This window comes from Lynx rufus, unplaced genomic scaffold (genome assembly GCF_022079265.1).
Source record: "Lynx rufus isolate CCGP_SWC_20201006 ecotype Redwood Valley unplaced genomic scaffold, mLynRuf1.p SCAF_17, whole genome shotgun sequence".
NCBI classification, from domain to species: Eukaryota; Metazoa; Chordata; class Mammalia; order Carnivora; family Felidae; genus Lynx; species Lynx rufus.
The window spans coordinates 6,777,071-6,918,090 of NW_025814831.1; the positions used below are offsets into that span (position 1 = coordinate 6,777,071).

General features: G+C 52.4%; 1 protein-coding gene across 4 annotated transcripts; it reads left to right on the forward strand.

The window, feature by feature from the left end:
* The first annotated feature begins 21,547 nt into the window (after positions 1 to 21,547).
* BCL11B (BCL11 transcription factor B) lies at positions 21,548 to 116,636 on the forward strand. Of its 4 annotated transcripts, none has more exons than XM_047080126.1 (4): positions 21,548 to 21,695; positions 35,178 to 35,546; positions 62,625 to 62,837; positions 111,744 to 116,636. In XM_047080126.1, exons 1-4 carry the CDS (start codon positions 21,638 to 21,640, stop codon positions 113,792 to 113,794), a joined length of 2,691 nt encoding a protein of 896 aa, XP_046936082.1. In that variant the 5' UTR covers positions 21,548 to 21,637; the 3' UTR covers positions 113,795 to 116,636. The 4 variants fall into 4 exon arrangements, with proteins under 4 accessions (XP_046936082.1, XP_046936083.1, XP_046936084.1 ...); XM_047080127.1 differs by having other exon boundaries at positions 35,181 to 35,546; XM_047080128.1 differs by lacking the exon at positions 62,625 to 62,837.
* Positions 116,637 to 141,020: the final 24,384 nt, after the last annotated feature.

The following is a 141,020-nucleotide window of genomic DNA, read 5'->3' on the forward strand; positions in this document are numbered from 1 at the left end:
AACTGTGCAACACATAGATTTAACAAATACTTACCATTAAAATTCAGTGGCAATTACTGTTCTAATTGCTGGGCACACAGTAGTAAACAAAAGAGATCCAACACTCTGCCCACATGGAGCTTATATTCTGGTAGGTAAAGACAGACAATAAACAAAATAAGTGAGACGTGCTCTGTTGATTTGTTAAGAACTGCTACAGAAAAAAAAAAAGCACAGGGAGGAGACAGGAAGTGATAGGAACATTTTACAATCTACTGCACTCACTGATTAATGAATTATCTGACATAATTTTATTTTTTATTTTATTTTATTTTTTAATATAAGAAATTTATTGTCAAATTGGTTTCCATATGACACCCAGTGCTCATCCCAAAAGATGCCCTCTTCAATACCCATCACCCACCCTCCCCTCCCTCCAACCCCCCATCAGCCCTCAGTTCATAATTTTAGACTTAACAGAAAATTTGCGAGAATAGTACCAAATACTTTTCAGACACTCTTCATCCAGGTTGCCCAAATGCTAATATTCTGCCACATTTACTTCCTCTCTCTCTCTTCTCTTTCTACTTCTCTCTTTCTTTCTCTCCTCTCTCTCTCTCTTATGAACTATTTAAGAATGAAATGTAGATATGATACGACGCTGCTTTATCTCTAAATACTTCAGGGTCTTTACTTCCTAAAAACGAAGATTTCTCTTACCTGACTACAGTCCAGTCATCAAAACAGGAAACCGATATCGTTATAAAAGTATTATCTAAATTGTAGTCCTTATAATGCCCTTATAGTAGAAGAACACCCAAGGTCATCCATTGTACTCATTGTCATCTCTTCAGTCTCCTATTTCATGACTCTGACACTTAAAAAAAATTGTTTATGTTTATTTATTATCGACAGACAGAGCGTGAGTGGGAGAGGGGCAGAGAGAGAGGAAGACACAGAATCCGAAGCAGGTTTCAGGCTCTGAGCTGTCAGCACAGAGTCCCATGCGGGGCTTGAACCCACAGACTGTGAGATCATGACCTGGGCCGAAGTCGGACGCTCAACCAACTGAGCCACCCAGGCACCCCAAACATTTTTTTTAATGTTTATTTATTTTTGAGAAAGACAGAGACAGAGCATGAGCAGGGTAGGGGCAGAGAGAGAGGGAGACATAGAATCCAAAGCAGGCTCCAGGCTCTGAGCTGTCAGCGCAGAGCCCGACGCAGGGCTCGAACCCATGGACCGTGAGATCATGACCTGAGCCAAAGTCAGACGCTCAACTGACTGAGCCCCCCAGGTTCCCCAATGCTGACATTTTGAAGAGCATAGGCCAGTTATTTTGTACAATGGGCTTGTTGACGTCTCCTCATATTCAGATTCAGGTTGGGCACTTTTGGTGGGAAAATCACAGAAGGGACATGTCCTCAGTGCATCATATCAAGAGGCATACACTGTCATTTAATGGTAGTGGTGGTGATGTTATCTTTGATAATTTGGTTAAGATGGTGTCTTCCAGGTGTCCCCAGTGTAGTTACGATTTCACCTTTTGTAATTAAGAAGTATCACATGGGGAGACACTTCGAGACTATGTAAATATCGTGTTATTCCTCACACTTTTATCCATTAGTTTTGGCATCCATTGATAAATTCCTGGCTGATTTATTTATTTATTCCTGTCATCATTATTACCAAATGGTGACTTTCTAAATAGGTCATTCCTTCTACTTTTCTTAGTTGGCTTTCTACTGTAAGGAAGAGTTTTGGGTCTCATTTATTTTTTACTTATGAGTCACAATGGCTTCGTAGATTCTTACTTTATTCTGTAGGTTATCATCACTTGCTGCCATTATTTATTTTGATGGTCAGGTTGTCTCAGATTGGTCCAGTGAAAGCCCCCCCAATCTGGCTATGTGCTTTTCACATGTTTCCATCACTTTGAGGTACCTCCTCACCTTTTGCCACAGGAAGATGTACCAAGCTCATCTCGTACTTTCCCTGCCATTTACTCCTTTTAGTGGAGAATGATGTTTATATGCCGAGATCTGGTCTATACATACGTGCCCTGCTATTCAGGTCTGTTAGCACAGAGAGCTGGGGAATTTCACGTGCACATACACACACACACTCATATACACAGTCATATACATTTATATTGACTTCTATGTTTAGCTATCCATATGTATTAAAACTATTAGTTCATATTAATAACCAAATCCAAACAATGCCTCATGGTCCATTTTATATATCCCCTCTCTGCATTGGCAACTCGTTTCTTGACAGTGAAGAGTCTGGATCCCACTGTCAACAATATATTTGTATATTTGTTCCATTCTGGAACGTGCAGAGAGTAGTTTCAGAATTGCTAACCCGTTTCTTTGCAAAAAGGAAGGCCACTAATTAGAATTCAGGATTTGTTTAAAGTCTTTTTCTGCTGTCTGGGGGCACATGATGCAAATACTGAGTTCGAAATTTACTTAGTTCTCCCCTTTGTTTTGTTCTCCCCTTTGTATTGTTCTGTGATGTCTGAAACATTGCTCTGTGTTGTTTATATTCTCATTTAGGTCCTCTTCCCCAACCTTGTTGATTTTTCTTTTTCTTTTCTTTTCTTTTCTTTCTTTCTTTCTTTCTTTCTTTCTTTTTTTCTCTATTTCTCTCTTTCTTTTTTTTTTTTTTTGAGTATGTGAAACATTAACATGGTCAGGGTTATACAAAATATTATAGTCAGAAAAGTACATTCTACCACCTCCCATCTTCCCTATTCTTCCCACTGCATTCTCACTCAAGCTCTGCATGCAGCTGTTATGGACTTATTATGTACCTCACAAGTCCATATGGTGAAGCCCTAACCCCTGGTACCTCAGAATGTGACTGTTATTTGGAGATAGGGTCTTTAAAGAGGTAATCAAGGTTAAGTAAGGTCATACGGGTGTGACCTAATGCAACAGAACTCTTTGCTTTTAGAAGAGGAGGTTAGGACACAGATAAGCACAGAGGGAAGATGGTTATTTATAAACTAAGAAGAGAGGTCTCAGAAGAAATGAACTCCACCAACACCTTGATCTTGGACTTTCAACCTTCACATATGAGGATATACATCCCTGCTGTTTTAGTGCCCCCCACCTCAACCAATCTGTGATACTTTGTTAATGCAGCCCCAGCAAACATACAGTAACCAACCTCACTAGTCCTTCATTTCTTTCCTGTTTTTTTTTGTTATTGTTGTTCAAATGAGCAGGCATGTGCATATTTTTTTATTTCTCCTTTTCTCTTACATCAAATGTAGTATACTATAGTATGCTTGCATTTTTTCCTGTAATGTTATGTCCTAGAAATCACTCCACGTCAGTACATCAACTGCTGAATAATAAGCCAACCATACATTCCTAGAGTAAATCCCACTTGTTCATGATGTATCATTCTTTTAATACGTGTATTAAATTTTCTAATAATTTGTTTGGGATTTTCACATCTATGTTCATAAGGGATGAAGGTCTGTAATTTTCTTTTCTTGCGACAATCTTGTCAGGTTTTGGTATTAGTGTTATTTGTCCTCATTAAAGGAGTTGGGAAGTGTTCCCTCTTTCTCTAAAAAAATGCATAAAAATTGCATAAAATTGGTGTTATTTCTTCCTTTAATGCTTGGTAGAATTCACCGGTAGAGTCATTTGGGTCTTTTTTTTTTTTTTTCTTGTTTGTTTTGTTGGGGAAAGGTGAGGAAAGAGGAAAGGAGAAAGGTTTTATTTATTTATTTACTATTATCATTATCATTATTATTATTATTTGAGAGAGAGAGAGAGAGAGCATGTGAGCAGTGGAGAGGGAGAGACAGACAATCTCAAGCAGGCTCCATACTCGACGTGGAGTCTGACATGGGATTCAATCCCATCAAGACCTGAGATGAAATCAAGAGCCAGGTGGTCAACCAACTGAGCCACCCAGGTGCCCTGAGGAAGGTTTTAAATTACAGATTCAATGTTTAGCAGACATGACTGCTACAGCTTTCTGTTTCTTCTTATGTCAATTTTTATTAGTTGTGTTTTTCAAGGAAATTTGTCCATTTCATCTAAGTTGTCAGTGTTTTAATGTACAATAGGCTGGTTCAAGAGAGCCTCTCTGTGAAAGCAATATATGAGCAGAGACCTGAAAAGGGGGTGGGGGCAGCATGTCATGAAGATATCTGGGGAAGAGTATACCAGAGAGGGAAAACAGAAGGTGCAAAGGCCTTGAGGCATGCATGTGCCTGGTGTGCTGAAGAACAATAATCAGGCCAGTGAAGAGCGAGAGTGAGAGAGAGAGAGTGATAGATATGAGGTCAGCAAGGTAATGGAGCCCACACCACTTAAGACCATCTAAGCCATTGTCAGGTCCTTGGCTTTTGCCCTGAGTAACTGAGGGTTTTAGGCAGAAGTCTGTTGTGATTTGACTTATGTTCCAAAAGTCAGACTGGCTATTGAGAATAGATTCAAGGATGGAGAAAGAAAGACCACACAGGAGGCCTTTGGTCCAGGGAGGTGGCCGTGCAGGTTGTGAGAATTAGCACATCTGGAAGGTTTTTTAGCGCAGAACCAGTGGGATGCGCTGATGGCTTGGATGTTGGGTGTGGGACAAAGAAAAAGGGACAGGGAAGACTCTGAGGGTTTCAGCCTGAGCAATGACCATTTACTGGGTTAAGGAATATTGTGGGAGGGGCAGGTTTGGGGGAGAGTTCAGAACTCAGTCTTGGAAAGGTATTATTAGTTTATTATAAGACACCCAGTGAGGAGTTAAGAGCACGTGGTTGGGAATGTGCAAGCAGAGTTCAGGGTAGGGATATAAATTAGGGAGACATTGGCATGTGGGAAGCATTTAAAGTCGTTTGACAGGTGGATGTCACCAAAGGAGTGAGTGAGAATTAGGAAGAGGTCTGAGGGATGACTCTGGGGCTGTCCTATGTCCACAGGTCGAGAGATGAGGGGCCAGGAAAGAGATTGCTGACCAGTGAGCAAGAAGAAACAACCAGGGGCATGTGGCCTCCTTGAAGCCCACTGAAGAGGAGGGAGGTCAGCCTTGCTATAGGCTGCCAATGGGTCTGGTACAGTGAGGACTGAGCGCCAGCTATTGGATTTAGCAATGGAGGTCACTGGTGACCTTGACAAGAGCAGCTGGGCACAGCCGGAGAGCCAAAGCTGACAGAGTGGTTTCAAGAGGGAATGGGAAGACAGTAATTCAACTGAGTATGTGTAGACAATCCCTTCCAAGAATCTGGAGAATTTCTTGGAGAAATGGGGTGGCACCTGGGGGAAATGTGGAGAAAGTACAGTATATTTTAATTAAAGCCACAAATACAAGAGCCATGTTCTCCATGCCTAGGATTTGTCATTGCTGTAGCACTCTGGGGACTCAGAGGTGATAGAAGATGCCATCTCTGACCGCGTGGAGTTCAGCAGCAGAGATGGGTCTATAGAGATTGACAGCCCAATGCGTGATGCACTGCGATGGGTGAAGCCCACAGGCTGGTGGGAGCCCCGCCGTGGGGCCTGAAACCAGCTGAGCAATCCGGGAAGTCTTCCTGGAGGAAGTGGTGCTGGGCTGAGACTTGAAAGGGAGGCAAAGGGGCCTCCACCCTGGGGAGGCTTTTCCATAATGTCTCTGTTTGGTAATCTTGCCTTTGTTTTTGCACGGCATTCCCCACCCTTGTCTCCTTAGAACTTGCTTCATTCTGCTTCTATTGGTCATTTATGTGGATTCCATTTCTGGGTATCAGACACCTTCCATACCCAGATGCTAAGCTTGGTACTTTCTCCTGCATTATCTCAGTGCGTCTTCAGAGAAGCACCGAATTGCCCCTTGCCTTCCTTGATCTTTGAAGATTCCCACCACGCCCATCATTTCCCTGTCACCTGGTGTTGTCCTAGGTGACTGGGATTCATGGGCCTGTTCCAAGCCTTTGTCAGGCCTAATGGAGACAAAGTCCTATGGTTTCTCAACATCTTGTTTCTTATTGGTTGATGGCACATTTAAGAGAGAGTTGGGGAATGACTGGGGCCGCAGCCCCAGGCCCCGGGATCAGGGGCATCAAGGCCCACCTAGAGGCCTCAGGCACCCGCTCTGGGCATGTGCCTCCTCCCCTGGCCTCAGACTCTCTCCTGAGGTAGGTGGACAGCATCATCTCTCGGTTCCTCCCAGCTGTAAAGTTCTCTGTTCTAAATCCATCCATCAAACACTATTTTGAGGGTTTCGAAGTGCAGCCTGGGTGTTTTACATTATCCCACACACCTACCTCACACCTTCCAGAGTTCAAAAGTCTCTTTTGATTGGCACAGGCGGCAAACGGACACATTTCCGGACCAGAGGGGCTCCGTCCGCGAGCCTCTTCCGCCCAGGAGCTGACTGGTCGTCACCTCCAAATCCTGCAGGGTTCTGTGCTCCCGGCGGCAGGTTGCACAGCGAGGAGCAAATTCTCCTAAAGTTAGGCCTCTGAACCACCCGGAAGGGCCCTTATTTCTTCAGTGTGGCGCGGCCAAGCACAGGAAGAGTCGGATAAAGACACAGGGCCATCAGTAAACACCGGGGGATCGGGAGCTGGGGGGTGGGAGACCCCGATTGGCTCAGCATGAGTAGCCTAAGTCCAATCATGTCACAAATCCTGCGTATTATCACTGTCACGGAGCCATACTCCCGCTCCGCAAATTGGTGAATACATTTCCAGTTAATTCCCCTTCGCCCTTTCAGTCAGGACGCTCACGCGGTTCCTGGATACGGTGACCGAGAGGCACAGGCCGCCGGAATCCCACCCACGTTCGCGCCCACATCTCCCAGCCTCCCTTGCGGTTAGGCGGGGTCACGTGAGGAGCTCTGGCCAATGGGCTTGAGTGCGAGCGGGCTGAGGCCCCGGAGAGCCGGCGCGAGGCTACTGCGTCCTCCTTCCTCTGCGGTGGCCTCGGAGGCCCCGAGGTGTGGCTGGAGCGGCCGGAGGACCGCCCCGGAGCCCCGTGTGGACGCTTTACGGCCAGGGGTTGGTTTGTGCCGCAGCCTGCCTCACCCTGACGGACATGAGGACGTGGAAGGGAATGACTCCCGAGCCCCTGGCAAAGCAGCCCGCGGGCCCCGCCTCTGCTGCCGTGGGCAGGGCGGCGCTGGCCTGGCGCCGAAACTCGGGTGTCCCCTCCGCAAACTGGGATACGGAGTCTCACTGACAGGGCGGACGTGCCGGAAGAGAGGATTTGCACGTCCAGCTGGGGCCTGGGCCCCAGGAGGGGCACGGACCGGTGTCAGTTCTCCGCTCCCTCCGGAGCTTCGCGGCCTCGCAGGGAGACCAGCCCCTCCAAGAGCTCAGTGACATCAGCTTGCCATCCGGGCGTACGTTTGGTCAAAGGTGCAGACGCCTGTGCCTGGGCGTGAACCAAGCACTTCTCAGAAGTGTGAACTCTCCGCTCGCCTCCCCCGCGGCTGCGCACGCAGGACCGAAGGCGGCGGTGGAGCCATCCGGAGTCCGCCCTGCCCTTGGCGTCAGCTTTCTTAAGAGGGTAGGTGGACGAGGAAGGTAGAGAGGCCTCTCCCTGGTCTTCCACATGTGCAGGAGCAGGGCTGGGTCTCTTTGCCTGAATGATACCACGGGTGTGTGTTGGGGGAGAGAGCAGTGCTTCTTCACTCGGTTACATCCAGAGCGGTTTCAGCAAAAACGCAAGAGACCTGTCTTTTATCCAGTTCCATCTTCCTGAGCACTGTATGGTCAGTTACTACCACTACCACTTAGCAGTCGGTTCCTGTTGTGTGTGTGTGTGTGGGGGGGGGTTAATTCTTTGCTTGTTAAACCCCAAAGTGAAAAATGAAACCCAACCACCCACCAAGCTAACACCTCCAGCGGCGGAAGAGTTTCAGAGAGGTGCTGGCTTGTTTTGAGTGTGCTTCCTTGGGGGCTGTGATCGGAGGCTGCTGGACGGATGCTGGAAGCTCCCGGATATTTCCTCCACCAAAATGTGGCTTTTCCCCAGCTTCTGCCACTACAGTCGGAGTTTGAAGGATGCACCAAGCTCCGAGCTGGGACAAGAGGTTGGCGAGGGATGCACGAGTGGGTTTCTGGGTGGAAGGATGAGTCTGCTTTCACCTTGGCCTCCAGATAGTCATAGTCCAGTCATTACTACCCTTTTTTGAGGCCAACAGTTCTCATTAACATTTTTGCAAATGCAACATTCATGAGTTGTAGGGAGGGCCTGTGGCCTCTGAGCCCCCTGAGGGCAGGGTCCTCATCTGTGTTGTTCAGCTCTGCTCCCCTGTGCCTCGTTCATGCAGGAGCATTATTACTTTCCTGTGGCTGCCGTGACCGAAGTATCACAAACTAGGGGGCTGAAAACAACAGACATTTACTGTATCCCGGTTCTGGAGGCCAGACGTCTGAAATCAAGGCATTGACAGTGTTGTGCTCCCTCTGAACACTCTAGCTTCCCTCTGAAACCCTGTGTCTCCTTGCCTCTTCCAGCTGCTGGTGGCTGCTGGGCTTCCTTGGCATTGGATATATGACCTTTCCCCTGTGTGTCTACTCCTTTTCTTAAAAGAACAGCAGTCATTGGATTAAGAGTTCACCCTAATCCAATATAACATCACCTTAACTAATTACAGCTGCAAAAGCTCTATTTCCAAATAAGGTCATATTCACTGGTACAGGGGTTGGGGCTCAGTGTATTTTTGGGGGACACAATTCACCCCGCCACAGAGCGCAATCCGTACCCACCAAATGAAAGATCAGATGTTTGGGAGCAGAGAGGGCATGGGAAAATGAGGCAGAACGGGTCACGGAGAGATGGGCTTTGCATGGCAAATGTGCTTATGTAGCAGTCCACACACCGTGGTACGCCGTGATGCAGGAGAGAGAAATGCTTTTTACCCAGTTCACCACTTTGCAGAGGCCCAGGGTCTTTCTCTTCTAAGGGCCATTGTGCACTTTTGCCATTCATTCATTCATTCATTCATTCAGTGACTCTATTGAGGCCAAACCCCAAGCTGAGAAGTAAGATACACTTCACTCGCCCCAGGAGCTCCCAAGCGAGCAGGGGAGGCAGCTGTGACAAGGATAATTCGGATACCTTGGGCCGGTAGATGTAGATACAGAACTCTATAAGGAATCTAGCAAAAATGTGGCAGAGCAAGGTTTTTTTTCTTTTTAAACATTCCCCTTTCTTGAGTTTTATTTTATCCAGATCAGGACCCCTGGCCTGAAAGCTGTTTGACCTCATGATTATTGGGGAAAATCTGGGTGCCTTGACAAGGCTGAGGATGTTCTCTGCAAATATCAGAGCAGTGGCACTGATGACAAGGGCACTTCCCCATGACTGCTCAGGGCTGGAAGCAAAACATCTCGAACACAGGTTGTGAAGGTTCCAGGGGCGAATGTCCTCTGCAGGAAGAATAAGAGCCATCCTGTAGACTTCCCTGTTCCAGAAGGCTCCGTGGTGAATACATAATTAGGCCCTCTGTAATTACCAGTTTGAATCTGCCTAGGACACTAGGGCTCCCACCCCCTAATTTACCTTATAAATTTATTCTGCTAAAAAAGTCGAAAATGTCAGTCTTCTGTGAAAGCTGCATAAATGAATTATCTCCCCGGATGACAGAAGGTGGGAAGGAGGGGGAAGCTTCAAGAGGACATTCTTCATTGTGAGTGTCTAAAAGTACCCCACACTTAGTGTGCACCCAGCACAGAGCCCAGCCGGGCTGCTTTCCGAGGCCGAGGCCCAAGCTGTGTGTGTGTGGGGGGGGGGGGGGTGGTGGGAAGCCTGAGCTCCACCAGGGCCAAGAGCATGAGCTCCACATCCCTGGTGGGTGGGGGGAGGTGGCGTTTCAAACCAGCCTCTGCGGACCTTAGAAAATCTTAGCTCTGAGAGCCGTTTCACATGCTGGAGGCCCCCGAACGGAAGGGAATGAGGGAAAAAAGAGGCAGCTTCTTGGGAAGGGTCTCATCCAGTCCGACAGTCCCCCTGCACGTAGGATGGCCCCATGCCAGGATGGGGCCCTTCTGTGACCCTGCATGCATCTCAAGGCCAGATGCCCCCATGGAGCTCTTCACAGCCCAGTGCTGGCTTTTTTAATTCTTTCACAAACCTATATAAAAAATGTATGGCGAGTCTTCAGTGACGTTTTAGGAGGTTTGGGAAATCAAGTTCTTCTAAAAGCCCTTCTAATGCCATAACCCTAGCACAGTATCGGCCGCCATTCCGGTATCTCTGTCCAGTCTTTTTTTTTTCCACAGGTGGCTTGTATGTTCCCACCCCCACCCTCCAAGCACTGCTGCCGCAACTTTTTTAACTTCTGGGGGCAGAAGTGCCGATCCTGGGGAATTTCGAGACTAAAAGGAGGGAATGACTGGTGGCACTCTGGTCCCCTTCTCTCAAGTGACACCCACTCACATTCTGAGAGGCTTCCTCCCGGCCTTTGTTCTGCGGGCTTGGCTCTTCCAGCTGCTGTTCCAGGTTGTGGATGTATGAGTCTTGTACTGAGATCTAGCTGGCTCATTCATTGATGACCTACTATGTGCCCACGGAGGGCAGGGGAGAAGAGGCACGTCCCGGCTGTCTGCTTGGAAGAAATCAAGGCCCGGCTCTGTGTGGCAACCCACTTGCCGATAAAGACTGTGGGGTTTTCCTCTGGGTGTTTCCAGAGGCTAGTCGGATCCGTGGCACATAGTAGGGGCTTCATCAGGATTAGTTGAATATGTTCATGAATGAAACCTGGGGAGGATTCCTCTCTTCCTTCCTGAGATGAAGTGCTGAAATGCACGCAGGTTGGGTTGGATGTGGTTCTCCTCCAGAGCCCAGCACGAGGCCACCAAAATAATAATGTATATAAGTTGTTAAATGCTTACCGCGGGCCAGGCCCTGTGCCTGGGGCTTTCAGATAGGTGACCTGAGGTAATCTTCATGATCGTCTCAGATGTAACACAGGGACCTAGGACGCCAAGACCAAGAAAAGAGGCTGTTGACCTGAGGTCTACCAGCCACCAGTGGGCACAGTGAGGCCTGACCTGCGCCTCACGGAGGTGTACGTCCGAGCTGCTTGTGCCCTGCCCTGCATATCTCACAAGGTTGCTGGAAGGACAGACTCAAGTCAGGGAAGTGGAGGGACTTTGTCCCCCGTGACGCTCTGTACTACTCTGAGTGAGTTGTCTGTTCCAGAACTTCAGCAGCAGAACCCCTGTCTACACCACTCCCTCTCCCTGCAGAGGCTCATTGCCTCTGTGAGTCCTTTTTGAGATTCCAGATCTTACTTCTCTCTCCTTCTTCATCCCATTTTTCTCTGCCTCTGTTATTTTGGTTTCAGAGCCATCGGTCATGTTTTTTCCGGGGATGTTGCCATCCCAAATGAAAGGGAAAAGAAAGCTTCTTCTGCTAATCCCATCGTAGACCTGGTTTCTTTTAAAATTTTCTCCTCCTTCCTCTGTCCTCATCCTGTGCTGACTTGGCCTTTGCTCTTGTGGTTCTGCATCTAGTCGTGTCCCCAGCTGCTCGCTGCTGTGGCCCTGCAGGAGGGCTGGAAACCGAGTCTGGGTGGAGACTGGTGTGGTTGGACATGGAGACAGCCTGGGGTTCATTCTGGCCCTGCCTCTTAGTGGCTGGCCTTGGCTTTCCTGGGAATGAAGGTCCTTATCTTCCCAGGATTAGATCAGGCAAATGACCTAACAATGTCATTAGACCATCGCTCTTTGACCTAGTAGGCCTTGAAGGTCTTGGAGAATTCTGTCATCTGTGACCAAAGACCCCTGCCCCCCATTCCTGTGCTCCCATGGCACTTAGGACACATGGGCTGGAGTACTTTTGGGGGGCTCTATTAGATCTGGCATAGTCCTGTCACTGTGTCACTGACTTCTGCTTTACCTTGTGTATTCCTCAGAGCAGGGGCGGTATGTGAAATTCAGGCTTGTCTGAATGAGGAACCCGGGTACTGACCGTCACACGATGCTGCCGTCTGGGGCCCCAGCCCTCCACGTTGTGTCTAGCAAGCTGGCACCTTATCGGTGTGTGTTGTTGAAATGTTACGAAGTGACTGCCATGTGCCAGAGCCTGGGCCAGGCCCGCTCACCTCTGCTCCCACGGGTTCTGAAGCCCTGTCTGATGAGGGAGGTCACCCGGCAGAGAAATAAACGCCCTCTCCTCAGACCACCCAGCTGCTGGGTGCCTTTCACGTGGTGTGAGACGTCAGGTGTGCCCCCGGCTGCATGCAGCGTGGGATGGTGCAGGGTGGGGGCCTGTGGCGGGGGGACTTGGGGCAGCAGGCGGCCCTCTTGGCTGGTGGGGAGGGGGCTGACAATTGGCCTGGCTGTCACTCCTGGCAGGCAGGGCTCAGGCGGTGGATGCCTCATCCAGACCCAATGTCCATTTTTCATTCAGAAAGAACCCTCGATGGGCGCTGTGGCGGTGGCTGAGGCCAATCGAGTGGTGCTGGGAGCCAATGTCCTTGTCACCTTCTAACAACTCATGGGGAGCTTCCGCCCGATTACGTGGGATGTTCAAGGGCCACGTACGTCAGTGGCGGCTGTCACCACCAGAGGCCGGGCAGGGCACCGGTGCAGCTAGGGAACCTGTGCCACTGTGTGTGACCACTGCCCAGCCTGGCAGGTCCTTTCTAGTCACCGGGAATGTTGAAGTTAAAGACTTTGATGGGGAGCGGCAGCGGGGAGCAGCCCAGCGCATCGCGGAGGAGACGGTGTTTCCTAACACTTCTGGAGGAGAGAGTGCCAACTGGCGTGGCCATCTCCGCTTCGGGGGTCTCCTGCAGCCTCTGCCCGGGAGTCTGGGGGCTGACGTGCATTTGCCCCTTACTCGGGAACCGTAACCCTCAGAGATCAGAAGGAGCATGGGAGTAAGACGATTCAATAAACTCACAATAAAACATCCAAAGCCTTTCATACTTTCTCACTTTCTTTAACTCAATTTATTTTTCATTTTGTGGACAGAGATTTAGTCCGGGTATTAGTTTATGATTTTTTGCTGAAGGAATTACTCAACACACACACATATAAAAAGGAAATATTATTTTTATCATTTATTTTGTGCCATGTATACCATAGGAGAAAAAAATGGAGCGAAATCACTTCAGTACCGCTGTGTTTTTCATTACAAAGTTATTACATATAGAAATTACTCCAAATTATCTGAAATGAATGGAAATTATGAGGTTTAAATTCCCCAGGTTACTGCAGGCACAGCTCTGGAAATTTATTTTGTCATCTTGCTGAACATAATTGCTACAACAAAATTTCTTCCATTTTACAACTGCAGCATAACTTATTTATACCGGTGTAGCTGTAATTTTACATCAATAAGTTGAATGGGAAGGAATACACAGGTGGTAATTGAAAACAATAATTTGTGCTGAGGTCCAGGTGGAACGGTTGGCTGAGGAAAAGACTCCAGTTACCATCGGCAACAGCTTTGTGTCACCGCGGCCTCTTCCCGTCCCGTTTGCCAACACCCGTCGCACCATCCAGACATCCTCAACCGTGTCCCCCAGGGCTGCCACCGTCAGAGCCAGGGTTCGCCCGGCTTCGAACGGTGGCCCGTAGATCCTGGTCAGGAAACTGAGGCCTCGGGGCCCTGGGGGGGACCGAGGGGCCCGTGCTGCCTCGGTGGCTCTAGGCCTTTCCTTCTCATGCTTTCCAACCTGCCTATGGGTTGGGTGCCTGTAGGTACCCGCAGCTAATTAAGGTGTTTGATAGATTTCAATTGGAGTATGAGTTCTTGCCAGAAACATTGACAGTTCGATTCCCCGAACGCAACGCAGAGTGTTAAATCCACTAATGCTTTCTGCGTTACTGTGTTCCTTCCCAGCCGGAATGTGTGGTCTGGGTACAATCCCGAAACGGTCCCCAAGCAGGCGTCCTCACTCTTCAGTTCTCTAATTGTTCCTGTTAAGCAGATACAAATAATGAAACTGCAGATGCCAGAGCTAACTCCCAACAGCTGATGAATCTACCCGCATGAATACAGAGGTCCAAATTCAGATAAAAAAAAAAAAATGACCGTAAATCTGTCCTGTTTAGATTGCAGCCCATTGGAGACAGGTAAGAGAGAGGTGGGTGTCTATGCTCCCGTCTCGTGTCCCACTCCAGGACACGTGTGGGAGGGGACGAGGGGCTTTGTCACAAGTTCAAATGGGAAATGTTACTGCCACAGCCATATTTTAGAAGCCATTGTTGTTTCAGTGTTCCCAAAGGCTTAAAGTCACAGTGAAATCATCTTTTTTAAAGGACCCAGATTAAACTAATGCCAGAATGCACAGCAACCCAGCATCTCGGTTTTCCCTGGGTGGCATTAATTATCTTTTGTTGTAGCAAATTGTCTGCCTTGTAAATTGAGCCGAGAGAGTGTCTTCAAGCAGATGCAATGGTTTAATATGCGCACAATGAAACAACTTTTATAACTTCCATGTACTCTACATATATTATTCCATCCCCAATTATGTGCCTGCAGTTCAAACTTTGTCACAGAGGCTTGCTTGTCGTCCTGCACCCTGACCCCTTCTCTATGGAACAGAGGGGAATCCACTTAAGTGTTTTCTAGCATACAAAGTACCTTTGTTGAATTCACTGGGAAGCATTTGTGACTGTTTCTGAAACTACAAAACAACAGACGAGACCTCCCAGATCCCTTTTTCTTTTCCAGGTCTGGAAGGCATATCTGAAACAAGGTGTTGGCTGGTTCTTATTTTTATTTTTTTGGTAAGCGCCCCCTTGCAGCATTTCATTAGCTGTGCCTTCTGAGGGATGCTAGCCTGACTCATGCCTCTCTCTCTCTCCTTCTCTGTTTTTCCCTAAGCGAGTACTTCCCTCTCACTTCCCTTTCCCCCACTTCCTTTGTAGAGCGCATCAAGGCGCAGACAGGAGTTTTCAGAGCCTGGGATGGGGGGGGGCGGGTGGAGCTTGCAACTGAGTCACACTCACCTACAACTCCAGTTTAGCATTTCCTGAAACTTCCTCTTTCTCAAACTGCTTAAGGATACAAACTAATTAATCCTCACAGCCTCATAAAACCCTTGTTAGGAAGGTGATCATTATTGTCTCCAACCCCAGCTCCTCCCCATCTTCTATCACCAGACACCTCATTGTAGTGCCAGTCCCGACGACAGCGGTTGACAGCCAGACTCAGAACTGAAAATTCCCTTCTGGATCCCGGTTCTTTCTCCAAATGAACCATTTCAACTCTCTATCTCTTCCTTGTCTGTGCTCCAAATAGGGTAGATCGACGGTCACCAGACCACTAAATTCAGACTAGCGTGTGCATGTGTGTATGCACGCATGCATGTATGTTTTGTATTTTCAGTTACACAATTTGTAGGCTCGGTGACTAGAGGGAAAGCAGCATAGAGCCCCTTTCTGTGCAACACACACACACACACACACACACACACACACACACACACACACCACCGCTCAGCCACTCTGTCTCTGTATAAGTAGGGGTGGGGGGTGGGATTTGGTGGAGTTTGATCATCTTTGTGAACAATATTTTTTCCCAAGTCGACCAACTGGGTGATGCCAGTCCCTACCAAATTTGAATTGATGACTCAGAATTAAAATTAGCAAGGCAAGAAAATTCCAAATGAGGTGAGAAAGCAGTAGAAATAGTTCCAGATCCCCTAGTACTGAGCCATTCAATATCATTTCTGATGACAGGGACAGAGCTAGGAACATTCCATGTGGGTGTGAGTCTTTTTCATATACGGAGAGTTGGGTAAGTATTTTTAAGGAAAATAATACATGAATCAGGAACAGTGAATTTGGTTTAACCCCCTGCAGGCTGCAGCTATAAAGACAGCAGGCAGTGATGTTTCTTAGTTTTCCTAGAGCTTACCTATGCTTCATGTCCTTAAAGCAATAGTTGGAAATTTACCAAGGTATCAAGCCCGTGTTTCTTGCAGAAACAAGTGAGGTGCAATGATAACCATGTTTTAACAAAAGCAACGTTGCTAAATTCATTACATGGAAAGAATCAAGCGAACAATTGCTGGAAGGCAAGTGTTGTGGTCCTGTCTCTGCAATAAAGTGACAATGCAAAAAACCCCTCCAGATCCAGCACAGCCTTAATTGAGTCCTTATGGCATTTAGAGGTTTGCTGTAATTTTCAGAAATGTCTTAAAATAATTCTAGAAGATATGCCAGGAAGCACAAAAGGCCTCTTTCGTCTTTTTATGCTTCTGGATTTGAGAGCTCCTAGAGATTCTAGAACTGTAAGGAAGGAGATAAGGGCCATTTTGAGAGCCTTATTAATACGTATATTAAGAGGCACCTGGGTGGCACAGCTGGTTAAGCCTCCAGCTTCCACTCAGGTCATGATCTTGAGGTCTGTGAGTTCGAGCCCTGCATGGGGCTCTGTGATGACAGCTCAGAGCCTGGAACCTGCTTCGGATTCTGTGTCTCCCTCTCTCTGCCCATCCTCACTCATGCTCTATCTCTCTCTCAAAAATAAACATTACAAAAATTTAATATGTATATCAATATGATTTGCGTAGTACCACGATTACAGTTTCCTCAAAAATTAAAACAAGGCAATCAATCCACTGATCAGATTGATGTGTTTTATATGTCCTCATCTTTAGTCCATAGTGTTTATAGATCCTGAGGTAAAGAAATTAACAGGCAGTTTGCTTCTGAGTTTGCTTTACACCCGTGAATATGGAAAGATCTGCCTTTTCTTTGCAGATTTTTTTTTTCTTTTTAAGCACCAGAAATGAAGCCCAAAGTAATTTGGTAAGATGTGTTGCTGAGTTTTCGCATTGCTACAAAGTTATTTGACTACATTTTAGAGGGTGGATCCCTGTTTAAAAAAAACAACAACAAATGAAATGTGGATTTTCCTTCTACAGAAACATTGGGAGTTCCCATTTCTATTGACACGACTTATCTTGGTTCTTTCCAGATTTTTGTAAAGACGTAATATAAAATATAACTGCTCAGAAGGCAAAGATAACATTGTAGGATCTCAAATAGAACCCCACCTCGGCTAAGAGCTAAATATTGAGAATCATTCAAAGAATTTCAAACAAGAAGCCTTGGCTTAGGGGGTCACGTGTGTGTTTAATCTGCCCCCACTGCATGGAATGCTGCATGCGCACACACAGGGAATCCGAACCCCACACAAGGTTAATAAAAATGCACTCTGATTTGATGAAATGATTTATGATTTTTGAACTACTCCTCTATAAAGAAATTTAAAGTGACTAAGAATATGGGGGATTATCTGCTGGAATGCACTGTGAAGCTAGAAAAAGAAGAGCAGGGAAATATTTGTGAGTTCAGAAAGCTTTCTAACATCTGCTCTTTCTCTCTCCTTCTCCCCTCCCTCTCTCATTCCCTTCCCCTCCTTCCTTCTTCCTTTCCCTCCCTCTTTCCCTCCCTTCCTTTCTTCCTTCCTTCCTTCCTTCCTTCCTTCCTTCCTTCCTTCCTTCCCTTTCCCTTCCTTCCTTGCAGAAAATATGGCATTTCTTTCCATCTAATTCCAGTCTGCACGAAACCCCCAGTCTGGACCAGGCACACAGTAGGTCTACAGCACGTGCTGGAGAAATGAGTTTGAGGTATGGTAATATTACTTCAGGATCACATTTGTACCTGTACTTTTTCTTTTTATAGGTTACTGTGTTAAGCACCTGTGCGCACAAGTGCGTGCACACACACGCACACACACACACTTTTTGAGGACAGGACAGACTTTTATGTATAAAAATGTTTGGTAGATAAAGGGGTGGGGTGGGGTGTGTGTGTGCGCGCGCGCGTGCAGTGACCTTCTCAGAAGGGTACTGGGCACCCCGCCTGTCTAGGGTCTTGAGTAAGGAGTAGGGCCCAAGCTCCGCCACCCCCTCTGGCACCGTCTGTGGTCTGGGCATCAAGAGAGGGGACATATTAGTGGGGGGCTAGCTGCCAAAGCCAGGCGGGGTCGAGGGAGAGGTTAAGGTCGGGGGAGAGGCGGCTATTGATCTTGCGTGGAACGAGAGACAGAGAGCGCAGCAAGACTAAAGGGGGAGCTGTGAGACCAGACATTAACAGCTTTCAGCGCTAATGATGCCCGTGCCAGACGGGCAGAGGGAAAAAAAGGAGACTGGAGCGGCAGCTGGGATTGCTCTCTGCCTGCACCCGGCCGCCTCTCGGGCGAGGAGGAGGGAGGTGGCGGAGGAGGACGACGAGGAAGGGGAGGAGGAGGGCGAGAAGGAGGAGGAGGGGGGGGAGGAGAGGGCGAGGGGGCCAGCCCAGGGCTGGGCAGGGGCAGGGCGGCCTCTCCCCGGCCGCCGCGAGGTGGAGCGCGCTGGCGGGTGGCGGCGTGTCCGGCCCTGCGCCGGCCCGCCCGCGCGTCCCTCTTCCCGCCGTCGGGGCAGCGCGGGGCCAATGAGGAAGTGCTCTCCGGGTCCGTCGCGGCCCGCGCCGCCCCCTGCCCGCTACTTCCTGCCAGGGGTGGGGCAGGGGTGCCCGGGTCCGCAGACCCCGCCGCCGGAGCTCCTGCCGGAGCTCCTGAGGGTCCTGCGCAGTACGCGGAGGGGGTCCCCTTTCTTGCAGAGGGCTGTCGCAGCCCCCCCCCCCCCCCAGGCCACAGACCGCGTCCCCAGTCCTGGTAATTAACCCCCAGAGGGCCAGGGTCGCAGGTTGGAATTTTGGGCGCCGGGCCACCGGCGGTGCCGAGCAACAGGCTAGCCTCGGCGATTTGAGTCAGACCTGCCCCAGGCGCTGTGTGACCTTGGGCAAAGCGCTAACCCTTTCTGGACTTCACCGCGCCGGTTCTCAGACTGAGAGCTAACTCCCAAATTTAGGAGCGTGGGCCGGTTGGGATGACAGTTTATGCTTTTTCTTAAGTTTATTAAAGGTGCGTGTGAGCATTTTTTATTTAGGCCACTTTCCTGGAAAGATTTTCACGTTGGGGCTGGATGGGAGGAGGGAGAGGTAGGTACTTCTGGACTTTGGGCCACGTGGAGGTGGGGTGGAGGGCAGCTGTGTGTAGTCGAGGTGGGGGGGAAATGCCGATTCCTACCCACCCCCTCCCTGCCCGGTGCTCACCTCCTCGGACGCAGACCCTTCAGCCCAGTCCTTAAAATTGCATGCTAGGGCACATTTTATTGTTATTAAATTAGGGGTGGGGGTTTGGACTGGGAGTTCACTGCGCTCTAAGTTGTTGGTGCCTTCGCCCCACCCAAGACCTTGGGGGCGAGCTAAAACTCCATGTGTCCCCCAAGGAAAAGGCCCCGAGGGAGGCGGCGCGCCGGGAGGCGTCACCGCCCAGCCAGTCGCTGGAGTGCAGCCGCCAGAGCCCGGCCTGGGGGCGGGGTGGGGTGGGTGCAGCTGGGCTCGCCCGCGAAGCCCAGCCCTGAGCCAGGCCCCGACCCGCCCTGGCCGCCTCCCGGCCCAGACCAGAGGAACCCTGAGATGGGAGAGGGGTCCAGCGCGTGGCGCTCCCAGCCATGGAGGCAGATCATCACATAAGACGAAGTTGGCCGCGGCCTGCGGAGGGATGGGGCGCGGGGTGAGGGAGATGTCCACGCGGCCGAGGCCTGGCCTTGTCCCCAGGCCACGGACAGGCCCCCACAACTCCTCTTGTCCTCGCCGGCTGGAGATCAAACGGCTGACAAGGCAGCTGTGTCCTTCCCAGTCTGACGGGAGATTTCAAGTCCTGCCCTGGGCGGAGGCGCACTGGGGGTGGGGGTGGGGGTGGATGCTTACTTGCAGGTGTCAGTAATTGTCAGGGGGGTGAGAGGGGACTGGGGGACCGAAGGGGGTCACCCACCCGAGTATCTTCAGCGATCCGGCCACGCCCACTTCTGGGCCAACCCGTGCATGTCCCTCTCCTACGCGGAGCACCCTGTCCCCTGACCCCTACGCTTCCCACAGACCCAGGCCTCAGACCCGTGTTTGACCTCAATGAGTCTATGGGGGAAAGGCACAGATTCGGGTGAATGAATATTCCCTCCGGAATGGGACTCACACAAGGTCTCACGTTCCCCTTTCCCCCAGTTGTGCTCTTAATTCTTTCCTTCTCTTACTGTCTTTTATTTTGTCGGCGTGGCTCTCCCAGAGTGTGTAATATAAGGATTTCTATAGGAGACATTTTTTGGAAGTTTAACCCCGACCCCCCCAATAAAACAAAAGTAAAAACAGCTAAGCTCTTCTCCAAGGGAGTGAAATAAACTGACCATGTCCCCTTGTCGACCCCAGTCCACTCAACACAGCCCTTCCTCCCTTCAGTCCAAAAGAGCTTTTGGCGGGGTAGGTGGGGACTAGCGTTGATTCAACTAACTTCCACGCACTCCTTACTCCTCCTTCCTTCTCAGGGGGTCCTGCTCCCCGGAGGGGAGGAGGGATGAACAGGATTTTCTTTTATTTAAAAATACCCTCCTACCCCTCCCCTTTTGCGCTGCGGGTGCACAGGGAGAAGAGGAGCGCCCAAAAACGCTGTTTGCACGTGTGGCCGGCCTGGACGAGTGTGCGCACGGGCGAGTGTGTGTGTGTGTGTGTGTGTGTGCGCGCGCGCGCGCGCGCGTGTCTCTGTGTGTGCTTTCTTGTTCTCTTACAGGGTACAATGTTAAAAAGCCACCGCTAGTCGCCCCCAGTGCTCCGACTCTCTGGGTCTTTTTGTCTCTAGTGCAGATTAAACGTCACGTCCGCACTTGAACTTGAATTTTATCCCATTGTACAGAGGCAGCCCCAGCCATAGAGAGACCGAGAGCTCCCAGAGAACCCGGACTCCGCCATCTTCACGTTGCAATCTATAGCTCCCAGTCCGCGCCCGCACCGACCCAGGCGCACTGGGCGAGCCGCCCCTCAGCCCCGCTCCCCCCGGGCCCGCGGCGCCAGGGGAGCGCTGGGGAGCGCTCGCGGGGACCCGGCAGCTTCTCCGGCCGGCGCCAGCCTGCCAGGTGAACTGGGAAGGAGCCGCTCCTGGAGTCCCCCCAGAGCCTCGGAAGGGTCAGTCTCCGAGAAAAAAACAGGCAGCCCGCAGAAAGCCCAGAAACAACCGAACCCGGGCAGTTTTACATTGCTTTGGGTTTTTTGAGGGGGCGGGGTGAGGGGGTACGAGACAAGTCCCCAAGTTTTCTTTGCTTTTTTTTTCCTTCTTTTATTTTTTATTTGTTTGCATTTTTCTCCCCCCCCCACCCCACCCCCCCCACCTCCTGGTAGAAGTGCGCTTTCCACCTACCAGACCCTGAAAGAAAGTGTCAGGAGCCGGTGCAAAATCCGGTTTAAGTTCAAGAAGACATTTGGAAGTCCAGGAGGCCAAGCAGTTTGAAGAAGTGTAAGCGATTTTTTTTTCCTTGAAAAGAATATATTTTTAAAGAAACCAGCCAGTCCGCGGCAAGCAACAGCAGATTTTTTTTTTTTTTGCCTCTTTCTCCTATTTTAGATCGAGAGATTTTTCTTTTCTTTTTTTCCTTCTCTTTTTCTTTTTGCAAACAAAGCAAAAAACAGCATAGAAGAAAGAGCAAAATAAAGAAGAAGAGGAGGAGGAAGAGAGGGCAAGAGAGGAAGGGGGAAAAAAAAACACAAAACACCAACCCGGGCAGAGGAGGAGGCGCGGCGGCGGCGGCGGCGGCGGCGGCGGCGGCGGCAGCGGCGGCGGCAGCGGCAGCGGCAGCGGCGGCGGCTCGGACCCCCTCCCCCGGCTCCCCCCATCAGTGCAGCTCTCCGGGCGATGCCAGAATAGATGCCGGGGCAATGTCCCGCCGCAAACAGGGCAACCCGCAGCACTTGTCCCAGAGGGAGCTCATCACCCGTAAGTGTCCGCTGCGTGCGCGCCAGGGGCCGGAGGATGGGGCTCCGGGTGCCCGGGGCTGGGTACACCGAGCCGGGCGCTGCCAGGCCGAGCGCCGGGGCCGCCCGCGGGCTCGCAGAGGCAGCTGCGTCGGCCCAGAGCTTGGTGGGGGGCGGGGGGGGCATAGGAAAGTTTCTTTGCAGCCCCGAGAGTCGGAGCGCTGCGCAGGCAGACGCGCCTCGGGCTCGAGGGCCTGCGGAGCGGGCTCCGGGCCGGGGAGGGGGCGCGCAGGCTGGAGGAGGTGTGTGTGCACGCGGAGCCCGGCTGGACGCTCGCCCCTCCGAGCGGCGTGTGTGGCGGCGGCGGCGCTGGTGGCGGGGTTTGGAGAGGAGGGGGAGGGGGCTGGGGGAGCGGAGGGGGAGGGGGGAGCCGGGAAGTGGGGAAAAGTTGGCGAGCGCGTGGGTCCGCTCTGACGGCGCGGGCGGAGGAGAGCGGGGTGCGCTCCGGCCTAGGGGAGATGCGGGGCTACGGGCCGCCGGCGGCTCCGAGTCCCCGGTCGCTGCACTCGGCCGGGCAGGGCGCCGGCCACGCCGGTCCTAGCATTCCGCCGCCGCCTTTCTCTCCCCTCCTCTTGCTATTTGCAAAAGAATCCAGCTGCGCGGCTGTTTGCTGGGCTCTTGCCTCCCCCCCCCACACCCCATTTCCCCACCTCCGTCTGTCTCCTGGGATGATCTTGTCTTCTATCCCCCACTCCAAAAAAAGGTGGGGGGATTGGGGGCTGGTGAAAAAAACCCCGCCACGGGGAAAAAGAAGGATTGCCAGCCAGGATTGGTAAGACAGGGATGTGCTTGTAAAATAGGAAAAAGAAAAAAAAAAAAAGAAAAAAAAAGAAGAAAAAAGAAAAGGAGAGAGACCTATCAATCTCTTACCCATCTTTCTATCTCAGTATGTTTCATCTCGCTTCTCTAAATAAACAAGGCAGGTCGCCGTGGAAATCCGCCGGCTGAAATCGTGTGGATTTCCAGCAAGGGGCCGGGCAGGCAAAGTCAGGCAGCGGGGCAGAGACGCAGCAGTTTCCAACGCCCCAGTTGGGTTTATTTAGAAAGGGGAAAAAGCGAGCGCGAGCCGGCCAGGTACGGTGTTTGCAGGGGAGCTCGCCCCGAGTGCCCGCACAGTTGCAGGGGGAAGGACGGCTCGCAGCGATCCCGGCCCGGCGCAGCCCGCGGGGCCGCTGATCCGCGGCGCGCGAACATCTCCCCGCGGTCCTTTCTCTCGCGGTGCCTACCTAGATCGCCGTTGCTTTCTTTCTTTCTTTCTTTTTTTTTTTTTTAATTGCAATAGAAATAAAACATCCTCAGGGTGCCATCGCGACCATGGACAGGTTGTGTTCCTGGAATCGTCCGAGCACCTCGTCGGGCTGGGGCCGGGCAGCCCGCTCGGAGGTGGAGAGGGCTGCGCGCCCAGCCGCAGCCGAGGACTGGCTGCGGGGCGGCCGAGAGCCGAATATTTATGTTATATTTTAAAAAATTTAAATAAATAAATAAATATATAAAGGGGCTCTCCCCTCCCCTGAACACCCAGCATAGGAGCCATCTGCTCGGAGCATTTGCTGCTGCCGTCTCTCCTTTGTTACAGCAGATACATTAGTAAGAATTTGTGGATTTATTACTGTTTTTTTTGGGGAGGGGAATAGATTTTAAAGCGGGGTTCGCCTTGGGAGAGGGATGCGTTTTTGGTGGGAGGGAACAGAACTTCCCTTTTATTTTGCACCATTGAAGACTCACTGGTTGCATTTAAAACAAAATGTTTTACAACCAGACTTGAGCATGGTTTGATTAAGGTCCCTTTTTGGCCGGTTGACATTCCGTCCTTTTACCAAGCCAATAGCCATCAGCTTATGCCTCTGCGCCCCCCCACCCCCTTTAGATGGTGGACTGGTGGTTACAATGTCTATATTGGCAGAGGTTAATTTCTCTAGGAGGCAATTTGCCCCTCCATACCCTCTGTGTAATTGTGAGGGGTTTTGAGGAGGGGGAAGTTGAGGGGGGGTGTTCGGGCAGTGGGGAGCAGTCTTAGGGCTGCATCGCCAGGCTGGAAGCAGCGAAAGGAGTCGGGAGTGTTTGCAGTTGTGTTTAAGGGGGGGAAGAAGCAGGTAGGTTTGTTTTGCCTTTGCTCTCTCCTCCTCTGGCATTCCTGGGACAACAGGAGAAAGCCCTGGTCAGGAAGACTGGTGGCAGCTGGGTGTGGGGGACAAGGCGTGCCTGGTGCAACATCCTTCCATCCTTCATTTGTTCCCCCTCTGTCTCTCAGCCTTGCTCGGAGTGGTGCTGGGGACAGACAGCCGCTGGCTGCCACTGGAGCAGGGAGGGAGGGAGAAGAGAGAGGCAAAGGAAAAGAGGGGCGAAGGAAATCTTGCCTGCCTTTCAGGGGCACATGGAGCTCAGGGCATGTGCAGGGGGTCAAGCAGAGAGAGTGGTCCAACCAGTTTTCAGACAAGGCTATTTATGATCAAAAAGCAGCTGGCTTTTCTGTTTGTCCTGTGTCACCCCCGGAGGTGGGAGGGCAGAAAGGGGAATGGCAAGAATTAGATGCAGTTTAGGCTGCGTGGCCTGTGGAAGTGTCTCTACACAGTGATGCAGGAGTCGTGGGTTTAGGGTGCTGGAGAGCCCTGGCCAGCAAAATGAGTGCTGTCACAGCCCTGACCCGGGGTTCGCATTTTAGATTTTAAATGTGAAAGGAACTGCCCCAAATGTGGTGTGTCTTCAGTGGGGTGGCAGCCCGTGGTTCTTTAGAGACGATGCAACTTAGCATAACTGCTGGTCTGGGAAACGGGAAGAGCACAGAAATAGCAGATAATCTTGGGGGGGGGGTAGAAGAGCTCTGTAGTGAGCTGGTTAGATATACAGACAGGGACGGAGAGAAGTATAAACCAGTGTGGGGGACAGCTGGGGATGGAAACCTGGGCTTCTGGTTTGTTTCAAAATATTTGACCCAGATGGGTATGGCTTTTAGAACTGGAGGACAGACACAGCTATTAATAAAAACAAACACAAAACAACACAGTGACAACAGTGAGGAGGGAAGAAGAAGGGGGCAGTGGCTGACCAGGCAGAGGGAAGGGTTGTGAGCCCACTGTGCCAGACAGGGAGAGTAGGGGGAATGAAATGCAGTCCAGTCCATGAAGGAGCTCCAAGGCTTTTCAGAGAAAATAAGATGTCCATGGCAAATTATACAACCCTAGCGAAGGTGATTTTTCAACAACCTACCAACAGGTTTCCTTGGAAGATCAGGGATTTTCTGTATGAATTCACGATTTTGCAAAACAACTAGAGACCCAAGGTTTGACACGGGAAGTTAGGCTAACTGTGTTAATTTCACGGTTGCCTTTTAAATTGGGTTTTGCTGTGGCTGTGTGTTTTGGAGGTGGCTGGCTTCACAATGACCTTAACTCTCTGGGGTATAGTGTATCTCCAGTTATCCACAGTCTTTCAAGATTGGGCCTCCGATAAATTTCACAAGCCATGGGCCCCTCTTTTTTTGGGGGGGGTGGTGGGTAGGGGGAGTGAAGTTTGTCTCCCACTCTGCACAGAAGGGAACCCCATATCATTAGAAGTGTGATATAAGTCAGCTGCTCTGATTCCACGGGAGAATAAAAATGTGTTCATCAGAGGTGTTATGCCAGGCTGATTTTATTCATTTGTAATTCACACCTGAGAGAAAACAGCCGTGAGCGTATTTTAACAACCCTTAATATTTTTAAAGGGTATTCTTTCCCTCCCTGAATATTATGTACATATGCATATTTCTTCCTTTAAGGGTGGGAGCTTGCTATCTGCCCGGACTTTGGCCTTGGCGATTTTTGTCTGGCCTTCAAAATATTTCGTAACCGAAAACGAGTCATTTCTCAAGTGCTGGAGCGAATGCGGTGGCTTTGGTGAAGCCTTAGGAACATGGAGGGAGGCTGGGGTCAGACGGCTGGGGTGGGACACTTTGCTGACCACAGTGCAGGACCAAAGGGGGCTTCCTGACCGAAGAGAAGGCCAGCTTTAGGTGCATCTGACAGTAATTGGCGTTGGGTCTCAGGTCAGATGGAAACACGCAGAGCGGTTCGTTTACAGATGCCAGCTGCTGACTGTGGAGCGCACCAGTTTCTAGCGCCTTACCACAAGCGAGCTCTCGACGCTTTGAGCTTAGAGCATGTCTTCGACCAGCCTTTCCATTTCTCCTTTTTCATCTCCCTTCCTGATTGCTTTGCATTCTCTGTTGCTTGTTGTGATAAAATACTTTTCCAAAACAAACTTTCAGTTGAATTGGCTTCTGGTTGATGGCAAGCCTGAAACGCCGCGCCGTGCCTGGTGCCACTTGGCAGCTAGGGGGAGCTCGGTGCCCGTGTCATGCCTTGGCGCCTCGCTACAATGGGCCAGGAGCGAGCTTCCGTGGGTTTCCACCCGCTGCCGCAGCACTTTGCATTGCTGCTGCAAAATGTCTTAAGTGTGAAGTTGTAATATTGATTTTCCTGCAGAGATTCGAGCGGGACAAAAATGAGAATATAAGTTTGAGAAATCATTTTCAAGCTATTGGCATTGATTTACAAGCCCTCACTAGGCAGATGGGGGCCTTTTTCTTTTTTCTTTTCCCGATTTTTTTTTTTTTTAAACAGTTAGAATGGTTAGTTCGAACGGGTGTGTTTCCCCCTATTAGTCTGTGGTCTTGACTTTCTGCAAATTCCATTAGGCTCTTAAGGCATCCGTGATCAGATTGAGGGCGGGACTCTGGGAAGAGTATACATCATTTTGTCCATTTCTGTGTTGTATGTCAGAGACCCGGGGAACGGTCGAGAAGCACTGCTTTTGGGAGTCATGCTCCTAAAACAGCTTGATGAATGGAAATCCTTTCAGCTCAGGTTTTATAACACTTGGATTCTCAATTCCATTTATTAGGTAATGTTCCCACTGTACTAAGGGAAATAGCACCATTCCCCAAAGATATCAAATGCCAACTCAAATAATGTGTAAAACTTTGTTTGGAAGGAGTATAGGCTTGCTAGACCCAGCGTTGCTAATACCTTTCACCCCCAACAGTGCCCTTAATGGATGGCTCTTAATGAGACTCTTTCTCTCCTAAACGTGTAATTTAGTGCTGGGGCATATATGTGCTTTTGATCACGGGGTTTCTGGATCTATCATGTCTTCTCCAAGTTCAAGAAATCTGCAGACAGCACAGTTAACCCCGAGTCTTGTGCTTGAGTTCAGTATATGGGCAGAAGAGGTTGCCCTGAGACTGGAAAGAGTGCTTTATTCTAACCTGAAAGAGAAATAAATTAGGTCAGACAAAAGCCTAGTGCTGTCATCAGCTGAGAAAGAGGCTTCACTCTCCAGTGCGGAGGGCCAGCAATTTATCTGATGATTTCTCTACTTCATTCAATGTTTGAATTGAGCCAGTCGCGAGCATATCGCGGCTCATTTGACAACTCAAGATGAAGTGGCACAGTCACCTCACAGCCTTGGGCTGGGCAGTGGCCTTCGGCCTGCAAAATATCGTTAAAAAAATTCAGTTTAGAAATAGCCAATCCTTCACCTTGGAACTTGGGAGAGTTTCACGAGCTGTAACTGAACACGGACTGCAGATATGACGGTGCTTGACAAAAACAGTGTATGTGGGGAGGGTAGAGATGGGGTTCTTGACCTTTGGGGATGGCCTCCTGCATCCCGTGTGGCTAGAGGAAGGCCCCTCTGGCTGTCCCGTTAGGGCCTACCTTTAGCGGAAGCTCTCTGAGGACTTGGGACTCCAGGTTTAATGCTGGGGTCACATCTGGGAGGACAAGGAAAAATAAACGCTCCTTGGGGACTGCACCCAGCACCACACGGTCAAGTTGCTGATGCCGGCTGAGCATCCTTCTCTGAAGGTGGTGGTAGCTGTAGGCACACTGACGTATGGGGAGAGGGCACAGAGAGATACTGGGAATGAATGAATGTCACCCAGCTGCTCTGAGTATGGCTTTGTCGCTTCGCAGTGCTCTCCATTTACTCACACGATCGGGTCTGGGGTCCTGCGTGCCCTGTGGGCCCCCTCCACCCCATTCCGTCTTCCCACAAATCTCTCTTCCTTTCCAGGGAGGCAGTGAGATCTGCTCGTGTTCTGGTCCCCATTTCTCTACCCCTCCCCAAGAAAAGCTGTTTGTTGATTGCCTCTTTTGAGCAGTACTTTCCCCAAGGCGTGTATAAAAAGTGCCAACAGCAGGCTATTTGGAGACCCGCGAAAGCACAGGGACACACTTCTTTCGTCTACTGCACGAGCCAGTGGGGGGGGGGGATGCGGGGGGTGGGGAACAGCATCGGTTTTACTGGCAAAAGTGACACCAGATCGAGGTTTGATTAATGGTGCTGCGTTCACCGGGACTTTGCGTCCGGCATTTTGACACACGCAAGTCTTTTGTGTAGTTGCTGAAATTCAAGAAATTCATTCTTTCTTTCTTTCTTTCTTTTTTTTTTCCTCCAAGAGAGCTGATAATCTGCTTGGGTGTTGAATTAGCCAGCCCGAGTTATTTTACTAGAGTGAAATCCCAGACCACACAAAATTAAGTAACTTCAAAGTAAAAAAAAAAAAAAAAAAATCCTCTGTTGTATACAACTTTTTTTTATGACCTCCTTCCACTGAACTGCAGAAATACAAATACATTTGTGAATGTGCTGGTGAGTTCTCTACTAAAACAACGCGCATAAATGACTCGAGAAAGTTGAATGCCAGTGTTGCTGTGATTAGCGTGTGCTTCAGAAATGGATGTTGCTGCTAAGAAAAAAAAAATTTTTTTTTTCATGGGGTCATGTTTAAATTTCTACCTTGGAAAGGAGATGTTGAAAATGGCTTCTGTCCTTCCTCTGTCGCTCTCAGCCTCAGAGAATGTCCTCCGGCTAAAGGCTTACAGGCTGGTGTCCTGTAAGGGTCCTTCTTTTCTTCTGCTTAGCACCTTTGGAAAAGCATAGCATTAAATAAAACAAATCTCTTCATTTGGCCTCAGAGCGTGCTTTTATATCCTGTCATTATGAGCCCTGTTGTGGCTCTGCAGATTTAAGGCATTTGCAGCTTTGTGGACTCTGCTGAACGTGCTTGGAAGGGTTTCTATGGTGGTAAATCTTTTTTCTTTCTTTCTTTCTTTTTTTTTTCTTTACTTTTAAAGCAACTATTTTATTTATCAAAACATAGGTCACTCCGTTCTCTGGTTTTGTGGAGTTGGCTTTTGATTAGTAACCTTTTAGTCACGGACAGGATCTGTGAGTGCACCTGAACGCTGTTTTCTTTATTCATTTCGCCCTTTTTTTTTCTTTGGCTGCCTTTGAATGTGTGAGACCAGGCCCCCTGAGCTCAGTTTTTGGAGTTCTGGAGAGGTGGATGCGGTGGGGGCGAAGGGAAGGTCGGGCGATGGTCTTCAGTGCAAGTTGGGATGTTTTTCAAGGAGCTGTTGTTGAAACCAGGCTGGGTTGTGTAGGGCAGTGTGTGCATGTGGGGGGGGGGGTCCTCCTCCCACCCTCAGACCTCCCCATCCAGCCTCTGTCACAGGGCTGGGTGACTGAGATTCTTCCTGTACCCCCAACAGGAATCCCCGCCTTCCTGGAATGCAGGCCAGACTCGGGCCTTCCCCTGCAGGCCCCGGCAGCCAGACCCCAGGTCATGTCCACGGGTTGCCCAACAAGGAGGTGTCTTCAGTCTTCTCCCTGTCTTCCTGCCCGGCTGCCAGAAATCGCGACAGTTTCACTGGAGGCTCCAGCAGGGGTTGGTGTGGAGCAGAAGGGGCCTGGTGGGGTGGTGGCCCCCACGTGTGCACGTCCTGACAGCGGATTTGAGGGCGGTAGACAGGAGGCCTTTGGAGCATCTGGGAGAGGCACAGGGTCTCGGCCGGCAGCTCTGAGACCTGGACCGGCTGCACTGCTCAGTCCTCCCGAGAGAGCAGGGGGTCAGGTGAAGGAGCTCACCTGTGCCAGGCGGCCTGCTTATACCTGCCAGGCTGTGTCCTCCCAGGGCCAGAGGCCGCCCTCGGCCTTGCTGGCTGCAGGAATTCGGTGGGCAGACGGGGCTGGGGCCCGGACGGTGGCTCCCACCCTCAGACGTGTTCTAACCCCTCCTGGCCCCGTGAGGCCATTCCTCCTAACGCGTGCCTGGCTGGGCTGACGTTCTGCTCTTATCTCCGCTGCCTCTGCCGGGCACTTCATTATTCCCAATGTTCGGAGAACTTCATAAAACCTCTTGTCGTGCCTTTAAGCGCCATCTAGTCATAGATTATTTTCTCCACCAAGAATTGATTCCTTCTCTCTCCCATCCACCCGTCTCCTTCCTCCCCTCCCCACGGTTGTTATTTTCTCTTGGATCCAATAAATTAAAAATTGATGGCAGCTCAGAAAGTGTTGTGCTCCGTCGAGTGCGCGTGTTGGTGGCGGTGTCGGTGCCGCCTGGAGTCTCGGCCCCTCCCGGAACGTTCTCGGGGAGGAGAATGAAAAGATCCCTTCACAGATTATTGGTGAGCATGGCTTCCGTCTTCGTAGGAAGCAGGTGTAAAGTCTCCAGTCGGACGCAGAGCTCTGGCGGACAGATGCTGAACATTTCTCGTAAACACGCGTACACATCGTGATGGCGGCTGTGACGTTGGTGGCACACGATTTTAAGAGCCTGGCACCCCTCCCCCCACATCCTTCTCCTGCCCACTCCCCCATCACCGAAACAATAATTCTTCATAGGTTTCTCTTGGACTGGGGCTTAGCGGTTAGGGATTTGGATTTGAATCGGTGCAGGGTAAGGGCGACATGGGCCTGTGTGCTGTATGTGAAGCAATGCACACACACTCTGGGGACAGCAGGCGGTCGGCCCCTTGGCTGGAATCCCCCAAAGGGCAGGTGCATGGGCAGTTGTTACAGATGGACCAGGGCGGGTGGGGCCCTTGGAGCCCTGCGTGTGGGGGAAATCACTGGCCAGGTAAGGCCCTGCTAAGCCTTTGCAGCTGCTGGGGGGTCCTGTTGGCTGCTTGGCCGGGTCGGTGTTAACGATGTCTTTCCATTTCTGTCTTCTGCCCCAAATTCCTTCCCAGCGGAGCTAAGGCATGGGGGAGTTTGTCTTAGGCTCAAGCGCTTCCCCATCTACTTGACAACAAATAACCATTATTATTTGCGAACCCTGATTTCATTGCTTCTAAATGCGTTTATCAGCTGCGAGGAGGCCTACCCTTGTAAATAAAATGTGGTTTTGTTGTAAAAGAAAATTAACTCTGTGTGTGTGTGTGTGTGTGTGTGTGTGTGTGTGTGTTTGAGAGGCAGGATATGTATTTGTCTGGGAGCTTTAGGATTTCGTAGTTCAGAACTCACCCCAATGTGACAGCTGACCCTGCGTCCACTCGTTTTTCCTCTTAATAAGTCAAACATTTTAGCAATCCCTGTACTTTATTCGGCTCATAATAGTGAGAGCAGCAAGCAGTATTTTCCAGAGCCGCCTGACAGTTGGGGAGCTTTTCATGAAAGCAGAAATCCTCCCAGAGGAAGGACCTCATCTCTGCCTTCTTTCTTTAAGGCCTGAGTTTGCCGGACAAGGCAGCCTGAGGGGCTGGTTTGTTGGGTGGGTCTGGGAATTCGAAAAGCTGTTTTTGTTGTGTGTCTTTTCTCTTTCCTGGTGGTTTGTTGTCTCTGGGTGACCGTTTGGGCCGCTCCGGCTCTTCCAGCAGAGGCATGGGGTCAATGAGCTGTGTGGGGCCCTGAGGCCCCAGGTGCCCGCAGGACAGGGAAAGGAGGGTTCCCGGAGGCCCAGACGTGTCTCCCTTTGCCCTTCCTTGAGCGTGGCCAAGTGGCTTTTTCTCCTTTTATTTCTTCCAGCGTCGATACGGTTCTAAGAAGGGACGCACACGCGCGCGTGCACACGCACCCCACACACCCGGCTTGGTATCCGCCTGTCGGCGGAAATGAAACCACAGCCCGTCTTTGGGGGTGTCTCCGAGGGCTGTGAGCACAAGCCTCCAGGCTCAGCCAGCTGTCTCGGTCCACCCCCTGCGACCCAAAACTTGACAGTTGAGGGGTTCATGCTGACTCTGTTCCCTGAACTTTGGGGGTGATGTTGCCACCTTCCTGGGAAGTATCTCACCCGGCAGGGCCCCACACCCCAGGGCTGGAGAGAGGAAACCCCATTCTTGGAGCTGTCATCTTTGAGTTTGACTTTCAACACTGACAGTGGGAGGCAAGATTTGTTTGTTTCTTTTGCCCCTGGCCCTCCCTAGGAGGCCGCTAGCTGGGCCCTGGGCCCTGGGTCTGGGAAGTCCGGGTTCAGAGCTGTGCTGTGGGACACCCTGCAGGGCTGGCTGCCCAGGAGGCTTGGCTGCAGACGGGGGGGGGGGGGGGGGGGCTGGGGGGAGGGGCGGTGCCCAGAGTCAGGACTGCAGCACAGTGAAGGGTTTTGGATACTTTCAAACTCAGTGCAGGGTATTCACAGGGCCTGCTGCATGAGGAAAGTGAAAAGGCGGAGAGAGCCAAATAAAGGAAAGAAAACCAGATGTTGCCAAAAAAAAAAAAAGAGAGAGAGAGAGAGAGGTTGAGAGAGAGAGAGAAAGGAAAAAAGTGTTGGTACTCAGTCCTTAGCAAAGGATAGTAGGCAGAGTCAGGAGAGCTTGGGGACAGGCAGGCTTCCTTGACCTTTGCTAATTCTGAAAGAAGTCTGTGTTTCTTTTGAATTAAAGGGACGAATTGAAATTACGTAGCTTAAACCCTGGGAGCAGAGAGGAGGTGTTGGAGCTTTCTAGAGCTCCTCCCAGGGGAGCGGACAGACAGGGCTGAAAAAGTTAATGAAAAGCAAAACAAAACACAACAAGGAAAAGAAAGATTAAACTACTGAGCAGCAGGAAACACCTCCCGGTCCTCAGCGAGGATGGTCACGCTGGAAGGGTGGCCGCCTCGGTGACGGTGACGCAGCAACGTGCCAGGCCTACTTGCGAGTGGCAGTTCAGACAGGACCGGGTCCGGCCACCCTTCCCACCACGGAGCTTGGAGCTTGCCCCGTCTGTCGGAATGCTCTGTTTCATTTTGTACATTTTTTTTTTTTTTTTTTTTGCTTTTCATCTCATTTCCTTTGTGCTTCTCTCCTTTTTTTTTTTTTAACAAAACAATATTTTGACATCCTCCTCCCATTTATTAGAGCTCCCTCTCTAGAAATGGCGCACAATACATCCTTATATTTCTAAAGAACTGTTTTCACAGCCCTCTCCTTTGGCTCTGAAATTATGTATATGTAATTGGTAATTAAAGGTGCGAGCTTTTCAATATAAACAGTATTGCTCAATGTTAGATCATTAAAGGGAAAAGAAGCACCGAATAATTACCTTTTTTACATTCTGACAAACCGTTCGCAGGAATCTGGGTCCCCCCTACAACCACCGTTCGGGCGTGAGGGTTGTGATTACATTTGAGCCATACCAAAGCATCTTTTCATAAAATAAATTGGTAAATTAATTATGTATCCAACTCCTTTTTAAGTAAATTCTTGATTTCTTTCTTTTTTCTTTTCTTTTCTTTTTTTTTTTTTTTTAGAGTGTAATGAATGGTTCCCAGGGCCGGCTTGGTGAAAACTGTTTCTCTTACCTTTTAGGTTCTTTGTGTTAGAGGTATGCCGGCAACAGATTTAGGATTTCCTCATCTTCGTGGTATTTTTGTGCTGCCATGGGTCTCATGCATGTCTCCGTGTAATTCACGGAGGAATCTGTCTGTTTTTCTGTAACCACAGGCAGGATCTCAAATCGTAACTTCCCTTCCCAGCAACACCTGCGTATCAACCTGTCCACGCGGGTTCGACCACGTTCTGTGGATTACACAGCCCGTTCTAGATTCAGCATCACCCATGGACTCTCACAGGCCCTGAAGAAGCTGTGTTTAGAAAATACAGAACAGTGATTTATATGGAGGATAGAAGATGCCACAGAATTTTTTCCTTAAATTATCTGTTCTTTGGCTCTGGCCCGTCAGTAACTTCACTGCCACGGAATGTGTTTTCCTCCCTTCCATTCCTTCTCTCTGTTCCTCTGTGGTTTTCATCATCCCTCACTAAATACCATACAACTGAAAATTTACCTGCCTCCTCGGGTCGCAGACCTCTGGCTGTCCCTTGGCTTTTCTGAGGACCCCGACACTTGCTCTGTCTTTACGACTAAGTCGTTGGCTCCTGAAAAATTACAACCCAAGTTTGCTCAGACCCCGAGGGAGTGTGCAACCTCGTTGCCCACTTCCCTTATTTATGACACTTTCGGCTGCAGAGCCCTCCAGTTTTCCCCCTGGGGGTTGCTGCTTTTTGAGGCATTTATTGGCTTCAAAATATTTGGGTCCTATGTCCCCTACCAAAAAAAAAAAAAAAAAAAAGGAAATCTATCTGCTGCTAAAGAAACGTGAAAATGTACAGCCCATTGAAAGTGTGGCTTGTCATCTGCCAAGAAATGCGTTTGGAGCCTGAACAGTTTTTTTTTTTGTTTTTTGTTTCTTTTCCTTTTCTTTTTCTGGGAGTGAAAATAAAACCAACCAACAAAAAGGACAGTGGGGGAGTTGATGAGTGTTGGGAAATCTACAAAGTGGTGGAGGGCTGACCAGGAGCAGGGTGTTTGGCAGGAAAGCCGGCTCCCTCTTTCAGCCAGCCGACTCTCTCGGCGTCCTTTCCCCGGCATTGTGTTTTTCTTCAGCATTTCTTTTTGAACCAACACTCACTTGTTGCTTTCTGAGCATGCGGGCTTCTTTCTCTCCTAAGGACTGGCTGCCTGACGCCCGTCTGGGGTTCTGCTTTCTTGTCTGGGGTGCAGCCAGGTCTGAGGTAGAGGAATACAAGCAAGGCTCCCATGAATGGGGAGGACATGAATGAACGGTGGAAGGGAAGGGGGGAGGGGCGGCCGAGCCAGCCCAGGCAGGGGGAACCGGCTGGAAGCTCTCAGCCTCGGCTGCCCACTGGAATCACCTGAGGAGTCTTAAAAAAACAAAAAGACAATCTGACGTTTGGATCTCCCTGTAACTGGTCTGGGCTGCCGTCTGAGCACTGTGTGTATGTGTGTGTGTGGGGGGGGGGGTGGTGTTCGGAGCTCCCCGGGTGATTCTCAGAGGATGTAAAGTGGGAGAGACTCGTCTCTAGCTTGAAGCACTGGGCTCGTGACACTGAGCCTCTTGTGAAAGCGGGATGGGTGTTCTGTGCACGCGCACGTGTATGTGTTTACATGCTATGTCGTAGGGGGGGTGCAGGGAGGGGGGGAAATCGACAGCAAATAAACTACAAAGCAGTCAGTTCAGCAGTGAGTTAAGCAACAAACGGGAGCTGCGGAGTTGCTCCTGGGGCCTCAGTTTGCCCATCTGTGGCTTCCAGGGGTCATGCGCAGACTTGGTGACCTCTAGTACCCTGCAGCGGAGGGGCCCCCTCTTGGTGGGGAAGGGTTGGGATGGCCGAGGGGTGCCTGTGATTGCCTAAGCCCATCTCTGTCTTCTCTACCCCCCTCTCCTCTCTCTCTTCCAGCAGAGGCTGACCATGTGGAGGCCGCCATCCTCGAGGAAGACGAGGGTCTGGAAATAGAGGAGCCCAGCAGCCTGGGGCTGATGGTGGGTGGCCCCGACCCTGACCTGCTCACCTGTGGACAGTGTCAGATGAACTTCCCCCTGGGGGACATCCTGGTTTTTATAGAGCACAAGAAGAAACAGTGTGGCGGCAGCCTGGGTGCTTGCTATGACAAAGGCCTGGACAAGGGCAGCCCGCCGCCCTCTTCGCGCTCCGAGCTCAGGAAAGTGTCCGAGCCGGTGGAGATCGGGATCCAGGTCACCCCCGACGAAGATGACCACCTGGTCTCGCCCACGAAAGGCATCTGCCCCAAGCAGGAGAACATTGCAGGTATGGAGCGTTGCACCAGCCAGGGCACCGCTGCAGCCACCTCCCGGGTCCCACGCCTGCCTCCCCCCTCGCTGTGCCGGGGGTCGGTACTGGGAGGATCTGGGGCCTACGGGGATAGGACCACCAGCCAGGGCTGGCCCTTTCTGAGGGGCCACTGTCTGGGTGACCCTCAGGACGAGACAGGCCTGGGGCTTAGAGAGGCACAGCTGGCCGCTGGTGGCTTTGCTTTTGGCAGTGAGACTGTGTTGTGGGGCCTAGTCCACAGGTGGCCGGGAGTACGGAATGGAAATTCGGAAGGCTAACTGGCCCTCGGTTTGCTGGTGTTCTTGGCTCAGTCTCTGGCTGTGCAGCCAGATAGTCTCGGGTTGGCGTCTGTGTTCACGACTTGGACAAATCAGTTTTTCCATCTATGAAATGGAGCTAATGAGACCTATCTCCGTAGGGTTGTTGTGAGGTGGAATGAGATGTGGCCTGAGGGGAGGGCCTGGCGGGCACTTTGGAACAGGAGCCCTCATTTCCTCCTCTTCCTCTCTCTGGCCTCAGATTCCCATCTGTAAAAAGAGGTGATCTCGGAGGCCCCTTCTGATGTTGCCTGATCCTTCCAGGAGGTCTAGGGAAGGGCCTGTGGGGACTTGTTGGAGCACCGCGCCCCTCCCCTTTGGCATGCCCACTCAGCTGACCACCTGGACAGCCGACTCTTACCACCTGGACGGGCAGGTGTCAGGTTGCGTCCTCCAGCTGGGGCTGCTCGCCACAGTGAATGGGCACCCGTCGGGCCATGGCCGTGGCACACCAGAGCCTCGTCCGGGGAGCCCACGCTCCGTGCAAGCTTCTGGGTCGTACTTCTGAGCCTGGGAGGCCCAGCAGAGAAAGAGGGCCTTGGTTGCCCGTGTTCCCTAGAGCCTACAGAAAGATGGCGTCAGGGTGCCTGCGGATGAGGGCTCAAATCCTGCCGGTTGACATTGGACAAGCTGCGTCATGAGTCTAGGACTCAGTTTCCTCATCTGTTAACAGTGGGTGAAAATACCGGTGGGCCTGGGGTGAGGACTGAATGAGCAAGGGGCTCCATAAATGATTTGCTAGCAGAACTTTCCCATCGGGGTCCCCTCTGGTGCCTCAGTGTGCGAGTAGGTGCCGGCTGAGTTTTCGGCACGGCAGCTAGCAGAGGTGCTGGAGGGACCGAGGCTCTGGGTGTTCCTCCTCGGAGGGTGGGCCTGCTGGAGCAGAGGGCCCCGTCACCCAGGAGGCAGTCAGGGTGATGCAGGAAGCAAGCCACCTGGCAGCTTGGAGAGGTTGGGCCTCAATGTGCCCATCTGTAAAATGGGATGAATGAGCTCTCTCTTGGGAAGAGACTGTGGTTGTGTGCAGACTCCCACTGGCACATGCGGGTGCTGGGGAGACCCCGTCAAATCCTACTGGCCTGTGGGCTTTGCCTTCTGGTGGGGGTCCTGGAGTGACCCCTCTCACCTTGTCAAGTTGCCAAGGGCTCTGAGGAGAATGTCCAAACACGCTCAGGGCCATGGTCACGTAAACCCCGGTTTCTCAGAATGCCCTGTGGAGCTTAGCGATGCTGCCTTCGTTAGGGTTGGAACCTCCGGTCGAGAAAGGTGCTGGGTCCCTTAGGTTGGTGTTGTTGGTGTTCCCGTGGCTTTCTTTTCTTTGACACTGGGGGCGTAGTTTTCTCCAGTAGAATAAACACCTGGCGTCAGTGTCCACAGACCTTTCTGGCACGGGGCGGGGGGGGGGGGGCTTCTGCCCATGAGACTCTGGTCCCTACTACTGTTTCAATGGATGGAAAGGCATTTTGCTTTCACCAAAAACCATCTGAATCCTCGTTTTACGTTGAAGGTATTTCCCAGCGAGAGCCTGCCGATCACTGTGGGCAGGTTTGTTTAAGAAAGCCACTGAATGCGATTTCATAAAAGGCAAAAGTTAATCTGCAAGGCGGCTTTGTCCTCATCCCCCCACCCCTCCCCGCGCCCCTTTTCTCGGGTTCTAATACTGCAGCAGCCTACAGTATTTTTATTTTATGTGTGACGAAAGATATTCTTGGCCTTTTCTGTTCAGCAACAGGACGAATGGATTTCTTCATTCTCGAAGAAATATGTAAAATAATCCCTTAGAAGTCTAAAGAGATATGTTTGTTCAAAGCATTTAAAATGTTATTTTAATCAAAGGCACAAAACAGTCTCCATGCTGTGTCAGCTGAAGACAACCACGATGTCTAAAGACATCATGCTTTCTTTCCAGTCTCCCTTTTCCCTTTTTCCCCTCCCCACTTGGGCACCAACTTTTCTTTTTCTCCTTCCTCTTCTTCTTCCCCTCTTCCTTCTTCTTCTTCTTCTTCTTCTTCTTCTTCTTCTTCTTCTTCATTTAATAAAAAGGAAAAGATTAAAGAATAAAACTTCAGTGGCTCCAATGTGTAAAGGAATTTAATATGGTGGGAGCATTAATTATTTTAGCTTAATTGAATTCTGAGGACTTGCATTACTTGCATTTCTGTAGACAAGCCCTGTTTATTATTTCTCTGTGTAGATTAACAGTAAAGGAAACACAGATAACTTTCAGTTATTTATTGTAAAATAAATGTGTCAATTCATGTGTAAAGCAAGCTGCTCAAAGATAATTGAGTCTTTATATTTTAAGAGGGGGACTAGGAATCACAGGCGCTTCTCCGCCCGGGCTTCCGGAAATCCGCACAGCTGCTGCCCAGGCCCGTGGCACCGCTGGCCTCGCCCGGGCCTCCCCTGTTCCTGCTTCCCGTCTGTGCTGGGGAGGGATGCGCTCGAGCAGCCCGTCTGTGCCCCGCTGTGCTTCCCAAGGCCGGTTGCCGGTGAGCCGGTGGCTGTTAACCTCTTGGGTGTTGGTCTCTGGCTTGGCTGTCGAGAGTGAGGTGCTCATGGTAACCCAGAGTGCCTTTTCTTTCCTGGAACCAACAGTCTGTGTGTGTTGTCCAGACGGGTTCTAGCCCTCCATGCTTCCAGAGGCGGGGATCCCGAGATGGAGGGGCAGGGCTGGCCTGTAAATATGTGGGCTCCCTTTCACCCTCACGGCCCGCCCCCCCCCAGGGTGAGATGGGGGTTGAAATTCGGTCAGTCATTGCACCCCGGTAGGACTCTGGATCAGCCCTTTCCTTGGGACACTGCAGTTTGGAGACGGGCATAAAAGGAGTAGTTAATTATTTCTTTTCTTTTTTTTAAGGACAGAGAAGTAGGAGAGTGGCAGGAGGAACTTTCTGGACTTTGTATCCTGGAGGGTGTTCATTCTTCGTTCATTCATTCATTCATTCATTCGTTCGTTTGTTCATTTACTAAACAAGCAGCTGTTGCTCTTCCCCTGCCCGGAGCCTCCCCACCTGGCCAAGGGGTGACAGAACCCCCAGGGGGTGGGAGCATGGCCTTCTGGGCTGCTTCTCTGTTCCCCTTGGGGGACATGGCGGAGTATGAGTAGGTAGCAACCTCACTCTTGATGTGTGCAGTTACGGCCCTGGGCCCTGCACCTTGGCCGTGTGCTGCGGCCAGGGGAGGTCCATGGTGCCTGTGTCTGAGGCCCATCTGGGGACAGACGGGCGGGGGCGGGGGCGGGGGGGGGGGCGCTTGGGCAGAGGTGGGGGCTTCGGCCTGGAGACCCGACTCAGGGCAGGCGTCTGCCTCTGTAGGAGTTCTTCACATTTCCTAAGTCCCCTTCCCACTACATTCTCCCACCTGTGCGGAGGGTTCTGATGGAGCTGGGAGGTGAGGGTAGCAGATCCTGGGGTGGGGGGAGGGGGAGAGGAGGTGGGTTCCGTGGTTTGCAAAGAGCGGGAGTCTCTGAACCGTTATCTGGGACGGGTGACTTGAGGAGGGGTGGGGAGAAGGGGGCTTGGGGTGCTTGGGGCTCTCAGCCTGCACCAGGGAGGCCACGTGCTGCCTGCCAGCCTTGGCCGGGTGACCTGACCTTCCAAGCTGCAGTTTCCTCACCCAACAGTAACTGTGGGGCGCGGATGATGTGTGCCTGGCACCCGGCCCACGTGCTGCGGCCTTCCGCCCTCCTCCTCCTCCTCCCTTGCTGGTGCTGTTACCCCAGCTCCATCGTTCCGTGCTGTTAGTGGTGCTAAAGTAGGCCTTCCAGGAATTGGGGAGAAACTTCCATTGGGCTCGGAGAATTCCACCGTGGGAAACCAAGTCCGCACAGCTGTTGTGTGTCCCCCTCCCCCAGCCATCTTTGGTCACGTTACTGTCGCGTGGTGACCGCGCGGATAGTGGGTCACCCTGGGGAGGACCGTGGGCAGCATGGACTTTGGTGGCGGTCGGGAGGGGTGCAATTCCAGACCCCACCCAGGCAGGCCGCCTCACTTTTCTGGGCCTCGGGTTCCTCCCCTGTACCTACTTTTCAGTCCCATGCCAGGGACGGACGGAGGCCTACAGGGCACCCACCTAATGCAGGGTCCCCCTGCAGCCAGATGCCTGACAGGTGGAAGCTTCTAAAAAGCTTTCTGAAAGTTGGGGCGCCTGGGTGGCGCAGTCGGTTAAGCATCCGACTTCAGCCAGGTCACGATCTCGCGGTCCGTGAGTTCGAGCCCCGCGTCGGGCTCTGGGCTGATGGCTCGGAGCCTGGAGCCTGTTTCGGTTCTGTGTCTCCCTCTCTCTCTGCCCCTCCCCCGTTCATGCTCTGTCTCTCTCTGTCCCAAAAATAAATAAACGTTGAAAAAAATATATAAAAAAAAAAAGCTTTCTGAAAGAGCGTGGACCCTGCTTGAAAGCACGAGGTGTTTGCTCCCCAGTGAGAATCTTGAAAACTCACCTGGGGTATCTCTCTCAGCCATTGACACCGATTCCTCCTTAGAAATCCCCATTTTATAGCCACTGGAGGGAAGGCTCTTGATCACAGGTAATTCGTTTTTACGTGTTATCACCCCTTCCATAACCAAATGGAGCTGTAACCGGAGGAATGAGCCATCAGCTGTCAGTCATAGGTTTGCCTTTTGCCTTTTTTCCCCGTCCTTTCCCCAAACCCCAAATGTCAGATTTCTGGAGAAAAGCAGGAGGCAGGCAGCGGGTGACAGGAGGTGGCAGATCCCCCTGGGCTGGAAGGAGCAGGCAGTTCCCTGCTGCGATGGCCCCACCCGCTCTGCACATCTTCATCTAGAACCTAAGAAGGGACAGGGATGCGCCTGGAGGCAGGAGAGGGGGGGTGGGAGGGGGTCCTCGTAGCAGGCTGGACACAGGCAGGGGACTTGGTTTGGGGTCCCAGTGACCCATCACTAGTCAAAATGTGTTGCAGAAAAGGGCTTCTGATCAGCGAGAGGATTTACATGCCGCTCTGCAAATGTGCACTTCAGACTTTAAAAAAAAAAAAAAAAAAAAAAAAAAGAGATAAATGTGAAAAGGAGAATATTAGCTTGGCCAGTGGAAGAAACTAAATAACTTGCTTGTGCTGGAAAATGGAGATAAACCCCACTTGCAGGGTGTCTTTAAAAACTTGCGCTTGATATATTTAGAGTTGTTATTTTGCCTCCAAATTAAGATTAGTTAAATCCGTGTGTGTTGTAGCATGGATTATATTTTTGTATTATTAAATTGTGACAGCTAATTATTAGTTCTGTCTGCACCAAGGAATAGTGGAGGGTGCTGCCTGAGAGACATGGCCCTGGGGCTAGGCATAGTAGGGCTGACCCCAGAACTTGGGCAGGGCTGGTGGCCGATGGGGAAGAAAGAGGGGGCCTACCTGGTAACCCACATCGTGCTAGGTGCTTTTCTTGGCTTATGTCGTCTTGAAATAGATACCAACCTTAAAACAGATACCTCTAACCCCGCTTTGAAATAGGTATTTCTAACCCCACTTTGAGCTAATGCTTGGAGGGGCTAAGGGGCTTGCCCAAGGTCACACGGCAAAGTGGAGTCAGACTCGACTCTGCCTGGCTACCTCAGGTAGCCCAGGGAATGGAGGTTTCTAGGGAAGCGTAGTCCAACGCTGCCTGGCTGGCGAGACCTGTGGGGGCAGGCGCTACCTGTAGACCCTGTCCAAGGTCTTCGAAGAGCATCCCAGGGTATGACACTTGCGGATATGGCCCAGGGCCTTCAGGCCCCAGAGGTCTTGACCCACGGTCTGTGGTAACATCATACTGTTGTCTGTACTTCGTGGTGAAGGTTTTGGAGAGGTGGGCAGTGGGGGAGAAGGCAATAAGATATGAATGCAGATGGGTGGATCTGGGCTGGGATTTGGGGGTTGCCAGTGACTTGTTGAATGACCTTCAACCAGTTTTTCACCTCTCCAAGTCCCCATTTCCTGTAGCATGGAGATATCTTTCAGGCTTGTTGCAAGGTTTGATTTAGACCACGTATGCACGCACTAGGTCCTTGTGGAGTTGTTAGCTGTTATTAATAATGGAGAACCACTGGAGGGATCTGTGTGGGGATTGTGGCCTCTTGGCCTGAGCTGGAAGGGTCTCCTTGCTGACCCTCCTATTCTTACCTGGAACTGGTTACTGGCAGGGCTGAGCCCAGACCCCAGTTATCTGGAGTCAGGTGCCCTCTCGCCACACCAAGCCGTGTGACTGGAGGCAAGCCCTTTTCCCTTGCGGAGACCCAGTTTCCTCACTTGTAAACGGGGGGCCAGAGACTGAAGGTAAATGGTACCAACGGCTGCAGAGTGTCAGCAGCTGTAAACGTGACCATCACACTGAATTGTAGTTGAAAATTGTATCGAATTAAAAAGAAGACAAGGGACGCCTGGGTGGCTCAGTCGGTCGAGCGTCCGACTTCGGCTCAGGTCATGATCTCGCGGTTTGTGGGTTCGAGCCCCGCGTCGGGCTCTGTGCTGACAGCTCAGAGCCTGGAGCCTGCTTCGGATTCTGTCTCCCTCTCTCTCTGCGCCTCCCCCGCTCATGCTCTGTCTCTCTCTCTCTCTCTCTCTCTGTCTCTCGCTCTTGCAAAAGTAAATAAACATTAACAAATAAATAAATAAGTAAGTAAATAAATAAATAAATAAAGACAGACAAAAAATCCTAATTAGCTACAGGGTCATTTTGGTTTTTTTCCTCAGGTTTCCTTTAGGTTTGGGGCCCTTATTATCTGTGATTTCCAAGCTTGCAGAGCCATTCAGGAAGAGGAGAGGAAGTTAAGGAAGGGAGCGAGGCAAGGCGCTGGCTCTCAGGTGGGGAACCCTCAGCCTCAGTTATTATTATTATTATTATTATTGGGTTTTTCATTTGACAGTAAATAGTTAGCAGTTGGCGTAAGTTTTTTATTAGGCATTTGACAGCTAGCCTTTTTTTTTTTTTTTTTTTGCCAATTTTCATTCCTGACTGATGCATAACCATTAGCTGTAGAAACTGTTAGGAGGGGGCTCTGTCAGTAAACTATAACTAGGGCAGTCTCGCTGTCACCCCTGTGCCCTCGGGTTCGTCTTTTCCCTGAAGAAACAAAAAGACTGCATTTTCATATTTGGGTTTTGAATTTAACGCGTACTTACAAGAACTTACGGTGGACCACTCACTGTTTGAAGGGCTTGGCAACTATTGACTGATTTAAACCTCCTCACACCTCCAGGAGCTAGGGTGCTGGTATGAAGCCCACAATACCAAAGAGGAAACTGAAGCACAGAGACGTTGAGTAATTTGCCCAGGGTCACACAGCTGGTGAGAAGGGGCCGAGGGTGTGAACTCAGGCAGTCATGCTCTTCCTGTGGCGCCGCTGTGCTTCCCGTGGTCGTAGTTCGTCCTCTGTTCCCATCCACTGTCTCTGCCCCATGAGAGGTGATAAATCAGTTACTACTTTCGTTTTGTAGATGAGGAGACCGAGTCCTAGAGGGGTTAAAAGGCTTTTGCATAAACACTTCTCGAGGCAGCGGCAGAGCCGAGCCTGGGCGCCGGGCTCCCGACTCCTGGCCAGTGACCTCCTCACAGGGAGCCCAGGGGACCACGAGGGTCTGTAACTGCGGCTGGCACAGGCCGCTTCTGCTGCCAGCCAGACGACGAGTGATCTCCACCCGGAGGGGCAAGCTCCGCGACGAGACCTGGGGTCTCGTGGGAGCTGAAGAAGTCGGGACGGTGGACCTGCCCCCACCCCGGTCCTGTGCACGTCGGTGGGTTTTGTGCCGACCGCTGTGCAAAGCCGCCTTGTTAGGGGCTGAGCCGGGCCTACTGAATGCGGGTGGGGAGTGGCAGGCGGAGTGGGCTGGGGCCAGAGACCCGGGGTATGCACGTGTCCATGCCCTGCGGCTGACGGGCGGTGTGACCTTGAGCGGACCCTCCCCCTCTTTGGGCCTGAGCTTCCTGAGCTGAAATAGGAGAAGGAGCTACCAGTGGTTTCCAACAGCTGCAGCGCCCCCCCACCCCCCCCGCAACCCCCGCACGTGTGGGGGAGGGGAAGCTTCCTACCTACACCCTCCCACCCAGCCGCCCGAAAGGCTTTCCTCCTTTGGGCTTAGGAAGTAACTTTCTTGAAGACACTGGTGGCCGAAATGAGAACTAGTTCTGCTCAAAGCTGCAGAGAGCCTTCCGGGAGGATGTGCTGCCTTCACGGAGAGGGTGACCTAGTGTGGGCTCGGGACCACTCGTGTATGTCTTCCAGGCCCTGACCCTGATGTTGTGGGTGTGGTTTGGTGTTTTTTTTCGTTGTTGTTGTTAAAAGGACCTCCCTCCGGAATGGTATAAACCTCAGGCCCCACAAAACCTGAAGCCAGCCGTGACCCAGGCGTTCCTAGGTGGTGACCGGTTGACCTAAGGGTGTAGGGGTGTCGGCCTTGCCCAAATTAAGCCCAAGAAGGAGCTCCTGGCTTCTGGTGACCAGGACTTGGAGGCTCCGAGCTGGACCCAGGGACCTGGAGGCCTTTCTGGAGAGGGCAAGGCTTCTAGGTTTTATTTTATGTAATTACTTTATTTTTTAGTTTGAATGTTTGTTTATTTTTGAGACAGAGGCAGAGACAGAGCGTGAGTGGGGGAGGAACAAAGAGAGGGGAGAAACAGAATCCAAAGAGGCTCCGGACTCCGAGCCATCAGCCCTAGAGCCGGACGTGGGGCTCCAACTCACAAACTGCGAGATCATGACCTGAGCCGAAGTCAGACACCCAACCGACAGAGCCACCCAGGCGCCCCCTTGTTTTATTTTTTTCATTTTTATTTATTTGTTTTGGGAGAGAGAACACGTGTGCGCATGAGAATGGCTAAGGGGCAGTGAGAGGAAGAGAGGGAATCCCAAGCAGGCTCCAAGCAGAGCCTGATGCGGGGCCAAACTCATGAGCCATGAAATCACGACCTGAGCTGAAATTGGCCGCTTAACCTACTCAGCCACCCGGGTACCCCTAGGTTTCATTTGTATTTTGTTTTTAAAAATTTTTTTAAACAATTTTTTTTAAGTTTATTCATTTTTTAGAGAGAGAGAGAGAGGGAGAGAGACAGAGTGTGAGCAGGGGAGGGGCACAGAGAGAGAGAGAGAGAGAGACGGAATCCAAAGCAGGCTCCAGGCTCTGAGCTGTCAGCACAGAGCCCGACGTGGGGCTCGAACTCATGAACCGTAAGATCATGACCTGAGCTGAAGTCGGACGCTTAACCGACTGAGCCACCCAGGCGCCCGTTTGTATTTTGTTTTTAAGTGGGTTTCCTTAGGGCCCTCCTGGTGGTCTGCTGGTTTTGATCTGGAGGAGAGGGGATGGCTTAGGAAGGATGATTCTGTGCTGGGGTGGGGGTGGGGGGATGAATGACAGGAGAACGAGTAATCACTTGATGAGAGGTTGGGAGAGTGCTTGCTGCCGGTCCCAACTGCATGAAAACTGGGACCCCAGGCTCCTTTGGGTAGAAGGATATGAACAAAATGGCCTTTTGTTGGAGGTGAGAAGTCAGAACCCCCCATTCCTGCTGTGGAGAGAAGACAGCTGTTCAGATGCAATGCCGAGGGCAGGGTGAACCTCTCAGCTCAAGACAGCCACCTAGTTTTCTAAGCCAAGGCAACGTTTGATCAGGGCTGTTGACCGCCCCGGGGCTGAGTACCTGCACACCTTCCATAACCTTCTGGTTGCAAGTGTGGACACAGCCTTAGATGCAGGCAGATAAATCCAGACTCAAAGGTACAAACAGGTGTGTGGGTCAGTGCCCACCCATGATGAACCCCCATGAACAGAGCCCTGCCCCTTGTTAGCCCCCGTGCCTGGATTGTGAGGAAGCTCCAGTGAGGACATCTGTCCAACCCTGCAGTGTCCAGAAAGCACAATTCAGCTTTTCTGACTTCAGGTACCAAAGGAATCCTTGAAAGTCATAGAGAAAGCACTCACTGGCTTTGTTTTAAAGACTTTTCCGGGCAGAGCATGGCATCTGGAGAATGTAGTCCCCCAGCTGGGTTCTAGGGGTCCCCCCTTGACCGGGGGGGGGGGGGTGACCAGGGACTGTCTGTCCTGGGCTTCCTCTCTAGCCATCTAGGGTTCTTTGTTTCCCTTATGGAGAAACAGGACAAAGCTTTGATGACCCCTTCCCACCCCAGCAACTGGCTAAAACGTTTGATTGAGGTTGGTAGACCCCACAAAACTAAGTTCTCCAAGGGAGCCAGAGTGGATTCCTTCCCCCTCCCACCGAGAGTTCAAAGCCAGCCAATTAAGAAACCTAAACAGTGTGGTCTTCTCCTTGCATCATTGACATCATTGGCTTGTAAAACTTTCCCTGCAAAGGAGGCGCCTTTATTCGCTGGGAAAAAGAAGTATATAATTTTCCTGACCTGGCTTTTGCTTTTGAGGGGAAGGAAAAGCGAGAGGGAACTCATTTCCAGAAACAAACAGGGCCCAAGATAGCAAACAAGTTCCACACTCCGATGTCCGGGACTTGCTTTCCCACAGCACAGCCATTCGGGACACCAAAAATGGCATTTAGTGGAAGACGCGAGACCCTCGGGGCTGCCTAGTGCTGGGGGTCCCTGGTGGGGGGGCGCCTTCTAAGACTCTGGGGAGCGGTGGGGAGTTGGACATCAGAATCCAACCAACCCTGAGACTGAACTTCTGCTCCCATGAAACCAGGCGCCACCTGCCTCACCACCAATGCAATGTCCCGTGTGCCCCGACGGTTGCAACTTTCAAGACTCATCTTGCCCCCTCTCGGGATCTCCAGCGACCCTCCCCACTCCTGGCCTCCTCGCCTCCGTCCCTGACGGTGCGCCCCTAGCAAATCATTCCCTTCCACGTGGGAGGGGGCAGGGGCAGAATTCCTGACAGGCCCGTCGGGGACTTCAGGCCCCGCCCCTGGGGGGGCTCCAGGGTTGGGGTCCGTAAGTCTCCCCTCCTCTCACTTCCAAGCCCGGGCACACCCGAGGCGGGTGGTGCACAGCTCCGGCGGACCCCGCGCGGAAACGGTCGGACACTGGCAACACCGTGATTGCACCGGGGGCCTTCTCCGCGGTCGGTGCCCACCCCCCATCCGGCCGGCTGCGGTCCCGCGGGGGGCTCTGAGGCGCCGCTCCCGGGCCTTTGGGCGCGCCTGGTCCCCTCCGGGCAGCCGGCTTCGCAGATTCGCCCGCGGCCTCTCCAGCCTGCGCCCCGGGGCGCGCGGTTAGGCGACCATCAGCCACGTCTCTTCTGCTCTCCCGGCCCCGGCCCGCCGCGCACGTTGATTGTGTCTTCTTGGGGCGGGAGGGCCGAGGGGGCTCCAGGTCCATGCATAATTCGGGGGCTTAATGGGCCAGCTGCCCGAGCGGGGCGGCGAGGGGCGGGCTGAGGCGCAGCTGACCCTGCCCGCGTCTGGCCTCGCCGGGAAGGCGCGCTTCTTTCTTCCTCCCGTGACAGCTCCCCTCCCCCTCTCGGCCCGGGTCCGAGGGGGGCGGGGAGTGGGCGAGTCGTAGGGTTAGCCCAGGGGAGGGGGCTTCCTCGGTGCATTCCAGCAACTTTTGCTTTGGGGGGGGGGTGGGAGGCGTGCAGTGAATCGGAGCCTCCCCGGGACCTGGCTCCAGAGGGAGCCGGGGGAGTTGGAATGCAGGTTTCCTCGGAGCACTCTGCAGCCCTCGAGTCTTTTTTTCCGAGCCCCTTTCCCCCGCCCCCGGCGGCCCCTTGTCGGCCCCCGCCCGGCAGCAGCCCTGCGAGCTCGCCCTTGGCCCCGGGCCAGCCCCCTTCCCTGGCAGCGGGCGGAGATGGATGGAGGCGGAGACCCAAGGTCAAGGGCGGGGAGCCCGCCGGCCCGGGGCCCCTTTGTGCGCTCGGGCCCGCCCCTCCTCCACCCTCCTTCCCCTCCCGGACCCCCAGGCGCGCGCCCTGACTAGTGACCTTCCCGGGCGTGGGGAATTGCATTTCAGGACCCCTGAAAACTCCCGCCAGTGGCCCCAGCCTCAAAACCGGCGCGCGAGGGGCGGGGCTCCTCTCTGGGGTGGCGTTCCTTCCCGGGTATTTGTCTTGGGTCCTGGGGGCGCCCCGGGATCCCTTCTCCGCCCGCCGCCAGCGCTCTGAAAGGGTCGCGCCCGACCGAGCCCGGCATCAGCCCACCTTGGCCCGACAGAGCCCGGCAGTTCCCCGGATCCAGGTGAGGCCCGTTTGCAGGGAGCCTCAAAGAGTTCCTTTGTGCGTTTGTGTCCATCCAGGGCAAACAGTCCCGTCCCAAAGTGGTTTTCTTTGTAGCTTTCCACACCCCCCACCCCCCGGTGGGGGGAGGAGGGAGAGCCTGCTTTTCTAGAGGGAATTCCTGGGGGCTGGGATTTTAAAACACTCAAGAACAAAAGTGTTTTCCCAATTGTGTGGGAATGGAACCCTCTAGTAGAGTAGGGCACAAAGCCTCGTGGAATTACAGGGAATTAATGTCAGTCCTTCCTCCAACCCGACTTCTCTTACAATAAGCACCCCCCGAAAGAGAATTTGTATGCAAATGGTCACCTTGCTAGGAGTCTCTCTTTATTTTTGCTTCTTAAAAATTGGCCTCCAATTGTTTAAAGCACTCCAACAGACCCTTAAAGACCCAGAAAAGCAGTGGTTGGACGCCCAATGTATTTACCACAAAGCTCTTAAGAAAATGTTCAAACATTTTCCCAAAGCTGTTACTCCAGAAATAAAAATGTATGCTGTTTGCCTATAGAAGATTAAAAGTTTACCTTCACTGTGACAGCTTTTCTAGGCTACAGTTGGAACCACGTCTCTATTTTCCATTATTCAGAAATAGGTCTGAACCAAACGGAATACATTTGCTGTAACAGGAGTCGAGGTAATTTTTAAAAATATGTATATACGTATTTATTTATGATTTGGGCTGACCCAAATCATAACAGAATATCGCACTTTCTGTGCTATCAAAGGCTAAACTATTTTGTAAACAATGCCTTCGTGGCATTTAGAGTAAGAGTCAGTCTTAAATCTCAGATTTAGCTATCCCGAACTTTGAGCAGCTTGCTTTTCTTCTGGAGGAATCTGAAGGCATTTGTCAATTTATTTTTTTGAAAGGCCTACAGAAAAGGTAACAAATTCAACACTTGGGAACTCAAAGCTGCTGGCAGTCCTGGACAGGAAGGTTTTCATATCTGCCTGAACTTGCTCGGTGATTTCTCAGACGTCCATTTATAACAGTTCCAACAAGATAGAATCTGCCTTTGAATATCTGTAAATATCTGTAAAGATCACAATCCGGCACTCGTAATGGTCCCAGACTGGAAAGGCAGATTCTCGTGTTTGATTAATATTTATGTTACCGGATTCCTTTACAGAAAGAAAGATGAAACACTAATTATGTGTGTGTGTTTGAGGGGCCCTATCCTAGGTGTCTGCAGTCCCTTTAGAGGGATGTGATACATTTTAGGATTTTTGGAAAGAAGGTGCCTATGGGGGGAATTGTTCCTGTTGGGCTTGAAAGGCAGGTAACTGTGTGGTTGGGTGACTTAATGGCTATTACACGGAGGAGGAGGAGGAAGCCAGCTTATCTCTGCCTTCTTTATTTTGACGACTCCACAGTGATAAAAATTATGGGTGATTTCTCCCTCTAGTTTTAGGTTAAGCCTTGGGGCAGGGCAGCGGAAGTTCTCTGGTCTAGAATCCTCCTGGAAGAGAGGATTCTGTAGCCCTGCCTGGGTGCCCTCGTGCCTTCTGAGGGCACACACCAGTTTGTGTCTGAATGACGGGGTGGGCTGCTTTGTGTTGTGGTCTCTAAGCCACTAGCCCGGTGCAGTAGCGAGGTGCAGTAGCGAGTAGCCCGGTGCACTAGCGAGGTGCAGGTGATTTGCCCTGCTTTATTCAGGAGCCATGTGTGGGACATTTGCTTGGGAATGGGGGGTTTTGTCAGCCCTGATGCTGTTGAAATACCAATGGAATTGTTATCTAGAGGGATCCCGCAGAGGCCTCCTTTGGAGATGCAGTTAAACATCTTCAGTTTTATTTGAGAAATTGAGATTTCTGTGTAGGATTTTCTAGAAGCGTGGCCTCCCGGAGCAGCGCACCTGAGCCCCGGTTAGCCTTTCGATCCCTTTTTGTTGCCACTGGAGTGTTAGGGGCCACTGAACTCGTGGAAGCACCGGAATCAGGATGTTCACACAGTCTCAGATGTGTTTGTTCCTAAACAGCCCCGGGCAGATCAGTTCGTGTCTTAGTTTCTTCACCTATAAAATGGGGATCTCCAATTGATTATGTTTCTGCCACCGTATCCAGATACGAAAACAAACCATTCCGCGAGAGTGAAGTAATTGCTGATTTCAGAGACATGGCAAAAGTATAGACTCTAATGTTGTTCAGTCCACGGGGGCAGGGTGACTAATTTGCAAAAGGGAAAGGAATCAAATAGCTACTTGTGTAGCATGTCATTTTCAGTGCAAGGAGGAAGAATTAGGGGATTTAGGGGGGAGTCTAAGGGGGAGGGCTTGAATTTTCAATTTAGTAACCTAATACCAGTAGGAAATACTTCTCCCCGATTCCCATTCATTTGGGGGGACTGACACGCCACCCCAGCTCTTTGTTCCTGTTGGGGACTGTCACGTGATTCAGAATCTTAACACGGAGAGTGGGGTTAGCTGTTACTCTTGACCTGAATATACCAGAAGAGGTATCTTTACTGACGTTTGGAGTGTGGCCCCAGAAGGACAGGGGTTGGGCAGAGGGGGTGTAGACTTGGGGGTGCAGAGGAATGCATACAGCAGGCAGCATTTAAGTGCACAGTCTTGTTAGGTGCAGAGGAGGAAGGAAGTCGGTGCAGACTGGTGAGGAAATTCTCCTTTTTTTTTTTTTTTTTTTGGCCACCACCTCTCAAAGCTAACAAAAATAGGCATTTATGCTCCCAGAGCACACAGCTGGCTGTTCTGAAATGGCACCTTCACTGGGGAAACGGGGAGCCCTGACTGTCCTTTTGGGTCTCCATCTTACTTTTGGGTTGTTGTTTATCTTTTGATGAGGCTTGGTTCCTTTTTTCCAGCCAATGCTGAGTGGAACCTGAATTAGATTTTTAAAAGGAAGGACCTCTGGCAGGGCCCAAAACCTCTGGTTTAGTCTCACCAGTTAGAAAATACAGATGCTTGCTTTATGTATTTTGTTGGTTCACCCCGGCAGGACTCAAACCCCAGGCTTGAGTTTGGGGGTTGGGGGGTGGGCAGCGTGGCACTCTGCCTTCTCCACCGGGGACTTGATAGAGCCCTTGTTCCCTAGCATTAGAGCCAGGGTAGGGTGGGGGGCACAGCAGATACCCGTAGCCTGCTTTGGTGCAGGCAAGGAGCCAGAAGCTGTCTGGTGCTCCTTAATTGAATACAGATCTCGCTCAGTTCCACGTGGCCCTGTGAGGATGGGCAGGGAGGGCAGCGATACTTACCCCCTCTCCCCTGTGTCTGGACTTCGAAGCTCAGAACCCCCTCCCACCAGCTTGAGGGGCCTCAGCGCCTGTCCCAGCCCCCAGACCAAGGCTTTGCAGAAAGACCAGGGAAGTGGGCAAGAAGATTGCGCGACGCCCATGTAAATATTGTTTGCAGGAGCTGGGTCTTGTATCTTTGTTAGTGGCGGCTCGTTAATTAACTGGCATATTAGTGTTGCCTTCTTTTGACACATGCGCGTATTTCGGGGCAGAAGAATCTTGTTCTCCTAAAACTGAACCGAACCGTTTAGGAAGTCCTCGTACAGAACCGCCTGCCTCCTCTCTCTGTCCCTGTTGTCCCCTGCTCCCTCTTCCTGTCCCCTCCTCCCCACCCTTCCTTCAACCCAAGTGGGCTCCTAGTTGCATAGAGGACAGGCACGTTAAACACAGCTAAATAAATCGTGTTTACGCTTGGCATTCTTGGTAGTGAAAAATCTGTTGCCTGTTTTTACTTCCTTATTTCTCAGCATTTGCTTCCTACCTGTTTTTGAGCACATGCCCAGAAATAGTAGTTTTGTCAAATGAGGGGATAATGCCAGCCAGCCTTTCTTGCTGCCAAGGAAGCTGCTGGATTTTGCAAAACAGAGTGACGTTTTTTTAGTGACACTGATGTTTTTTTTCTCCCCCCAAGAAATTAGGATGTAGCATAAGAGCATTAAAATGCACTTGGGGAAGAAAAAAAAAAATCCCATGCAGTCACCCCCGTGGCACAGGGACACGCGCGGAGCAGGTGCAGGTTTAGAGACAGGTCTCACGTTCGTCTGCACTTGGCGGCTCCAAGGGCAGGAGGCAGCCTTCAGATAGGAGAGGATGCTTAGGGCCTGGAGAGCTGAGTCAGGCTCCCTTCCCTTCAGCCCCAAGACTTCATTTTCTCTGCCATTTTGGATGATGTGGTGTAAAGATTCTGTTTTTCTTTTTTTCTGGTTGGTTGTGTGTGTTTCGTTTCTGAGGCCTTCTTGAGCAGTGCCTGCTCTGTGCTCTTCCTCTGAGGTTACCGTTAGATTCTAGTCCTGATCCGGGTCTGGAGCTATCATTGTTTATATAGAAGAGTGGCCAGGGAGACCCCTCCCTTTTTCTGCATCTTTATCCACCCTGTCCTTTGCAGGGGGGGCGGGGTGGGGCGGGGGGTAATCTGAAAAGTCATTGTCATGATATGCTGTTTGCTGGGCAGAGAATTGCAGCCGAGACAACAGATTAAAAAAAAAAAACATTTTTTTTTTTTTTTGAGCAGTTTCAAAAACCATTAAAAAAAAAAAAAAAAAAGACAACGCTGAACGCTCCTACCCCAGGCTTGTCTTATCCGGGAATCTTTGCTGGGTTTCTGCAGTGGGTTCTGTCTGAGGCCCCAGCACATCGGCTCCGTTTCAAAGACAGCCAAGGGAAAAAAAAAAAAAAAAAAATTACAACAAAATCAAAGTCCGCGTGCTATGATTTCCCCCAATTTCTAATGGGAATACCCTGCAATAGAAATGATATTTCCATGGAGGACTGTGCTACCGGTTTCTTTAATTACATTAAATAGCGGCATAAACCTCAGCTGCTTGTAAACCTCTGTTACACTGGCAGTGGCTCGGGGAGCGTGGCTAGATTGAAGCCTAAGGAGCAGCGTTCCCCGTGTTAATGTGCTAACAATCTTTATTCAATTAATCCCGCGAAGTGTTAATTTTTACAAATTTTGTTGTGCACACACTGCATATCACCGTCAGTGTGTCAGGAGAAGAAAATGGATTTCACGTCAAAAAACAAGGAAGAAGGTGGCTGTCAGCCTGCTCCCTTAGAAGAAAATTTGTGATTGTAGCCGTCAAATGCTACCCATGCTGAAAGGAAGGCTCACAATATGTATATTACATGCCGTCTACATGCAGAAAACTCCGTTTAAAGGAGCTACTTTGTTGAAAGTAATTACAGGCCTGCTCAATGTTTTAGGCAGTGACATTTCAGACTTGGCTTGGAAACATAAAGAGGCCACAGAAAGATTTTGTTCTTACGGGATGCAAAGCAGCGCGCCTCAGTATTCTCTATGTCCATTAGTAGGAGGTAAGAAGAATGAAAAAGGAGAGAAAAACAAAAGACTCCGTCAACAGCAAAAGGCAGGGGAGAGCTGGATTTTTTTATTGATGGTAGAGATGGTTGCACGTAATTCTCACACATGTAAGTGAAACCAACAAATGCATTTAAACTATAGCAGTGACTCCTTTTCTACAATTTGTTCTTTCTTTCCTCCTATTTTCCTTTCTTTTTTCATCCTTCCCTTCTTACTCCTCCTCCTCCTCCTTCTTCCCCTCCTTCCTTCCATCCCTCCTTCTTTCCCTCCCACCCTCCCTTCCTTTCTTCTCCTTCCTTCCTTCCTTCCTTCCTTCCTTCCTTCCTTCCTTCCCCACCTACTCACCAAGTTCAATTTCTTTCCCTCTAAAACAAGAAACCCTGCTGGCCCTCATGGTTGCACATTCCCTTACTGTGCAGGTAGGGATTTTAGAGTCCAGTCTTAATAAAGGTTGATGATGCTCTCAACATTCCTCAAATCCACGACTCCATCTGTACCTGGGACTGCTGTCCCTTTTCCTGGCTGCCTCTGGCTTGGAGTCCTTGCAGTAACCTCCTTTCTGGGCACTCTGTTTTCTTGATGTGCTTTTTTATTGGCTGTGCTGAGTTGTTTTCATTCTCGATTCTGTGGGATGCTCAGAGTTCAGACCTCCCCCTTCTATTTACTACATCGTGTTCTCTGCGCGTGGGGGCTGAGCCAAAGCCAGTGTTGGGAGTTTGTGGGGCCTGCAAACCGCAACAACTTTTTGAACTCACCAGTTTTTAAACATGTTCTGTAGAGGACCAGCTTTTTTTTTTTTTTTTAATTTTTTTTTTTTCAACGTTTTTGGGACAGAGAGAGACAGAGCATGAACGGGGGAGGGGCAGAGAGAGAGGGAGACACAGAATCTGAAACAGGCTCCAGGCTCTGAGCTGTCAGCACAGAGCCCGACGCGGGGCTCGAACTCACATACCGCGAGATCGTGACCTGGCTGAAGTCGGACGCTTAACCGACTGCGCCACCCAGGCGCCCCGAGGACCAGCTTTTTAACAAGTGTCAGGATTCAGTGTTTCCAGGTCATTCCTCAGATGTCAGGCACAGTGGATGCTGATTGGGGGGGGGGGGGCGGGGAGAGTGTCCTTAGTTTAAAACTCACTGTAGGCACCAAATCTTGAAGAGTCATCTCGTGGTGTATTTCCCTCCTGTGACATGTGGCTTCTGTCTTGACTGAGGTCCCTCCCTGTCCCCCCACCAACTCTAAACTAATGCACTCCACGGGGAGTGTTCATGGGGAGGGACATGCCTAAGAGATGCCTGGCCAAGGCTGTCATTGGAGTCTGGCCACAAAGTGCCCATCTGGGAAAGGGGCATGGGATCCTGACCCCAAGTCCAAATTCTAGATGTTTGGAATCCAGATGACTTATCCAGCTTTTTACTTCAGTTCATAGGATGCGCTTTGTCTCCAGGAGTGCTTTGGGAAGGTGTGCGTGATGTACTGTTAATGGCTCCTAGTGTAACGTAATAGGACATTACTGAAGGATCTTGGGTAAATCGCAGTCCAGGGCAGAAACTGGAAGACTGAAGCAGCTACCCAGCCTCTGATCAGAAAGTCTGAATCTGGGGAAAAGGGGCAAATTTCTCTGCTGGGTATTGACCAGCTGTTTTTAATGGTGAGATTCAGAGAATCTGTCAACTCCTCTTTGTCCTTGGCCTCTGTGGATTCCCCGGTATGCATGGAGACATTTGAACGTGGCCTACGTTGCTGATATATGCATGTATGTGTGTATATGCATATATGTATCATCTCTGTCTACTAGATGTGCATATGCACATTTTTCTAACGGGTGAAACATCTGGTTTCACCTTCTGTTGTGCCCAGGCCTGCCCATTCCAGGAGCGTGGGCCCCGATCTGGTGGACCCTGACTGCTGAGGTCACCCGAGAGGACTCCTGTCTGTTTTTCTGTGTACGTCTCAAAGCTGTGGTTCAGAGGCCTCAGCATCCCGGCCAGAGGACAAATGATGGCGGTTTATTTGCATTCCAGCAGCTGAGAGGGCTCTAGGGATTTCCCTGAATGACGAGCAGAAGAGTTGAAGCTGTACGTTTTCCCTGGCAGCTGTCCACTTGGGGGTGGAGTGGTCAGCCCCGAGCACTTGGTCAGTTTACCCTGAAGAGTTGGTAGAATACGATTCAGACACATCCTTCCTCCCGAGTAGCACCTGACATTTCCTGTGCTACTTTACCGGGCCTTTTGGAAGGGCCATAGAAGGTTTTGAAATTTGTGATGTAACCCTTACAGATCCTTGGCCCAGGGCGTTGCCCCAGAGTGTTTCGGCTTCTTGCATCTTGAGGAAATTGGGGTCGGTGGCCATTGAAACAGGTGCTTTTGGACCCGGCGATGGGGTGGGCGTGTGTGCCTGCTTCTGACTGCAGGATGCAGTGGCCGGGGACGACCTTCCCTTTCCAAACCTTGGTGGAAGTGTTGTCGAAGGGCACGGTCGTTGCTTTGCCTTGCCTCTCCCTTTTCAGGGATGCATTAAATGTTCAGCATGCTGGGGAGCGAAAATAGTTGAAGCGGTGATTCACTGTGACAGATCTCAGGAGTGCGCGAAGGGGGAGGCGTGAGGCGGAAGGTGGCCTGTCTCGGGGTGCTGGAAGGGATTTGCTTCTTGCTTCCGCTCGGTGGCCCAGCCTTCTCGGCGCCCTGATGTCCACGAGGGCCATGAGGGCATGTAGGGGTCTCTGGATGGTCACTGGGGAAATGGCACTTGGACTGGCCTCAAGCCCAGAGATGTTCTTGGAGGCCCTTGGCAAGCCCACCGCTCGCCGCTGCCTGGCACCCGCAGGAGCCCTCTCTAGGCCGTTGGGAAACCAGGCAGGCCCTCTCACCTGCACGGGAAGGAATCCCCACCCTCCCAGCCATGTGAAAGGGCTGCCGTTTTTAGCAGGAAGCCAGAGTAAAGGCCCAGCTCCCATTGGAGCTTTGTTTTTATGGCCCCCATGTGATGGCCCTGAAGGATGTCTTTAAACACAGCTGTGCAAACCCTGTGAGACCTCATTTCCCCTTTCTGTTGCTTGTCTTATAAAGGACGCTAACACGTGCACCCCCGAACTCAAAGCCGTTGCAGCAAGGACCAGAGACCCGTGATGGGCACTCAGAGTTGGCCTGACTTAGAAGGAGGATCCAAAAGTGGGAGGTGGGGACTTGGTGGCCTCAGCTCCACGCAGAGAATTTCTCGATCCCCCAAATGCTCTGGTGCACTGAGCTGAGCCGGGCTGCACACACAGCCTGCTCTCTTGGCCTGACTTGGGGACCTGTCCTGACATTTGTGGGTTTTCATGGTGACTTACATGGCGTTCACGTAAATGCTTGGATTCCCTTTCTGCTTTGTTGTTCATGATGATGATGATGATGATGATGATGATGTATTTTATAACGAAATGAAAAAGCAAGTTCTAGCGTTTGCTGGTTACCAGCCCTTGGTGGTTAAAAATGAAGAAAAAGACATTAAATGATACCTGTGGAGTGAGGGAATTTATTTTCTGAGTGCCCCGCCCCCCCCCCAACTGGTGTAGCTCTGAAATTGAGTAACAAAGAAGGCTGCTTAGAATCCTTCTCTCTTCCTGCTGTCTTAGTCCCCCCCCCAAAAAAAGAGAGCTGAGAGAGACAAATGGTGGGAAGGCTGGGTCTTGTGGGGTGAGTAGCCATTGCCTGTCTCATTTAAGGTGGTGCTCCACTTCTTTCAAATAGGAAATTGCCAAAATGGATGTCATTGGCTGCTAATTAGATGTATTTTAACTGCAGGATCATTTTACCAGCTAATACTGTTATTATGTGCTTCAATGTGAACCCATGGTGGAGCTGTTAAAATATGAGCCAGCGGCCCTAGCGCACAGCTAATGAAGCCTGCACGCCATCGGTGGGGCTCTTCCCTCGGTGGCTCTGAGGATGCCCAGGCCAGGCCCCGTGGGAAGGCTGAGTCCTTGCAACTTCCCAAGACATGCCCCCGTTTATTCCCTGTGACCACCTTGTTTATGTGTTTTGACCAGGGTCCGATTCCAGGGGAGCCCCTCAGCTCTCTAGATCTCACCATCCACCCTCTCGGGCCTTTGGGCCAGCCTAGAAGCAACTCATGACCACCCGTCCTGATGTGCCAACCCAGGCCCCATCACTGTTGGCGGTGGGTGCCCCAAAACAGTCAGGCCTGAACCTCAAGCATTGGGTTTTCAAGCCTGAGCTGGCTTCCCTCCATCCTCTCTGTCTAGCAAACCGGAAAAAGAGTCCTGATTTCCCGTCGGTGTTGGGGGGAGGGGGGCTAGAATTGGGATGTTTCTTACATGCGAGCAGTGCGTTTGACTTCACTCGGTTCCTCGGTCTCTCTCCCCGCGCCCCCCCCCCCATACATAGCATTTTGATCATCCTTAAGACAAAGTAGCTGGCAAAATATTTAAGCGATCCGAAAGAAATGTTTTTATTTGCCCGCGTGCAAGTTGGGTTATCTGCCGATCTTGTTTATGAAATTTGGGGCTGCCTTTCCAGCAGTCTCTTCGCCTCTCAAATCTTTCCCGGCTCACATTTCCATATTTCTGCGTGCATGTTCTTTGTTAATCACTTGGCAAGCGCTTATTTGAATATTAAAAATTTCTTTAATCATCAAAGGCAGGAGCACAGTCTCATGAATATTCATATTTTCCCCCCTCCTCAGACTGGATTCTAGTTCATTACCCTGCAGTAAAAGCCAAACAGCCATCAATCGCCCTCATTACAGGCTCTGGCGTTTTGATTGGCTGCCTGCTGCCCAGAGCTTTTTTTTTTTTTTTTAATTTTTTTTAATTTTTTTTTTTTTTAATTTTTTCCTCTTCTCCTATGAGCTGTCTTGTACAAAAAAAAAATCAACAATGCAAGAATAAATTTCTCTGGTTGAAAAACAACTTTGCAAACTTGTCAAACAGCCCTCATGGCTTGCTGCTGCTGAAGCGGTCACCAGCACTACCCCCGCACCCCCTCTTAAAAAAAAAAAAGAACCCAGGAAAAAAAGGGGGGGGGAATTAAATAAATAAATAAAAAGGGAGAAACTTGAGCCTCAGAGATGAATATTTGTCAAGAGAGTTGACGTAAGTTTCATTTGCATAATGACTTTGTACTTCTGCATTAATAAAATTTGCATATGAAGCCATGTTAATTACTCCTGATCATGCTTTTTGCATTCATGCATAGTAATTTTCTCCGACTTGTGAGAATTAATGTCTTGGCATGGGGGGGAGGGGGCGCGGGGATTGTCAGGTTTCCTTGCTAGTGGCCCTCACTCACCAGCGCTCGCTCCCTGTCTGTCTCCCTCCTTGATCTATGACTCATTTTTGCGCTATCAGTAGGAGTTCTTGGCTTAAAAAATGTATCAATTGAAAAGCACCAGTAGGGAGAAAAATACACGTCTCCTGCACCGCGTCTTCCCGAGCGCCCGGCGCTCGCTGGGAATCTGGAACCCTCCGCGTGGGAGGGGCGCCCGAGGATTCAGCACTGGGAAAGGTGCTCGCTCCCCTCACGACCAGGCTCGGGCTTTTCCGGGCGCGTTTTTTTGTGTCTACATACCGGTGGGTGTGGGCGTGCTCGCGGGGTAGTGCGCATGTGTGAGTACCAAGCAGGAACATCTATCTGCAGGGCCCCTCTAGGAGAGAGCGCGGCAGGTTCCAGACCCCCACGGAAAGGATGCCTTGCAAACTGCCTTACATCCTGATTTGGAGCCTAAGAAACGTTTTTAGGGATCTTATTTTTGGACCTTTTGGGGCCTCTAGAGCAACATTCTAACCTCTGTGAGCCTCCATTTCTTCATTTGTGAGGGTGGGGGTCGCTGGCCCTAAATACTATGATACGTGTATTCGTTTTTTTTTTTTTTTTTTTTTCTTTCCCTAATGAAAGTGAACTTCCATGACAAGGAATGGAGCCAGCCAGGGCTTTATTTTTAAGCCACCTGGATCCTGAATAAAGCTGACATGGCGTCTTGGTGTCCCTGTGCCACATACCTCGGTGCTGTTCCAATCCCAGAGGGGGAACCCACCTAGAATCGTTTGTAAAAGAGTGTCTTGCAGGGCTCTGCGGGTGCTTTCCAGAGCCAGGAGAGCACCCGGCAGGCATTCCCAGCCAGGCTGTGGGAAGACCCACAGGGAGCAGGAAAAGTTCCAGAGTGGAAAATAAATGGACCATAGTAGCTGTTTATCCAGTGAGTGTTCGCTAGAAGCCAGGCTCTGGCCAGGCTTGCCCTGACCTTCCTTTAGAGGCAGGGCCCCCGAGAAGGTGACTCGCCCCAGGTCACGTGGCCAGGAAATGGCAGAGGGGATTGGACCCACGCCTCTGCTCCCTCTGCTCCAAGGCTGCTTCTGAGCTCCGGGCTTCCTCTGTGTTGCCAGCGTGTTGCCTCAAGTGCTCTGTCAGGTGCATTCTCAATTTCCTGTCTGCTCTTCTGAATGCACACACTTCTTCCTCGAGGACCGGTGAGGGCTGGGAGGTGGCCTGGGAGGCCTGCTGAGGCCAGAGACAGTCCTCGCCTTGGACTTTGCCAGTTGAACGATTCTAAGGTGTGCAGTTGGTGATTTTGAGTATATTCGCGGCGTTGTGCGACCATCACCACCACTAATTCCGGAACCGTTCATCACCCCCAGCGGAAACCCCGTTCCCACCAGCCTTCATGCCCCTGCCCCCAGCCACTGGCAACTTCTTGTCTACATTCTGTCTCTATCGATTTGCCTACTGTGGACATTGACTATCACACAATGGGTGGCTTTCGGGGTCACCTTCTGCTTTTGCTCTAGCTTCAGAAGAGGTTTTCTGGAGTATCCACCTTTGGACTGAGCTCCAGGTTTAAGTTGCTCCGGGTGAGGGGGATCCCCCCAGGTCGGAGGTCCTCGGAGAGCACCTGGAGTGTCCTCTGTGGGCAGCTTAGGGTTAGAAGCCACTCGCTCTTGCTGTCCTCTCCCTGCCTCCGCTGAGCCAGCCCCTAGAGCAGGTGGTCCTCAGGTTGGAATTCTTAAGGAGGCTTTTGGAAGCCCCTCCAGGGGGCAGCACGGCCCCCACTGCTACCTGAGTTGGGGGACGACTTTGCCTTTACAGGCCCTGGCCTAAGCCTGGCCCTTCCAGAAGGAGAGGTTTGTGGCTGGACCTGCCCTTTGACCCTTCCTCGCAACCTTGGAGACCCAGGTCCTGGTCCGTCACCGCTTGGGAAGACAGTCATCAGGCCCCGGACACTCCTGTCACTCTTTCTTAGCCATGGTAAATGGTGGTGGCTGTGTCACCGCTTCACCCAGAGCCTGGAGGCCTGGGTTTGCTCTTTTTCAGCCTCCCGTGGCCTTACTGAGCCCAGGGACCCTCCAGCTTCCCTCTGCTCCACGCGGCCCTTCTTCTCAGCATCCCAGGGCACCCCGGTCACTCCACCCCAGCTGCAGCCCGAGGGCTGGCGGGACATATCCGGCCTTTGGAGATGCAACTGGGTTCAAGTCCCAGAATTCCCGGAGCTCCAGCACCCCCTCTGGGACGGGGACAGTTTTCCCTGCTGAGTGACGTATTGGTGGTGAACTGCTTGCTGTGGTAGGTGCTCTGCACAAAGCCGTGTCGGGAGCCTTCCGTGGGGCGAAGCCAGACTGACGAGGACAGGGCCGAATGTGCAGTGTCCAGTGCTGGGGTGGGGGTTTAGGCAAGGACTGGCCAGGGCAGGCTTCTGGGAGGAGGCAGGTGACGCTGGCCTTAGGTGCCTACTTTACTTGGGGGCTTGCACCGAATGTGTGGCTGGAACTGTGTGGGGTCATTGGCCGTGCCCTCCTGGGACCGTCCCGGGCTCAGCAACACCCCGGGTCCCGAGCTTAGCCTCATCCGAGGTCCTCATTGGCCCAGGGGAGCCCACGTGGCTTTGGCTTCTTGGCAGGACATTTGCAGGGCTTCTCAGGGGTCCCGAGGCCCCCAGCCCTGGATAGCACACGTTTTGTAGAGGCAGGTGCTGTAGCTAAAGAGTTCTGGTTCCCGGAGCCGGGCGGCCAGGGTTTGGCGGGGCTGGCTGCTGGCGTCTACAGTTTTCTGTGGTCACGTCACCGGCTTCCTGGTCTGCGCAGTGGGTCTCCCAAGCCCTGCCCCGTGGATGTGTTGGGAAGCTCACTCAGGATGAGGACTGACAGGATCCTGGCTCGAAGTGGGCTTGCAGGGTCCCGTGGTTCTCCTGGATGGGGGAATCCCTTGTGGGGGCCACAAAGTGGGCAGACCTCCACCCTGCAGATCCGTGCGGGGTGGTGAGCGGCCTCGGGTGGCCTCCTTGGCAGAGCTGGCCCGGGGCCCAGCTGCCCCTCATCTCGTTGATGTTTTCTTTTTGTCTCCCTGATGCTTCCCTGCTCAATTATTTACCCGGGGAATTCGGGCTTCTTCACTTGTGGTTTTGGCAAGGGCTTCACACAGACTTTTGCCCTGGTGGTCTCTTAGCCATTTAAGATAAACGGCCAAATCAAACGCAGGCCTTGCTGGGGAGCCTGCGAGCTGTGGGGCTGGGCGGAGGCAAGCCAAGCTCCTGGCCCTGTGTCGTGGCTGTTAGACTGGGGGGCGGGGGGGGGTGCAGAGACGTCCCAGCCAGGGCTGAGGTGTTAAGAGGGGTGGTGGGCAGTGCCCGGGGTTTTCTGGGGTGGGGGGAGCGTTCAAAGCCTCTCGAAAAGCCTGGGGGCTTGTGTGCGGTGTGCTTCCTGCTCAAGTTGCTAAAGAGGACGCTGGGCTGGAGAGAGACACCAGCTGGCCGTCCGCCAGGCCGCAGGCTAACTGGTGCCCAGGTGCTCAGAGGTAGACTGAGGTGTTCGAGGCCTGAACACACAGCCCGTCCTGATAGGGCCAACGGTGGTGGCTTGGCACTTCCCAGCTCTTCCAGAGGGGGGGTGGCCCAGATTTCTGGGAACGAATCCCCAAAGGAAGCCAGATCCAGAACACTCTAGAAGCCCCCACATGGCGGGTGGGGGGTCTTCCTGGGTACAGGGGCCCTGACAGCTTCTTTTGCCCCCGCCCACCCAGGGATGGGAGTCTGGTCCCAAGACGGCCCAACCTGGCAGCTGTGGAAGTAGGACCCCCTCACCCCTCACCCCCCACTTCCCATGGCCTCTTACCCGCTCCCCCAGCCTGTGCCCAGGTGCCTTCCCTGCAGGGAAGCCTGGCACCCCGGGGCCTCCCACTCTGGAAGGGTGGCCTGCAGCCCTCTGCCCCGGGCCCCTGTCCCGCACCCCGGGTCCCTTGTACGGTCCAGGGCCCGACTGACCAGTCTTTTTTATTGTTTTTTCTCCAGGGCCGTGCAGGCCTGCCCAGCTGCCAGCGACGGCCCCCATAGCTGCCTCCTCCCACCCTCACTCATCCGTGATCACTCCACCTCTGCGCACCCTGGGCGCCCCGCCGCCCTGCTTCCCCCTGCCGTGCTGCAGCGCACGCCCGGTCTCGGGTGACGGGACTCAGGGTGAGGGTCAGACGGAGGCTCCCTTTGGATGCCAGTGTCAGTTGTCAGGTAACAGACGGCCGCGGTGGCGGGGGGGGCGGGCTCCCAGGGGTGGCGGGGTGTGCCCTGGGCAGGGCCGGCCGCTGCCTCTCCCAGGTGGGCCGGGCAAGGTGGGGACCCAGGGAGGATGTGTGGTCCCACCCCAGTGGGGCACCGGGGAAGTGGTGAAGGACGTCAGCGGAACTGCACACTGGTGCCCCTGTCCCCATCACTTAGGAGGTCCCTGGACGCCTCCGCCCTTTGCGAGGGTCTCACTCCCAGAATGCATTCCTTCAGCTTCCAGATTTCATCTCTTTGGGCTGTTTAGCTAAACCTTAATTGGATAACGCTTAACATCTGAGGTTTTCTTCTGCCCCCGCCACGGCCATCCCCTCTCCCCCACCCCAGTCGCTGCCCCCCTCCCCGAAGGCAGCGCTGGGAGAAGATTCCCTCCCTGGCTGCCTGTGTCCATCGCTGGAGTTTCTCTTTGCCAGAATGTGTTGCCCATTAACTCTGAGACAGAAGAGTCACTCCGAAGGAGCCCTTCAGCTGTGGCGGTGGGAGGGGGTGAAGCCTTGTGGGGTTCCTGTGGGGTGGGGCTGTGCACACGCCTACTGTGCGCCTCTCTGCAGGTCTTTGCGGCTGCCCAGTATTCCGATGGGCAGACGGGGGGTCAGCACAGCGGAAAGACCTGTTTTCCATCACCCTCCCCATCTCCCTTCCCGAACACGACCCGCACTCGTGCTGTGGCCCAGGGTCCCTGGAAATGGCAGGCCGAGGCCTCCCGCCCCCTCCTCTCCTGGTCAGGGCCTGGTGCCAGGATGCTGACATAGACACAGGTGGTGGTGAGGGCCCTGAGGCCTGGTTTCCAGGCAGGGGCCAGGAAAGGAGAAGGGTGGGTGCAGAGCTGGGGCAGATTCAGTTTGTCTCAGCTTTGTCCCCAGGCGTCTTACAGGCTTTCCCTTGATTTGGGTAGAGAAAGGAAAACGATTGTTACCGGACAGATTGTGCTTTAATTGAAACTGTCTGGAGGGACTGTCCGTGGTGGAGCCAGGTGGCCCTGGCTGCAGGGGCCAGAAGTCCCTAGGCCTTCCTGCTGGTCAGGTGGCCTGCAGCCTTCAGCAGCTCCCGCTCCGATGTCTGGTGGGCTTATACCTGGAAGTCACAAAGCAAAGACTAAACATGTCCGGGAAGGGGTCGGCACCACTGGCAAAGAAGCCAGCTCCCTGCTCGCGGCCACCCTAGTGCCCCTGGGGGATTGGGGCTCCCGTCCCAGCTCTGTAGGTCCGTGCTGTGATCCCTGCTTGCTGAGCGAGGGATGCCTGCTTCGTCTGGGCGGTTGCCCTGCTCTCGTGGCTTCCTGTAATTAGTGCTGCAGCCCCTGCAACCACGCGGGGGGTCGCGCTCTCAAAGACCAGCCTGAGTGTTTATGACTAGACTCGGTCAAGGTCTGCGGTACAGAAACATGATTTCCCCGGCAGAGGTGCACCCGGGGCTTTGCTTAACCCTCTGTTGGCTCTGGCTCTGCTTAGAAGCTGCCGCCGTGCTGAGCGGGAGCTGTTACATCCCCATTTTGCAGATGGGGAAGCAGAGGTTCGGGGAGGCTGAGTGGCTGTCTTCGGGATGCCTCCCACCCAGGTCACCCTCTTCCCACGGAGCCTCGTGCCCCTGCCTGCATCCAGGGGTGTTCGCGCTGGATGGGCTCACATTGCTCGCCCGCAGCCGCCCTACCGCCCACTTCCTTCTAGGGACCGTGTGTGGAGGGCCTGCTGTGTAGCCAGTGCGCTGGGCCTTTCGTGTGCCTTCTTGGATTCAGTTCTCATAGGAACCTTAGGACGTCACTCTCCCCACTTTACAGATGAAGACATGAGGCTCAGAGATGTGGAGGTCTGATAGCTCACATCCATTCATTCATTCTTACACGAAAAGCCCTTTCTTGGGCACCTAGTTTGTGGCACTGGGCAAGCCAAGGAGTCAGGCACGGTGGACCCCTGGCCTCTGGCAGCTTGCACGAGTGGAGATGGGGAGAGCGGGATCAGGGTCCCGCAGAGAGTTCGCTTTGAAGGGGACGGGAGGGCAGGGGTGGGATTTGACCCTGGCTGATTGTCCAGAACCTGCTTCATCTTTCGTATTGGCTCTGCTGGCCTAGAGGCCTTCTTGGGTTTTAGAGCTTGATACTCTGAAGGCTTAGAGTCCGTGAGCAGCCCCCAAATTGATGTCGGTGCTCAGGGAGGAGAGTGAGGCAGGGTGAGCTCTGTTCCTGGGGTCTCTGGGACCCCCCCTTCCTGACCCTCTTCAGAGGCCTGTCCTCGGCCTCTGGTGCTAGCTAGGCTGCGATTTCCAGGACCGTCTTCGTTCCCTGTCGTGTCCCCGTTCATTAGTCTGCTCCGGGTTGTTCCCCCCATCCTTTCTGATCAGTTTCAATACCTGAAAATATCCTGCTCCAAGGGTTTTTTGTCCCTTGGTGGCTTCTGTCCCTGGCACTGGGCTGTTTGCTGAAGTGTTTTTAGTGCCTATTTAATTAGTAGTTGGAATGCAGTCATTAAATCCACAGTAACCCGTTAGGAAGAAGCAGTCCTCTGAAAAGACGGAGAGGGGCCACCGTCCTCACTTTGTTTTGTCTCTTTTCAGATCAGGATGCACTGAACCTATCTCTTCAAATTAATACGGAAAACCCCGGAGTAACCGTGTTTCACACAGGTTAATTGCATGCCCGTGAATGCGTTCAGAGTTATTTATAGAAGGATGTGATTTTATGGGGGAGAAAGCCACACAGGTTTGTGTGTTTGTGTATCTCTCTGGCTGCTAGTGTCCCAGACAGCCCCGCCTCCCAGGACCCCAACCCCAGACCTCCTGATGGTCACGGTGGGGAGAAGGGATTTGGGCTCTTTGTTGCTTTTTGACTCTGCTGAAATAGTGGGGGGGCTTTGAGTCTGGGCATTCCTGGAAACTGAAGTTTCTCCCCCGAGAAATTTCATGTAGGAACCGCTCCAGGGCGCGCCCGTGGCGTCCGGAACCTCGGCCTGTGGTCCTGGCCTTTGCGCCACCTGGCCGGTAACCTTGAATAAGCCAGTCTCCCTCTCTGGGCCTGTTTCCTCTTCTGTAATAAAAAAATATATATGCCTATATACGCTTAACCTAGGTATCATATTATCTATTTACATGACGTTTAAAAATGAGACTCCACGTTTGACTTCTAAAACAGATGATACTGATCATTGTAGTTTCAGTTACAGGCTGCTGTGGATGATTGGGCACGTGACTTGGTTAAGGTTCCCAGGGCAGGGGTGGGGTGTTCAGAGAACGGTTTGAAAACCTCTGGGCTTTGGCTCCCCTGAACCTTTCCCCTTTCTGAGGTTTCTAAGAGTGGCAGGCAGTCATTAGAATGTATCCACTGCCTGCGTGAAGGCTGCTGCCCTTTATGGCTTTGTGACCTTGGGCGAGTCATTTCCCTCCTCGCTCCTCAGTTTCCTCACCTATAAAATGGGGGTAATGATAGTACATGCCTTGCAAGATTGTTTTCAGGATCGAATGAGGTCATATATGCCAGGTGCCGAGCCCAGTGCCTCACGCTGAGTAAGCCCTGTGGAAGTTCTGATTCATGCTCGAGCAGAACGGGTTTTACAACACCACATCATTACGTGTCCCTCGTGTGGAGTTTTACTTCAAGCTGGACCTCCAGGTTCCACTCTTAGAGGCCTTCAGCCTCTTGGCTGGCTCAGATCATGTACCAGCATCGTGAGGTGGACAGAGAGCCGAGAAACGTCATTGCATATTTAAAAGCCACAAATGGTCATCAGCCGCAGTGATTGATACACGCGCTTGGTGAAGTTCAAGGTCTCACGGGAGTGGAAGTGTTTGGATTTAATAGAAGGAGTCAGTTGCAGCCATTAGTAGATGCTGAAATCACAGGGCAATCTTGTAAAGTTAAATTCAATTTACTTTTCTACTGAAATTGTGCTTGCTGTGTTATTTAACTAATCTGGGGTTTCTTGGCACGGGTTAAAGGGACAATAAAGATAAAAGAATACCTGTAAGTAAATAGTAGGGTTTAACAGTAGACGGTATCGTGTCCTCCTTCAATTATATCCCAGTGTTCATTTGTGTTGGTTTTTATAACCGGAGCCATCCAATGGGACACTGCGGACTAGACCACCCTAGCTGTGGAAGCTTGATGCAATTAATACAGTCTGTCTGGAAAGTGGCCTTATTTCTGGAAGTTTTATGTTAATGATATGGTCTGTGCTTTGCACATTTTATACCAGAACAAGAAGCACGCTGTAGTTTCATTCTGGACTGGGTTTGATTAACACCGGAGGATCAGTGGGAAGCCAGAGGGTGATGCCGACCGAGGTGGCGGCACCAGCCAGGCCCCCACCGGCTCACCGCCTCTCTCCTGGTGCAGGGGGTGCAGGGGCGCCCCAGTAGGGCATGAGGGCCTCCCTGGAGACTCTGGAGGGAGGGGTGAGTATGGGGGTGAAGAAGAGAAGTGAGTGTTGGGGGAACGCGTGTGGACAGAAGCACTCCGTCTGGGGAAGGTTCGCGACGTGCTCTTGCGATTTCCTTTGCAAAGTTGCATCTGCTGTGAGTCTGCCTGGGCTAACCGGGTCCCAGTGTCAGTGGGGGCTGGCTCGCTGCAGAAAAAGGGCTCGCAGGGGAGTCATTAAAAATTTAAAGGGTCATCTGTACGCCTTGCGATGTCTACCTTGCCGAGGGGGCCGGTGGTCCAGCATTTACAACCCATGAGTGATTCTTGCATGCCTGTTCCGCGTTCTGTTGTGGTGTCCTCCTGCCTCTTGGGATCACACCGCTGCAGAGGCTGCCCTGGACCCTGTCTTTAGAGCCCAGATGCCTCCTTTCGTGACTGGGGGAGGTACCAGGAGAAGCCACGGAGAGCTGGGGATGGAGGGAGGGGGGCAGAGGGCAGCAGGGCCTGGGAGCACCCCAGAAAAGCCCTCTGTCCGGGAAGTCACGTCTGCCCTGACACCTATGGGATCCAAAGGTGCTGGGTCTCCAGGGACCAGACAGAGCGCAGTGCTGCCTAGTGGGGGAGGGGGGCGGGACTGAGGCAGGGGCACCTACCGGCATGACTGTCCTCGGATAAAAGGGGTCCCAGCAGCGTCCCGGAGAGGAGACCGCTGCAGCCACGCCAGATTCCATTTCACTCTGAGCCGGCCCTTCGGACGTTCTGAAGGCAGAGCTAAATCAAAGAATTCTGTTCAAATCCGTACAAGATGTTGCTGTTTTCCTGCTCTGACAGGAGAGGCATTTGGAAGTGCAGTTTCTTTCTTTCTCTTTCTTTCTTTTTTCCTTTCTTTTTCTTTTCTTTCTTTCTTCTTTTTTTTTATAGCTGTCTTAAAAAGGAGTTTGGCTGTTTAGCACAGCTGGTGCTCATTACATTATGCACTGGCAATAAAATAGCATGTGTAATTAATTTTTAATGCGGCACTGGATGCAGCGCCTTAAAGCAGTCAGTGGATGTGAGGAACCAGCACTGGCCACCGACATCAGACATCTCAGAGCACGTGGCCACATTCTGCGGCCTTAAAGGGCATCCGAAAGTGGCCGAGGAGGCTGGGGCCCTCCACGTGGAGTGGAGTAGTCCAGACGTGGGTTCGCCTCGGCAGACCTGAGGCTTGAGTTCCTGGCTGCTGACCTAGGACCAGGGGTCGCAAGAGATCACCCCGTCGAACGCCTTCATCATCTGGGTGGGTCACCGGGGCACAGGCTGCGTGTGACACGAGCTCTGGGTCCTTGATGCTCTGCCCGCTAGGCCCTGTTACCTCCTTGAGTTTAGACTGCAAACTGGGGAGGGGGTCACCGTCCAGCTGAAGCCGCGTGAAACGGACGATGTGAGTCGGCGGCAGAGTTTTTGCTCCGAGGAGCCCTGAACGTTCAGCTTCTTGGGCCCTCAGTGTTGCCATCTGCGGTTGGAACACGCCTCCGTGTGCCCTAGGCTTGAGACGTTCTGTGGTTGTGCTCTGATCCCTGGCTTCTGCACCCCTTCTCAGGGCTCTGTGATGCTGATTCGTGCTTGAAACGAAATGTCACTGCGGACGCGTACCGTGCGGAGAGCCGTGGGCCCTGTGGGACCGTGCTCCGTCCTTGTTCTCAAGGTGCCTGGGTGGGGATATGTGACCCTGGTCTGGGTCTCAGTTTCCTTCCCTGTGAAACGGAGCCACTGGGAGTACCTGCTCATCATCTGGAGGCTCCACCGCGTGGCCACTGTGTTGGGGTGGCCACGGCTGAGCACCAGCGTGTGCAGAAGCGGAGGCAAGGGGAGAGGGGAGGGACAAGAAGGAGGCCGCCGGGCTGTCGAGAACCCTCGGGTGCCCCGTGCCCGATGCCCACGTGGCTGCCGTTTCTTTGCAAGTGTGCTTGCTGCCTGGGAGATTACCGTTGGCCCTGCTCCTGTGACTTGCCAGTGTTTCCCACCGGGCCTACTGTGTGCCAGCACCATCCTGGTCACTTGGCAAACTTTGCTCAGGCCACCCCATCCTCCTAACGCCCCTAAGAAGAGGCAGCCCCCCTCTCCTTTTGCTCATGAGGACCGTGGGGCTCCCAGCTTGTAGCTCTCCCCTCCTGTTTCCCGTTGGGGTGCACAGTGGCTCAAAAAGGGGCAGTGGGAATGCAGCTCGAGGTGGGAGAGCAGACCACATTTGAACATGGGCCTGGGAGCGTCCCCAAGGTCTCCCTTCATTCACCGGCCGTGCTGCTGCCTGATCGGGGGCAGGGCGTGGGGGTCTGGGAATGAGCGCAGTTGGGGGTCTTGCCACGGTGGTCGGGGTGCACAATGAACGTGAACCACGTGCTCTGGGATACCCTTTCTCTGCTGAAGAAAACTGAAAGGACCAGGCTTACAGGAGCAGGGAGGTCCCTGCAGACCTTCTGGGATTTTCCTGATGGGGAAGGTGAGGCTGGAGGCCAGGCAGCTTCTTCCAGCGGGTGCCCAGTGACAAATGTGGATGTGGGTGTCAGCTGGGAGGGGTCCTGCTGACCCAGAGAGCCCCCTCCAGCTCTGGCTGCCCCCGAGAGATCTGAGCTGTGAGTGACTGCTAGGCACACAGAGTAACCAACCCTCAGGCCACCAGAGGGAAGGTTGAGGCCTGGGGCATGGGTAAAATTTTTTCTCATGTCCTCGCCCTCAAATTGGGTTTCTGGGGTCTGGCTGGGGGTCTGGGAGCCGGCAGGTGGCCTCATTGAAGCCTCTATCAGGTCCGTGTGACTCCGCATCTCTGGGTTTCCAGTGCCCGGGTGGCTGTGGTCCTGTAGGTGCCCCGGAGATGCTGGTAGACGGCCAGGCCCCGGGAGGGGTCGTGTTCGTGTCTGTGAGAGAAAAGAGGAGACACAGAATGCTGTTAGTTACCGCCTCATTTTTGGTACACAGTCCCCTAGAAGCAGTTTTTCTTCACCGGAGAGAAACAGACTTGTGTCGTCCTTAAAGCTCCAGGTGTTGTCTTTTTTTTTTTTTTTTTTTTTCTTGGTGGAGGGGAACAAACTGTGCTTGACTTTTTAAACCCGAGGGCCAGGCAAGGTGGAGGGGCTGTGTGCTGTGCATATTTCACAATCAAACCCAAATAGTCTAAGCCGTGAAATATAGTTTATCCAAACATAATCAAGGCTGGCCGGTTTAATCCAAAAATCTGTGGGGAGAAACCCTTGGTGGGCAGGGGTCCCTCGGGGTGGGATTTTGCACACAGCCTGCCATCACACTTGAGGAGAAGTGCCACCTGCTGACCTCTTCAGGCCCCTCCTTGGGGGTGGGCGTGTGACCGTGGTGTGTGGTCAGTGGGCGTGGGAACGTCAACCCTGCAGGGTCTTTCTTACATTTGGCAGTGGGGCCACCCGGTTATGGTCGGGTTACCATTTCTGGGCCCTCACTGCGTGTCAGGCCCTCCGCAGGGCCTTCCTAGACATTTCAAGCTTCCCAGCACCTTCTTTCCCAGGAGGCAGCCTATTCTGTAGTTTGCAGGTGAGGAGACAGGCCGGGGAGGTGGTAGAATGTGCCCAAAATTGCACAGCAGGTTGGCAGTGGACGTGGGATTTGAACCCAGGTCTCCTTGGGTCTAGGGGACACAGCCTGCTCCTGTCCTTGCTCTCTGGCTCCCAGACCACCCTCCTGCTGGCCTGCTACCTGGCAGGTGTGAGTGGGAGCCCCAGAGGGAGAGGCGTGAACTAATGAAATTATCCTGGAGTGCTGGAGGACTGGCCGGAGCCCTGGGTAATAAGAACGCCTGTACTTCAGGCCGAAGACTTCAGCCGAAGGGGTCAGAGGACTTGGGACTTCTTGGAAGAGGTTAACGCAGAAATGGAGTCACTACCTGCAGAGACAGGGGCATTTGGAATCTTTTCGTAAATCCAGACATTTTTAATCCATGCCTTTGTTAATAGGAGGTAGGGAATGGCTGATGGGAGGGGCCCCTGGATGCACACGTCGGCCCTGAGAGCTGTATTTAGCCCATGCCTCCTGATGCACCCTTTCTGGACTTGGCGTGTGCTTTGTTAACAAGTGCCTCATTTTAGTCTTCTTTTAGAAAGTTTATTTATTTTGAGAGAAAGGGAGAGAGAGAGAGAGAGAGAGCGATCTTGAGCTGGGAAGGGGCAGAGAGAGGTCCCCAAGCGGGTTCCGCACCATCAGTGCAGAGCCCGACATGGGGCTCGAACTCATGAACCCTGAGATCATGACCTGAGCCGAAATCAAGCGTCGGACCCTCAACCGACTGAGCCACCCAGGTGCCCCTCATTTTAGTCTCGATCTGATAGCAGAAGGAGCCACTGCTTGTGGGCCCACCGTGTGCCACGGGCTCTGTAAGTGTCCTCTCCGCCGATTCTTTCTCACAAGGGTGTGAAGATATGTCCGCTGCATCTTTTTTTTTTTTTTTTTTTGTAATCTGTGGTAAAGCGTACACAAGTTATCCTTTTAGTCGTTTTTTAAGCGTATGGCTCTGCGACATGAAGTATATTCACGTTGTTGTGTGTTCCAGTGCTACACCCCCGCCCTCGCCCAGCTCCAGAACTTCTGTTCTCCCAAACTAAACTCCGTCCCCATTGAAAGCTAACTCCCCCACTTCTCCCGTCCCACATTCTACTGTCTCTACGAGTTTGACGTTTGTGAGTATCCCATGGAAGGGGAATCAGACAATGTTTCTCCTTCTATGACTGGTGTATTTCACTCAGCACGATGTTCTCAGGGTTCGTGCATGTTGTAGCACAGGTCAGAATTGCCTTCCTTAAAAAAAAAAAAAAAGATATTTACTTTGAGAGAGAGCAAGCACGTGTGAGTGAGCAAGGGGCAGAGACAGAGAGAGTCCCAAGCAGGCTCTGTACCATCAGTGCAGAGCCCGACACGGGGCTCGAGCTCACGAACCGTGAGATCATGACCTGAACCCAAATCAAGAGTTGGACGCTTAACCGACCGAGCCACCCAGGCGCCCCAGAATTGCCGGACGAATGATATTGCCTCGTGTGGCTACGCCGCGTTGCGTTTGTTCATTCGTCCTGCAAGGGATGCTTGTTTTTGGCTGTGGCGAAGGGTGCTTCTGTGCACGTGGAAGTGGAATCGCTGGACCGTGTGGTCATTCTGTGTTCAGTTCTACTTACTGAGGAGCTGCCCACCTGTTTTCTGAAGGTGGCAGTATTTCACGTTCCGCCTCAGCAGTGCTCTAGAGTCCTGGTTTCTACACTTTTCACCTGATACCCACCCCCCCCCCCCCCCCCCGCCCCCGAGACTCGGGTGTGGACAACAACTGGCCCGAGTTACATGGTAAAACGGGAGGGTCTGGAATGCGGCCGGCTCTTGCTGAGCTCAGACATGGCGCTTGTGGCTGTCGTGCCGGGCCACGTCCCCCAGGATGTTTCCTTTGAGGGTCTCTCACCCTGGGGTAAGGGTCTCTTATTTTTCTTCTAAGTGCTTCTTCCCAGGGACGGCCTGTCTCCCAGGCTGCTGATTTTTAGCAGTCAGCTAAACATTTTGCTAGCTTGAGAGTTCGGGGAAGAAAATTCTGCAAGTGGACAGTTTTCACTTTCCTTTCTGCTGTGTCCTCAGGGTGTTGGTTTGGGTTCGGTGTAGCAGGAAGAGCCGCACACTTTAGAGTGGGGACACCTGGGAGCAAGGGAGAGCCTGCTGGTGTCCTGGGTCCCGCCCTGCCCCTCTGCGAGCCTCTCTGGGTCCCCATCTCTTGGGTATCATCATGCCAGCCTTGCTTCCCCAGCTGGGCTGGGAGGAATGGGAAGGGCGGCCCCCTGAGTTGCACTGTAGGATGTCTGCCTGGGTCTGCCTCTGTGATGGGGTGGCCTCGGGTCCTTTGTGCAAGGGGGCTGGGGGAAGTGATTCTGGGGCTCAGTGACGATTATTATGTAAGGCTGTGGTTTCTGTTGCCCTGTATTAGTTCCTAGGGCTACGGTAGCTAATGACCACAGGCGAGGTGGCTTCCAACAACAGAAATTTGTCACCTCGCAGTTTTGCTGGCCACAAGTCCAAACTCAAGGTGTTGGAAGGTCTTTGCTCCCTCTGGAGGCTCCAGGAGAGGATCAGTTCCTGGTCTCCTCTAGCTTCTGTGGCTCCCGGCGTTCCTTGGCTGTGACCACATCCTGTAGCTCTGCTGCTGTGGTCATGGCCTCATCCTTGGGGCCTGTCTTCTCCTCTCCTGGACAATTAAAACTAAAAGAACAGTTGTCATTACACTTAGAGCTCACCCAGATAATCCAGGGCGATCTTATCTCAAATCTGGAACTTAATTACACCTGCAATGATCCTTCTTCCCAGTGAGATCACGGTCACAGATTCCAGGGATTTGGTTATGGACATCTTGTTGGGGGGGGCACTCTTCAACCCACAACATACCCCTTGCTGGATTGTAAGCCCCTTCAGGGCAGGAACCCCATTTTGGTGTCCCTTGTGAACAACCAAGTTTTGGGACCGATTCAGGCATATGCGACAGAGATGTACTGGGTTGAGCCTGGAGCCGGTCTTCAGTGAGATAGCCACCTTGCCCCCAGGAATGTGGTGATTTTCAGATGCCGCCACCTTTGGGCAAAACTCAGACTTCCATGTTTTATAGAAGGTTGTGTACCCCTCCCCCCACCCCGAGTCCTGTCCCTGTGCCAGATCAGAACACAATTATTAACAAGGGGGGGGGGTGGCTTTAAAAAAAAGTCTGCGGTGATTATTATGAGAAAAAATTAGCAGAGCTGAATAGGAACTAAAAATAGCTGGACACATACTTGCCTATAATCTATTTTTTTTTTTAAGAAAATATAATTATTTTTGTAAACTGGCTCTGAGAAGCCAGGAGTATTTTTAGTCTGCATCTTCTAAGACGTGCATCTTTTCAGGAAGAGCAGCTTGGAGCCCACTGGAGTGTGATGTCACCCAGCCAGGCTGCAGAGGCTTGCAGAGCAGGGGCGGGGGTGGGGTGTGTGTGTGGCGGGGGGAGTCAGAGGGTCAGGACCCAGTCCCGGCCCCGGTTTGCTGAGCATGTATTTGATGGGGAGATGGTCCACGAGCAGATGGACTGTGGCCTCCGTGGGTGCCGGTTGCCTGGGATGTCCCGTCCCAGCCCCACCGGGCCAGGGGCTGTTAGCATTAGGAGGATTGCAGCTGGCTCGCCACGGGGGTCGGGGTGGTCAGGGGTTCCTTGTGGGCAAGGCTGACCTGATCTGCCGCTCTTGCTTGATCCGGGTCTGAGTGGGCCTGCAAGAAAATACCCAAGACTTGAGGGAAAACATTCCATGGCTTTTTTATTTGGAGCCAAACATTGCCTCATGTAATTTTCTCCCTGGTTTTTCCCATTGCCTCTGCCAGTGTCCTTGGGCCTGGCACAGACCCCGTAATAAAAGGCCCTGTGTGCTTGTGTGTTTATGTGTGAGTGTCTCTGTGTGTGTTGCCTGTGCGTATACGTGTGTAGTGTGTGTGTATATGTGAGCGTGTGGGTGTGTGCACGTACGTTGGCGGGTATGTGAACGTGTGTGTATGCATGCACGTGTTCATAAATGTGCACGTGTGAGCGCGTGTGTGGGTACGCGCATATACACACTCACGCGTATGTGTTTTCATGCGTACACGTGAGTGTAGACGAGCAGGTATGGTGTGCGTGTGCATGCATGTGTGTGGTGGCGGGGCACTTAGTGGCACAGCAAGGGTCACCTCCCCTCCTCGCCCAATGCAGGGTGTTTATGATGGAAGCACTTGGATTATTTTCCTTCCTGAACTTTGTAATTCTCCCCGGATCGCGGAGTGCGATCGTGTTTCAGTACCGAGGCCTGCTGTGAGAGGCTTTGAGGGCGAATCTCTCTGGGGGTGAATTTGTCTTCTCACTCCCTTCCAGGGGAGGCCGCATCCCCGAGCCTGCCCCAGCCTCAGACAGGACCCACTGTTCACAGTGCTAGAAGACGTGGCCATGCTGGTGTGACCCACCCAGGAGGGCGTGCGTGAGGACCACGGGCTTTGGATCCAGATGGCCAGTTTGAAATCCCGGCTCTGACATGTACCAGCTCTTTGACCTTGGCGAGTGACCTGGCCTTTAGGACATCGGTTTCCTGGTCTGTGAAACGAGGTGGTGGCAGCTTGGTGGGACGGGTAGCAGCCGGCTAGCCATTTAGCGTGGGCTTCACCCTCAGCACCCCTCACCCGGCCTCTGCAAGGAAGGCACTGCCGCCCCCGTTTTACAGGTGTGGAAACTGAGGCAGCCTGACTTCAGAACCCTTAACTGCACTATTAGACTTGAAAACCTCTCCGAGTTACCTTCTACCACCTTCAGCAGCGGCTGGTGTATGAAGGTGGCGAATGGCGGCAGGTATTACTCTAACGTTTTTGCTGTCATTATAACTATAATTGTTACTATCACAGTCATCATCATTGCCATTTCCCTGGGTGGAAATATTCCAGCATCCACGTGGCTTTTCCCCTTGTGGCCGAGTCCCGCCTCCCGACATCTCTGGTTTCCGGGGAGGCCGTTTTCATCCCGTCCTACCCACGGCATGGGCATTCTTACCTTGCGTCCCTTGGCCCGTCCCCCTGTCCCCTCCCCTCCCCCGCCCCCCCCCCCCCACTTTAGGGTCTGTGTGCATTTGAGTTTTCAGAAAGTCTTTCTCCTCTAATCGAGATAATGAGCACAGTATTTCCAGAACCGCTGCACTAAAAGTCAAGTGCAAAGTGATGGTTTTCATTTGTTGTTCTCTCTCCTTCTCTCTCTCTTAATATGCATCTCTTTAAGGAGGGATTGGCTGAAAGCAAACGGCTAATAACCTATGGATTTATGGAGCCAGCGCGAGCCGGCTTAATAAGCTTTTATACCTGGAACCGGCGTTCTGTCCCTTTAAGTTGAAACTCCGACTTGCTTGGTATTTTACAGTGCCTGGTTTCATTTATGCTGGAGCCAGACTTACTATGTGAGAGCCGTCCGCATGCTGGAATTAGTCTTAAGCTTGCTTCTGTGGCGTTGCCAAATTCCATGTTTGTGTTTTATTTAGAATTCTTTTCACGGCCAGCCGATTCTGTTCCGGCACACACAGGCGCTGTTGCGCCCCATGGAGAAAATAAGCAAGCTTGCGTTTTCTTTGGCAGAGGCCGCGGCCACAATAGACTGCGGTCTCCGAAACATTTTTTAAAAGCTATTTTAACCCATAACAGATGCATAAAGTCGGCACAGGCATGCCAGTTTTCTTAGTTTTAATTAAAAAATAATTACAGTCTAATGGGATGTTAGTGACACATTTGGATGAATGGTGGGTGACATTATCTGCAACTTAGAAACGAGTGCCTCTCCCTTGGCCGGAGCAGAGGTGGGGAGGAGTTGGGGAGGGGATCTGGATATCTGTTCTTCATTGCGGGATGGGGGTTGGGGCAGTGGGTGCCGTCCTGGGCACCGTGGGGTCCAGTGGAAACCTCCGTGAGCGGTGTGCCGCACTCAGAAGGGACATCCTGCTGTGGCCGGCCGGGTGACAGAGCTCCCGGGACGCGGCGACGCGCGTCCCAGGAACAGTGGTATTTTGGTGCAGCCTCCGTCCTGGCATGCTCGATGGGGAAATTCTCACCTGCGGGGCTCCTCAGCAGGCGACAGTGGTACCTACCTGGGCGCTGTGGCCTCAGACCAGCTTCTCGGCTCCCGTGATCCCCCTTCCCCCTCAGGAATGACCCATCAGCTCTGGGACCTGCTGGGGGCCGTGTAAAGTAAGAAGATGCGTCTGAAAGGTACAGAGGCAGAAAGACTGTCTTGCCCGGTACTGCTGTTTCAAGAAGTCTGCCCCCCAGATGCTCATCCTGGGTTCCGTTTTTATGCAAAACTTGACTCTCCTCGGAATCCAGAGTAGAGTGTGGTGGGCTGGGACATCCCCGGGAGGCAGGGTCTCTGTGGAGACTCAGGGCGGGGATGTGGACGGAAGCATGCGGACTTGGCCAGGAGGAAGGGATGGATGAAGGGATGGGTGTTTCTGGGGCTTCTGTGATGGATGTCTCATTACCCCCACTAACTGGGCAGCCCCCACTAGGGGGTGGCGACAGGTTGTTCTGACCTCCGAGCCTTGGTTTTGTTGGCCCGTACCCAGCGTGAGGAGCACGCCCTGGGCAGAGGGAGGAGTCCATGTCCTCGGGCTTAGTCTCCCCGGAGCCAGCTCTGCTGGGAGGAGGACCCCGTAGGGTCGGAATGATGGGGGCGTAGCTCTCTAATAGGCGCTGGGAGCTGTGTTATCCAGAGCCTTCCAGATCAAGAGGAAGATGCCTAGCCTAGCTGCGCCCTTGCACCCTTCTTGCTGTTGGACAGCCTCATGTCCGACTCACGCAGCACGCCCTGTCCGGGCCCCTGCGCAGCATTACCGGATGCCCTTCGAGTGGGCACCCCCGCGGAGTGCCCCAGAGACAGGCAGGTACTGGCTCCAGGCCACCACATTGAGTTAGGGCCTGCCTGGCTGGCCTCAGACCTCTGGGCAGGCCCACGGGGGACCACCCCATGGCTCACAGTGGGTTCTGAGAGACAAGGGACAGGCCGGAGACCTTTATTTTTACTTCGGGGGTGTTGCAACTCACTGTCGGTGGAGTAAAACGAGCGCTTCTTAGACAATGTTTCCCTGAGTCCAAATTCCTCAGAAGTGAAAATTAAGTTCCTCTATTAAAAACATGAGTCATACCAGCCCAGATGAGAGCCATCGTGGCGTTCCTCGAATTTTTGGAAGGGAAACATCGCATTCATGTTAATCCTTTTCAATTATACCTCATTGCTGACAATCCACTGGGCGTTTCACATCGCGGACCTCTGCACTCTGATCGCTGTGGAGGCTTGCACGCAGCACCCGAGAGAGAGAGAGAGAGAGAGAGAGAGAGAGAGAGAACGAGCACATGGGGCCTCTGTTTCCCTTCTTGTGGGCACACCTAGGTCCGGGAGCCTTGCTGCCTAGCGCCCCAGGGCTTCCTTCGTTCCCTCTGCAAGGAGGGAATCTTGGGTCTTGGGTGTCTAATTGCTGCAGATGATTGATGTCCACTTGCAAAGATTCCATGTCTGTCTGCCCACGTGAACTGGAAGCAGATGGGAGTGGGGTGGAGTGGGTTCCCTGCTCCATGCCTGGCCCTGGCACAGAATCCCGGGGTCCCCTCTTCCTGGTGGGTTTCCTGCCCGGGTGACGGTGCAGACAGGCTAGGTTTTTTGTTCCCTCAAGGAAACTGGTCTGTAGATTTGGTGTTATCGTATCCTTCCCAGAATGCCTCCAATAACCAAGTCGGGGACCAAGATAGGGAGGTGTCACTGGTGGGGCAGGGACAGACCCAGAGACTTCTCGTTTTGGGGGAAAGCAGCCAGAGATGCTGGGGAAGTGGGAGAGGGTGGTGAGGCTGGGGTTAGCTTCCCTTGGCTGTCGCCTCTCACCTTGACCATCACGACCCACCAGGCCTGGGCCACAGGTGGGCTGACCTTCGGCCCCAGATGCAGCTTGCAGGGGGCAGGGGGGGAGGGAGTGTCCTCTGGGAAACTGCAGCTTTGCGTATGTGAGAAATCTGAGACTTGCAGTTCAGCAAGACACAGCTGTCAGGCCAACCCGGACGGAGTTCTGTCTCTCCTGCTTGGGGTGTGCCGCTTGAGTTTTGGAAATTGAACCGTTTTGGGGAGAGGGTCCATTTTGCTTCTGCTCCTCTTTATTCAGCAAGATGCTGCACCCTAACCGCTGCTCAGGTGAGTCCTCTGGTAGGAGGAGCAGTGTTGAGGGATGCATCTGTGGAGGACGGAAGATGAGTGGGGCACGTCAGGACAGTGGAAGTCATTGACCCGAAGGGGACAGGCTCTTGGATTTGGAATCGGATACAAAGTGTGGTTTCTGAGATGGGAACCATCACGGTTTTTTTTTTTTTTTAATGTTTACTTATTTTTGAGAGAGAGAGTGAGAGAGAGCATGAGCGGGGGAGGGGTAGAGAGAGAGGGAGACCCAGAATCTGAAACAGGCTCCAGGCTCCGAGCTGTCAGCACAGAGCCCGACGCGGGGCTCGAACCCACAAACCACGAGATCACGACCTGAGCCGAAGCCAGACACTCAGCCAACTGAGCCACTCAGGTGCCTCTGGAGCCATCACGTTTTGCAGGGGTGATGTGTATGGGAGATTGGAGGGGGCTGGACGTCAAGTTCATTTACTCCCGTTCAGCCGAAGTTTCCTCTTTTTATAAGAACAAGCCCCTGTAGCCGATGAGAAGGTCAGGGCGGAAAGCAGACTGTGTTACTCATTATGTCCCTCAGAAAGTAGACAAGGACTTAGAATGGTGGCACCAGCAGTGGGGGCTCCAGAGAGCAGGGAAGAGCATGATGAGAGCCCCTGGACGGGAGGTGGGCCAGCGTGTCAGCTGTGGGACCTCTCCGTCGGCACATTCATTAACTTTAAGGGGGTCAGGGGAGTAAGAGTGACGGCCCCATGTGTCCGGAAGTTGTGTGTGTGTGTGTGTGTGTGTGTGTGTGTGTGTACATGTGCACATATGGGTGTACGTGCATGTGTGTGCGAACGTCTGGGACCAGGCTCCTGGCCAGCTGCTCTGTGGTGCTTTGTAAAGGGCCAGGGAGCAGACCAGGAGGCAGTGAGGTGCCCAAGTGCCACCACGGGCTCTCCTGAGGATCCCCGGATCCTTACCCCTTTGGGTGCCCACAGACTGCCCTGAGGCTGCTTTCAGAAGCAGAGCCTGGTGGGCAGAGAGCCCTGCCGGGGACCCACCAGGCCTGAGATTGCTCTGGCTCTGCCCTTTCCTCACTGGGTGACCCTGGCCCTTCACCTCCATCTTGGAGCCTGGGTTCCTCGATCACTGAAGGGAGACGGTGAAGGGTGTGTGCCCAGTGCTAAATACAGGGCCTGGCATGGAGAAGGCCCCAGCGAGGGGAGCGATTACTGATCTCATGATGACAGTTGTCACCGTAGGTAGAGGACAAGGAATCTTCTCCACGGTGACCCAGCAGTCTGCGGTGCTGCTTGCGGCCGAGCTGAGCCGGTGGTGGCGAGGGCTGGGCTCCCTCCCACATCAGGGACCTCCCACATGCTAGGTGTGGAGCCCCCAGGTTTGGGAGTGTCCAAGTCCCCTCTCCTGGACCAGTGTGAGCTGTTCTGTGGGGGCAGCAGTAAGTGCCTGGATTCAGTTTTGGGGGCATTCTTGTCCCTAGAGGGGAGCCCTGCCCTCAGTCTCTCTGCTCGGGCCACCTGGAGTCCCCTGCCAGGTACCGGCTTTCCGGTTTGCTGGCCTGTGTCTGCTTCTTTCCTTGAATGGCCACCCACACCTTACCGTGGACTCAGACCTCAAGCTGTCAGCTTCTTGGTGTTCGGGTATGAGCCGCTGGGGCTCCTTAGGGGCCTGTTCCAGGCCTCGAACAAAGGGGCTGGAGCCAGGGAGCTGGCTAGCTGAGTAGAGAGCTCTATTCTCAGTAACTTCTCCCTGGAGAGAGCCTTCTTAGTAAACACCTCTGCAATCAAGGTGGACTGGAAAACTGTGCCCTTGCATTTACTGTGGCTGATAAAGCCCAGAGATGTATGGAAATTCTAGGCAACTCTTCCTCCCCTTCCCTGGTTTCAGCCATTCTTTTGGACTAAGTCTCCCAGCTTTCCTCTTTTCTGCAATCTTTGTTGTGTCTGTTTTTGTTTGTTTCCCAGAAGAAAGGGGATGCTGTGGTCCGGAGATGTGTTAGGGTCCTGTGTGGATATAGCAGGCACACCTCCAGTGCCGCCTCCTATACCTGTGGCAGACATCACTAGTTGATCACAGCACCTCTTCCCTCTGGTGGTGGTGGGGGGGGGGGCTGGGCGCCTCAAGTGGACAGGTGAGGCAGCCACTACTCATCGATCACACCGGCCCAGAAGTTGAAATCTCATTTCCATCCTGGCATGCCTTTGAGGAAAAGTTGACGTGCAGACTTAGGCAGAGGGCATGGTCGACCTGGCCATGGCCAGTTCAACCCTGGGCTGCGGTCTCTGGGGTCCTGCCTGGGCCTTCCTCTGATCTAGCTTCCGGGAGCAGTGGGTCCTGCCGGCCTGAGGCCCAGGTTGCCCCCCACCAGGCCCGGCCAGGCTCCCCAGGGGTGTGTGTTCCAGCGGCACCTTGTTGACATCACTGTGAGCCCTGACGGGTGAGCTTCTCGTTCCCTCTTGTCCCAGTGCCACGGGGGCTCCGTGGCTGTTCTCCGCTCCCAGCCGGGAGCCCTTGCACTGACCTTGTCCTGGCCTGGGACTTGGCTTGTTCTGTCACATGGCCTCTGTGGTCTCCATGGATTTCCACCCCAGGGCCGTGGCCTGCTCTCCGGTCGCTTGAGAATTCCCTGCTGATGTCAGCGAGGCGGTGTGTTTTGAACAACAAGCAGCAGAGTTTTGGGGTCTAGTGTGCACGGGGGCTGAGAGAGGTGGGATGGCAGCTGCGTCTTACAGATGAGGAAACTGAGGCTCAGAGAGTCAAGGCTCCCCTTGGAACTACATGGCTGGGAAATGGCAGCAGAGGACTCCGTGCTGGTCGCGAGGTCCCAGCCCTTCTGTCCTTCTCGTGAGGCACGGTTTGAGTGCAGAGCCTATCCCGTGCAGCTGTCTGAGTCTCGTCCGCTGTCACTGTGCTGTGCCCGGGACACGTTCTGGCTCCCCTGTGGAGCTGCCCCCACCCTCTCTCCGCCTGGGCGTCCTTGTTCCTGTCCACGCTGGACTTGCCAGCTGCAGTGTTTGTGCCTGTGTGTGTGTGTGTGTGTGTGTGTGTGTGCATACGCGTGCACACCTCCCCTCTAGACCGGACCTTGGCTGAGGCAGGGACGGTGTCTTTCGACCTGTGTATCTCTGACACGAGCGTCGTGGATGGGTATCAGACTGATTCTTCCAGCAAACACGCCTCCGTGCCACCCCATTGTGCCTTGGGCCAGGAACGTGTCAAAATGGGGCCCGGCCAAATTCTGGAAAGGGGCTTTGCCCCCAGCCTCCTTGGACAGGGTGGAGGCAGCTGCATGTGTCGTCTCCCAGGCGAGCGTTATAACCAGAATCGTGAAGTCTGGAGCCACAGGGAACCTGAAAACCTTCTTTCCTCTTGTTAAAGGCCACCCCGTACTTGGTCTTGCTTTGGTTGGTTCCCCGTCTGGGCCGTGAAGGGATGGCTCTTAAGCGCTTCTGGAGACCTCGAGAAAGCTAGGTGTGAATATTAGAGCCTGCCAACAGCCAGTGGCAGCAAGTTCCTAATAAACAGACTCCCAAGTAAATAACGTGGTGATTATCAGGCCAGCAGCCCCAGAGACGCTGGGCTCTGTGGGGGCTGGTCCCCGCCCGCACCTGGGATCCAGGGCTCGGGGCCTGTGGCTGACACCCCAGCTGTCAGCCTGGCTTTGCCGGAGAGGGAAGAGATGGGGCACCTGGGCGAGCTCAAGTTCAGACTGTGTGGCCCAGAAGGACGAGGGCTGAGGTCCTTCAGCTCTGGCTTTGAAGGGCTCCGAGTCCCCCACGGGAGAGTGAACTCTCTCTGGCTGCGTTCACGGCCTCCAGGGCCCGCTGGACTCCTCTCCCAGTGCTGCCTGCTGTGCTCAACCATGCTAGCCAGGCCTCTGTCGTAGCTTCCATTTGTTATAAGATGCCCACTCTGTGCCAGGCCTGGTACACCTGTTACCTCATGTCCTCCTGAGGCTGCTACTGTGATATTGGTATGAGGAGGCGGGGACGTGGGGCCTCTGTGATTCGCCCGGAATCACCCATTAACACATGGCGCGTTTCCAGCTGGAGCTGTGGGACCCTGCTCGGCCAGAACCTCAGTGCTCAGGGCAGGTTACTGTCATGTGTCTGAGCCTGGCCTCATGGGCTTCTCGCTCTCTCAATGGGCCCTGGGTACCTCTGCCCTCCAGCCTGGCCAGACTCTGTCCAGGGAGTCCCTGGGTCTCCAGGCAGCCGGGACCCTACTCGGCGAAAAGCTCCCCCAGGCAGCGCTCAGTACACGCCTGTGGGCCCAGCTGGTCAGGTTGTATCCTCCTTGTGCGGGACAGCAGGGCTCCCAGGGCACAGGGTGTGCTTCGCGTGTCCGCCTCTGGGTCTCAGCACTCAGTGCATGGCTTGGCACCCAGGAGGGTCTGCATGAATGAAGGGTGTGTTTGGAGCCTTCTTGCTACCAGGAGTGGGTGGGGGACTGGAAGTGGCTGGAGTGAGTGCCGGAAGCTTGTTCAGCTGCATCATATGCGAGAATTCCTCCGGAGGACTTGGCTGGAGGGGGCTTAGGTAGGAAGGGAAGGAGTGGGGGGCCTTACCCAGGTGAGGTCTGAGAGTGGCCTCTGCAAAGGCTTATGGTGATGCAGAGGGACCCCTGAGCTGGAGTGCCATCCCGTTCTCATGCCCTCTTCTGTTATTCATGCCGTAGCTGCTTCCATAATAAAGGGATGTGAAATCTCTTACTTTAAGTAAACCAGTGGCAGGAGCCTTCAAACAGCCATAAAAGGATGGGAGTCATACAAGCAAGGAAGGGACTGGAGAGCTCGTCCGGCAACCTGTATTTCAGTGGAGCACAGAATTTGGCTCTGAGCCTCCTGGCAGCCTGGCCCCAGGGGAACCCGGGTGAATTCTGCTTTGCTTAGGAAAGAAAAATGGTTCAGGATAGAGAGATTTTTGCGGGGTGCCTGGGTGGCGCAGTCGGTTAAGCGTCCGACTTCAGCCAGGTCACGATCTCGCGGTCCGTGAGTTCGAGCCCCGCGTCGGGCTCTGGGCTGATGGCTCAGAGCCTGGAGCCTGTTTCCGATTCTGTGTCTCCCTCTCTCTCTGCCCCTCCCCCCGTTCATGCTCTGTCTCTCTCTGTCCCAAAAAAAAAAAAAAAAAAAGAAAGATTTTTGCATCAACCTCAATCCTGGGAGACTTCCTCCCATGGTTTGTTAGCTCAGGTAAGGCCTTTATCTAACATGAAAGTCCAGATAGTAAATATTTTAGGCTCTCCGGGCCAGTGACCTCTCTTGTAGCTTACCAGCTCGGCCATCGCAGAACGAGAGTATTCATGGACAGTGTGTATGTACCCACTTGGGTACGACTGTTGTTTCAATAAAACTTTATTTACAAAAGCATGTGGCCAGTCCATGGCCTGTAGTTTGTGGATCTCCAAGATAAGGAGTAATAAATGTGATGCTGAGGGATCGTTCTAACATTAGCACACACAAAAAGCAGGCATCTTCTCATTGACCCTGGTGGTAGTTGAGACAAAACCTAAGTAGAGAGTCTGATCCGTCTTCCATCAGATCTCCTCTGTCCAGACCATCTCCCAGACCTCATTCTGCCCCTGGAGAGAGAGAGAGTTACATGTACATCCGGTCGGGGGCCACTGGCCCAGGCGTTGCCCTCCCAAAGCCTCAGCCTGCAGGTGGAAGGCAGCCCTGTGGGCTCCCCTCCTGTGGGACCAGGCTGTCCCTGTGGGGTTGATCTTCCTTCAACAACTTGTTTCTGGAAAACAGATACGTGAAGGAGGACCAGCAGTTGTTGGAGGCAAAATAGGAAATTTCTGTGAATTCCACATATTACCACATACTTATTTTTTTAAAATGTTTTTATTTATCTTAGAGAGAGAGAGCCAGAGTGCTAGCATGGGAGAGCAGAGAGAGGGGGAGACACAGAATCCAAAGCAGGCCCCAGGCTCCGAGCTGTCAGCACAGAGCCCAGCGTGGGGCTCGGACTCGTGAACCTCGAGATCATGACCTGAGCCAAAGTTGGACGTTAACCGACTGAGCCACCCAGGCAGCCCCTTTACCACGTCGTTTCAGTTTGGTTGTTTACTCACTCCTGACCCCCGTTCCACAGAGGCTGTGAGGACTGCATAGACGTGCGTTTTGCTTCTTTTTCTTCCTCTGCAAAATGGAGGTTCACAAAGCACCAGGACAGGACAGGCACACAGGAGGTGCAAGGAATTAATTTTCTTCTTTCCTTCAGTGCTAGAGTGGCCAATGCCTTGTAGTATGGTTGCATTTAACTAACAACTGTCAGAAGTGGGTGGTGCAGCCTTCGGGACGATCCTTGAATTTTTCCAAAACTGTGGAGAACCTGAATGAGGGCACCAGAGTAGACAGGAACTCTCTGGGGGCCCAGCTGGCTCTGGCATCCTGGGTGGAGAGAACCTCTGGCCACCGGGTAGAAGCACTGTCTGTCGCTGGCAACTCCGGAATTCTCTCTCAGCTGCCCAGATGGTCTTACTTTCACGGACCTGCATTATTTTAATTCTCCCTTCCCGCTGCTTCGAAAGATCGCGTTTCCATTAAGTAATGATCATTGCATCCAACTGGGACCAGGTGGGCAGAGTCTCGGATCACCTGCGGGCAGGTGTTCAGAAGATGTGCCTCCAGACTCTGCCCACCTGGTCCCAGGTACCTGTCGGTGAGGCAGTGGCAGTAACGGTCTTGTCGCACCAAGTGGGCTTGATTTAGGTTCTAAGCCAAGCGACTGTGTTTTACTTTGCCCCTGCGGCCCTGTTTTGGATACATTCATAAATGTCTTTAACGTTTTGAACAGTTTTAAAAATGTTCATTTACTTACTTTGAGAGAGATAGAGAGTGCGTGTGTGTGAGCAGGGGAGGGGCAGAGAGAGAGGGAGAGAGAGCATCGAGAGTGGGCTCTGTGCTACCAGCACAGAGCCTGACTCGGGCCTCCATCCCACGAACCATGAAATCACAACTTGAGATGAAATCAAGAGTCGGATGAGCCACCCAGGCGCCCCCTTGAACATTTCTGAACAGTGTCCTTCATGATGACCTTCAGGGACCCAAGGATGGAATCAGGACACTGGTGCTCAGTTTCGTCCGCTTGGGCTCAGGCTCGTGCTCTGCCTGGGAATGAGGCGCGTTGCCCACGAAGAAGAAGGATTTAGAAGTCTTGTCGGCTCATGTCTGTGCCCAGCTCCCGGCTGCCCAGCACTGGCCTGGGCACGGAGGATGTGCTCGGTGCCCTCATGTGTTGGGAAGGCAGCTGAGGGGCCGCTGAGTGCCCCACCCGCCTTCCCGGGCATTGTTGGGGGGAAATTCCGGGGCAGGGGGGCAAGCTTCTGAACCCGCCACCTGCCTTGCTGTGCCGGCTGCCCCGTCCCCCACCCTGTGCCGCACCTGTGGTCACTGCAGACGGGAGAGACTCGGGGCCGCTCAGGTACAGGCCAGCAGCTCACAGCTGCCTCAGCCGCTGTGCCGATGATGCCAGGGAGGGAGATGCCTTCGCTCCAGATGCCTGACGAGTGGCTGACCCCCAGAGTCCACCGGGGGCCTCCCACACAGCTCAAGCATGGGTGCCGTCTGCAACAACTTCCTGGGACAGTGGCTGTCCCCCTTCAGCTGCACACCCCCCGTCATCATACCCGAGGTGGCCTTTTCCATTCCAAGGCTAGGATGTGACTTGAGCAGGGTCCCAGAGGGTCCGTGCTCTGTGGGCTGGGGCCGGGGCAGTGGGAGAGGTTGGGGTTGTCCTCGAGAGGTAGAGAGGGCCACTTCCTCCGGTGCTGGGCTGCAGTGATGCTTTTAGAGGTGTGTGGGGGGGAGGTCCCTTCATAACTGCGCCCCCACCCCCCACCTGAGACAGCCTGCTGCAGAAGGTGCATATAATGGACCCATTTGTGAAATGAAAGAGCAGAGAATGAATGAAAGAGCGAGCTCTTTGAAGGCGGTCGTCTTGTCAGGATCCCCACGGTGCCTGGCACGTAGTAGGTGCTCAGGAAATGCTTGTTGAACACACAGAGGAGGAACCCGTTTTGAACTCGCTTTTGAGACATTAAGGCCACGGACACAGCACCGTGTGTTCTGTCCGTCCCACATCCTGAGGATGTGTGCGCTGTTTCTGCTGAGGTGTAGACAGGATTTACAGGTGCGGACCCTCCATTTGGTGCCTGCCGTGGAGACCTGCTCTGCCCTGCCGAGGCCGCAGGGGACGAGAAGGGGGCCGGTGGGCAGCGGTGCTGCTCTCGGGTCCTCTCCAGTCTCTGAACCTCTCTGGGAATGGGCGATCTTTGACATAGCGCATGGAGGGGCCCCGCCTCATGCCTGGGCCCGCTGGGGCTTTCTTCTGTCAGGGCAGGGTGTGGCTAGTGAACGGCCGACGACCGGGGGTGAAGGGGCCCCGTGGGATTCTCTGCGGACGCAGTTTCCAGTGGCTGCCCCTCCCCCAGAGCACGTGGGCCACGAGGCCAAGTTGTCTGGTCCAACTCCCTGCCCCACCGGAGACCCAGGTCCAGGGAGGGGAAGGGTCTTGTTCGGGTCACTTAGCAGGGGTGGAACTGCATTAGACCCCAGGCTTGTTCCGCCTTGCTGCCCCACTGCCCCCGTGGTGAGCTGGCCTGAGCGAGGCTGGGGTCAGGGGTCACACTGCCCTGCACTCATGAGGGCTGTTGGACGTGGCCTCCAGTGGCCACGAGGTGGCTTCTTCTGTCTGCCCAGGGCTTTGGAAGGATGCAGGCCCTGCCCTGGCCTTGGGGGGAGCCTTTGGGGGAGGCGCTCTTGCTTTCCCCTCGACCCTCCATCCATTGAGCTGTCACGTGGTGCCACGGTCTGAATATTTGTGTCCCCCTGCCTCCAGTTCATGTGTTTAATCCTAGCCCCCAAAGTGATGGTATTAGGGGGCAGAGGCTCGAGGACGCGATTAGGTCACGAGGATTAGTGCCCCCTTTTGTAAGAGACCCCAGAGCGTCCCCACACCCCCAGTCTCTTCAGCCACGGCAGGAAGGCTGCTGTCTGGGAACGAGGCAGGGGGCCCTCACCCGACGCCCCATCTGCTGGTACCTTGATCTTGGACTCTCGGCCTCTGAAACCGTGACAAATAAAAGTTTGCTGTTTGCAAGCCGCCCGGTCTGTGGTACCGTCAGAGCGGCCCCAGTGGACTGAGACGGCTTCAGGACGGGGAGCCCCTGGGCTTTCCTTTTCATTCCAAGGCACAGTCGGCTGACCAGCCAAGTGCTCCCCGGCACCCTCTCTGACCAACGCCAGCAGACTTGGTGAGCTCCTCCTGGGCTCTACCCCATAGAAAGCTTTCACAAGAACAAACAAACGACCCCGGGTGTTCGCACGGAGGCCAGCGTGTCTGACTGGTGCCTGGGTGCGTCCCACTGGGTGGTACCTGAAACCCCCGCCCCTGGAGGCACCAGGGTCCCGAGACAGGTGCGGTGCCCAGAGGTGCCACGTAAAGAGCCAGGGGACCTTCAAGGAAGGCGGGGAGCTCTGGAAGGGGGTCTGAGCCGGACGTGACGGAGGCAGAAACATTCCCCAGTGGTACAGAGCGCGAGAGACCGTGTGAGGCAGAGGGACTGGACCGCCTGGGGTGTGAGGGAGCAGGAGACTCTTCGGGACTCAGGAGTAGCTGCAGTGGCTCGATGTGGGGTGCCCGTCAATGGGGGCAGAGAGGGTAGAGAAGGCTGCTGGCAGCAGATGAGGATGAGTTTGGGACCCCGGTGTGGGGGTCTGCTGTTTCCCCAGGAGGCAGTCCTTGGTAGGCCCCTGGGGGCCCCTGGCTGTGTGACCTTGGATAAGTCACCTCACCTCCCTGAGGCTTAGGTTCTCATTCACAGACTGGAGGGACCCCGCCCCCACCCCACCCCCGCAGTGAGATGATGATCGTGCTGATGAGGACGAAGGTGGTACCTGCTTCATCAGGCGGTTGAAGGTTTGAAGAAGGGTCTAGTGTGAGTGTGCCTAGTATTTGGGAAGGTTGCCCTGATACCGTGTGGCCCCTCAACTCCCCCAAACCCCTAGTACTTGAAGCGTAAATTTTGATAGTTTTTCTTTAAACGATTTTTTTTTAATATTTATTTACTATTGAGAGACGGAGGCAGAGCGTGAGTGGGGGAGGAGCAGAGAGAGAGGGAGACACAGAATCTGAAGGTGGCTCAGGCTCCGAGCTGTCAGCACAGAGCCCGACGCGGGGCTCGAACTCACAAACCGCGAGATCGTGACCTGAGCCGAAGTCGGACGCTTAACTGACTGAGCCACCCAGGCGCCCCAATTTTGTGATAGCTTTGCAACTACCGATTGGCTTTAAGCACTTGATGGTCAATTTGTTTCTCAGACATTCTTTAAAGTGAGTCTTGTTTGGCTTCCAGGACTAGGAATCTCTGGCTCAAGTTGCTTTTTCCTTTGTAGAAATATTTGCATGGGCCACTGGCCACTTCCCTTGGGCAACTGGGTGCTCTGCGGTGTGGATCCTGCCCTTAGGAAACCACTGGGTGTCTGAAAGTTGGGGTGATGTGTGTCCACTCTCTGACTTGCCTGGACGCCGGGCTCCTCCCCACCATGCTGGGCCTGGCTGTGCCAACTTCTCTGTGTCAGCGGAGTCTGGCCTGGCAGGAAAAAGGCTCCAAGGGCTGCCTGAGGCAGCTGGCCGAGGATCGGGAGGGAGGGGGTGCTTTGCATTTGGTTTGGGTCAGCAAACACTGACCAAAGCTTGCTCTCTGCCAGGCCTGGGGGAGGCCCTGTCCTTGAGTGCAACCATTGTGGTCTCCCAGTTTCCATTGTGGGTCGGTCCGGAAGTGTCCGTGCCAGCCTCCTGCCCTATACGTGGGCAAGTACGTTTGTAGGGGAGCCCAGGGCCCTCCCTGGCCATGACCCTGTCTGGAGGAGCGGGCCACGTGGGGTGAAAACAGATGGCCTTCCACCCTAGTCAGGGTCCCATGCAAGGTGGCTTCCCTGGGCTGGGGCAGAGGGTCATCTCCCTTTTTGGGGAGCAGACGAAACGCCTGGACCCCAGAAACAGGCCTGTCATGGTTGAGGGGCTTCCAGATGGGGGATCCTGAGCAGAGCGTGCTGAGTAGACCCTTTGCCCGATGGCTGCTGTGCCTGGGCCTCAGTTGCCACCCGCGTCCCCCGCCTCCGGCTGTGGGCGCTGGCCTTTCACACTTGGCACCGGCTCAGCTCTGGGCTTTCTGAGCAGGGATGTCAGAGTTCCAAATGGGACTTCCGCGGGGCCCTCCCCTGCCCACCAGGGTGGAGCTGGCTCACCCCTCAAGTCTGACCGGGCCTGGCTTTGGGGGCCAGGGAAGTGGGCGGGCTCTCTCTCCCCTGTGACGCGGATCCCTGCCACGGCCCAGATTTCTAAACACTCACGGGTGGGCCTAGTGGGGTTTCCCTGCTCACCCGTGCTGTGTTAATAAGATGGTTTAAAAAAAGAAAAGAAAAGAAAAAAGACAAGAGCCCTGCCTGCGGTGGGATTTGGTGCCTTTAGAAGCAGAGGGACAGAGAAGTAAGGGGGAGCTCTTCCACAAGAAATAGACTCTCACATCTTGGGATTTGGGGAAACAGAACAGGCGAGGCTTTTTTTTTTTTTTTTCTTCCTTCCTTCCCAGGCACTCCGTATTATTAAGACACTCTGTCTTATAAGGGATGCCGGATAATTAATCCTGTGGCGAGGCAATAGCAACAAACGTTAGAATATATTTAAATAATGAGGAAGCTCTTTAATGTGGACCTGTAGAATAATTGTGGGCCAGTGGCATGAAGGAGCGGGGATCCAGATTTATTGAAATGTACTCACCCCTTCAGAAGACGGGGGGTGTGTTCTTTTGTGTACATGCACACGCACACGCACGCATGCACACACACAGCGTTTAGCCAGAACCCTGCTAAGTCTTTTCCCTTTTCAGTCGAAAGGAATCAATTATGCCTTGTGGTCGCTTTCCAAAAACCACTTTTGATTGTGTGATTTTGTTTCAGTTGAGAGCTCCAATCAGCCCCTCAGAAACAAGCCGGGGAATAAACCCTCTCACCAAATATCTGGGCGTCCGTGCACATTCTCAGCAATTGAGAATATTGACAGCGATCAGAATTCCGTGGCTGTTGAAACCTCGCCTCTAATTGAACTGGGAAAGGTAAACCCAGATTCAGGGCTCTGCACGCTGTAATTGCAATAATTTAATTTAGCTATTTAACCTGTAATTCAGTGGTATTTATTAAGGAGCACGGGAGAAAATGAGGCCATTAGGAGCCAGAGATGAATACATTGAAATGAAAACGAACACTTCTAACTGCCAGTTGACCTTCGGTTTGTAGCAGTTTTTATTAGGCTGGTCACGGTAATTACCAGGACGTGAATCAGGGAGGAAAGTGAATAATTCCGTAATGAACATTTTTATTCATTATCTCGCATTTTCAGGAAGCGGAGAAGCACTGCGCAAAAGTATCGGCAACTCGCCTTTTCTGTTTGTTTTTTGAAAAATGATTGTTTGTGGACAATGGCCCCGTGCACAGCGTCATCCTGAGGAGGGAGTTGGCGGCCCGGGAGTCGGGAGAGAGGCGCACGGGTGTGTCGTCCACGCTGGGCAAGCTCCTGGGCTGTGCCGGGGAGACTGCTGTCCAGACGCGGTGGGCATCCACCCGGCAGGGACCAGGAGAACCACATGCCTGCCGGGCCGGCCGGGGACGCTTTTCCAAAATTAGTGATCAAATGGGAAGTTTTCTTGACGTGTGCTGACCCAGGCATGGGGTCAGCCAGCTGTTCTTGCACCCTGTCAGGGTGAATGGTCTAGAGGTGCAGGGTTTCGGGGGCCCGGGGGATAGCTGGGAACACGTAGTGAGATGCTTCATACCCCTGGACCTGCATATGGGGCGCCATCCTGAAGGTTCGCCAGGGATGTGCGGGAGAACGTGTACACGCGCCTGCAGGCTCCTTGTAATGGTGGAAAGTTCTGGAAGCAAGTAGATCCCAGGAGGGAGGAGGATAGCTAGAAGGTGCAGTCTCCCGGTCGTATGGTGGGACACACAGAGCAACCAAAAATAATGACTTCACGGTGTCTCTAGCGATGTGGGAAAATGCTCCCAGTGTAACTCCAGGAGAGAAAAGCCCACACCAAAACTGTACGTGATATTTCTTTAAAACTCAGAAGACCCTGTCACGTTGATTTCAAAAGTTATGGTGACTTTTGCTGATCGGAAAGAGAAGTTTCTAGCCGGGCACCTGTGATTTCATTAGCTCCTCCTGGCACTTCCCAGAAAACCATCCAGCCCTTTGATGTAGCAGGGGCACGTACATGAGCTGAAGACTGTGTCAGCCCAGCCGTGGGGACAGCTTCCCAAAGTGTCTCAGTACCCTTGCGCCATTGGGAGGCGCCTTTGGGAGGCGCCTTCTTTCGTTGACATTTCCATTCTCTGCTAGTGGCTCCAAATGGGAAGTCAGGGCCTCCGTGGTGCCCAGGCCTTCCTCCTCTGGGGCTGGGGTGCATGCATCCGAAGTGGGACATCTGTTGAGTTGGTGGCCCTGGTCCCTGCATCTCCTCTTCTGCTGCTGCGCACCACATCTCTGGCTGTGGTCCTTTCCGTTCAGATAGAGATGTTAGACTCGCACTCTCTAAATGCAGCTAGAGGAGCAAGTATAGTGTGTACATGTGTGTGCGTGTGTGCATGTGTGTATGTATGCATGCATCTGTGTGTATGTGTGTGCACATGTGTATGTGTGCGCACGTGTGTGCATGTGTGTATGTGTGTATGTGTGCATATGTGCACGTGTGTATGTGCATCTGTGTGCATGTATGTGCCCGTGTGCATGTGTGCATGCATGCATGCATCTGTGTGTATGTGTGCATGTGTGTGCATGTGTGCATATGTGCATGTGTGTATGTATGCATGCATCTGTGTATGTGTGTGCACATGTGTATGTGTGTGCGTGTGTGCACATGTGTGCATATGTGCACGTGTGCATGTGTGTATGTGTGCATGTGTGTGCATGTGTGTATGTGCACGTGTGCATGTGTGCGCATGCATGCATCTGTATGTGTGCGTGTGTGTATGTGCATGTGTACATGTGTGTGCATGTATGTGCACGTGTGCATGTGTGTGCATGCATGCATCTCTGTATGTGTGCATCTGTGTGTGTGCGTGTGTGCATGTGCATGTGTGTGTGCATGCATGCATCTGTGTGTGCATCTGTGTATGTGTGTGCGTGCACATGTGTGCATGTGTGTATGTGTGTGCGTGTGTGCATGTGGGCGTGTGCATCTTGGTGTTGTCAGAGGAACCTCATTAGATACACGGATGATACCCGCTCCCCCTCAACAGGGTCTTCAAGTCCTCCCTGGAGGCTTGCTTCTTGGGGGGGGGTTGGAATTCTCTTTCCAATTTCTAATTTCCCAGCTCCACTCATTTTGTTTCTTAAGTGCACTATTGGTTTTTGGGGGAAGAAATACAATGACAGGTCAGCCCTGAATTCAGAGTGTCTCGACCCCCCTTTGTGTAACAACCTTGGCTGACTGGCAAGAAGGGGGGAGGGGGGTTCCTGCAGGCCCCAGGGCGGTGCCTGCCACGTGCTAGGCCCTCTGCCCATGTGCCTGTCTGCCTCTGGTCTCCTTCTTGCTCATCTGCCTACTGTGTCCGACCTGATACCTCCATCTGTAATCCTGTACAGGCGCCAGAGAGATGACTATTGGCAAAGGCAGTGTCGGGTCCCTTCTTAGAGCACAGGCTAGGGAGGCTGGAAGGCCCGCCATTGGCTTCTGGCTCTGCATCTCGGGTCTGGGTGTACTCCCAGGTGTGAGAAGGAAGTTCCCGAGAATATGTCCATGTCTCCAGGCCAAGTTCTAGCACAGAGTAGGCTCCTGGTGAAGGTTCCTTGTTCCCCCTCCAGCTCCGAGCTTGCTATTACCATGCTCAGCGTGATAATCACAACACCTCCCTAACTGCAGAGGGCCCAGTGGCACCTTGGATGTGAAAACACCCGGCTTATGCCAGATGCCCATCGAAAGAGCTAGCTGGGCTTTTGAGGCATCTAATATGGCTTCAGAAGCATTTGCATTTTTCAGAGTAGATGGGTGCACACGCTCTCTGCACACAGGGCTTCTGTGTCATCGTCAGGGGCCCCAAGATCCCCTTGCCATCTCTCCCTGTCCTGTGGACACAAGGTATGTCTTCTCGGCCATGGGCACATATTTCCCCAAAGTGCAGCCGAGCCCTCTGAACCTCTGAGGCTTTGGGTCTCCTGGAGTCTCGGGAGCATTTGCCAGAACAGCTGCAAACGGTGCGTGGCCAGAGGGAAGGGGCCGCTGCTAAGTAGGAGCCTGGAAAGGCTGTGTGCGTCCTGGGACCTTTGGCTGAGGACGCATTGATGGCCATGGTCGTTTTTTGGGGGGGCATGGGGCTGTCTCCTCGCAGAGCTGGCTGGCCCACCTGCCTTGTAGGGGAAGAGGGAAGGCCAGAGCATCTAAGCCTCCGTGTTGGGGGGATAGCTAGGGCACCCCCTCCTCATTTTCTTAAGGTTCAGAAGAGAGGGTCACGGCGCTGTGTCCCAGCAGCCACCATAGCAGAACGCGGCCTCCTCGTTCCTGTGGAGGAACTTTGGAACCTTTCCTCGTGGTTGCCTGGTTACAAGATCATCTGCCCAGAGTTCCCCAGAAGGGGCTTGGCTGGGGAGCCACAGGCAGGGGAGTCGGGGGAGAGTGGCTGCTGTTGGGAATGCAGTGAGTACATTCGATCATATCTAATTCCCATTTATGTTACGTCGGACAGCCCCACTGCCCAGCTGCCCTCTTGAAGCCTCGGACCGCTGGGGTTTTTTGATGCATGAATGAAGCCTGGGAAGTGGGCCAGGACTTGGCTCATGGGCTTCTTCATCATTTATTAGCTTCTAGTTTTAATTGTTTCCCGACTTCTTTCCAGATATTTATCTAGCAAGAATTGTCAGTCCTTGCTGCGCTGTGCAGACGCAAGGGGCGTGCGCCAACTGCAGAATGCTAACGGCTCTTCTGGGCGGCGGGCAGGCATTTCAATGGAGTCAAGCAGGTGTCGGGAAAGCAAGCTCCTACTGTGCGTCGTCAGCCGGCGCCGCGTGATGAAGGGGCCCGGATGGACCGGACGAGGCTCCTATTACAGAGAGGCCTGCTGTCCCTGGGGAGGAGGGGGAGGCAGGTGCTGTCACATAGAGACGTACATTTTGTTTGGAGCGCCACCTGGGTTACAGGCCCCGGGACGTGTGGCCTCAGGCAGAGACCTCTCTGAGCCTTGGGTTCTCTGTCTGGGATCTGAGGTGACAATCCTAGCAAAGGTTACTGAAAACGCTGAGATACTCGGGAAGTGTCTGATTGAGGGGACAGGCAATTGTTTTGGGGGTGCTGTGTCCCAGGGAAGTGTGGTGGGGCAGGGTGAGGTCAGGACGCTGGGCTGCGGATGTAGACATGATGTATCACCTGCCATTTTGTACTGGTCCCCCCTGGGAAACGGGTTCTGGGGGAGCTCTGCAGACGACCTGTAGGGTGTGATGGGGGCGCCACTGGCAGCTTCTCTTCCTTCCCTTCCAGAAGGAGCCCTGGGTCCGCCATGTTGGTGCCTGAGGCGGTTTGGGAAGGTTCCTGAATCAGGAACCAGGGCTTGGCTGGTGTGTGACCTTGGGAAGTCCTTTCTCCACACCGGGCAGCCTTGGTTTCCCCATCTGGTACTGGTTGGGGTTGGGGTCTGGGCGACCTTGCTTGTCACCTACCCTTAGTTTCACGATTTGGGTGGCCTCAGGCAGGCGTGAGTCAATCCTCAGCCTCGGCTTCCTCGTCTTTGAACCTCAGTGAAAATCCGTACTTCAGGGACCGCCGTGGGGGTGGAGAGGGGCCCTGCTGACCAGGTGCCCGAGATGCAAGTCTGTCGGCTCTCTGAGGGTCACCGTCATCAAGGGTAGTCGGCTCTGTGGCGGAGATGATGGGCTCTTGTGCCAGACTGTCCAGGCCTGGGTCTCGGCTCCTGCACTTCCCTTCGGACCCTGGGCCTCGTAAATAAACCCGTTGAGTCTTATTTTTCTCCCCCAACGAGAGAGAGATGAGCTTACTGTTGAGGCCATTTTACCGATGAGGACTGAATGAGAGGCACAGAGAAGTTGAGTGCCTCATCCATGGTCGTCAGCTAATAACTACTGAGCCTGGACCAGAAACCCATAGTACACATGGGGCAGCACTCCTGGGGGGCCAGCCTTACACCCAGGCCCCTGGCTCTGCCCCGCACTGTAGAACAGGGATCCAGAAGTCCCAGCTCCTTGGCAGGCCTGGCCCACCAGACCTGGGTGTGTTTTCTGAACCAGTGCAGGCCGTGCACTGACAGCTTCCTCTGCCACTGGGGACACTCTGGGACTGGAAATGTTTGTCTTCCAGAGGGGGAGGAAGTGGGGACAGGCACCCCGTGTGGCAGCCCTACCCCCAGCCCTCAGTTTCCTGATTTTGCTTCTTTCCCTGTCATGTTTCGGAGATTTATGGTGGAGACCAGATGCTTCGTGTGCAGGGACATACACGTTTGTCACAGAGTTCCCATTCCTTTGGGAACCTGTTGAATTTGCAATTTGCTCTGGGGCCGTATTGATTGGCAGAAACCATCAAAACCCGCGGTGCCCTCGTTCATGTTGACAAGCGTGGGGTCCGAGAAAATGGCTGGATCTCGTGGCCCTAAGGCCCTGGTTTGAGGCGGCTGTAGGAAAGGGGGGGGAAATAAAATCCCTCGGTTTTCAGCTTGCTTCTTGAGCGGGAGGTTAAAAAGCCCATTTTCGACGTGGGGTTTTTAAAGACCGATCCCTTCTGAGATTTGGCCCAAATGATTTGAAACAAAATGATCATAGGGTTGATTAAAAAGTGTGCCATCAATCTGTCTTTGTGGTCTGGACTGAAGCCCCTTGTTCACAGTGGAGTTTGTAAATGTTGTGTGTTTGACCATTGTTTCTTCACTCAGTTATGTTTCTTATCCTAGATTTGGGTGTACACACTTATTTCTTAGAAGGGAAGCTTTCTTTTTTTTTTTTTTTTTTTTTTTTTTTTTTTTTTTTTTTTTTGCAGAAGGGAGTGGTGAAGTGGATGGGGGAGTTCACCCCTCTGCAGGCAGAAGCTGAGTTCTCTAGCATGTTCTGCCCAGCCGATGGTTATTATTCCCCCAGAAAATAATGTCCTTTTTTTTTTTTCTTTTCCAACTTGCTTTTAACATTCTGCCCTTGGCATCTGTTCTAGGCATTGTGGACGAACCGTAGACTGTGTTCTGACAATGGGTTAAAGCAAGCACTTATTGAAAAGCATTCTCTACTTAATTACATTTCCTTCTTCTGGAAGCTATTTTAATTTTTTTTTTTTTATAATCACATGTTAATTGTGTATTAGCGGGGCCTTTCTGATTAGTTGAAAACATAATGAAACCTTTGTAAACAACACAGAGAGAAAGAAAGGAGGAACGTGTGAAGCACAGGCAGTGCTGAGAGGCCAGAATGAGTACATTTCTTGATTCCGGGGAGGGGTGGAAATTGTACCTGGATGTCCCTTTTTTGAGTGATGACCCCCGCTGCCCCAACCCCCCCGGTTGGGGGAGGGGTGCGGGATCATGGCTACCGATCAGTGAAGGGAGGAGGGGTAGCTTCCTGAGGGGTCCTGCTCTTCCTGCCTCTGAGCTCTGTCCTGCTGCCATTCATTCATTCCCTTACTCATTCATTTCCTTTGCTCATTCATTCATTCACTCATTCACATTCTTAGCAGTAGCTTCCTCTGCTGAGCACCGATCAGGTGCAAGGTTCTTTACACGCACGCTGTAGACCCGCGTACAGGGGTTCATGCCACTTGGGGAGAGGGGAACTTAGCTCACACTTGAGTTCACTCATTCACGTTCAGCCGAGCCTAGAAGCCGGAGAACCGGATCTGTCAGGCCCAGGGACCCACATCCCCCAGTGCGGTTCTGAAGTCCTCGTGCCCCTTCCTGCACAAACTTCAGCAGGCTCGGAGACAACCTGGTACCTGTCTAGAGGGCAGATGGGTAGGAGGAGCCAGCTGGGCTGGGCCTCTGCCCGTGTGTGTGTGTGTGTGTGTGTGTGTGTGTGTGTGGTGGGGAGCAGGGGGCGCACGGAAAGGAAACGTGCACCCGTCCCCAGAATGTGGCAGCATTGTTTCGTTTTCCACCTTTTGACATCTTTATTGAAAGCCCCAGCCCCCGTTCACGGCCCCTATTGTGGCGGGAGGGGCCCCGAAAGCCCTGCTCTGTTCCCCATTTGGAGGGCTGGGCTTACAGGGGTTTTGCAGTTCCCAGGCTGTTATTAGGGAAGCGTGGCCGGGGCGTTTGAAATGCAAGCGCTACTGTGAGCGAGCGCCAGGTTCACCGTGCGCGCTCCAAGGAAACGCGGCCAAGGCAGTGTTGTGAACAGCCGCCAAGCAAAACACACGCATGCCGTCCAGTGGAGCCAGCTCACTTCTGCAAACAGAGGAAAAATTGACTTTCTGATTTGGAGTGTTTCTGCAACTAAGAAGAACCACTCCAGTGATTGTTCTAAAAATATTCTGGAGGCAGCACGTTCTCGAAGGCCTCGGGATTCTGAGCGGTCCTTAATTGTACTTTTTATGTAATCTCTTTGGATCGTGGTTTTTAAAAAAAGGAATTTGCTTAAGCCCGTGCGGTCATCTTCCTGCCCCCCCCCAACCCAGCCGCTCATGTCCCCCCCCGCCCCCTCCCAAGTATTGCTGCAGCGTGAAAGAGTGCCATACACAGCAGAAATTGTATTTTTATCTCTTTGACTTCAGGAAGTATATTTGGGTTTTCATCTCCTGCAGCCGCTGTCGCAGGGCTCACATCTGAGCAGCCGAATCTAGGGCAGCCCCTCACGTCCCTGCTCTGGTGGCCGAACCCAGTTCTGGAGGGAGGCGTCCCCCAGGCGAAAGGGCTTCTCGAGGAGGGCTGGGGCGAGGGGGTGCCGGCACCTTTGATGCCCCTGCTCCCTCTGCCCGTTCAGCCTGGCGTCCCCCTTCACTAGGCGCAGAGCTCCCTGGGAGCCCCGGACCCGCCGTTCCCGGCGACTGTGGGATTCAGATGATTTCTGCAATAATGAAGCTGACTGGGTTGCCACCAGCTCCTTTACTGCCAAAAAAGTAAACGATGTCGGCCCCTCCTCCTTCTCTCTGATTCTCTGTTTTCTCTCCACCCTCTCTCCCCACCCCTCCTCGCTCTCTGCCTTTACCCCGACTCCCCACTTCTCCCTGGCAGTCTGTTTTGCAAGTTCAGCCCACAGCACCTACAAGGCTGGAGGATTTCTTGTCGTTGGGTGTTGAACAGCATCCCTGCCTTGACCCAGTGCCAGTGACACCCTCACCTCCCCCAGTCGTGGCAATCAGAAATGTCTCAAGACATCGCCAGTCCTCACTGGAGGGGTTTTTGTTTTTTGTTTTTTGTTTTTTGTTGTCCCAAACTCTCAAGCAGAAAAAGGCCTGGAGATTATTAGGACCTATTTTTAGGTTTACAAATAAGCAATAATAGGGTGGGAGCAGAGGCCTTGGAAATGGAGAATGAGTCCCCACTTGAATTTCACCCCCCAGAGTGAGTTTTTAAAAAAAGAAGTCGCAGGATGCTCCGGTTTGAGGGATGGCCCCGGTGTGGCCGATGAGGGGCGGTGAGCTGTCCCTTCACAGCTGTGTTTGCAGGAGTTAGAATGACCAGTCTGTGCCTTCACGTAATCAAGCTGTTTTCTCTAAAACGTCTCCTGTGCTGAGCTTATCAGACAGCTTTGCTAGTGTTAGGTAACTGATCACCTTATTAGTGAAGCGACAATCGAGAGGAACTTGCCAGTGGTTTTGGCATCATATGCCAGGACTTGCTCCGTACGATTGCCCTCCCTCCCTTCTTCTTTCCTTCTCTGCCTCCTTTCCTCCCTCTCTCTCTTCACTTCCCCCCTTCCCTTAGAGATTTTTACCCCCGTGGTAGGAATCAGACGTCGCCTGCTCACTGGCAAGCACCTCATTTTGACGACACAGGCCGTTCCCCGTTTGCAGGAATCCCGTTCTGTGGCCTTAAACGCTGACTCATTACTGGGGCAGCCAGGAGGGGTCAGGTGCCAGGTCATTTCGCCCATCGGCAGACTCCTCTTCGAGGGATCTGGAAGTGGGTGGTCAGCGGGTCTCGTGCCGGCCTTCCTTGGGGCGTGCGTGGCCAAGGATGCGTGTGACCGCAAGAGAGCGATTTCCTGGGCTCAGCCAAAACCCATGCTTCCGCCGGCTTCTCTCCGCCAGCTGGCCACCAGAGCCAGCCTGGAGGTGCGAGAGCCATTTGGAATCACGGGACTCCACCTCCCCTGAGGCCTGGGCTTCTCGGCTTCGGGTTCTCCAGTGCAGCCCGGACGGCACCACCCTGGGGGCCTCCTGGCCCCAGATTGTGCAGTCGGTTTGGGCTGCTGGTCCCCTGCGCGCCCCCCTCACTTGCTCCGCCCACCCCCTGTGTCACTAGCACGGCCCCCTGCCCCTTGGCATTGCTGCTGCTTTCATGTGCCCTTTTGGGGGGGGCAGTGCTACGAGAACCAGCTGGCACCTGCTGGGTGTGCCACCGGCAGGAGCCACATCTCGCCCAGCCCCCGAGCCGTGGCTGGCTCTGGCCATCGGGCCTGCCCAGCCACCACGCTGAGGCAGCCGGTGTTTCCAGAGGGGCCATGTTGTAAGCGTGCCCGTCATTCTCTCCCCTTCGCAGGTGTGCGTGCGCGCCTGTGTGAGAACCCGTGTGTCTGGGAGGTGGAAGGGTTAGGTCTGTCTTCTCCGTAACCTCTGAGGCACTTGCTACATCTCTGAACCCTCTGATTTTCTTGGCGGCACCGGGCAGCTTGGCTGCGCGCGGAGCGCCCCGCACTGTGGACGCGGTGCGGCGCCTGGCGAGGATGACCATCTCCCCGGCTGCCGGCGGGGCTGGAGGAAGCTGGCACCGTGGCGGAGGCGAAGCTCTGCAGAAGTGCCGCGGGTTTTTCATATGGAAATGTGAAATAATGGGGTGATTAAATAGAGCTGTATATTAAAGTACATCTGACATTAGAATTACCATAATGTGCTGTAGCCTTAGGCTGAGTACTTTATTTGCCATCTGCGTCGGCCCAAAATCCCCCGGGGAAGCGCTAAAATATTCTGAATAAACTCAGCCCGAGTTCTTATTGAGAGTAAAATACCATTTGTGGCACGTCGTATTGATTCGTCTTAATTGTGGTGCAGAAAAGAACATTCACTCGCTGATGACTTTTGTGCTCGGTGACAAGCTGGCTGGAGTAACTCAAACACTGCAGTTGGTTAACCTGGACGGGGCCAGGCGGGCACCTCGGCCCCAGCCAGGGTGCGGCGGTGCCCCTCCCCCCCCAGGGGACGCGCCACAGCTGGGGCTCCCCGCCAGCCCCACCGCGCTGTTCTCCAGGGAGGGTGCCCGGGAGATGGGTGCCCCATTCGGGGGGCAGGGGAGGTTCCCGCGCTGCCTGCGGGCCCCTCGCTGTGCCTGGCCTTGCCCCTGCACCCGGGGGAAGCGCTGACCGGCTGCGGAAGGACGATGTGTGGCCCGTTGTCCTCAAGGGGCCATGGCTTCCGTCTCAGCCTGTGGTCGGAGAGGCGTACTGTGCCTATTGAAGAAAACAAAACTAAAGAGAAGGAGAAGGGGAGGAACCCACCCACCCAGGCAAACCCAAGCGTGGCCGGTTGCCGGTTAGTGGCGGTGGGACCGGGTAACCGTCCCTGCAGCCCTTTGGAAGGGGTGGGGGGAGGGAGGGCGGCACAGTAAAGACAGATGACTGGTTGGTGGGAAAATACTTGGTGATCCAGACAGCGCTCCCCCATTCGCGCGGTCCAGTTTTTATCCTATAATTGCCTATCATTATACACAATTTAAATATTCAAACATTCTCCACAAACCTTGGGCTAGCGTGTTTTTATTACAAATTCAGAACAAGGGAATAACCTTTAACTTCAGAGACAAATGAGACAAATTTACAAGTGCATGTCTGCTGTTTTCTTGTGTTTTATCAATCCCCGTGGACCGGAACACTTTTGCTATAACGCCACTCTGAACAATATACATATATTACTACTTGTTTGTAGTGTGTCGGTAATGAGTCCCCTCTGCATTCGCTAACCTATATAACTCGGCGTCGAGGCTCTCCATAACGTCAATTATCTCCTCGGAGCTAAACGTACACTCCATTAAAACGAGATTTACTGCCCCTGCAATACTTCTTGGGGTGGAATGCGGAGATTTTTGTGGATTTAAGGAAAGGAAGGAAGCCTTATTCCTGCCTGGTGAAGGAAGTCATGAATAATGGAGAAGAGAGACTTCCTGTGTCAGCCAGAACGCGTGCGTGAGGCACCACGAGGTGCGCCCACGTCTGCTCACAACGGCTCTCAACACACACCCGCGGCGCGTGCCTTGATTTTTTTTTTTTCTTACCTGTTCGTTTCTTAATTCACTCTTTATTTTTCCATTAAATGATAAGGAGGATTTGCACCATGCTTCCTCTTCACATCCTCTGCTAAGTTCCTGTCCCCAGAGTGCCGGAATCCTTTCAGAAAACCTCATATTTGGGGGAGGGGGGGTTGGGAGGGGGGGCCAAACCACCAAAATACGTTTATCTGTCGGCCCGCCACATCCCACTGTTGTAGGTCCTTTTCAGAGAAGTCTGCAGAAAGATTTCAAGGGAATCTGACGACGCGTTCGTCTATTTTGGGGAAGACATACTATTTCCAGCTGATTTGAGCGCCTTATGCAAAGGGGGGGGGGAGTTCTATAAAGATGATCTTGAGGAATGTGCCATAGTTTTTTGAGGGTGCTGTAAGTGAGTTGCCACGTCTCAGATCACTCTGTGTGTCCTGCCTCTGGCTCCTCCATCTGACTAGCACACAGTGCTGTTCTCACCCTTCCCCGAGATGCCCCCGCGGTCAGCAGTATTGCTTTGTTTCAGGGCTTGGGTGGCTGTTTCCTGAGCCTGAAATGCACACCTGGTCTGACCACAGAATTGAGCAGTTGAAATCGAGACTGGGGGGGGGGGGCGGAACCTGGGGTGCATGGTGTCAGCAGCTGTAGTTGAGTTCTGATACTTTGTTCCACTGAGAACCTGGCCCGCCCTGTTCCTGAGGCTGGCTCACGGGTCTACGGGGTTCAGATGGGAGTCTTGCTGGAATGATAGAACTCCTGCTGGAGAGAGTGATTTAGAAGCCACCTTGTCGGGCCAGCGGTCCTCACAGATTGGATTTTAAATTTCCTCCTTGCATTTCCCAGGCCCCCCTGGCTTCCTTTCTTTATATCTTACGGTTTCATAGTTGGGGAAGGGTGGATCTGGTCTCAGAAAGAGCCATCTAAGGGGTTCTCCTGTGTCCTTTGGCTGTACTGTCATTTTGTAGTATGGAACAGTTTCTGACTCGAGTAGGCCTTGAGTGTGGGTTTAGAAATCTTCATATTAAAAAAAAAATATATATATATCAAAGCTTTCACCGTGATGGAATTTCTAGCAATGGAATTTGTTCTGTAGCCAGCTCAGTTTCTTTGTGGGTTTTCAGAGCCTCCTCAGATTGATGCAAAACCACATTTTCAGTCCCATATCCTTTTCCTCGCCTCTGTGAGTCTGGGGTCCCATGACCCTTTGTGCATGCCGTTTCCTCTGCCTGGCACCCCCTTTCTCTCCTTTCTCTGCAAGATAGACTCATTTTTCCATCAGAATTCAGCTCTAGGACCTCCCCTTCTGAGAGGTCTTCCCTGATCCTCCCACACTGCCAATCTCTCCCTCCTCTGGGTCCCGTGCCACATGTCACACTGTAGACCTCGTGGCCTGAAGCCTTACTAGAAACGTGTGGAATTATTAGCTCTTGAACTCAACTGTGGGCTCCATGTGGGCAGATGTGCATTTCTGTGTCCCTTCACTCAGCACGGGGCCTGGCACGCGGCAGATGGGTCCTGCATTTGTAGAGCAAAGGGAGGAGGGGGGAGGGGCATACGGCTAAATGATATTGAAGACATCCTTTCATCCCCAGCCCCCTACCTGTGGCTCCCTGGAAGGGAGGGGTCACGGCCGGTCCCCCTGAATAGTGCCTGCCAGGTTGGCATCTGGTGCATGATGGCCGAATGGAGAATGAATGAATGAATGAATAAGAAGGGCATGTCTCTAGAGCATTTGGGGCACAGTTAGATTTCCTTGGGTTCACTAACTTCCCAGGTGTGCCTCTTTTGCTGGAAGCAAGATTCAGTGGTGTTTTTGTGCACGACCAGCTGTCTAGAGGAACGATAGAGGCTGTGGGGGAGGCTGGAGGCCCAGTCGCCCAGCCCCGAGTTAACTCCGGGCATATGAAGCGCACAGCTTACCTGGGCCGCAAGGACGCTGGCAGGGTCGGCGGACTGTCCCCCAGCACTGCGAGGCTGCGTGAAGTTTTCCCACCCGTGTAAGGTCTCCGTTCTCAGCCAGGGTACGCGTGCTGTCTTCTGCGTGAAGCCCGCAGCTTGCTGGAGTTCACCAGCGGGTAGAGTGGTTTGCGTGCCTGCTCCGGGTCCCTCCCCGGGGCCGGTGATAGTGGCCTTTGTGGTTCCATGGACGGGGCAGCCAGGTGCGTGTCTGGACACAGCACAGGCCCTGGGCTCAGACCCTGTGTGAATCTGGGGTCTGTGAACCGTAAGCCGTGCGAACTCACCTGTGATGAGACTTAGTTTCTTTTTTACACCAACTCTGGATTAAAACCCACTTTCCAAAGTTGCCGTGAGCATCTGCCTAAGAGCACAAGTCCAACACTGGCACGTGCAGATCGCGGGCAAGTTGAACACTCCAAGGTCAAGGACAGATTATGATAGTACGAGTGATCAGTTTCAGGTAGTATTCCCTGGATGCTATGGGAACATACTGGCGGCAGGGGGGTGGGGTGGGGGTGTGCTGGCTCTCACAAGACGTTTTGCAGGTAGAGTAGCAAAGGCAAGTATTCTGGGCACAGGGAAGGGCGGGTGCAAGCTGGCGTGCAAACATGAGGACTAAATGGGGCCTTGCAGACGAGAGCCCCACAGCGCAGGCTCTGAACCCAAATGCAGCCGAGCCCAAATATTCTCCCCTCTTCCGGCACCACGGCTGCCTACGGAGCAGTGCTCGTACCTTTCATCAAATGACTGAGAGGGGGCATCAGGTGTTCCGTGAGCTCTGGCCGCCTGGGGAGAGCCCCTGGTGGATAAAGGGTGCCCGGCTCCTGTCTGTGCAGTGAATGAATGAAGAGCCCGGGTGGCCTTTGCCCTCAGCAGGACACCCACTGCTGCCTACTGAATTCAGCCCCGTCTCACCGGGCTCCCCACTTACCGGGCTTCTGTGGCCCGGGGTCCACAGATCCCAGACAGTGGCACGCTTTACGTGGTGATGAGGGTCGAGAGGATTCCGAGGCCTGGAGGGAGAGCGCAGGGATGGAGCGGCCGTGTCTCTGCCACAGGCACTGGCGGAGGGCGTGGGCTCCGCTAACCGAGCCAGCCAAGGCTGGCTAAGCACCCGGGAGATCGTACAGGATGGTGTATGGCTTTTATCACCGCCACCAGGACCAAGAAAGTGCATCTGTTCCCCAATCAGCGTGACTTCACAGAGTTACCGCAGTGCCAGCCCAAAGCAGCACATCTCCACTTTTGAGTTAGCACACGGGCTGGGATGAAAGGTCAGGTAACCAAGGCATAGCCTCCCCATTACCATGTCCAAGTGCCTGGGCCGGGGCCGAGGTCTGTACATTCTCTCCCTTGACCAGGCTTTTATCAGTCAGCACGTAGCTCAAGAGCACGCCGCGGGGCTGACCGCCTTCTCTCTTCCAGCCCTCCGTGTCCTCATCTGTGACACGGTGCCTGGGACACCATGTCCTTAGTTGGGGGTTGTCTGGAGCCTCGGCTGAGGTCCCGTTCTAGTCAGCTGCGGCAGGCTCATGTAAGGATTTAATGACGGTTAAGTTACTGCTGTCATTATGCCCGTAGCTGTACCTTCCTGCTCCAAGAGGCTGAGGTTTGACAGACCATGTTCAGAACGAGCAGGGGTGGTTGTAGATTTTGTAGATGGCCATGCTCAGAAATAATACAGACGGCAAAACCCACGAAAACCGCTGGGGTGGCCAGCTGACATTTTCTCTCTGGGATCACGAAAGGGGAGACCGACTGTATTTAAACTAAGAAGGGGTCTGCACATTGGAGGGATAATAGTGATGATAATTATTATCATTTTGGAACTGTGGGGACGGTATTGTTAGCAGTCACAGACACTGGAGGAGGACTGGGTGATTGGCTGGTGACCCAAGTGCACCCTGATGTCCAGAGACGGGAAGGGCCTGCTGTAGGGGGACCCTGAGATCCAGCATCCTGCCCCTGCATCCAGGTCCTGGGTCCTGTTGCCCCCCCCCCCAGCCCCCCGCCATGGGCTTATTTGCTTTGTGAAACGTCTCCCTCCAGGGGCAAGGCCTGCGGTGGCCCCGAGTGGGTTCCATAAGATGATCGGTACCCTTCCCTGAAGGGACACGCAGCGTGGCAGGTGAACCTCTTTTTTGGGCATTTTCATTGTAAAACAGGCCCTGACAAGCGTACAAAGAACCATCCATCCCTCGGTGGCACTGCGTGCTGGAGAGATGGCCGGGACCGAGCCTGGGGTCTGAAACCCTGAGGACGGGCACGGCCCTCTCCCTGCTGGCTGTGGGACTCTCCCTGTTTCTCAGAGCTTCTGTTTCCTCACGTGCCGGCAGGATACAGCCCTTGCCTGGCCTTCCTCGGAGGTCATGTGAGTAACGATGAAATGCGCTAATGCACGCAAAAATGCCAAACCAGCTGTAAAGCACTTTGCAAACTGTGGAGGGCTGTGTGAAGCCAAGACCCAGGTCTGACCTCTGCAGCCGGGTGCCCGGATTCTAATTTTGCTGCCGGCTTTGGAGAACATGGCCCTGCTCGAGCTGGGAGTTCAGGTACCCTTGCTGTCCCCCTCTGAGCAGCAGTGACCCACTGTGTCTTCCACAGGTCCGAGTGCCCTTCCAGGTGGTATCAGCTGGCCTTTAGAGGGACCTGTTAAACTAGCACGCTCAGTTATGGCCTTTTCGTTGACTAATCAATTAAAGGTGTGGTTTTTAAAAAAAATTTTTTTTTATGTTTATTGTTTTTTTTGAGAGACGGAGTGAGACAAAGTGAGAGTGGGGGAGGGACAGATACAGAGGGAGACAACAGAATCTGAAGCAGGCTCCAGGCTCTGACCTGTCAGCACAGAGCCCGACCTGGGGCTCGAACCCACAGGCCGTGAGATCATGACCTGAGCAGAAGTCGGATGCTCAACCGACTGAGCCACCCCGGCGCCCCAAGGTGTGTTTTTTTATTGAACATCCCCGATACCTTTATTGGTGTTATTAGAATAACCGGCATACCAAGGAGGAACAATTATTTAAATGCTCATTAAAAACAAAACAAAACAAAACCCCTCCTGGCAGAGGGAGACTCTCATTTCATCTGCAAGAGTCCAGTTGCCTGTTGGTTCCCAAGAGGCACAATGAAAAATGATGTTTCCTCGACGTTTGCAAGTTCTCACTTCCTCGGAACCTCTAATGCATTAGGCAGGCCGCGTTACAATTCCTCCCAGGTTTCATTACTGCCAGACTTACACAGAAAGGCATCGTTGAAACGTGGATGCGCCTGCCAGGTACGAGGATGAACACTAAACACCAAAACCTACAAACTTCTGCACAGTGGTGCACGATTTACGGGCGTGTGTCCACATACAGGGTCTCATTGGATACCTCCAGCCCTCTTTGGAGGCAGGCGTTATTATTCCCATTCTACTGATGAGGAAACCGAGGCTCAAGGAGGTTGTGATTTGATCGACTTCACTGAGCTGGAAATGTCAAGGCAGAGGTGTGAACCCATGCCGCCGTCCAGGCTCGTGGGAAGGGAGGGTTTCGAACTTGAGAAAAACATAAGGACTGCCTTTAGAGCCGTTAAAGCGAAGCAGCTCCAGTCTGGGTTTCTGCCAACTGAGGAGTAAAAATGTCTGAGGAAGGAAGCAAGCAAGCAAGGACAGACACGGGCCCTGGCTTCTGAGTTGCCAAGCCTGATTTAGTGATGCAAGTACAGCTGACATTTCTAGGTCTCTAGGCCGGGTCTGACGTCAGTTCAGAATAATCTAGGCATCCACCTGTCACTCGGAACCTCAGCAGCCCCAGCAGCAGCGTGGTGGGAAGTGGATCCTGTCTGGGCTGCTGGCAAAGTCATCACCTCATGGAGCCTCCGGCTCACCTCTGGGCAGGTGGCCCTGAGCTTGAGGAGGGAGGGGATCATCACCTCTGGTCCCGGGGAGGGGAGGGGAGGGGGCCAACCCTCTGGACAAGAGTCTTCCCTTGCGTCTAAAAAAATGAGGTGTCTGTGACTGGTAGGCCGTGAGTGTAAAATATTTAGCGAGTTTTCGAATAGAAAAATGTTCCGAGTGGCTCTTCAAAGACTTCTGACACTGTTCACTCGTGAAAAGTGAGCAGCCCCTAGTGCTCAAGGCTACTTCGAGGCAAGAGAGAACCGTGAACTGGTAATGTGGAAATGAACGTTTTATTAAAAAAAAAAAAAAAAAAAAAGGTTGGGGAGAGTGGAAAGGGACTCGTCTAGGGAGGGCCTCTGAGGGCTGTGAGATTTTTAGAAAAGTCAGAAGCTGTCAGGTCCCGGGAAGGCTGTCCCTGGCAGTCTTGCCTCCGCGAGAAGGGAAGTCTGGGAACCGAACCACAGCGGTTCATTTAGGGGTGCGGGAAAAGAAAGGGCTTCCTCCGGCGTGAGGAGTGGCCCTGGGATCCGATGTGACAGACGCCTAGCTCTTCCCCACCTGATGGTGGTTTACGGACAGGTGACCCCCTCTTTCAGCCGCTCCAGAATTTTAGCCGGCATCTTTTTTTTTTTTTCCCTTTTCTTTCCTTTTCAGAAGTGGAAACATCTGAGCTCTTTAGAACATGTAGCTACATGCTTCCCAGCAGCTGCCATTTTGAGTTACAAAAATGTTTTCATCGGCCATTTCGGCTGAAGAGCAGTCTTTATTCCTGGCCTGCCAGGGAGTTCTGCGTTTTCTTCTGACATCCCCATCCCGCACCGGCGGTGGAACTTTTAGAAAACGTGTGGCCATCAGAACAAGAAACAGGAAGTGCTCTGGAGTTGAAGCCCAAGGAACGAAGATGATGAACAAAGAGATGGGGGGGGGGAGGCGGAAGGAGGTGGCCCCACTTAAAAACATGAAGAACAGCTGTGTGCCATAAATCGATTAATTAGAGTTTCCGAAGCCAAGGTGAAGGGTACAGAAACGCTCTTTAATTTGAAGATCTATGACCTTGTGGGATGTGGCACTTCATTTGCGTTATTAGCTCCCGTGTCAGAAAGGGACATTTTATTTATCTTCTTGTTATTTATTACGTATTTATTCTGCCTTGCTCTAGAAAAGGATTTGAGCGGGACTCTAAATATTATGGCTTCTGGCCAGCTCTCTTGTGAGGCAGTGTGAGGCGAAGGGTTCTGTTCTCCCAAGTACATTAACTAATAAGCTAGGACGGGAGATGGCGTCTTCTTTGCCAGCTGAGGGACGTGTGCCGGAAGGGAAGGCCCAGGGCCCGTCCTGCTGAACGGCATCCCGGGAGAAACATGGCGGCCCAGGGCCTTGGGAGGCCCCCTGCCATTTTCCAGGTGGGCAAAAGTCTCCTCAGGGACTCCCAACACGGGGAACTGAATTACCCAGACGTACTGGGCACACCGGAGGAAGAGAATTGCCTCAGCAGATCTACTTGAGCTGGTTTTAAAAGCGAAGTGAAGTTGAAGCTCAGAATTCTTTTTTTTCTTCTCCGTCCTTCCCCCTGCCCGCTGGTGTCCTTGCCACCACACGTGTATATACAGACTAGGAGACGAGAGTGGACTGATGATTCTTGGAGGACACCAAACCTGGAACGCACGTCTTGGTTGCCGGTGGGGGGTGATCTGGCCCAGTTGGTTGTGTGGTCTGGGAGGATCTCCACCCGGCGCCATGGGATGTGCGCACGCTGCCCCCCGAAGCTGTCCGGCCTACCCTGCATAGGACTCAGGCCGTTGGGTCTTTGAGTCGCTTGGTTTTTACAGCTAAGCATGAAGTCCTCCGGAAACATAATTCGAACAAGTCAAAATAAAAACAAATCTCTGCATGGGATTTCAGAAGTCCTCAAGTCTTTGGGGGAAAGGTCGAGACGGAGGGGTCTTCTCCACTCTGCACTGCGCTGTGTTCTCACGTCATCTTCCTGACTTGGGGCATGGAAATTCATCTGCACCTTTGGCTTCTCCGGGGAGTCTGCGGCTACCATGCCTTCTCAGCGTTAAGACCTTCCAGCTACAGGAAAGCTCTTAAAAGGGGTTTTTCGAGATCGCGGCTGTGATGTCTTGTTCTCTTTTCCCTCCCGGCCAGCGAGCGAATCTCGGGTAGAAAGCAGGGCCCGCCTGCACCTGCGCCTTTATAGGAAGCCCGAGCAGAGGTTCAGACGGAAAAGGCAGAGTTTGGCCCTCAGGGTGAGGAGGGAGGCCACGAGACAGGTTCTGGCTGAAACATTCAGCCTCCATTTTGTGACGGCCCCGATGATGGACAAAGACAGTAACGTTTTTGGCTCAGTGCCCACAAGTGTCCACTACGATTTGCTTCCGACGCCACGGGAGCCAGTATGTAACAAATCCACACTTGCCACCATTCATCCTGACCACCCCGTCAGATTTGACATTCCCCCGTGCGGTTAGCATTCTGGCAAAGGACTTCATGGAGGCCAGTGGCCCCCTATCCAGCCCCCTCCCAGCGGCTGGTGGAGGCCGGCTTCCGTGGTTAGGGCCATGGGAGGAATGGGGGGGGCCTCCGTGTGTGAGGCCATAGGAGGAATGGGGGGGCAGCTGCCACACAGCAGCGATCTTCTTATGCTGAATTCCTTCTGTTCCTTCGTATCCACGTTTGAAGTTGATGGTGCTTTCTGCACGCAGTGTGGTGTGTGAAACCCTAGAAGGTCCTACAGCAAAAATCCCAAACGATGCAGAGGGATCAGCCATGTCACTTCGAAACAACGTCCGCCAGGCAGTTGAGTGTGACTTGTGTGTTTTAGAACCTCCTTGGATCAAGTGTTGACTAACCAGTGGCTCTAAAGGGGGGGGGGGGCATTGAGCTGCGGTTTTGCCCCCACCAGGGGACACTCGGTAACGCCTGGAGAGTTCTGTGATCCTCATAACTGGGGGAGGGAGTGTGACTGGCTTGTAGGGGGTGGGGGCCAGGGATGCTGCTGAACATTCTACAAGGCACAGGACCCCCCTCCCCCCAACACAGTCATCGAGATCCAAATGTCACCAGTGGCCTTGGTGGATAAAACCCTGGTCCCTCACGGTTGTGGTGTCCCTGCTGTTTTCTCGTTGACATCGGTCATTCTCACCAACGCGGCCTCATTTGGCTTCTGAGGCAACGGGGATAAGAGCGCCTCTTCTTTAGGGAAAGCAAGCAGAAGCCTAGGAATTTGGGGTTGCTTGCTGAGGTCGTGTGGCCGATCTGGGCTCCGCGGGGGCAACCTGCCCACAGAGCCAGCTTGCCTCAGCCTTCCAGCCCCGTGGAGCCTTGGCCGGAGCGTCCAACACGTCGCCGGCCTCGGCCTGCTCCGAAGGGGCCCCGACGCCGCCCTCCAGAGCCGCGCGGATCCGGGACTCGCTTCGCGCCCCTCCCCCCACTGCCCCACCCCCCCCCCCCCCCGCCCCCCTACATCCCCACCGCGCGCCTTCAGGTCCGTGGCCCCGCGGCGCGCGCGCCCCGTCCGCTTCTCACGCTCTCTCTGCCTTTCTGTCCGTGTGTCTCCCCAGGTAAAGATGAGCCTTCCAGCTACATTTGCACAACATGCAAGCAGCCCTTCAACAGCGCGTGGTTCCTGCTGCAGCACGCGCAGAACACGCACGGCTTCCGCATCTACCTGGAGCCCGGGCCGGCCAGCAGCTCGCTCACGCCGCGGCTCACCATCCCGCCGCCGCTCGGGCCCGAGGCCGTGGCCCAGTCCCCGCTCATGAATTTCCTGGGCGACAGCAACCCCTTCAACCTGCTGCGCATGACGGGCCCCATCCTGCGGGAGCACCCGGGCTTCGGCGAGGGCCGCCTGCCCGGCACGCCGCCGCTCTTCAGCCCGCCGCCGCGCCACCACCTGGACCCGCACCGCCTCAGTGCCGAGGAGATGGGGCTCGTCGCCCAGCACCCCAGTGCCTTTGACCGAGTCATGCGCCTCAACCCCATGGCCATCGACTCGCCCGCCATGGACTTCTCGCGGCGGCTCCGCGAGCTGGCGGGCAACAGCTCCACGCCGCCGCCCGTGTCGCCGGGCCGCGGCAACCCTATGCACCGGCTCCTGAACCCCTTCCAGCCCAGCCCCAAGTCCCCGTTCCTGAGCACGCCGCCGCTGCCGCCCATGCCGCCCGGGGGCACGCCGCCGCCGCAGCCGCCGGCCAAGAGCAAGTCGTGCGAGTTCTGCGGCAAGACGTTCAAGTTCCAGAGCAATCTCATCGTGCACCGGCGCAGCCACACGGGCGAGAAGCCCTACAAGTGCCAGCTGTGCGACCACGCGTGCTCGCAGGCGAGCAAGCTCAAGCGCCACATGAAGACGCACATGCACAAGGCCGGCTCGCTGGCCGGCCGCTCCGACGACGGCCTCTCGGCCGCCAGCTCCCCGGAGCCCGGCACCAGCGAGCTGGCCGGCGAGGGCCTCAAGGCGGCCGACGGCGACTTCCGCCACCACGAGAGCGACCCGTCGCTGGGCCACGAGCCCGAGGAGGAGGACGAGGAGGAGGAGGAGGAGGAGGAGGAGCTGCTGCTGGAGAACGAGAGCCGGCCCGAGTCGAGCTTCAGCATGGACTCGGAGCTGAGCCGCAACCGCGAGAACGGCGGCGGCGGGGTGGCCGGGGTGGCGGGCGCGGGCGGCGTGGGCGGCGCGGCCAAGGCGCTGGCCGACGAGAAGGCGCTGGTGCTGGGCAAGGTCATGGAGAACGTGGGGCTGGGCGCGCTGCCGCAGTACGGCGAGCTGCTGGCCGACAAGCCCAAGCGCGGCGCCTTCCTGAAGCGCGCGCCGGGCGGCGGCGACGCGGGCGACGACGACGACGCGGGCGGCTGCGGCGACGCGGGCCCGGGCGGCGCGGTCAACGGGCGCGGCGGCGGCTTCGCGCCGGGCGCCGAGCCCTTCCCGGGCCTGTTCCCGCGCAAGCCGGCGCCGCTGCCCAGCCCCGGGCTCAACAGCGCCGCCAAGCGCATCAAGGTGGAGAAGGACCTGGAGCTGCCGCCCGCCACGCTCATCCCGTCCGAGAACGTGTACTCGCAGTGGCTCGTGGGCTACGCGGCGTCGCGGCACTTCATGAAGGACCCCTTCCTGGGCTTCACGGACGCGCGCCAGTCGCCCTTCGCCACGTCGTCCGAGCACTCGTCCGAGAACGGCAGCCTGCGCTTCTCCACGCCGCCCGGGGACCTGCTGGACGGCGGGCTGTCGGGCCGCAGCGGCACGGCCAGCGGCGGCAGCACGCCGCACCTGGGCGGCCCGGGCCCCGGGCGGCCGAGCTCCAAGGAGGGCCGCCGCAGCGACACGTGCGAGTACTGCGGCAAGGTGTTCAAGAACTGCAGCAACCTGACGGTGCACCGGCGGAGCCACACCGGCGAGCGGCCTTACAAGTGCGAGCTGTGCAACTACGCGTGCGCGCAGAGCAGCAAGCTCACGCGCCACATGAAGACGCACGGGCAGATCGGCAAGGAGGTGTACCGCTGCGACATCTGCCAGATGCCCTTCAGCGTCTACAGCACCCTGGAGAAACACATGAAAAAGTGGCACGGGGAGCACTTGCTGACTAACGACGTCAAAATCGAGCAGGCCGAGAGGAGCTAAGCGCGCGGGGCCCCGGCGCCCCGCACCTGTACAGTGGAACCGTTGCCAACCGCGAGAATGCTGACCTTGACGCTTGCCTCCGCGTCTGCGCCACTTCGGCACCCCCCCCCCCCCGCCCCGGGCCCCCCACCCCCACCCCCGCGCGTCCCCGGGGGCCCCGGGGGAGGCGGCGCTCCAACCTAACCTGTGTCTACGAAGTCCTACGGAAACCCGAGGGTTGATGGAGGCAGTAAAAATTGTGGAGCCTTTTAACTGTGCAATAATTTCTGTATTTATTGGGTTTTGTAATTTTTTTGGCATGTGCAGGTACTTTTTATTATTATTCTTTGTGTTTAAATTCTTTTAAGAGATTTTGTTGGGTATCCATCCCTTCGTTGTTTTTTTTTTTGTTTTTTTTTGTTTTTTGTTTGTTCGTTTGTTTTTTTAAACCCAGTAGTAGCCTGAGCAATGACTCCCGAGCAGTGTAGAAGGGAAGCTTATCTTTTAAATTATAATTTGGGGGGGAGGGCGCTGCTTTTTTGAAATTTAAGCTAAGCATGTGTAATTTCTTGTGAAGAAGCCAACACTTAAATGACTTTTAAAGTTTACTTTTTTTAATTCCTTCTTTGGTCCTGAAATAAAAAGTGGCATGCATTTTTTTTTGTTTTTTGTTTTTGTTTTTTGTTGGTTTTTTGGTTTTTTTTGGGGGGGGGGTGGATGTACAGCGGATAACAATCTTTAAAGTCGTAGCACTTTGCTTCAGAGTTGGAATGGAGATGTAGCACTGATGATGTCCTGAGTAACAGAGGCCTTTTCTGCAACCTTTACATTATACAAGGAAACGTTTTAGTGGTGGGGGCCCCCACCCCGAAAATTCCACACTGCCGGAGAAATGCCAGTTTTTGAGAGCTGCGGGGGGGGGGGGGGATGGCCTGAGAGCATTCTACAGTGGTGTGGCATCAGCAGATACTGTCCTTTTCTTGGGGTGTGGGTGTGCCCTGGGGTGCCGCCTTGGCTCTTTGCTGTAGATTAGGCTACATAAAATGGGCGGAGGGTACCTTTTTTTGGGTAGACGGTGATCTGCAGTGACACAGGAAGAAAGCCACCGTATTCTTTCAGGCTTCTTCTGGCTTGATGGCTTCTCTCTCTCTCTCTCTCTCTCTCTGTCTCTGTCTATCACCCCCACTACAAAAAGTCCCAAGTCCTATGTTGCTACGAGTGATAATTGACCGTGTCTCAAGCAGACAAGTGCCCTGGATGAGGTGAATTGAGAGACGTTAGTATTCTCTCATTTAATGCACACTGATGACATTGTATGGACAGGGGGGAAAATCTTGCAAATTTCTGTTCCCTTTTACTGGAAAAGCAGGGAAAGAGTTCCATCCGAAGGTGCCCAGCGCTACTTTCCAATTTTTTTTTTTTCTATCCCATTAGGTTGGAAGGTACTAAACATTGGACTGTTAAGATTAGACATTGGAATTCTGTTGACCCGCACTTTAAAGCTTTTGTTTGCATTTAAATTAAATGGCTTCTAAACAAGAAATTGCAGCATATTCTTCTCTCTGGCCCAGAGGTGGGTTAAACTGTAAGGGACGGCTGAGATCGAGTGTCAGTGTTGCTAAGCATGGCATTCACAATACTGGCACTATAAAGAACAAAATAAAATAATTTATTGGACAGTTTTTCTACTGCCATTCAATTTGACGTGAGTGCCTTGAAAACTGATCTTCCTATTTGAGTCTCTTGAGACAAATGCAAACCTTTTTTTTTTTTTTTTTTGGAAACGAAAAGACTTTTTAAGAGTAAAACAAGAAAAGTACATTCTTTAGATACAAACAAAGCCACCTTTACCTTTAATTAGATTAAATTTTAAAAATCCTGGCTGAAGATAGAGGACGTGAAAATGCCATAAGGACCCAATCAAATGAAGAAATAAACCCAGCACAACCGTGGACATCCTTAGCTGAATTATCCTCAACCCCTTTTGTTTTTGGGACAACGCTGCTTAGATTTGGCGTGGAGGTGATTTACTGCTGAATTAAAACTCAAGTGACAGAAGTTACACGCTGATATCGTTGAATGAAAAACAAAACAAACAAAAACAATTCAGGAACAATGGCTAATTTTTTTTCTAAAGTTAAATTTAGTGCACTCTGTCTTAAAAATACGTTTACAGTATTGGATACATACAAGGGTAAAAAAAAAATCGTGTGTATGTGTGTTGGAGCGATCATTTTTTTTTTTTCAAAGTTTGCTTAATAGGTTATAAAAAAATGCCACAGTGGCTGCGTGTATATTGTTTTCTTTTGGTGACGGGGTTTTAGTATATATTATATATATTAAAATTTCTTGATTACTGTAAAAGTGGACCAGTATTTGTAATAATTGAGAATGCCTGGGCATTTTACAAAAGAAGAAAAAAAAAAAAACCCTTTTCTTTTCCTTGAAAATGTTGCAGTAAAACTTAAATGGTGGGTCTATAAATTTGTTCTTGTCACAGTAACTGTAAAGTCGGAGTTTTAGTAAATTCTTTTCTGCCTTGGGTGTTGAATTTTTATTTCAAAAAAAAAATGTATAGAAACTTGTATTTGGGGATTAAAAGGGGATTGCTACACCATGTAGAAAAAGTATGTAGAAAAAAAGTGCTTAATATTGTTATTGCTTTGCAGAGAAAAAAAAAATCACATTTCTGACCTTGACCTTATTTTTCTCTTCCCGCCCCCTCTGGAATGGATATATTGGTTGGTTCATATGATGTAGGCACTTGCTGTATTTTTACTGGAGCTTGTAATTTTTTAACTGTAAGCTTGTCCTTTTAAAGGGATTTAATGTACCTTTTTGTTAGTGAATTTGGAAATAAAAAGAAAAAAAAACAAAAACAAACAGGCTGCCATAATATATTTTTTTAATTTGGCAGGATAAAATGTTGCAAAAAAAAATTTGTATGTTAAGTCCTATTGTACAGGAGAAAGAGGTTGTTTGACAACCTTTGAGGAAAAGAAACAAAAGGAAGTCGTTAAATGCTTTGGTTCACAGATCCTTTTAGTTGTATATATTTTTGTCAGAATTGGCCTATACAAAGGACTGTTCGAGCAGGGCTTCTCCCTGAACGCCCCGAACCTTGCATCAAGGCTCCCTGGTGTGGCCACAGCAGACCGGATGGGAAATCCTTTATTCGCGTTGAGTGGGAAAATCGGTTTTCGTAAAGATGTTGGTGACATCTCGCAGGGTCCTCTTGTTCTCTGAGAGGCCATCTGTAAGATGTCAGGGGTCCGAGGAGAGAGCGAGAGCATCTTCCTTCTCTACCGTCCATCGTGGCGGTCACCACCACATCTCCCACCCGTAAGAGCAGAAAGAAATGCAAACCGAGCTTTCTTTAGTCCTTGGGAAAACCTGAAACAGACAAACGGAAGATGTAACAACAAGAGCTGGTGAATCAGCTAGGCACAGGTGACGTGAGCTGCTGTTGAGAGCAGCACACACTGGATTTCAGGAAGGAGTCCCCGTCACAACCAGGGCCTTTCATGCCGCGGAGAGTGTTGGCCTGTTGTCTTTCTTACCTGCTCTGCTGCTTTTCTCGCTGAAACCTACATTCCGTCAGTTTCCGAGTGCCGAGGGCCTGGGATGAATTCGGTGCCTTTCCATATCTCTCTCTCCTTCCTCTGCGTTTCCTCTCCCTCCCTCTCTATCAGCCCGTTGTTTGTCTTCTTCGTCTTTATTTAATTTCTTCTCTTTCTCCTTCCCTGTACCCCCCTTTTTCTTCGTCCTCTTCTTTTTTTTCTTCTTCCTTCCTTTTCTCTTTCTTTCTCTTTCTTTCTCTCCCTTTCTTTCTTTCTTTCTTTTTTTCTTTTTTTTTGTAAAGCCAAGTAGCTTTAAGATGAAATAAAGTGGTGGTTTTTTGGATGAGGGAATAATACATTAAAAAAAAAATACCTATATCAGGAAGCCATTTTTTTATTTCAGGAACTGTAAAAACCATTATTTCAGGTTGTGAAAGTATAACCAAGCATCTTTTTGGGCAATTTCGTTACCAAATGCAGAAATCTTTCTTCTGGGAGCTTTTCCGTTCAGTACGCCCCTCCCTCCTTGCCACCTACCTTTGCAAAGTGAACAGAAATGGGGAGGAGGGGAGAGAAAGCTGAGATGTCAGTTTCCTACCTGCCCGACCCGACCTGAAGACCCAGGGGCTGCCCTTTCCTTCGGATGCCCTGTTAAGGTACTTGAGAGCCTCCAAGGTGGTCCTCCTGTCATTGCGAAAGCTAGCCAGCCCTCACCAGCTTACACAAAGTCACCAGAATGCCAGGACTAAGCCATCCTAAAGCACAAAGATTGTGTCTCTGTCGACCGCAGAGAAAAGCGCATTATGCTTCTCTCTCATGTTTAAGAAGCCAACACTGGAGCAGATGACGCAGTGAGAGGGGCCCCGAGCCTGGGTGACCCAGCCGACCTCAGGCCGGGTTCCATACTGCCACAACTTTGTTCAAAGTTGCCCCAAATTGGAACCTGCCACTTGCCATTAGAGGGTCTTTTACGGGGAGAGGGGGAGGCTGAACTACTCTAAAGCAAAATGTCAGAAAGTAAGGAAGCCAGCCTTTCATCCCGGTCCGAAGCGACGTAGCGAAGGTTCGGTTGCACACAGGCAAACCCGTGATTTTGGTGCTCTTTGTATCTCAAACCCTGCAAAGCAAAGTTCCATTGATTTAAGTTGTTTGCATTTGTACTGGCAAGGCAAAATATTTTTATTACCTTTTCTATTACTTATTGTATGAGCTTCTGTTGTTTACTTGGAGGTTCTGTCTTTTACTACAAGTTTGGAACTATTTATTATTGCTTGGTATTTGTGCTCAGTTTAAGAAACGGGCACTTTTTTTTTTTTATTATGGATAAAATGTTGAGATGACAGGAGGTCATTTCAATATCGCTTAGTAAAATATTTATTGTTCCTTTAATTCTCTGTACAAGATTTTGGGCCTCTTTTTCCCCTTAATGTCACGATGTTGAGTTCAGCATGTGTCTGCCATTTCATTTGTACGCTTGTTCAAGACCAAGTTTGTTCTGGTTCCAAGTTATAAAAATAAATTGGACATTTAACTTGATCTCCTAGCCTGGTCCTCTTCTGTGTCTTTGAGGGGTGGGTGGGGGGTGGACAGCTCATTTCCAAGGGGGGACTGGAGGTCTTTCTCCATTTTCCTCTTGACCCAAACCCTTGTGCCCACATCTGGGAAGACAGGAAATAATGGCCTGAGACACCAACAGTTCTCTTTGTTTATCTTGCGGAGCCGCGTGATTTAGATCAGGGGTCCTCAGTCCTCACTGCACATTGGAAGCACCTGGGAGGGTTTGACAGTCCCAGTGCTCGGGCCCCACCCACACCAGCTTCTATCAGAATCTCTGGAGGAGGGATCCAGACGTCAGGGTTTTTGAAAGTGATCCGGGTGATTTTCCTATCCGGCCACAGTTGAGAACGAGTGGCTTAGAAGAAAAGGTACTTGTCTGGGAATGGCAAGACTTGGGTCTAGTTTAATTCATTTTTTTTTTTTTTGAAATTCATTGTCACGTTGGTTTCCATACAACACCCAGTGCTCATCCCAAAAGGTGCCCTCCTCAATACCCATCACCCACCCTCCCCTCCCTCCCACCCCCCATCAACCCTCAGTTTGTTCTCAGTTTTTGAGAGTCTCTTATGCTTTGGCTCTCTCCCACTCTAAAAGGTCTAGTTTAATTCAGCTAACATTTTCCGACTCCCCAGTGAGAGCCACTGGGTGTGGCACTGAGAGGTCAGAGTGGGACAGAAGCCCTTCTCAAATGGCTCTGTGCCCTCGGGCAGGTCCCCCGGGTCCCCCATCAGTGAGGTGAGGTTGTTGGACTGGAGAGCATCTCTGACCACCTGTGACTCTTAAGAGAATTACCTTCCCGTCCCATGTGCCAGATGTTAACGGACTTGAGGAAATGTTCTTTGGGGATAATCTCACAGAGCCAGAAGAGGAAACAAGGCCTTTCAGAAGGAAATAGCTTTTAGCTTGATGTTTCCTAGTGCCCGGCCTGGAGCAGCCAAGGTGGAGAAGGAAGAAGGCATTCTTCCGGGTTTCGGCCAGTTAGGCACACAGTTCCCTTCCGTCTCCTCCTCGTGAGTGAGCATCTGAGCCCACGGCTCTGGGTGAAAAGGGATCAAAGGTCCCCTGGGTTCTCGTCCGCTCTTATGTTTCCTGCTCTTAAAGACACAAAGAACATTCCACGCGAGTCATTTCGGCAACCTCACTGGGCACCACCGTGAGCCAGGTCCCCACCTAGGCAGCCCGGGGAATCTTGGCAAGGACGCTGCAAAAAAATGAACACACACCGTGAAGCCATGCTTTGTGGGGGCTGTGCCCGCAGAGATGGGAGGAGAAACCCGGCCGCGCGTTCCTCTGTGTCCCGTTTTCACCCCAAAGAGGTCACCGTTCTCCCGAGGCCATGCCTAAGCACTGGAGGACAAGACGTGGGATTTGAACCGCAGCACCAAAAATGGTAGCCATTCAGGAGAAGACCTGCCCTGCTTTCTAGGGGCTCAAGGAAGAAGAATCCCCAGAGAGGAATTCTCTTCTTTCCCGTGGGCCCTGGGCTCCGAGTCTTTTCCCAGCTGGCTTTAAAACACAGGTGTCCGAGACTTTGTGTGTTTTCCCACCCAGAAAACCGGGCAAGGGACAGACATGAAAGGCTCACCTGCTGTCTTGTGGCCTGTTCCCTCCCTCAGCCCTTCTAAGAAGGCCACGTTTGAGGCTTGCCCGTGGGGGCAAAGGAAAGGCTCTACTTGATTCTCACCGTTGTCCCATAAGTAGCCCTACCACCCCAGGTCAGTCCTTTCCCTTTTCTGGTCTCAGTTTCCCCACCGGTAAAATGGAGACTTAAAGCGATCTGAAAGACACCTTTTGCCTTTGAATGGTTGGACCCCGATGACCTCTGTGTGCCCAGAGTACCAACATTCGGTGGGCATGTGTATGTCAGAAACGTTCCCCATTCTGATGACACAGATCAGGGCGAGAGTGAGTTTCCCGGGCTTTTGCTGGTCGCAGTGAGGTGTCCTCAGCCACCCTGCAGGTCACAGATTCTGGACGTTTTCCAAGGAGCTCCTCCTCGTACTTGGGGCATCAGAGCAGGCTGCTGAACACCTGAGTCCGGAGCTGTAAGCTCCTCAAAGTTAGAAAACATTGCCTTCTGCCTTGGAGAGAAAACGAGGTGGATAGAACCTCAAAAAATGTTAAATGTGAGGGGCGCCTGGGTGGCTCAGTCGGTTAAGCGTCCGACTCTTGATTTCGGCTCGGGTCATGATCGCACGGACTGAGCCCCGTGTCGGGCTCCACGCTGAGCATGGAATCTGCTTGGGTTTCTCTCTCTCCCTCGCTCTCTCTCAAAATAAATAAATTAGCATTAAAAAAAAATGTTAACATGTTAAAATATATGACGAAACTTATGTGACCTCCGAGCCAGGGAGACGAGGATTCTGACCTCTTGTGTAGATGAAGTCTGGGTTACCAGCTGCCTGCATGGCATAGCCTTCAAACCAATTTTTACTGGATTCTGGTGACAGACCATCTAGGATGCTCTAAAGAAATTGAAGCTGGTTGAGATTAGGAGTCTATTTCACTCCCCAAGCAAGGCCTGAGCTGGATATCAGGTCTGGGCACAGAGGGAGGTCTTGGGCCCGGTCTTTCCTCTTAAGCAACTCCTTGTTCAATGAGACAGATGCACTATGAAACCAGACTGCAGGACGGGGTGGTGTGGGCAGCGAGAAGGGCGCAGGGGGAGGACAGCTGACCAGCTGGGGAGAGGGAGGAGTAGGGAAACTGTGCAGCTCTTTAAAAGATGAGTAAAGATTCACCATGATGATGAGGACAGTGAGGGAGAAAAGGCACGTCTTGCAGTGGGTATGACAGGGGAAGATGCATGGATATTGGAAAAGCACAGTGAAGCCCACGGACAAACAGAATTTTATAGTTGGCTGAGACTCTTAAAGGTCATCCTGTATTATCCCATATAACATGGGAATCCTCTCCCAAATCCTAAGGTATAGCACACCCATCCATCTACCCATCCATCCACCCATCCATCCATCCACCCATCCATCCATCCATCGATGCATCCACCCATCTACTCACCCATCCATCCATTCACTCATCTATCCACTCACCCATCTATCCATTCACTCATCCATCCATCCATCCATCCACCCACCCACTCACCCCATCCATCCACCCACCCATCTGTCCATCCATCCATCCATCCATCCATCCACCAACCCACTCACCCCATCCATCCATCCATCCATCCACCCACCCACTCACCCATCCATCCATCCATCCATCCATCTGTCCATCCATCCATCCAGCCACCCATCCGGCCTTCCACAAATAGTTCATTTAATAAACATTTATCAAGGACCTAAGCTGTGTCACAGACTCTTCTGGGAAGCTACAAATCAATAAGGTGCACCCTTGCCTTCCAGAGGTTTCCCTTTCAGTGGGCAGGATAAGACACCCATCATTATATTCAGTTATTTGTTCCCTTAACTATCCTGGGGTTCCTGCAGAGAGCCCCCATTCTTAGGCCTTGGATACAGTCATGCCCCGGCTGACGCTAGTTAGCTGGGGAGGCAGAAAGTGAACAATCAACGTTCTTTCTTTTGGATGGGAGCATGGGCTCCAGCAGGAAGCTGGAGGGGACATTAGTGTTCTTCATTACAGATTAGGAAACCCAGTCTTCGGCCCATTTCATACTGCCGCCATCTAAACTGTCTTTCTTTACTATGGCTTATTCCTCACAGGCTGTAATGAACATATATTTGTGTTTCTGTCATCTCTTATAATTCAACATTTTTAGAGTAAGAAATGTCCAATTTAGGACACATCCCAGCATGGGAACCCAAGGCTCCTGTCTGGAGGAAGTGGTGGTTACTCTTCCTGTCCCAGTTCCCACATATGATAATGGTGCTGGCCTATCGCTGGTGACACAGGCCACATGCAACTTCTCTTGGCTCCAGATGCACTGCAGGCTCCAAAGGGGAGGCCGGTCTCCCACCACCTTCGGCGCTCAGCACGACCTTTGTTTGGAGGTACCCGTGAGAGTTCAGGTTTGTTCCCTATATCATGTTTCAACCACATTCTCCCATTTTTCTCTCAAAAGCCCTGGATTAGTGTGTACCAAAAGCCTAATGATACCCTGACTCTTTGATCTGGTGATGTAATCCTCAGAAACGATACTAAGTATACTAGTTAGCGACTTCTTGAGAGAGACCTATAGACAGGTTGCCTCAACGTTTCGTTCAATTCCTTATTAATAATTTCCATCCTTCTTCCCCCCACAAGGCTGTGAGCAGGCCAGTAGGAAACATAGTAAAATATGAAAAAGCAGTAAAACATCAGGAGCGGAGAGATGAAAAGACAGAGTAAAATGTAAACACCTGCGTAAGAATATAGCCTAGAGAAACAGGCTATATGCTGCTATGCTTAAATCATGTATTGGAGCCTAAGCTTCTTGGGAGCAAAGGGAAAAAAGAAACATAGACACAATGCTTATGATTCAAGAGGAGAAAACATGCCAGCGAATGACACATAATAGCAAAATTTTCAAAGCAGCCTCTGTGTTCAACAATAAAGGAGTGAGTGAATGAGAAGGTCCATTATGGGATGTTTATATCCCCCTAACACGAGAGGTTGAAGACTTATGTAATACTAGGAAAACTGTGCGTGAGATAATGTTCACTTTCAAAAGAACGGAGACCGTGCGCGTGCTAGGGTTCCACACGATCGCCGCATGACGCGGTGTCGATGTCTCTCAGATGCGAATGCTGGAAGGAAAGCCTCAACAGAGGTATTTTCTCCTACCCCGAAGTTTCAGGGGGCTTTGCCCTATTGCTTTTGCAACTGAAAATATTCGAGTGGATACTGGGAGTTAGGCCCTCCCAAACGCCTTCCCAGCCTTCGCTGCCTCTTGGAGCCATTTGTTCTGGGTAATCATTCCCCAGGAGGTGCACAAGTGGGGCACACGGTCAACCACTGGACAATATGGAAATGCCCGCACATCCCATAACCGAGCACTGATCGCAACAGAAGCAAACGTGTCTTTTTTGATTAAATAAGCAAAAAGGGTTTTTTCAATTTTTTAATGTTTATTTATTTTTGAGAGAGAGAGAGAGAGAGAGAGAGAGAGGGGCAGAGAGAGAGGGAGACACAGAATCGGAAGCAGGCTCCAGGCTCTGAGCCGTCAGCACAGAGCCCGATGTGGGGCTCGAACTCACAGACTGTGAGATCATGACCTGAGCCGAAGTCGGACGCTCGACCGACTGAGCCACCCAGGCGCCCCATGATTCTGGGTTACATTTCAGTGAGCCCCTTCTGGCTGTATGTGGTGGGCCGACTGTCATGGGCAGGAGGTAAAGCAAGGGTTGGGGAAGGAGACAGGAGATTAGCTTGGACTGACATCAAAAGAGGCGGAGGTGGCCAGCAGAGGTCCGATTCAGGACTCCTTCCGGAAGTGGAGAGAAGGAAATAGAGACGTGCTGAGGGATTGGTTGTGGGTGTGGAAGAGAGGTCGCCGTCACGGATGACGGTGCGTTCTTGGCCCCAGCAGCAGGTGCATGGCCACTCACGGACCTAGGGGGAGACTGGAGGTGAGGGGCGTCATGGGGCAGGTGGGAAGGGGCTCGGGGTTCTCTCTGGCCTGGGAAGCTGGAGGTGCCCGCTGGTTAATTGCTGGTGATGCCTCTCTCACCAGGTTATCAAGGGAATTCAGAAATAAACATCTGCAGAGCAACAGCAAGGCACCATTAGTGACCGAAGACACCAGGGGTACAGACTGCCTGTGTTCATAGCTTAGCTCCGACACCGATGAGCTGGAGATCTTGGCCCAATCACATAACCTGGTCGTGCCTCAGTTCCTGGCCCGTAAAATGGGGATGCTAATAGTGCTTCTCTGTTACAGACTGTTTGTGTCCCCCACAAATTCCTATGTTAAAACCCTGACCCCCCCCCACCCCCGCCCAGTGCGTCGGTATTTGGAGGCGGGGATTTTGGGGCGTAATTGTGGTTATGTGAGGGCATGAGGGCAGAGCCCCTTATAAGAAGAGGCACCAGAAGCTTGCTCTCTTACTCTCCCTGGGCACACAAAGACAAGGTCACGTGAGCACCCAGTGAGACGGGAGCCAAGTTCGGAGGCCTCAGCGTGAAGTCTACCCACCGACACCTTGATCTTGGACTCCCAGCCTCTGGAACTCTGGGAAGCAAATGTGTGCCATGTGAGCCCCCCTTCCCCCCCCCCCCCGCCCCCAGTCCACACTATTCTGTTATGGCAGCTGAGCTGATCAAGGCAGACTCAGGGTTATGATGGGGATGCGCTTAATTATTATTTGCGCATGTGCCTCTGTATCCGGTGACCCAAGCACCTGGAAAGCTCTGGGCCACTGTGACTGGGCTTCAAGTCTGCCCCCTTTCTCAGAGGACCAGGTCTGGTGTTCTCACCGGCGTTAGCCCACGCTTATCGGTGAAAGTAGCCCGCGGACCCTCGTGCCCTCTGAACTGGACGTTTGGCTCTCTCTTCCAAGGAGCACATTGCACGCCTTGAGATTCACCGAAGCTCTGTTCTACACACGTCAGCCCTCACCACCAGGTTCACTGTGATGTTATGTTCTCATCTGCCAGCGACGGTCGTTTCCAGGGCTGGCCACAGGAAGAATCAATCACTGTCACCTAGCGGTTGTCTCCACCACGGCCAAGGAGAACCAACGGGCGAGTTGTTTAGGATGCTTTCGGCCGCGTGGCCATCGGTTCTACGGTTTTGCTGCCGCTACTCCGGGTTCTCTCGTGTCGAGGATTCCTCATGGATCTGATGCCCTGGTGGCTGGTGGTTTTAGATTGTGAGCTCATCTTTGTGGGTTTTCCCTCGGGGTGGGTCCGATGAGGTCAGGTTATAAGAATGTCCTTCAGATCACATCCCGCTCCTGTGGGAGCCTGGGGTCTTCAGCCGGGAGAGCGGGTCTGGGTCCCGCACGTGCTTTTTTCCCACCCAAGCCCCAGGAGGGCCACATGCTTCATCCCCAGCGGGTGTCTTGTTCTGTTGTCGCTGACGGTAGCAGCTCTCGGAAATCCAGGCTTTACGCAAGGGGTGCCCAGCTTCCCAGGGGCTGATGCCGAACTCCAGCGCCTGGTTACACAGTCCCCTTCCGGGTCCGAAACCCACGAGCTACGGAATCAGCTCTCCCAACTCCGGCGTCAATTTCTCTCACTTTCAGTGATTCTCTTTCTTTCGGATTTAGACACACACACACACACACACACACACAGTTTGTATAACCATATACTATAACCGCGCATTATATAACTCTACCAATATAGTCCTGTGTGTATAACTATATCTGCACCAATGGATACACACACCAGCTGTATAATTATATAGTTATACAGTTTGTAACTATATTGTTATATATATACACAACTCGATTGCTATACACACATATGTTGCATATATAGTTAGATACATGTATGTGTATAACAATATGATAAGATAAGGATTTGCGACATTTTATTCATCTGGAAGTCTCATCCATAATCTCTAGGACTTGGCATTGGGAAATAAAAATCTCTCTTGGTAAGTCAGTGGGTTTTGTCTTGTACCAGAGTCCCTCTTGTCCTCAGTTTTGTTCTCGAAGGTTCTAGTTACCTTCCGTCAACTGCAGTCTGGAAGCTGGTGAGCCTCTGTACTGTCAGGAGTAGTCTGACACTCCCTCACCCACCTCGCTTCACCCCCCGCCCCCCCACGTGGGCATTTAACCATCTCACATGGTCACAAGCAGGGTGGTCACAGGACACTAAGATATTCTGAGAGAGAGAGAGAGAGAGAGCATGTTCATATAACTTTTATTACGGTAATTTGTTACAATTGTTCCACTTTATGGTTAGGTATGGTGGTTCATCTTTCACTGTGCTTAATTTATCAATTAAACTTTATCATCAATATGTATATACAGAAAAGAACCGTGTCTATCGGATTCAGTACTATCTACGGTTTCGGGCAGCCGCTGGGGGTCTTGGAGCTTATCCGCTGCCGATACGGGGGACTTCTGTGTTTGAGTCATGTAACTGGTTGTGTTTCCCTTTTCGCCACGACTTCCAGGAAGCCCAGGGTTAAAGTCGGGGTTCAATCCAGCATCCACGTATATATGTGATCTTACTGTTGCCTCTTCACTACTTTTGAGAAGATGGTAGGGCAGGGAATGAAGTAGGCAACTCCCGTCACCCCCGATGCCGTCACGCGGCTCTGCTCTTGCCCAGACCCCCGTCGTATCTGAAGCTTCCGGTCTACGGTCCGCCACGCCTGCCTCGTGGCCGCTCTGATATCACTAAATTGCACGGTTTAAAAATCTAGCGTCCTGTTCTCTGTCTTCTCATCAACTTGGGCACTTCAGTGTGGCGGAAGGAAGTCCACACTGTTTAGGATCGGACACACTTGAGGCTGAGTAGGAAACTGAGCTCTGCCTCTGACCAGCTAAATGCCTGGGCTCTGTAGTCTCTTAGCCTCAGTTCCGGATCTGTCATACGGGGCCGAGGTATCAGGATCACACAGGAAAACGTAGATAAGGTACCTGGTGCATGGAAGGCGCCAGCAGAATTCCATTTGCTTTTCCTCTCGCTTCCCAGCTGGGGTCCTGTGCTCCCAGCAAGCCCCTGACCCCACCCCACCCCACTCGGGGCCCTTCTGCCGGCTGCCTCCCGCCCCCAGGCTCCCCCACACTCTGCAGAGGCCCCGGCAGCTTCTGGCCTGCCTCCTCCTCTTCTTGGCGCTGTGCTCCTCGCTCCATCCCACCCCCCCACCATGTGTGCGCCTCCGGGGAGCCTCGCCTGGCACAGTCACAGAGACACCCACTTGGCACAGCCCCGAGCGCCTGGCAGCTGGGCGGGGGGTGGCTGGCACGTGGGAGGGGGCCGGCTCCGGGGGTGGGGTGCCGACCCGGCCTGGGCTGCCCCTCACTCGAGGGAGGGCTCAGAAGGCCCGGCAGATGGGAGCGCGCCCTCCCCTCCCCTTCCCCCCACTGTCTTGCTCTGTCCGTCTGTCTATCCCTGAGTCTCCCTTGCCGCTGTCTCTTCCCTGTCGCTTCCCTGTCGCTCCTCGTGTTCCCGATGTCCTCACGGTCCACCCAGGGCCCCCGTCCCTTCTCCCTGGGCAGCGCCCAGCCTGGGCTGTTTGGAGGGCCCTGGGGATTGGTTGGCCTTCCCTAGAGCCCCACAGTCTCCCTGAGGACTTGGAGCCCCCCAAACCTTATACTGTGAAACTCTTTGGGGCTCCCTCCAATGGAGCCACTGCCTTCATTCTGGGATTTTCCAGGAACATCCTTTGGTTTCAGCCTCAGGTGGCTCTGGGGCCAGACCGACTTGGGTTGGGATCCCAGTCACCCTCTTTCTATACGTGAGACCACTCTGTGCCCCTCTTTCCTCCTCTGCAAACCGTGGATCACGGCAGCACCTCCGTCCTCCCGCTGACACGAGTCAGACTCTCGGGGCCACTCACGCCAGTGGCCGCCACCCTCCCGCCACCCCAGCGACTCGGGGAAAGAAACTCGGTGTCGTCCCAGGCCCGCAAAGCGGATGGCGGGCGGCTTTCTGTGTGGCGACTCAGGGCTCCGGCCCCTTCCGTCTTGTGTTCCCGCCGTCTTGTCTTCTAGAACTGCGCTGTCCGACGAAGTAGCTGGCAGTTAGTTACATTTAAATTAACTAAAACATCAACGGAGGTAAACATTCGGTTCCCCGGTTACACGAGGCACGTGACAAGAGCTCAATAGCCACTAATGGCCGTTGTGCCGCGTGGCACAGACCCGGGGCCTCTCCGCCACTGTGGAAAGTTCTACCGCCTAGCGCCACTGGAGTCTCCCGGGGGGGCCCTCTGCACCGAGCCCTCTGCAGTGGAAGGTATGGGGGCCCACACGCAGGGTCCTTCCGGGCCGGGCTTGGGAGTGGTGAGTGCCACTCCGTCCCCACCCCCTTGACCAGAAAGCAGTGACATGGCCCCAACCTAGAACTTCAGGGGAAGCTGCCGCGGCTTCTGCGTGGCATTCAAGTCCTCTACGGGTGGATTCAACGTATCTCCTTCTCTTCCGTTTCCCATCCCCACCCCACCTTTGCTCCCTCACCCCACGTGGTCCTGAAGGAGAGAGGGCACCGGTTTCCAGAAGCTCCCTCCGGGAAGACAGAGAAGCCCCCTTTCCTAGAATCCGCTGGCCAACTTCCCTCACCTGGAAATGGACCACATGGCTCTTCCGGAACCAATTCTTTGGCCAGAAGAAAGCCATAAGCCAATTGACTTAATCCCGGTTTTCGAAACCAATCCAGGTAGCGGCGGGGGGGTGGGGGAGATAGAATTGGAACGGAGACGGGGGGCCATGTTCCCTCCACCCCCAGGAGATAGCTGCGGCCCAGTGCGGGAGACACGGGAGGGATGGGGGGGGAGGGGGGCACCACCGACGCTCTGCTGGGCCCTGGAGGTGTGGGTCTGACCCGAGCCTGGTCCCCGCTGCCAGCCAGGTCAGAGCCAGGTGGAAGGAAGTCTGAGAACCTGGCACGGGTGAGGGTCCGAGGCACGCTTATCTGGACTGCACGGCATCTCCAAGCACGTTCGGGAACCTGGCCGCTTCGTGCTTAGATGCTCTGACTTTTATGCTTTGTAGGTCATCGGTCACCTCCGGCAGGAGGAGCCACAGTGAGTCAGCTGATGCTCATTTCTCTTCTCTTTCTGTTTCCCCGGGTCCTTCCTCACCTGCCTGGCGTTCCCTGCCCTCCTTCAGCTAGGTTTTGGCACGCCGGGTACTTTTTTTGTATGTTGCTTCCCCCCCTAACGAATGCAGAATGCTTTACTTATATTTACTTATTTATTCATATATAAATATATAAAATCTATAAATATATTTATATTTATTTATTTATTTATTTATTTTGTCAGAGGCGCCCAAGCATTTAGCGGTTACCAATGATCAACACTACATTTTGCAAACAAGTAATACATTCTAAGGGCAATTTGTCTCCGAATTGTGACCTTCCGATGATGCCTTTGGTTCCCCACCTCCCGCCCGCCCCCCGGGGAAGTTGAGCTTCTTTGTCATACAAGTTTGATTCATAGTTTAATTTTTTTTAAAAGCAAATGGTCTGCACAACACATTGCAACACTGAGCTGATTGCCAACGCCGTCGTGGCTGCAGTCAATATTTCTAATTTATGCCCTTCGAGATACACAGGGAGCCCCCGGCCCACTTCGCCAGCAGCCGCAAACGCACACATCTCTGCCCCTGACATTTTATAGTCTGTAGTTTTCTTAATGTTATATGGATTTTTTTTTTAAAGGAAGGATAATTTATGCCAGTGCCTGTTAATGATGCACCTTTAAACAAAGATAAAACACGTCCCTTTTCCTCCCGATTCCACCCTTCTGGCCTGGGTGCTGCAGATCGTTTTCCTACGGAAAAGGAGGTCGGCTCTTCGAATCCCCCGACCGGTGCATAACTTTGTGTTAATTACCTCAGGACGAGAGAGCGGCTCAGAAGCAATCATCTTTGTTTGTTAACACACCCTCGCTGTGCCACCACTCCCCATAAATAAAACATAACTGAGATTACAATGTCATGTTCGCCGGGACTCCGGACCCTGCTAGCTGCTCTGGTAGAATGCACAAGACAGCTCCCGGCAGCCGGGTTCCGCTGTGAGGTGGCCCCCATCAGGATCGCCTCTCATTTGCTCAGTCACCTCGTGCCCACCCGGCCCCGGCTGGGTCTGCAATCCCCAGGCGCTCTGATGTCGGGCAGGCTGGCGAGAAGCTCCCTTCGTGGCTCCTCCAATTCACGAGTCAGGCTCGTAAGTATGCGATGGTGTTGTTCGCCGCCCGGAGGGGTCCCGAGTGGACCGGCAGGATGCAGAGCTGTGGGCGGGAAGCGGGAACAGCTGGAGTCACTGACAGGCATGCGATTATCCCTCCACGCCGGTGCCTTGTCCCCCATGTACACAGATAAGAAAACGAGAGACGGCCGATGAGACGAACAAGTTGGCACAACGTAATAAGAAGATTGAGGCAGGCGCCGGTTTAAATAGAATGAAAACACTCAAGGCGTGGGTTTTCCAAAGTCTGGTTTGCAAGTTTGGCTCTGAGCTTCCTGGCTGTCAGAGAGAAAAGGGCTACAGTGGGTATTACGCAGTATGGAAAGAATCATTGTACCTCAGGGCGAGCAAGGTGCTTCTGTGTACTTCAATCTCAAAACGGTTTCTCTAATGGACCCTCCTATGGAGTTATGTCTCTCAATGTGTGGTCCGTGACCCCCGGGGTGTGGCGGGGTGGGGGGCGGGTAGGAAAAGGACTCCCAGGCAGTCACAAGCTGCTTAAAACTTCACATTCTGGGGGCGCCTGGGGGGCTCAGTCGGTTAAGCGGCTGGCTCTTGATTTCAGCTCAGGTCATGATCTCACGGTTTGTGAGTTCAAGCCCCGCATCAAGTTTCGTGCTAACAGCATGGAGCTTGCTTGGGATTCTCTGTCTCCCTCTCTCTCTGCCCCTCCCCTGCTTGCACTCTGCTTTTCTCTCTCAAAAATAAATAAGCATTAAAAAAAAAATCTTAGAGATCAAATGCATAGACAGAGTTGAAATTTCTTTCATTTGGGGTGAAGGGCACTTCGCTTTTAGTGAATTATCAATGTGCTCTTGAACTCATGTGGTTTTCAAAGTTTTCTAGTCTTATATTGGTAAATAGATTGGTAGAATAAGTTAAGTGTTAATTTTGTTAATCTTTGTTTTTCTTGGTAATTGCTTTGGAAAGCAGGAATGGGTAGGGTACTGAACCTCAGGGCATTTGCTTCAGACAAGAGTTGAGAATCACTTATAAAAAAGACCATGAGAAACCTCACCTGCATCCCGACACCAGTGTATATTTAGGCTGTGATAATCCTACACGCGTTATGTCACTAATAACCGAACTTTAAACTCTATGCAGCAAAACCTGATACAATTAAAAACAAAAATAGACAAATCCACAGGTACAGCTGGAGAGTTTTATTTTATTTTATTTGCTTATTTTGAGAGAGGGAAAGAGAGAGAATCTGAAGCAGGCTCTGCACTGTCAGCTCAGAGCCCAACGCGGGGCTCAAGCCCAGGAACTGTGAGATCGTGACCTGAGCCGAAATCAAGAGTCAGGCGCTCAACTGCCTGAGCCATCCAGGCGCCCCCAGTCGGAGGTTTTAATATTCCTCTCTTGACACTTGATAGAACAGACAGCAAGTGAAAAAGCACATCAAAGGTAACATTATCAATTAACACCGTCAGCTCACAAGGACCTGACTGACCCGTATAGAACACATCGATCAACAGAAGAACACAGGGAACATCCACCAAGGCGGACCATTATCTGGGCTATCCAAACAAGTGGTTTGGATCAGGAGAGACAAACTTCCAGTTGTCAAACAAACAATTCATGGAAACGGAATGTACAACACAGAGAATGCAGGCCAATAATATTGCATTAATTTTGTATGAGGGCAGATACGAACCAGAGTTATTGTGATGATCATTTCCTAATGTACAAAGATGTCAAATCACTATGACGTATACCTAAAACAAATAGGATATTGTAAGCCAATTATACATCAGTAAACACGGAATTGTTATTTAAATCAACAAACAAATTAAAAAAAAAAAAACCCAAACCGGGCAAACGAAACATCAAAATTTGCGGGACACGGCTAAAGCAGTGCTTAAAGAAAAATTAAATGTTTGTTTTAGAAAAAAAGTTCTCGGGGCTCCTGGGAAGCTCAATCAGTTGAGCATCTGACTTCAGCTCAGGTCATGATCTCGCGGTTCGTGGGTTTGAGTCCTGCATCGGGCTCTGTGCTGACAGCTCAGAGCCTGGAGCCCGCTCCGGATTCTGTGTCTCCCTCTCCCTGGCCCTCCCCCACTTGTGTTCTGTCTCTCTCTCTCAAAAATAAATAAACATTAAAAAAAATTTAAAAAAAGGAAAAAAAATTCTCAAATCAGTGATCTTCCACTTTAAGAAACTAGAAAAAAAATACAACAAACTAAACCTAAAATAATAAAAAAAGAAGAAATAATGAAGAGTGGAAAGCACTGAAACAGAAAACAGGAAAAGCTATAGAGAAAATTAAAGATAGAGTTCTTCAAAAGATCAATAAAGCTGATAAATGTCTAACTGGACTGATTAGGAAAAAAGACAGAAAACACAAGTTACCAATATTAAGAATGAAATAAGGGACATCACTTCATGTCCTACAGGCATTAAAACAATAATAAGAGAATGCTACGAACACATTTATGCCAACAAAGCCCACAACTTACATGAAATGGAAAAGTTCCTTGAAATTCGCATATTGCCAAAGGTCATTCAAGAAGAAATAGACAGCCTGAATAGCTCCATGTTTATTAAAGAAATCAAATTTGTAGTTAAAAAACTTCCCACAAAAACAAAACAAAACTGCCAGATTCAGCTGGCTTCACCAACCGTTTAAGAAAGAAGTATTATTAATTGTACACTAAAACTTCCTGCAAATAGAAGAGGAGGGAGTAATCCAACTCCTTTTACGAGGCTCGCATTACCCTGATGTCTGAACCACATAGAGATATTACAAGAAGAGAAGACTACAGATTAATATCTCTCTTGGACATAAATCCTTAACAAATATTTAGCCAGTTGAATTCAGTATGAATTCATTATATGAAATGATGATATATCATGACCAAGTGGGTTTTATTCCAGGAATTAAAGTATCAATTAATGTAATTCACTATGACAGCAAACTAAAAAGACAAAAAATGTATGCTTATTTGACAAAATTATTTGAAAAATTATATTGACAAATATATGATATTTGACAAAATTTAACACTCAGTGTTGGTTAAAAACCTTCGGCAAACTCTTTATAAAGGAATTTCCTAAATCTACAAAAGTTTACAGCTAACATCATACTGAGTGGTGAAAAACTGAATGCTTCCCCTTAGATCAAGAACAAGGCAATGATATCTGTGTTTACCACACCTATTCATCATTATATGTGATATCTTAGACAATGTCGTAAGAAAAAAAAAGACATATGAATTGGAAAGGAAGAAGTAAAACTTTTTCTTCCCAGATGACATTAATTTTTGCATGGACGATACCAATGATTTGACAAAAATCCATTTAGAACTGACAAGTGAGTTTGGTAAGGTTGCAGGATACAAGGTCAGTATACAAAAGTAGACTGAATTGTCTTTTTTTAAATGTTTATTTATTTTGAGAGAGAGAGAGAGAGAGAGAGAGAGAGCAAGCAGGGGAGGGGCAGAGACAGAGAGAGAGAGCGAGAGAGGGAGAGAGAGAGTCCCAAGCAGCCTCCGAGCTGTCAGCACAGAGCCTGATGCGGGGCTCGATCTCACAAACCATGAGATCATGACCTGAGCTGTTATCAAGGATATTGGATGCTTAACCGACTGAGCCACCCAGGCACCGCAAAAGTAAATTGCATTTCCTGCATAATATCAGTGAATACCTGTCATTTAAACTTTTAAAAGCAATACCATTTATAATTATATGAAAAAAGAAATGTTAAGGGAGAAATGGAACTAAAAACATGTGTATGTATACTGAACACTGAAAAACATTGCTGAGAAGAATTAAAGAAGATTCAAATAAAGGAAGAGATACATTATGATTACAGATCACAGGACTGAGTATTTTTTTTTGATGTTTATTTAATTTTGAGAGACAGAGAGACAGAGCACACGTGGGGAAGGGGCAGAGAGAGAGGGAGACACAGAATCCGAAGCAGGCTCCAGGCTCTGATCTGTCAACACAGAGCCTGACATGGGGCTTGAACTCACGGATGGCGAGATCATGACCTGAGCCAAAGTCAGACGCTTAACCGACTGAGCCACCCAGGCACCCCTCACAGGACTCAGTATTAAATCTCCCTATATTTATCCATATAGTCAAAGAAATCCTAATTGAAATTTCAGCAGAAATTTTAAAAGTAGAAGTTTACAAGCTGATTCTAAAGTGTATGTAGAAACAACAAGCATTTAGAATAGCCTAAATAATTAAAAAATATTGGGGGTATTCATATGACCTGATTTTAAGACTTACTGTAAAGTTGCAATAATCAAGATTGTTGGTATTGGCAGACAGGTAGATTTATAGATCAATGGACTAGAATACAGAGTCCAGCAATAGACCCAGATGTACAGGTTCACTTGGGTTTTGACTGTGGTCCCAAGCAACTCAATGAACGATTGGATATCCATATGCAAAAAAAATAAACCTCAACTTTTACTTCCCATCTCAAAAAAAAAAATTAGCTCAGAATGGTTCACAACCTTAAATGCAAGAGCTTAAATTATAAAATCTCTAAAGAAAATGTAGGAGAAAATCCTCATGACCTTGGATTAATTAGGCGAAGATTTCTAAAATTTTTTTTAATATTTATTTATTTTTTGAGAGACAGAGAGAGACAGAGCATGAGCAGGGGAGGGGCAGAGACAGAGAGAGGGAGTCACAGAATCCAAAGCAGGCTCCAGGCTCTGAGCTGTCAGCACAAAGCCTGACTTGGGGCTCGAACTCACAGACCGCAAGATCATGACCTGAGCCGAAGTCAGACGCCCAACCGACTGAGCCACCCTGGCGCCCCTAAAAATAGGCAAAATATTTGAACAAATGCTTTGCTAAAGAAGATATATGAATGTCAAATAAGCCCAGGGAAAGGTACTCAATGCCATCAACCATTAGGGAAATACAAAGTAAAACCAGAATAAGATACCATGACCAGCTAAGTCTAATTGCTAAAAATTGAAAAAAAAAATTGATAACCACAGTGCTGACAAGGATAAAGAGGAAACAGAACTCTCATACGAATGTAAAATAATTACATCGTAATGTAATGGAAGGTAAAATAATTCATAGTTTTGGAAAGAGTTTGGCAGTTTCTTACAAAGCTAAACACGCCTTTACTGTGGACCCCTGACAATAGCGTTCCTTGGTACTCACCTAAGAGAAGTACGTAAGTTCGCACGAAGGTTTTCGCTTAAATTTATTCATAATAACTGAAGAGCCTGGAAACCACTCTAATGTTCATCGGTGATGATATGAATAAGCAAACAATGGAATGATAGCACTAGAGTGACAAGCTCCCCTTCCGTGCAAAACACGGTGACTCTCAAACACGTTACGTTACATGGGAGATGCCAAGTGAAAGAAGCTAGAGATTCTACGTGCGTTAGCTTCACTTGCGGAACATTCTAGAACAGGTAAAGCCGCAGTGATAGAGGGCAGACCCATGAATCGGAAGGGTGGGAAGAAGGGCACGAGGGAACTTTAGGGGTGATGGTGTTCTAGATCATGAATATAGTGGTGGTTATTGCGGTGGCTACATTTGTCAACACTTAACCAAACTGGACATTTAAAGTTGGTGAAGTTTATTGTACAACAGCTGCACTTCACTAAACCTGACTGAAAGAAGAATGCCGAGACTAAAATTCAGCTGTTCACAGAAGAGCAGGAAAGGTGAACTGGGGAGGAGTATGCCGTTCTGCGGTATTCCGAGCAATTTTAATTATTTGGAGGAAGTCATACAACAAAGGTTTGGGTTAAGTTTCTTGAGTCTGAGGACTTGGAACCAGACTGAGAAATTCCCAGAGTTTATGGTCCCGGTGCCTCTCGTGGCCACGGCCGACCTGACTAACCAATCATTGCTCTTGCTCACGAGCCCAAATGTAACTTCGAATCCTCCTTAGTTTAGGTCCAGCGGCCACAACCCTTTCTTGGACTTAGCCTGAGACACGAGATCGTCATCGGTAGGTAGATGTTCTCTCCATGGGCTGAAACACAGAATCCTGATGCTTCCAGGCGGATGGACCCTTGGACTTGACCTCCTCCCCGCAGGGGCTCCAAGTATATCCTGGGGGAAGGGCCCCCATCTGGATGTCACCGGGGCTCTTTGTGGCTCACCGGGAAATTCCGATTCTCTCAATTCCTGGAAACCAGACCAGAAACACCTTCCCTAATGAGTCATATGACCCTAGTGTGTGATACCCCCAAATTTCTAGATCGCAAATTATTCTTAATTCCTAAGTATGAAGTTGCATTTGAGTAAAGATGAAGGCAAATGCATTTGAGTAAAGATGAAGGCCTTCCCATTGTTTTAATGGGAGGGGTGGACGCGGTGGGCTGAACCGGTGTCTGAAGTCAAAGTGCTGTTGGACACTGTTCTTCGACTTCCAGCCCTGCTGTCGTGACAGGGGAACGCACAATGCGCTCCTCACGGACTTACTTTGCGCTGTAAGAAGCCCCCGTTTTTAAACTTCTTAGAATCGGTATTATTTTTATAAGCGATGGATGTTCATTGTTCTAAAAACGTAAGCAACATATAAAAGGACAGAGATAACAAGAAAAAATCGCAAACACCACGCATTTGGTCACACCCCCTCCCCCAGGAAGTGCGCCTCATTCAGGAATCTCCTTGTACATGAGTCAGGTAGGGACGGGTGGTTCTTAGTCATGGCGCTTTGTGGTGAGAGATGGACATTTAAAAGAGATCCCTCTAAGATTAAAAGAAAAAAAGACCAGCCACTCTACCTTTCTCTGCCTTAGTCTCCTCCTCTCCAAAACGGTGGGTGACACTTGCATCACAGAATTGTGACAAGGGCCAAATGAGGCCACACGGGCAGAGTGCCTGGCCCCGTGTGGGCACGCTACAAATGCGCATCCTTTTCTTTCTGGTGGTTGAGTGGATGGAGGAATCGAGGTTTAAGTGGTGTAGGTCTGGGTCCTGGAGGGGAGTGGGTCATGCACTCACGAGGGTGTGGCTGGGGAGAGTTTAAATGATGTTGAGAAGTCAATGAAGCCAGCAAGGTCTGGTGAGTACCCCATCGTAGCATAGGTGATGAGCTGTCCCCATCAGCTCTGGTTTGGAGGGGTGGTTGCTGGGCCTCGAGAAGGGGCAGAGGGCCAGGGGCCGCCCAGTAGAGCCGATCCACATGCTGCGGTGAGGCCTTTGCATGTGCTGTTCCCCCTGCCGGGGATGCCCTTTGCATTTTCCCCAGGCAGCCCCGTGGGGCCCCTCCCAGGGCGTGGACCCTACCTTCATTCCACCCCTCTTGGAAACCAGTGTCGTATTCGTAGAGTAACTTTTTTTTTTTCTTTTAAAGCACAAAACAACTTTGTTATTGTTTTAAAAAGGAAAGCTGACTTGGAACCCGATGGCTAAAGCAGATAAAAGTGTGATTTATGAGTAGACGTGCTGTGCGCGTGCATCTGTATTCGTGGTATTTACTGAGTAGAACTGTAGCGTGACTGGGAGGGAAAGGGTCCTTGCCACCAGGCCACGCTGCCTCCTTCCACGAGTTTGAGCTTAGAATTGGCCTTCAGCTGGGACTCGGCTTGACAGAGCCCCAGTGGCCAAGAGAGACAGAAGAACGTGGCAAGTGTTTGCAGAGGGGGGTTGGAGCGAGGCTGTCGGAGGAGTTCATGACGGCGTAGGTTCTTGAAGGGTGAGTGGGGTTTGTCAAGAGGAGATGAAGGGGCAGAAGAAGGTGGGGCAGCAGGGGTGACGGCGGAGAGACCTCGAGGACATGGCGCCTTCAGAGAACTGCCTGGCGTTCGTGTGAGGCCGGAATGTGGGGTGCATGTGGAAGAAGATGGCAAACGGGGACGCACTCTTGTCATAGAAGAAGGACTGCTTCTCCCAGGAGATGGGATTCACTCTTGGTGGCTCCCCAGCCATTGACTGGCTCTCAGAGGCATCCAGAAGTAGGGTCTGGGGTCCCAACGTTGCCAAGAGGACAGGATTTCCTGCGGAAGATCAGTGTGTGCTCCTTTGACAAAATCTCCGAGAACCATCTTGCCCCGGCGGGTGATCCTTCGGGTGGGGGGTAGTGAAGGTGCGCCAGCCTGCCTGGCGGTGTGATGTTGGGGACGGCGCGGACCATTTTGTAGACAAGGTCCTCGAGCTCTGAATCTGTAACCTCTCGAGGTGTTCTTGAAAGGAGCGTTGTAAAAGGCAGAACTTGGAGGTGCCAGGGGGAGAGCAGGACCTCTGAGCTGAGTTAATTACCGCCCTGTAATGTGGCAGGAAATAGGGCCCCGAGGTCCAATTCCATCCTCAGCAACATTTGGACATTTTATGGAAGATGCGGTAGTTAACGACAATGCACAAAACAGGTAATTGTTTAGCAAAATGCGCCTGTCAGAACTCCGTGACCTCTGTGAATCATATTCCGCTCCTGGTGTCTTCTTGGGGTAATGAAATGCACTTCTGTTCCTTCTGTTGAGCTCTTCGTGTTCTCCCAGAATAACCGGCAAAATGGATGTCTGGGGAGGCTTTGGCTTGTCGTCTGCTTGCGTGCTGGGGAAACGTTCGATCGGGTTTCAGAGCAATTCCCAAAGTTTGGGAAAAATAAAATGAGGGAGGTGGCACAGCTCTGGAAAGCTCTCCAGGGTTTGCTCCGGAAGACCCCCGCGATCGTCAGCTCCTCCGGAGGAGGGATGTTCGAGGGGCCGAGCGTGGGCGGAGGAGCCCCAGCCGGAGTGGGGCTCCGGAGGGGACACCCTGGTCCCCGTCCTGCCAGATTTGCTGTATCACTCTTCGCTTATTTACCGCTCGCACCTAGAGGCATGTGATGAGTTGTGCCAGAGGACAGAATCCATAAGGAGGACTTTAGGATAAGAAGATAGAGAAAAGGAGAAAGAAAACGGAAGCCGGGCTGAACTAAGTTCATGAGATGCCACCACGGGCCCCTTACGCTTGCTAGAAATTTGGCTCTGATCTTCCCGCTTGCCAACGCAAAGAGGGGAATTTTAGCCACCCCAGATTACAGAAGAATGGAGGGTGTTTGGGCCTGGCTAAGTCAGTTTGTCGGACTACAGGAGTAGAGATGGGGCCTGGGGGCGGGCAGGGGACACGCTGGACAGCCCGGCCGCCTTTGCTCACTGTATCGGGTGGGAAGCGGTCAGGACGCTCCCCGGGGAAGGTTGAAGTGTCACAGGAAGCCGCTGGGCCATGGAGGCTCCAACCAGAGTGGTTTTCTCTACCCCAAGTGACCCTCTTACACCAGTGGGCGGGCTACCGAGGGCGCAGATGAAGGCAGGACGTGGGGTGAACCACAACAGCTCACGATGAAGGCCGCAGCCAGAAGCTTGTCAGGGATGTGAATTCTTGGGCTCCACCCCGGCCTGCAGACTCGAGTGTGGGATGAGGCCCAGGATTCCGGATTTCCGGGATCTCCCAGCTGATCTGACGCAGGCTAACACTGAGAGTCACTGACATCAAGCATGCTAAGTGGGGCGGGGGGGGGGCGTGAAGCCGCCCCAGAAACCAGCTGAAGACACAAACCCTGAAGAAGTGCCTACACGGACGTGAGTGCCGGGGCCCGTGTCAGACATAGGTCCCTGAACCCGGTGGTGGCTGAGCCAGCTGGACGGGGCGGCACGGGCCTCTAGGAACAGGGAGAAGAGTCACGTGATTCCCCAGTGTCCCAGAGGAGGGACTGGAGCTTGAGATTGGCAACCTTGCCCTGGAGGAGCTGGGAATTTAGTTTCTGGCTCACTGCTTGGGGCCGGGGGTGGTGGGGGGTGCTGAGGGGGGAGGGGGGGCAGACCTGCGGGGACTTCTTCCCTCCCAAGTCCCCACGCCACCGGCATTTCTCAGCATTGAAAACGAACATTCTCACGCGTGTCTCTGTGACGCGTTTTCTCCGACGTATGTGAATACTGTTGATAGAGAAAAAACACAAAGTCATTTTAAAGGGTTTACTGAATTCTTCGTGTGTTTTCTGTCTCTCTGGGGATTCGAAAAGTGTTGGTGTTTTTTTGTTTTGTTTTTGTTTTTTTTTTTTGTGGGGCTTTGAGAGATTTTCCTTTTTTAAAAAAATTTTTTGTTAAAAAACTTTTTTTAATGTCTATTTTTGAGAGGTGGGGGAGGGGCAGAGAGAGAGAGAGAGAGGGAGACACAGAATCCGAAGTAGGTTCCAGGCTCTGAGCTGGCAGCACAGAGCCTTATGCGGGGCTCGATCTCACAAACCCTGAGATCATGACCTGAGCCGAAGTCAGACGCTCAACTGACTGAGCCACCTAGGTGCCCAAGATACTTTTATTTATTTATTTATTTATTTATTTATTTATTATTTATTGAGAGACAGAGCACAAGGGCGGATGGGCAGAGAGAGGAGACATAGAATCTGAAGCAGGTTCCAGGCTCTGAGCTGTCAGGACAGAGC

Coding starts and splice junctions, on each gene's coding strand:
- BCL11B (XM_047080126.1), top strand. CDS start 21,638: ATGTCCCGCCGCAAACAGGGCAACCCGCAGCACTTGTCCCAGAGGGAG. Junction 21,696..35,177: donor CCAGAGGGAGCTCATCACCC/GTAAGTGTCCGC, acceptor TCTCTCTTCCAG/CAGAGGCTGACCATGTGGAG. Junction 62,838..111,743: donor ATGCCAGTGTCAGTTGTCAG/GTAACAGACGGC, acceptor GTGTCTCCCCAG/GTAAAGATGAGCCTTCCAGC.